This window comes from Staurois parvus, unplaced genomic scaffold (genome assembly GCF_062004578.1).
Source record: "Staurois parvus isolate SC_StPar_1 unplaced genomic scaffold, SC_StPar_1.0 ptg002513l, whole genome shotgun sequence".
NCBI classification, from domain to species: domain Eukaryota; kingdom Metazoa; phylum Chordata; class Amphibia; order Anura; family Ranidae; genus Staurois; species Staurois parvus.
This window is the reverse complement of record NW_028320309.1, coordinates 12768-153160: the sequence shown is the minus strand read 5'-3', so window position 1 is coordinate 153160 and position 140393 is coordinate 12768. Positions and strand designations below refer to the sequence as shown.

General features: G+C 50.4%; 1 protein-coding gene across 1 annotated transcript; it reads right to left on the bottom strand.

Moving 5' to 3' along the window:
- Nucleotides 1–18921: 18921 nt before the first annotated feature.
- Nucleotides 18922–129895, bottom strand: LOC149430703 (small conductance calcium-activated potassium channel protein 3). The gene is made up of 8 exons (XM_089666076.1): nt 129775–129895; nt 90380–90475; nt 55193–55611; nt 48560–48701; nt 29046–29156; nt 21766–21893; nt 21098–21167; nt 18922–20044 (listed from the first exon to the last, which is right to left on the bottom strand). Exons 1-8 carry the CDS (start codon nt 129814–129816, stop codon nt 19748–19750), a joined length of 1305 nt encoding a protein of 434 aa, XP_089522202.1. The 5' UTR covers nt 129817–129895; the 3' UTR covers nt 18922–19747.
- Nucleotides 129896–140393: the final 10498 nt, after the last annotated feature.

The window sequence follows — 140393 nt, the reverse complement described above, 5'->3', positions numbered from 1 at the left end:
GTGTCCCCTCATCACCCCCCGTGTGTCACATTTATTAGTATCCCATCATCTCCTCCCCCGTGTGTCACATTTATTAGTGTCCCCTCATCTCCCCCCGTGTGTCACATTTATTAGTGTCCCCTTATCTCCCCCTGTGTGTCACATTTCATTAGTGTCCCTCTCATCTCTCCCCCCCGTGTGTCACATTCATTACTGACCTCTCATCACATCCAGTGTGTTACATTCATTTGTGTCCCCTCATTGCCCTCTGTGTCACATCCATTAGTATCCCTGTGTGTCACATTTATTAATGTCCCCTCTGTTTCCTATCTTCCCTGTGCACTTCAGTGAGCCCAGAGCATCCTGTGACATCCGTGACTTCAGTGCACCCTGAACACTTCCATGACACCAGTGACTTCAGTGCGCCCCGAATCCCTCCATGGACACCCGGGTCTCCCAGGCAGCCTCAGGTACCTTTATCTCATACACCGTCTCTCTCAGGGGATATGGACTCTGGTCCGTCTGTCTTTTCGGCATTCAGCTCTTGCGGTTGTCTGGGATATCCGTGTCCCCCGTCACATGCCGTGCTTCCATCCTCTGACTCCGACACCACTGTTGTCTTCTGCAGGAAGGAAGGTGTCAGAGGACGGAACCACGGCACATGGAGGGGGACGCAGATACCCGAGACACCTGCCAGTCTGTAGTGGCTTCATCAGTGGAAGCAAGGTAGGAGAGACCAGATATCTGTCCAAAGAGCACCCCGCAGGGTCAGTGTGAGGATGCGTCCTGTGTAATCTCTGCTCTCTGTTCTCCTCTGAATGTCATATTGCTTACTTGGATGTAGATGTCCCCTTCCACACAGCATCCTTGGTTGCTAGGACGCAGGCGGACACCTGCACCATAACAACCAATGACGCTGTGGCCACTTTCTTCCTGGCAACCAAGCATGGTAGGTGCCAGAGGACACCTGCATCCCAGCAATGCCAGATCGCAGGAACCCCCTGCATGCTGGTAACCTAGGATACTGGATGGCAGGAGCTGCTGCGTTCCAGTAACTATGGATGCCAGATGGCAGGAGCTGCTGCGTTCCAGTAACTATGGATGCCAGATGGCAGGAGCTGCTGCGTTCTAGTATCTATGAACACTGGATGGCAGGAGCAGTGTGGGTGCCCTCTGGTTGACAAACCGTACACACCTTTATTACCCATAACTGACCATGCTTTTTTTGAGAGACAGACCTTTCCCCGAGAGAAGCACCATCGCTAGGCATGCAGGGGAAGGGGGTGTGTCAGTTACTGTTTCACTCCCTCGGTCTTCTTATTGGTCACTGGGATGCAGGTGGCCCCCCGTTACAAAGCATCCTTCGTTGCAATAGTCACAACCAATGACATTGTGCAGTTCAGCCGCCTGCACCCTTGCAACCAAGCATGATAGGTGGCAGGGGCCACCTGTGTCCTAGCAACCAGCAACGGCAAATGGCAGGAGCCACCTGCATCCTAATAACCAATGACACTAGATGGCAGAAGCTGTTGTGTCCTAGCAACCAATGTCTCTAGGCGGCAGGGAGCACCTGCATCCTAGCAACCAGCAACGTTAGATGGCAGGAACCACCTGCATCCTAATAACCAAGGACGCTAGATGGCAGAAGCTGTTGTGTCCTAGCAACCAATGTCTCTAGGCGGCAGGGGCCACCTGCGTCCTAGCAACGTCAGATGGCAAGAGCCATCTGCATCCTAATAACCAAGGACACTAGATGGCGGAAGTCGTTGTGTCCTAGCAACCAATGTCTCTAGGCAGCAAGAACCACCTGCGTCCTAGCAACCAGCAACGTCGGATGGCAGGAGCCACCTGCATCCTAATAACCAAGGACACTAGATGGCAGAAGCTGTTGTGTCCCTAGCAACCAATGTCTCTAGGCGGCAGGGGCCACCTGCGTTGTAGCAACAAGTAAAAAGACAGAGGTGGTGGAATGGGAACTGGTTGGGCGCCTTCTAGCTGGCATACTTTAATGAACCATGATTGACAACACTTTTCTTGGGAGGCAGGCGCTTCCTAAAGGCAACCCTCATCAGGAGGAAGACAGGGGAAGGGGGTCTGTCAGTTCCCCTGTTCCAGTCCCTCTGTCTTTTTATTGGTTGCTAGGATGCAGGTATTCCCCTGCTGCACAGCATCCTTAGTTGCTAGGAAGCAGCACTCTAACAGTCAATGACACTGTGCAGCCTGGCCTCCTGCTTCCTTGCAACCAAGCATGCTAAGTGACAGAGGCCACCTCCATCCTAGCAACCAGTGATGCAGATAGGAGTCCCCTGCATTCTAGTAACCAAGGACACTGGATGACAGGAGCCGTGCGTCCTAATAACTAGATGGCAGGAGCCATCTTGCCTTCTAGCAAGAAATAAAACAACAGAGCAGGTGGAACATGGGAACGAGGTGGGAGCCTTCCAGCCGACACACCTTCATTAACTATGATTGGCAACGCTTGTTTTGGGAGCCAGGCGCATCCCCAAGCACAGCATCCCCAAGCACCATCACTAGGCATGCAGGGGAAGGGGGCTTCTTAGTTTCCCCTCTTCCAATCCCTCTTTTTATTCGCCCTGCCGAACAGCATCCTTGTTTGCCTCTAAGCAGGCAGCCACCTGCACCATAACGACCAATGATGTTGTGTGGCAGGGGCCACCTGAGTCCTTGTAACTGAGTCCACTGGCACCCTTGCAACAAATAAAAAAAACAGAGACAGTGGAACAGGGGGAACTGGGTGGGAGCCCTCTAACACAGCCCCTCCCCCAAACATGCTCATTGAACAGGGGCCAGTGGAAGCTGAGCTCAACCGAAGTAGCACCATCACTTGGGCTTCTGTCAGGAGAGGAGCACCCACAAATTGGGCTTCTACAATTGCGTTGTAGCAACCAGCAACGTCAGATGGCAGGAGCCACCTGCATCCTAATAACCAAGGACACTAGACGGCAGAAGCTGTTGTGTCCTAGCAACCAATGTCTCTAGGCGGCAGGGACCACCTGCGTCCTAGCAACAAGCAACGTCAGATGGCAGGAGCCACCTGCATCCTAATGACCAAGGACACTAGATGGCAGAAGCTGTTGTGTCCTTGCAACCAATGTCTCTAGGCGGCAGGGACCACCTGCGTCCTAGCAACCAGCAACGTCAGATGGCAGAAGCCACCTGCATCCTAATGACCAAGGACACTAGATGGCAGAAGCTGTTGTGTCCTAGCAACCAATGTCTCTAGGCGGCAGGGACCACCTGCGTCCTAGCAACAAGCAACGTCAGATTGGCAGGAGCCACCTGCATCCTAATGACCAAGGACACTAGATGGCAGAAGCTGTTGTGTCCTTGCAACCAATGTCTCTAGGCGGCAGGGACCACCTGCGTCCTAGCAACCAGCAACGTCAGATGGCAGAAGCCACCTGCATCCTAATGACCAAGGACACTAGATGGCAGAAGCTGTTGTGTCCTAGCAACCAATGTCTCTAGGCGGCAGGGACCACCTGCGTCCTAGCAACAAGCAACGTCAGATGGCAGGAGCCACCTACATCCTAATGACCAAGGACACTAGATGGCAGAAGCTGTTGTGTCCTTGCAACCAATGTCTCTAGGCGGCAGGGACCACCTGCGTCCTAGCAACCAGCAACGTCAGATGGCAGAAGCCACCTGCATCCTAATGACCAAGGACACTAGATGGCAGAAGCTGTTGTGTCCTAGCACTCAATGTCTCTAGGCGGCAGGGACCACCTGCGTTGTAGCAACCAGCAACGTCAGATGGCAGGAGCCGCCTGCATCCTAATGACCAAGGACCTTAGATGGCAGAAGCTGTTGTGTCCTAGCAACCAATGTCTCTAGGCGGCAGGGGCCACCTGCGTTGTAGCAACAAGTAAAAAGACAGGCAGCCACCTGCACCATAACAACCAATGATGCTGTGTGGCAGGGGCCACCTGAGTCCTTGTTTTGGGAGCCAGGCACATCCCCAAGCGCCATCACTAGGCATGTAGGGGAAGGGGGCTTCTTAGTTTCCCGTCTTCCAATCCTCTTTTTATTCGCCCTGCCGAACAGCATCCTTGTTTGCCTCTACGCAGGCAGCCACCTGCACCATAACAACCAATGATGCTGTGTGGCAGGGGTCACCTGAGTCCTTGTAACTGAGAGTCTGCTGGCACCCTAGCAACAAATAAAAAGACAGAGGGGGTGGAACAGGGGAACTGGGTGGGAGCCCTCTAACACCCCCCCCCCCCCCCACAAACATGCTCATTAAACAGGGGCCAGTGGCAGTTGAGCTCAACTTAAGCAACACCATCACTCTAGCTTCTGTCAGGGGAGGAGCACCCACAAATTGTGCTTCTGTCAGGGGAAGAGCACTGAATTTTTTTTTAGACCTGAATTTAATTGAACGTTAAAATTAAATATTGCCTACTTGGGCCTCATTCACACAGACGTACCACAACGTACACCCACACGAGGGCCCGTCCCGTTTACCCACAAGGGATGCACAGGTATTCCCATTGCTCTTGAACATCACCTCACTCTATCGATCGTTCACTCGAATAAAAAGAACTCTGAGACGGGTTTTATTTCATAGCAAATGTAGTATAGTTTATTTACCACGGATAAGGGTGACCGCGCCAGCCAGAGCCAGGCCGTATCACCAGCATTCTGCCTATATAGAAAGAGTAAAAAATAGCTCGCTTAGTTAAGGATAATCTTTCTTTTCTTTTTTTTTTCTTTTTTTTTCCTGTTTTCTATAAAATATAAAAAAATACGTAGGAGGAAGATTAATATTTAGTAAAATAAAAGGTGACGAAAAAGCCTTCGACACGATTTTGTGGGGAGGACGATGGAGACAGAATATTCTACATTCTCACGCAAGACAAATATAGCGTTTTTTTTTTGTTTTTTTTGGACACGGTAAGCTCTCTACGCTACAGTCGGAAAATGCGTCCCCAACCGCGTGGGTTGGAGAAACAGCTCTGGACCTGTGAGGAGGAAGCAGAGGTTTATAGAGGACGCAAGGGAATGGCAGATGCCCGGCTGTTGTTGAACATCACCTCAGCATTTTTACTCGACCTCATGTCAATACGCTTTATCAGCCATCTTGGGTATGCTCTGTAGACTCATCATACTAGGGCCAGTTTTATACAGGAGCCCAATAAGCTACCAGCATGTCTTTGGTGTGTGGAAGGAAACCAGGCTATCAAGAGGAAACTCACTCAAGCACAAGGAGAACATGCAAGCCCCATGCATATATTGTCCTGACCAAGACTCAAACCAAGGACCACAGTGGAGCAAGGCTAACCAGTAAGCCATTATGCTACCCAAATTCTTCAAGGTGTCTACAGATCCCCTGTAGTGATAAGCTAAGTGGACTTCTACCAATTGATGCAGTGGATATATCAAGGTAGGGATGAGCAGGACTGGACTTGGACAGACCAGGACTCAAACTGAGGATCCCAGTGTTGCAAGACTAACCACTAAGCCATTATGCTACCCAGAGACTTCAAGGTGTCTACAAATCCCTTGTGGTGATAAGCTAGGTGGACTCTTACCAATTGATGCAGTGGATACATCAAGGAAGGGATGAGCAGAATTCTGAATTTTCATTCTCCCAAAATTTTGCAACTCAAACTCAAATCGAGGATTCCAGTGATGCAAGGCTAACCACTAAACCATTATGCTACCCAGAGACTTCAAGGTGTGTGCAAATCCCTTGTGGTGATAAGCTAGGTGGACTCTTACCAATTGATGCAGTGAATACATCAAGGAAGAAATGAGCAGAATTCTGAATTTTCATTCTCCCCAAAGTTTGGCAAAATTTTGCAACTCAAACTCAAATCGAGGATTCCAGTGATGCAAGGCTAACCACTAAACCATTATGCTATCCAGAGACTTCAAGATGTCTACAAATCCCTTGTGGTGATAAACTAAGTGGACTCTTATCAATTGATGCAGTGGATACATCAAGGAAGGGATGAGCAGAATTCTGAATTTTCATTCTCCCAAAATTTTGCAACTCAAACTCAAATCGAGGATTCCAGTGATGCAAGGCTAACCACTAAACCATTATGTTACCCAGAGACTTGAAGATGTCTACAAATCCCTTGTGGTGATAAGCTAAGTGGACTCTTATCAATTGATGCAGTGGATACATCAAGGTAGGACTGAGCAGGACTTAAACCATGGACCCCAGTGGTGCAAGGCTAACCACTAAGCCATTATGCTACCCAGAGTCTTCAAGGTGTGTGCAAATCCCTTGTGGTGATAAGCTAGGTGGACTCTTACCAATGGATGCATTGAATACATCGAGGAAGGGATGATCAGAATTCTGAATTTTCATTCTCCCCAAAATTTTGGCAAAATTTTGCAACTCAAACCAAGGATCCCAGTGATGCAAGACTAACTACTAAACCATTATGCTACCCAGAGACTACAAGGTGTCTACAAATAGCTTGTGGTGATAAGCTAGGTGGACTCTTACCAATTAATGCAGTGAATACATCAAGGAAGGGATGAGCAGAATTCTGAATTTTCATTCTCTCAAAATTTTGCAACTCAAACTGAGGATCCCAGTGTTGCAAGACTAACCACTAAGCCATTATGCTACCCAGAGACTTCAAGGTGTCTACAAATTCCTTGTTGTGATAAGCTAGGTGGACTCTTACCAATTGATGCAGTTGATACATCAAGGTAGGGATGAGCAGGACTGGACTTGGATGGACCAGGACGCAAACCGAGGACCCCAGTGATGCAAGACTAACCACTAAACCATTATTCTACCCAGAGACTTCAAGGTGTCTACAAATCCCTTGTGGTGATAAGCTAGGTGGACTCTCACCAATTGATGCAGTGGATACATCAAGGTAGGGATGAACAGGACTGGATTTGGATGGACCAGGACTCAAATCGAGGACCACAGTGGAGCAAGGCTAACCACTAAACCATTATGCTACCCAAATTCTTCAAGGTGTCTACAGATCCCTTGTGGTGATAAACTACCTGGACTTTTACCAGTTGATGCAGTTGATACATCAAGGTAGGGATGAGCAGGACTGGACTTGGGCGGACCAGGACTCAAACCGAGGACCCCAGTGATGCAAGACTAACCACTAAACCATTATTCTACCCAGAGACTGCAAGGTGCCTACAGATCCCTTGTGGCGATAAGCTTTACCAGTTGATACATCAAGGTAGGGATGAGCAGAATTCTGAATTTTCATTCTCCCAAAATTTTGGCAAAATTTTGCAACTCAAACTGAGGAACCCAGTGTTGCAAGATTAACCACTAAACCATTATGCTACCCAAATTCTTCAAGGTGTCTACAGATCCCTTGTGGCGATAAGCTACCTGGACTTTTACCAGTTGATGCAGTTGATACATCAAGGTAGGGATGAGCAGGACTGGACTTGGATGGACCAGGACGCAAACCGAGGACCCCAGTGATGCAAGACTAAGCACTAAACCATTATGCTACCCAGAGACTACAAGGTGTCTACAAATCCCTTGTGGTGATAAGCTAGGTGGGACTCTTACCAATTGATGCAGTGAATACATCAAGGAAGAAATGAGCAGAATTCTGAATTTTCATTCTCCCCCAAATTTTGGCAAAATTTTGCAACTCAAACTCAAATCGAGGATTCCAGTGATGCAAGGCTAACCACTAAACCATTATGCTATCCAGAGACTTCAAGATGTCTACAAATCCCTTGTGGTGATAAGCTAAGTGGACTCTTACCAATTGATGCAGTGGATACATCAAGGTAGGACTGAGCAGGACTCAAACCAAGGACCCCAGTGCTGCAAGGCTAACCACTAAGCCATTATGCTACCCAGAGTCTTCAAGGTGTGTGCAAATCCCTTTTGGTGATAAGCTAGGTGGACTCTTACCAATGGATGCAGTGAATACATCGAGGAAGGGATGATCAGAATTCTGAATTTTCATTCTCCCAAAATTTTGGCAAAATTTTGCAACTCAAACCAAGGATCCCAGTGATGCAAGACTAACTACTAAACCATTATGCTACCCAGAGACTACAAGGTGTCTACAAATCCCTTGTGGTGATAAGCTAGGTGGACTCTTACCAATTAATGCAGTGAATACATCAAGGAAGGGATGAGCAGAATTCTGAATTTTCATTCTCTCAAAATTTTGCAACTCAAACTGAGGATCCCAGTGTTGCAAGACTAACCACTAAGCCATTATGCTACCCAGAGACTTCAAGGTGTCTACAAATTCCTTGTTGTGATAAGCTAGGTGGACTCTTACCAATTGATGCAGTGGATGCATCAAGGTAAGGATAAGCAGGACTGGACTTGGATGGACCAGGACGCAAACCGAGGACCCCAGTGATGCAAGACTAACTACTAAACCATTATGCTACCCAGAGACTTCAAGGTGTCTACAAATCGCTTGTGGTGATAAGCTAGGTGGACTCTCACCAATTGATGCAGTGGATACATCAAGGTAGGGATGAACAGGACTGGACTTGGATGGACCAGGACTCAAATCGAGGACCACAGTGGAGCAAGGCTAACCACTAAACCATTATGCTACCTAAATTCTTCAAGGTGTCTACAGATCCCTTGTGGCGATAAGCTACTTGGACTTTTACCAGTTGATGCAGTTGATACATCAAGGTAGGGATGAGCAGGACTGGACTTGGACGGACCAGGACGCAAACCGAGGACCCCAGTGATGCAAGACTAACTACTAAACCATTATTCTACCCAGAGACTACAAGGTGTCTACAAATCCCTTGTGGTGATAAGCTAGGTGGACTCTTACCAATTGATGCAGTGAATACATCAAGGAAGAAATGAGCAGAATTCTGAATTTTCATTCTCCCACAATTTTGGCAAAATTTTGCAACTCAAATCGAGGATTCCAGTGATGCAAGGCTAACCACTAAACCATTATGCTACCCAGAGACTTCAAGATGTCTACAAATCCCTTGTGGTGATAAGCTAAGTGGACTCTTACCAATTGATGCAGTGGATACATCAAGGTTGGGATGAGCAGGACTGAGCAGGACTCAAACCATGGACCCCAGTGCTGCAAGGCTAACCACTAAGCCATTATGCTACCCAGAGTCTTCAAGGTGTGTGCAAATCCCTTTTGGTGATAAGCTAGGTGGACTCTTACCAATGGATGCAGTGAATACATCGAGGAAGGGATGATCAGAATTCTGAATTTTCATTCTCCCAAAATTTTGCAACTCAAACCAAGGATCCCAGTGATGCAAGACTAACTACTAAACCATTATGCTACCCAGAGACTACAAGGTGTCTACAAATCCCTTGTGGTGATAAGCTAGGTGGACTCTTACCAATTAATGCAGTGAATACATCAAGGAAGGGATGAGCAGAATTCTGAATTTTCATTCTCCCAAAAGTTTGTCAAAATTTTGCAACTCAAACTGAGGATCCCAGTGTTGCAAGACTAACCACTAAGCCATTATGCTACCAAAACTCTTCAAGGTGTCTACAGATCCCTTGTGGTGATAAGCTGCCTGGACTTTTACCAGTTGATGCAATGGATACATCAAGGACGGGATGAGCTGAATTGTGATTTCTCATTCTCCCAAAATTTTCGCAAAGTTTTGCAACTCAAACCAAGGACACTAGTGGTGCAAGGCTAACCACTAAGCCATTATGCTCCCCAAAGTTCTCAAGGCGTCTACAAATCCATTGCGGCGATAAGCTAGGTGGACGTTTACCAATTGATGCAGTGGATCCATTGAGGAAGAGCAGAATTGTGAGTTTTTATTCTCCCAAAATTTTTGGTAACATTTTGCAACTTTGGAGAGATACAATAGGGTGGTCTGTTAAGGGTGAAATAGGCTTTTAATAGTTCCTGAGGGTTGGAAAAACTTCATCCAACGATCCTGGACCTGTTTTTGTGCGATAAATGGCTCCTGTACACTAAACCACACGAAATGTACCCTTCCCCCAAGTGCTGGCCCCTGGTAATTATGATGAATGATGACCATGATGTCACTTGTGGTCAAGCTGAATAGGACTCAACCGTTTGAGGAATAAGAGAATGGCTGCTCCATGAAAAGTTCTGTTTAAAGAATTAGATGTTTCCCATATTTTTTGGGACATTTATGCCAAATCTTAAATTCAAGTACCAGCATGCCTTGCAGTAGGTCACAAGCGGTAAGGAGCCTGAGGTAAGAGCGACAGGCGATATTCTGACCAGGCCTCCTACATGGTACGTGCCTTCCAAAGCACTACACATAGGAAAACCTTTATTTAAAATGCCTGATCGACCCGAGAGATATCCTGTTTTGGCCGAGCCCCCGAATAAAAAAGGGAGAGGAAGGAGCGTCTCATTTGTCATATGCCGCACCCCCAAACGCACCAGTTTGGAGGTTCAACAACAGCCGGGCAGTGCTTTCCATGTTCCAATTGAAACCTTTTGCCTTCCCCTTGGAGACAAGCTAGAGTATGCTTTCTTAGATGGGAAAATAAGGCTCGCCCAGTATCCTCCAGACTGGCGATTTATTCAAACCATCATGTTTTTGGCGGAAAAAAAAAAAATTATTATAAAAAAATATCTACTACTTAATTTTTATCCACCAACATGGCTATGGAGACCGTCATATTCAAGGCACAGTCTCTCTTCCATCCAGAAAATGGTTGTCCCATTTAAAGGCTGTCCAAGAATTTTTTTAAAAACTCAATATTCCCTGTATATCTAAAAAAGGAAGCCATGGTTGTGTCTTTGCCCCGTTCAACACCCCACCCCCCACCGTTACCAAAAAGTAAAATTTGTACTCTCGTCTTGGATCACAGTCTACGAGCCAACGGGAGTGAAATTTGGATCACAGTCTACGAGCCAACGGGAGCGAAATCATAGTTTTGGCCACACGTATGGATAAGGTCGATGCAAAAATTTTAGAAACATCTCCCTGACTTAAAACAGATCCTAAAACAGACTGACAATAAATCACGCGGGATGGTTTTTGTAACTAAAACCTATGTCTCTGGACCCCTCCCCCAAGGAGGCGGCTAACGAAGAACGACATGAGGGAGCTACAGCGGCGGGCGAGTCGTTGAAGCCCGTTCGGCACATTAGGCTAGAAGTCTACTTTACGTGGAGGATGGAGGAGCACAGGATGTTTGGCAACTCATCACCGATACATTGTTTTTTTTTTTTATTTATATTTCATAGTAACGTATTCTCATTCTTCATGGAAAGAGGAGCGGTGAAGAGGATCGTAAGCAGGACGCCTAAATCAAAGTCGGCGACATTTGCTGCCCTGTTGTCTTTGGGTAGGTCAAGAACAGTACTCGATGGAGATGAAGACATGTACTCCTCTAGGCAGGGGTGGACTGACAACTCATGGTGCCCCCGGGCAACAGGGGATCATGGGGCCCCTGTGTCCTCGGACACACTCAAACCACACCCAAAAAAGCCTATGAAAGGTACCAGGGGCATCTCATGCGGGCCCCCTACTGACCCTGGGCCCTCAAGCAGTGCCTGAGCATCCAAATGGTCAGTCCGCCCCTGCCTCTAGGTCTTCCACAGGATTGTGGGGCATCTCATGGGGCCCCCTACTGACCCTGGGCCCTCAAGCAGTGCCCGAGCACCCAAATGGTCAGTCCGCCCCTGCCTCTAGGTCTTCCACAGGATTGTGGGGCATCTCATGGGGCCCCCTACTGACCCTGGGCCCTCAAGCAGTGCCCGAGCACCCAAATGGTCAGTCCGCCCCTGCCTCTAGGTCTTCCACAGGATTGTGGGGCATTTCATGGGGCCCCCTACTGACCCTGGGCCCTCAAGCAGTGCCCGAGCATCCAAATGGTCAGTCCGCCCCTGCCTCTAGGTCTTCCACAGGATTGTGGGGCATCTCATGGGGCCCCCTACTGACCCTGGGCCCTCAAGCAGTGCCCGAGCACCCAAATGGTCAGTCCGCCCCTGCCTCTAGGTCTTCCACAGGATTGTGGGGCATCTCATGGGGCCCCCTACTGACCCTGGGCCCTCAAGCAGTGCCCGAGCACCCAAATGGTCAGTCCGCCCCTGCCTCTAGGTCTTCCACAGGATTGTGGGGCATTTCATGGGGCCCCCTACTGACCCTGGGCCCTCAAGCAGTGCCCGAGCACCCAAATGGTCAGTCCGCCCCTGCTTCTAGGCCTTCCACAGGATTGTGGGGCATTTCATGGGGCCCCCTACTGACCCTGGGCCCTCAAGCAGTGCCCGAGCACCCAAATGGTCAGTCCGCCCCTGCTTCTAGGTCTTCCACAGGATTGTGGGGCATTTCATGGGGCCCCCTACTGACCCTGGGCCCTCAAGCAGTGCCCGAGCACCCAAATGGTCAGTCCGCCCCTGCCTCTAGGTCTTCCACAGGATTGTAATAAAGGTGCCTTTATTCCCAAACTCCTGTGTTCTAAAGAAATCGGTATAAAATACACCTGTCTTCATTCGTGGAGGAAGCCATCTTGGTTCAGTATCCATGAGAACGCAGCGTGTCCATACACCTTACACTGGTGACATCACTATGAACGCAGTCTATCCATCTACTATAGAGAAGTGACATCATTGAGAATGCAGCCAATCCAACAACTAGAGACCAAGACATCACTGAGAAGTCCATTCACTAGAGAGCGGTGACATCACCGAGAATGCAGCCTATCCATTCACTAGAGAGCGGTAACATCACCGAGAATGCAGCCTATCCATTCACTAGAGAGTGGTGACATCACTGAGAATGCAGCCTATCCATTCACTAGAGAGCGGTGACATCACCGAGAATGCAGCCTATCCATTCACTAGAGAGTGGTGACATCACTGAGAATGCAGCCTATCCATTCACTATAGACCAGTGACATCACTAAGTATGCAGCCTATCCATTCACTAGAGAGTGGTGACATCACCAAGAATGCAGCCTATCCATTCACTAGAGAGCGGTGACATCACTGAGAACGCAGCCCAGCCATTCAGTGGATAGCGGTGACATCACTGAGAATGCAACCTATCCATTCACTAGAGAGCGGTGACATCATCAAGAATGCAGCCTATCCATTCACTAGAGAGCAGTGACATCACCGAGAATGCAGCCTATCCATTCACTAGAGAGTGGTGACATCACCGAGAATGCAGCCTATCGATTCACTAGAGAGCAATGACATCACTGCGGATGCAGCCTATCCATTCACTATTAAGCGGTGACATCACCGAGAATGCATCCTATCCATTTACTAGAGAGTGGTGACATCACCGAGAATGCAGCCTATCCATTCACAAGAGAGAGGTGACATCACTGAGCATGCAGCCTATCCATTCACTAGAGAGCAGTGACATCACTGAGCATGCAGTCTATCCATTCACTAGAGAGCAGTGACATCACTGAGCATGCAGTCTATCCATTCACTAGAGAGCAGTGACATCACTGAGAATGCAGCCTATCCATTCATTAGAGAGCGGTGACATCACTGAGAATGCGGCCTATCCATTCACTAGAGAGCGGTGACATCACTGAGAATGCAGCCTATCCATTCACTAGAGAGCGGTGACATCACTGAGAATGCAGCCTATCCATTCACTAGAGAGCGGTGACATCACTGAGAATGCAGCCTATCCATTCACTAGAGAGCGGTGACATCACTGAGAATGCAGCCTATCCATTCACTAGAGAGCGGTGACATCACTGAGAATGCAGTCTATCCATTCACTATAAAGTGGTGACATCACCGAGAATGCGGCCTATCCATTCACAAGAGAGCGGTGACATCACTGAGAATGCAGTCTATCCATTCACTATAAAGTGGTGACATCAACGAGAATGCAGCCTATCCATTCACTAGAGACCAGACATCTGCGCTCTCCTGAATACTGGCCAGCATACAGCATGGCTACCACCAACACACGTACTTGGAAGGTGCACTTGGAGGAGGTACAGCATACGTGGCTAAATATTAAACTGCACAACTAGAAGCCCTACAGCATCTGCTTTATTCAGGTTTTTTTTTTAAGGAGTAATAAAATGGCCTTGTTTGATGAATTTAGCAAGAAAGTAAAACACTGTGAAGCATGGTGGTGAACAATACCGGCATCGGGTTCTCGTGACTGAAAAAGTAGCAGATGCTCTGCACAATTAGATCAATACATATCTGACAGGAGGTAGATGGGACAGAGCAACGTTCTGCAGATCCAGGGAGGTCGGCGACGGAATAATCTGCAGAATAATCGATCGGTATCTGCCGGCGGGTTAGACGGGACAGAGCGGCGATCGGCAGATCTCCAGAGGAGGCCAATAATGGAAGATTCAGCAGTAAGGATCGAGTATGAGGACGATGGTACATTCATCGATGAATAAAAAAAAAAAAAGTTGGAACTTGCTCCAGAAATAGGTCACCAGTAGAGGGGGTTGCTAAGTGCGGAGGCACGAATAACCTCTCCTTATTGGACGGAAGGCATGCTCTGTGTTGGGCAGTGTTTTTTTTTTTTTTTAGAGGATCATCAAGGCAGCCTCTAAATGGTTGTCTTCACCGCACAGTCATGGTCTTTTTTTTTTTAGGTAAAAAGTAAAGAAAGATATCTCCCTGAACTGGTGGTTTAGCAGGAGAAACGTCCACGTGTGTAGCTGGACCTATCTCCGTAAACTTGGAGGCTGGGCCACCTAAGAACTTCTTTGATGAGCCCATGAGAAGCTAGGTTTTGGTGAGCCAAACTCACTTTCAAAAAGTAAAGAAACATATCTCCATGAACTGGTGGTTTAGCAGGAACAATGTCCACGTGTGTAGCTGGACCTATCTCCGTAAACATGGAGGCTGGGCCACCTAAGAACTTCTTTGATGAGCCCATGAGAAGCTAGGTTTTGGTGAGCCAAACTCACTTTCAAAAAGTAAAGAAACATATCTCCATGAACTGGTGGATTAGCAGGAACAATGTCCACGTGTGTAGCTGGACCTATCTCCATACACTTGGAGGCTGGGCCACCTAAGAACTTCTTTGATTAGCCCATAAGAAGCTAGGTTTTGGTGAGCCAAACTCACTTTCAGGAAAATACGGGCTATCGGGTCACCAAGGACGCCAACAGTCAGTGCTGTTTTGCCACGGATGAGACCCATCCAAGCATCATTAAGACCGGCCTTTCTCAACCCGGGTTAATATGATGGAACCCCTAAAAAAAGTTCCAGGTCTCAGGGAGACCTGGAATGGATATATCAATGGCTGCAGATACATTCGGGAAGTGGGAAGAATGCCCCTAAATTGGCGGATGGTGGGAACAATGCCCTTTACATTGGTGATCAGTGGAAGGAATGCCCCTTACATTTCTAGTCAATGGGAAAAATACTCTTTTCTTTGGTGGTTAGTGGGAAGAATGTCCCTTACATTGGGGATCAGTGGGAAGAATGTCCCTTACATTGGGGATCAGTGGGAAGAATGTCCCTTACATTGGTGATCAGTGGGAAGAATGTCCCTTACATTGGTGGTCAGTGGGAAGATTGTCCCTTACATTGGTGGTCAGTGGGAGGAATGTCCCTTACATTGGTGGTCAGTGGGAAGATTGTCCCTTACATTGGTGGTCAGTGGGAGGAATGTCCCTTACATTGGGGGTCAGTGGGAAGAATGTCCCTTACATTGGTGGTTATTGGGAAGAATGTCCCTTACATTGGGGGGTCAGTGGGAAGGATGTCCACTACATTGGTGGTCAGTGGGAGGAATGTCCCTTACATTGGTGGTCAGTGGGAAGAATGTCCCTTACATTGGTGATCAGTGGGAAGAATGTCCCTTACATTGGAGGTCAGTGGGAAGAATGTCCCTTACATTGGTGATCAGTGGGAAGAATGTCCCTTACATTGGGGGTCAGTGGGAAGAATGTTCCTTACATTGGTGATCAGTGGGAAGAATGTCCCTTACATTAGTGGTCAGTGGGAAGAATGTCCCTTACATTAGTGGTCAGTGGGAAGAATGTCCCTTACATTGGTGGTCAGTGGTAAGAATGTCCCTTACATTGGGGATCAGTGGAAAGAATGTTCCCTACATTGGGGGTCAGTGGGAAGAATGTCCCTTACATTGGGGATCAGTGGAAAGAATGTTCCCTACATTGGGGGTCAGTGGGAAGAATGTCCCTTACATTGGTGGTCATTGGAAAGAATGTCCCTTACATTGGTGGTCAGTGGGAAGAATGCCCCTTACATTGGTGGTCAGTGGGAAGAATGTCCCTTACATTAGTGGTCAGTGGGAAGAATGTCCCTTACATTAGTGGTCAGTGGGAAGAATGCCCCTTACATTGGGGATCAGTGGGAAGAATGCTCCTTACATTGGTGGTCAGTGGGAAGAATGCCCCTTACATTGTGGATCAGTGGGAAGAATGCTCCTTACATTGGTGGTCAGTGGGAAGAATGCCCCTTACATTGGGGGTCTGTGGGAAGAATGTCCCTTACATTGGGGGGTCAGTGGGAAGAATGTCACTTACTTTGGTGGTCAGTGGAAAGAATGCCCCTTACATTGATGGTCAATGGAAAGAATGCCCCTTACATTGATGGTCAGAGGGAGGAATCTACATTCATAGATCATTGGTATCAGTGGTTACATATCTGAGAACCAGAAATCGCTCAAGGAACCCCTAACAACCTTAGACGAACCCTTTAGTTCCATTGAACACGGGTTGAGAAAGGCTGGTCTAAGCTAGTCCTGTAGGTTTTAAAGCGCACCTGCAATTTAGCAATGAAGGAGGAGATTTGGAGAGACAGGCTCTGTACGTGGTTCATACAATCATCAAGGCTTTACCGTATTTTGGAATTTGTAACGTTGAAGGCCTACTCTGTGTGCCTCCATTTTTGTCCATTACCGTGGTAACACGATCTCTGGAACTGATCATGACTTCATAAAGGACATGATCCTGTAGGGTGCCGTGGGCGGTAATGCCAAAATATTTGGAAAAATAAGATGGCGCACCAAACTTTTTTTTATCTCGCCTAAGGCTACATTTGGGGTCCAATTATTTTAGTTGAATTTCCAGACGTGTCCCACGGCAGTTACGGATAAAAGCCCAAAAGAGCGTTTTTAATTTTCGGAGTTCAGCTGTAAAGTGAGTGCTTCCAAATCGTGTGGATTTTGGGTGGCCAATCAAATACGAGGGGTTCCAGCAACAAGATGCATTGGATACTTTTAGCCAACCACAAATATTATCCATTGGGTTAGGTTGGTGTCAAGGACATCTATTGCTTCTTCTCCACCACAGACCTAAAAATGGATCGCCAGATAATTGCAATGTGCAAATTTAAGGAAGGATTGGTTTCGGAAAATAGTAAATCAGTGGTCAGGTTCCCTCTACATTTGTGACCACCAGTCTATGGCCTTAGGAAGATAAGGTGTGGCATCCTCAGTGATTAAGAACATCACTGTGACACCAACTCTTCTACAACCTCCTTGAGGTGCAGAGATTTCACCATGTAGGTTTCAACAATCTTTCAAAATTTAGAGTTGCCCTTCTACCGCGGACGAGAGATGATCGAATATGAAAACGAAACTTTCCGGAGGGCATGTGCCTATCCATGACCATTTTGGAGGTCGCTCAACAACCTTTCAAAATTTAGAGTTGAAAGCTTGTTGTTCCTCTACCACGGACGAGAGATAATCGAATGTGAAACTAAACTTTCCGGTGGGCACGTGCCTATCGACGACCATTTTGGAAGCTACTCAACAATCTTTCAAAATTTAGAGTTGCCCTTCTACCGCGGACGAGAGATCATCCTTTCACTGCTTGGACATCATGGTGCAACGTCGATCAACTTGGGTGAAAAAAAGTCATGGCGGCCATTTACAAAAGACGAAGGCAGTTCTCCCGTTTGCTTTCGCTAGAGAGGAGACAACCGCCGGTGGTGGACACCCGAAGACGTGGCACATGTTGCGTCTAGCGAGCTTTGGTTCGACCCTCAACGTGGGTGCCCTCATGCCAAGGGAAGACCACAACAAAACCGTCTCCCCTTTGCCCTTCCACCGTGGACGAGAGATAATCGAACGTGAAACAAAACTTTCCAGCGGGCACGTGCCTATCCATGACCATTTTGGAGGTCGCTCAACAACCTTTCAAAATGTAGAGTTGCCCTTCTACAGCGGACGAGAGATAATCGAATGTGAAACTAAACTTTACAGCGGGCACGTGCCTATCTACGACCATTTTGGAGGCCACTCAACAATCTTTCAAAATTTAGAGTTGCCCTTCCACCGTGGACAAGAGATGATCGAATGTGAAACTAAACTTTCTGGTGGGCACGTGCCTATCCATGACCATTTTGGAGGTCGTTCAACAACCTTTCAAAATGTAGAGTTGCCCTTCTACCGCGGACGAGAGATCATCCTTTCACTGCTTGGACACCATGGTGCAACGTCGATCAACTTAGGTGAAAAAAAGTCATGGAGGCCTTTTTCAAAAGACGAAGGCAGTTCTCCCGTTTGCTTTCGCTTAGAGATAACCGCCGGTGGTGGACACCCGAAGACGTGGCACATGTTGCGTCTAGCGAGCTTTGGTTCTACCCTCATGCGAAGGGGAGACCACCACAAAACCGCCTCCCCTCTGAAATGGACGAACACGCGTTCGGGCATTCGAAAAAAAAAAAAAAAAGGAGCAGGTGCTCAGATTTGATTGTTTGTAGCATGTAAATTTTTTTTTTTTGGCAGTAGGGGCTTAGAAAACGGCAGCTCAGAAGCTACAAAGAGAGCTACGGCATTTTTGTTCGGCAGCAACAAGCCTTGGCTGCAAATACACAGTGATTCCTAAAACGACCCCCCCAACCCCCCTCCCCCACCTTTATAATCGTTTGCCAGACCTTTGCGCTGGTAGATACTCTCTATATATCTATATTATAATATATATATATTTGACTCTACTATTTGGTTGTTGTTGGTGCAAAAATACATAAAGAAGTGGCGTGTGCTCAAGTCTAACGCAGGTCGATCGTTAATTTGCCGCCACCCCACCCCCCCCTCCCAAAAAAGCCTTCGGGACACGTTTGGGTGCCCCTTTTTGCGTCGAAATTTGTCTGATACAGCAGTTTGTTGAGTATAAACGTAGCATTCATAGGCCAAGCACAGAATTTCAGGGTGTGAAAGCACGAGGAGTTCCTGTTCTGTTTTTTTTTTTTTTCGCAAGCCCCGATTTGTGGTCGACCACAATTGGATCCTTCCGTCTTCTTTTGCGGAACTCCTGCGGGGACGCACTTGGTCGTGACATGAACCACCTTCGATGTGCAGGCACTTGATTTATGGACGTCTGGAGGAAGAAGAACGGGTCGTGAATTTGGACCTTGCCATCGGTTGGATTAGCCCCTGTGGAAGTGTAGAAGAATGGAAAACGGGCAACGTCAGGAAGGTTCCAGAACGTGTCGAAGTTGGGTTGATCACCCGTGGTAAGCATCGCAGGTGGACCTTGCCATCGGTTGGATTAGCCCCCGTGGAAGAGCCCGGAGGGCAGTAGAAGAATGGAAAACGGGCAATGTCAGGAAGATCCCAGAACGTGTTGAAGTTGGGTTGATCACCCGTGGTAAGCATCGCAGGTCACTTGGCAGTCGATGAGTGGACACACCGTACCGTCCTCCCGACTTCTCGAAAAGGCGTTCTTCTCCTGGACCTCTAGCCCATCACAAGGGCAAGCTGCTTTCCTATGTTAAAGGCTATCCCGTGTTAGCTGAGGAATACGTGATGTTTTTTTTTCAGAAGCCAGCAGTCCCCGATCTTCTCCTAAATAATTCCTACTGAGGGCTCACGTACGTTTTGGGGTCTACCACCCCCAGGCCAGGTCTTTTCCTCTGCCCACTCAGCAGCTGCTGGAGCTAGTGTGTGGCGTCGGAAAAGACGCCGAACTGATCCCCATGGGGCTGTCAGAAAGAGGGGTCTGTGGCGTTCCCACTGCTACCCCCAGTCCCCGGGACTCCAGGACCACAGAGAGCAGATGCTGCTGCTGTTGTCTGAGGGCATCCACAATGAGGACGGGAAGAGTGTTGAAGGTGGAAGTGATCTGGTCCAGCTTGGTCTCCAGGCTGCCAATCTGCTTCTCCAAGTCCTCACTGCGGTCGTTCAGCTCCGTGATGAGGTCGTACATCACACTTTGCATCTGCAGAAAGTTTGGAACAAGAGACACCGGTCAGTGATTGTTTATAGAGCCTACAAGGAACATAGCATTAGTAGAACCTAGGATAGAAAAAAGACTAGAATGGAATACAACAGAAATAAAATTAAAAAAAAAATAGAATAGAAAAAAAAATAGGAAATAAAAGAATAGAATTAAATAAAAAGCAATAGAACAGATTAGAATAGAAAAGCAAAATAAAGGTATATAATAGAAAAAACAGAATAGAATAGAAAAAAAAACAGACTAGAAAAAAAACAGAAAAGAAAGGAATATAACAGAATACAAAAAAAAATAATAGAATAGAATAAAACAGACTATAGTAAAATAGAAAATAAAAGAATAGAAATGAATAGAAAAACAGAATAGAATAAAAAATAGAATAAAACATAATAAAATAGAATAGAAAATAAAAGAATTAGAATAGAAAAGAGTAAAATAGAAAAAATAGATTAGAATAGAACAGAACAAATATCCGAAATTCGAATTTTGAAATCATTGAACGAATAGGACAAAATTAAAAATGATTCATTTAACGAACAAATCTGAAACAAGACAAATTTTTTCTGCTGTGCGCTTCTCTAAGGCATTGTGTTCGTCAGGCAAATTAAAGGACGAATCTATTCATAAATGTTAGGAGGTCCTCCAGTACTGTGGGATGACGAGGTCTACACGACTGTGCTGTCAGGAAGTGGGCAGAATGACGCAAGTGTCCTTCTGCCCAAAGTCGTCTGCCAACGCTGGACTGAGGAGGAAGTCCGGGACGGCACCGGAACACGACGAGGGTAGGTAGAAACTGGAATTTTGTTCAACGCAGAAGAGGTGGGGGGTGAAAAATAGAAAAAAAAATGATCTATTATAAAATCTACAATTTAAAATGTACCATTTAAAAACAGTACAAGAAACATTGGATGGAGACAGTAGAACTGACGCCCGTAGAGAAGGTTTTGTTCTGCATTCAGAAATGCTGAAGTAACGGGTGACCTTCAGAGTGGACACCCGGCCCGAATGGACCAAAACAGGTTCCTTCACACTTACCTTTGACAGATCGACCAGAGTGTTGGCTTGGTCACTCAACTTTCTTTGTTCCATCTTCACACTCCGTAACCTGCAGAAGAAGAAAGTTTAGTTTCACTTGCTCTTGGCATACTTGTGGTCATTGGGAAGAATGTTCCTCACACTTATGGTCATTGGGAAGAATGCTCCTCACACTTATGGTCATTGGGAAGAATGCTCCTCACACTTGTGATCTATGGGAAGATTGCTCCTCACACTTGTGGTCAATGGGAAGATTGCTCCTCACACTTGTGGTCAATGGGAAGAATGCTCCTCACACTTGTGGTCAATGGGAAGAATGCTCCTCGCACTTGTGGTCAATGGGAAGAATGCTCCTCACACTTGTGGTCTATGGGAAGAATGCTCCTCACACTTGTGGTCAATAGGAAGAATGCTCCTCACACTTGTGGTCTATGGGAAGAATTACTCCCTTACAGATATATAAAAAGGTCAGTATGGTGTCACTGGAAACTCATCTGAGGGGCAGAAATTGCTCAAGGAACCCCTAGCAACCTTTGGAGAATCCCTGCCCATAGTGCTTTGGAAATCCTTTGTCATTTGTCTAGTTTATCTGTAAAACAAACATTGCATTGGGAGGAGTCACATGGAAGCCAAGGAAGAGGTCGTCAGTGGTGGAGGATTCTACTCACTGATGGATGGCTTGCAGAAACTTCCTCTGGTGCTTGCGGACTTTGGCATGGTCGATCTTCTTTAGCAGTTTGGTGTGCTTGTAAATGAGCCATGTTTCTCGCAGGACATTGGCTGCCGCGTTCTTTATCTGCAAGTCGTGTTGAAAATGTTAGAATTTAGGCTTCTCCAGGTACCGGGCCTCACCTGCCCTCATCACATGACATTCTCAACATCATGTGTGCGCCTCCCACATTGTCTTTCCTCTCACTCCTCCCACATTGTCTTTCCTCTCACTCCTCCCACATTGTCTTTCCCCTCACTCCTCCCACATAGTCTTTCCTCTCACTCCTCCCACATTATCATTCATCCTACTCCTCCCACATCATCCTTCCTCTCACTCCTCCCACATCATCCTTCCTCTCACTCCTCCCACATCATCCTTCCTCTCACTCCTCCCACATCGTCTTTCCTCTCACTCTTCCCACATCATCCTTCTTTCACTCCCCCCACATTGTCTTTCCTCTCACTCCTACCATTCCTCTTACCCCTCCCACATCATCCTTCCTCTCACTCCTCCCACTTCATCCTTCCTCTCACTCCTCCCACATAGTCTTTCCTCTCATTCCTCCCACATCATCCTTTTTTCACTCCTCCCACTTCATCCTTCCTCTCACTCCTCCCACATTGTCTTTCCTCTCACTCCTCCCACATTGTCTTTCCTCTCACTCCTCCTACATTGTCTTTCCTCTCACTCCTACCATGCCACCATTCCTCTTACCCCTCCCACATCATCATTGATATCATGTTGTCATTCATCTAAAGCCCAGCTCCATCTCTCTGGCAGTGTAGCCAGGCAGAACATGAATTCGTTTGGTAATTCGTTTTTAGCCAAGGAAGCCATTTTTTCTACTCATACTGGGCAAAGTCACAGGTTTGCATTTCTCACTGGACCCATTAGAGCTCGTACTTCCCCACCCTGTACTTCCCCGTCACACCAGTCCAGCCCCAACAAGAAACACCCAGTATTTGGTGAACACATAGCACACTCCCTGCCTCCACAGTCAGAGTGATCAATGGCCAGTCCTGAATGCTGTCAAGGGTGGTGGGCATAACCCTTCCACCAGCTCAGCAAGCCAAATCCTACATGGGAATCTTGATAGGAGCATGGTGGAGCCAACTAAATTCTCAGTAAGGCTACCTTACCCAGTGCGGACAATGTACACGGTCCCTTGAACTCTGTAGTCCTGTTATGTACCTGCAGATTCCGAATTCACCTCTAAGACCCAAGTCATGATAACGGCCATGAGAGAAGTGTAGGTATAGCACCCATCTTCCCAAGCAATGAAGCCTAGAGCTCAGCCAAACCTCTCAGCGGAGGCCAAGAAGAGTCCCTTTTGTTACTCTATGACCTCAGCATCAAAGGCCAAAATGAAGTATAGCACTAAGGCCATCCCCCCAAAACCTGAACCTTCAAATCCCCCAAACCCTCAAATAAATATTGTTCAGCACTAAGGGGCACCACCACTTCTCAAAGTGGGGGAGGAGGACATTTGTTCAGGACTAAGGGGCACCACCACTTCTCAAAGTGGGGGAGGAGGACATTTGTTCAGCACTAAGGGGCACCACCACTTTCCAAAGTGGGAGGGGAGGGTTCATCAGTTCAGCAATAAGGGGCACCACCACTTTCCAGAGTGGGAGGAGAGGGTTCATCAGTTCAGCACTAAGAGACACCACCACTTTCCAAAGTGGGAGGGAATGGTTCATCAGTTCAGCACTAAGGGGCATCACCACTTTCCAAAGTATGGGTGCATCTGTTCAGCACTAAGGGGCACCACCACTTTCCAAAGTGGGAGGAGAGGGTTCATCAGTTCAGCACTAAGAGACACCACCACTTTCCAAAGTGGGAGGGAATGGTTCATCAGTTCAGCACTAAGGGGCACCACCACTTTCCAAAGTGGGGGGCATTTGTTCAGCACTAAGGGGCACTACCACTTTCCAAAGTGGGAGGGGAAGGTTCATCAGTTCAGCACTAAAGGGCACCACCACTTTCCAAAGTGGGGGGCATCTGTTCAGCACTAATGGGCACCACCACTTTCCAAAGTGGGATGAAAGGGTTCTTCAGTTCAGCACTAAGGGGCACCACCACTTTCGAAAGTGGGAGGGCAAGGTTCGCCAGTTCAGCAGCACTAAGGGGCACCACCACTTTCCAAAGTGTGGGGGCATCTGTTCAGCACTAAGGGGCACCACCACTTTCCAAAGTGAGGGAGGACATCTGTTAGCTTTTGTTCTCACTTGGGCAACCAGCATCTCAGATGCTTGGGTGCGAAAGGTGGTTTCCGTTATGTCCCTGCAGATTCATACTACATTGATTAGGTCCAAATCTGGATTACTGCCATGCGGGTATTGTAGGTGTGTCTGTGTAGTGTCATCTAAGGCAGAATCTCCATCATGTTCCCTTTCGGCAGTTAGAAAACACTCTATTTCGGATCATCCATCAGCCTTCCCGATTACGATCGCCTGACATTTCGGCAAAGCCTTCTCAAGAGTTCACTGACTGAGCTCGGGAGACTGTAATCAGACGATTGGAAACGGGTGCATTTCCACGCACCTTCCAACGTTGAGAAAAAAATGCCGTTTTTAATGGGGATGGGTCACACCAACATTCTGCGTGCATCAGGAAAAAAAAAATCCTGAGCGCTGCATTATGGAGTATTGACTATTTGGCCATTAAAGTCAGCTAAATTGGAATCCTTCAAAAATGCAATTTACTGAAAAGAATGCAACCCACGTCAACAGTTCTGCTCTGGTTCTCTGGTGCGAAGGGACCCTAAATAGTCAATGAGTTAATCTATTGGAAGTTACCAAAGATAAATGAGAGTTCAGCTTTGGGCTTAAACATTTCCATACCACAACATACTCCTTGTCACACCATGTGGCCAAAGGTTTGTGATCCCCTAACCATCACATCTGCATAGGTTTGTTGGGTGCCCCATTCCAAAATAAGAGTTGTCCTCCACCCCCCCTTCTTTGTGGCTATGGTGTTGAGATCAGGACTCTGTATAGGACACTCAGGTTCCTCCCACAGCAAACTGGTCAAGCTATGTCTTTATGGAGCTGGCTCTACTCTTCTGGGAAAGCTCTCTGCAAGATTTTGGAAGGTGTCTAATGGAATTTGTGTCCATTTGTGAGGTCAGGTACTGATGTTGGATGAGAAGACCTGGCTCACTATTGGAATTCCAATTCATCCCAAAGATGTTCAATAGGGTTGAGATCAGCACTCTGTACAGGACAGTCAGGTTCCTCCACAGCAAACTGGTCAAGCTATGTCTTTATGGAGCTGGCTCTACCGTCCTGGGAAAGCTCTCCACAAGATTTTGGAAGGTGTTGGGATTTGTGCCCATTTGTGAGGTCAGGTACTGATGTTGGATGAGAAGACCTGGGTCACCATTGGAATTCCAATTCATCCCAAAGGTGTTCAGTAGAGTTGAGATTAGGACTCTGTGCAGGATACTCAGATTCCTCCACAGCAAACAGGTCAAGCTATGTCTTTATGGAGCTGGCTCTACTCTTCTAGGAAAGCTCTCCACACGATTTTTGAAGGTGTCCAATGGAATTTGTGCCCATTTGTGAGGTCAGGTACTGATGTTGGATGAGAAGACCTGGCTCACCACTGGAATTCCAATACATCCCAAAGGTGTTCAATAGGGTTGAGATCAGGACTCTGTACACGGCACCCAGGTTCCTCCACAGAAAACTGGTCAAGCCATGTTTTTATGGAGCTGGCTCTACTCTTCTGGGAAAGCTCTCCACAAGATTTTGGAAGGTGTCTGTTGGAATTTGTGCCCATTTGTGAGGTCAGGTACTGATGTTGGATGAGAAGACCTGGCTCACAATCAGTGTTCCAATTCATCCCAAAGCTGTTCAGTAGGGATGAGGTCAGAGCTCTGTGTAGGACACTCGAGTTCCTCCAACCAAACTGGTCATCCATGTCTTTATGGAGCTGGATTTACACACAGGGGCACAGTCATACTGGAACAGAGAAGGGTTTTCACCAAACTGTTACCACAAAGTTGGAGGAGCACAATGTCTTTGTATGATGTAGTGTTAACAGAGCCCTTCATTTCATACACCTGAACTCAATCTGGAGACGCGTCCACATTCTTTGGGCCATAGAATGTATCAGATTGTAGTTGAATGACTCCATCAATGGTACAGTTCTTCAATCGTGAGCCTCTGAGGACAGGACTGATGTTGGGTGAGAAGACCTGGCTCACAATCAGAAGTCCAATTCATCCCAAAGGTGTTCAGTAGGGTTGAGGTCAAGACACAGAGTTCCTCCACACCAAACAGGACAAACCATGTCTTTATGAAGCTGGCTTTGTACACAGGGGCACAGTCATGGTGGAACAGAAAAGGGTCTTCACAAAACTGTTACCACAATGTTAGAAGAGCAAAGTTGTATGATGGAGTATTAACATAACCCTTCACTGGAGACACCTGATCTGCACATATTTTTTTTGACCATACAGTGCACCTAGGTCTGTGCTCTCCCTTTTACAAAACCTTTTTTTGTGATACCAGCTCTCACCAGCAGAGGGCATCAGCTTACCAGCCATTTGTCGGTGAAGGCTATGAGATCAATGTTTGACTTTGTAACTTTAATTTACCGACAATCGTTTGTCCTCCTGCAGACAGCAATGTTGGGGTTCCCTATTTTGCTAATGTCTCATTGTGCGCTCGTCTTGGTATTCATCAATAATATATATAGTCTATAACCGAGACAGCGGGATGGAGTATCTAAGAGATGATACCATCTGCAATTAGAGCCACGCAGTGTGAAAGGTCTACCTCATAGAGGACCTGTGACTTTGCCCATTGGCGCACTCCCCAGCCAGGCCAAGGGGTAGGCAGAAGAGGTGGCCAACTTGGGCACCAGAGCAGAAGGTGGGGTGAAAATGGGGCACAAAAAAAGACAAGACCTGCAACCTATGCTGCCGAAGTAGTTCACGGGTCATTTTGGGGGGGAAGAGGCACATTTGACCCTTTTGCCATAGGTGCGAAAGTATCAGCAGGACCTAGCTGCTCCTTTCCTCCATCTGAGCCATTGCAAATACACAGTAAGCTCCTCATGGCTTGTAATGCCGAATCTCAGGCCCCAAACACTATCATGTCAGGAAGGTGGTGATGTCATCATACTTGTGTAAGCTCCTCCTCCATCCTACATGGAGCTTACACAGAGGTTGACTCCTTGGGGGTATGGGGGTGCACAGGCGCTCCTCCCAGCATGCAATGCCCAATTTCCAGCCCCGAACACCGTCATGTGAGGAAGGTGGTGAGGCCATAAACTTTGTGTAGGCTCTTCCACCATCCTACGTGAGCTCCTCCCAACATTCAATGCCCAATCGCCAGCCTTGAACATTGTCATGTGAGGAAGGTGGTGAGGCCATAAACTTTGTGTATCCTACGTGAGCTCCTCCCAACATTCAATGCCCCTTCGCCAGCCTTGAACATTGTCATGTGAGGAAGGTGGTGAGGCCATAAACTTTGTGTAGGCTCTTCCGCCATCCTACATGGAGCTTACACAGCGGTTGACTCCCTGGGGGTATGGGGATGCACGTGAGCTCCTCCCAACATTCAATGCCCAATCGCCAGCCTTGAACATTGTCATGTGAGGAAGGTGGGGAGGCCATCAACCTTCTGTCAGCTCTTCCACCATCCTACATGGAGCTTACACATAGATTGGCTCCTTGAGCGTTTGGGGTGCATGTGAGCTCCTCCCAGCATGCACTGAACGATCGCAAGCCTCAAACACCGTCATGTGTGGAAGGTGGTGATGTCATCAACCTTGTGTAAGCTTTTCCACCATTCTACATAGAGCTTACACAGAGATTGGCTCCTTGGGTGTTTGGGGTGTATGTGAGCTCCTCCAAGCATGCATTGTCTAATTGCCAGTCCTGAACATTGTCGTGAGAGGAAGTTGGAGAGGTAATCAACTATGAGTAAGTTCCTCCACCATCCTACATGGAGCTTACACAGAGGTTGAATCCTTGGGGGTATGGGATCGCACATGAGCTCCTCCCAGCTTGCAATACCCAATCACCAGCCTAAATCATTGTCATGAGAGGAAGTTGGTGAGGTCATCAACCTTGTGTAAGCTCTTCCACCATCCCACATGAAGCTTACACAGCGGTTGACTCCTTGAGTGTTTGGGGCTGCATGTGAGCTCCTCCCAGCATGCATTGAACATTCTCAAGTGAGGATGGTGGTGAGGTCAACAGCCTAGTGCAAGTTCCCCCACCATCCTACATGGAGCTTACACAGAGGTTGACTCCTTGGGGGTATGGGAATGCACGTGAGCTCCTCCCAGGTTGCAATATTCAATCACCAGCCTCAAGCACTGTCATGAGAGGAAGTTGGTGAGTTAATCAACCTTGTGTAAGCTCCTCCACCATCTTACATGGAGCTTGCACAGAGGTTGACTCCTTGGGTGTTTGGGGCTGCATGTGAGCTCCTCCCAGTATGCAATGCCCAATTGCCAGCCCTGAACATTGTCAAGTGAGGATGGTGGTGAGGTCATCAACCTAGTGCAAGCTCCCCCACCATCCTACATGGAGCTTACACAGAGGTTGACTCATTGGGGGTATGGGAGAACACGTGAGCTCCTCCCAGCTTGCAATATCCAATCACCAGCCTCAAGAACTGTCATGTGAGGAGGGTGGTGAGGTCGTCAACTTTGTGTAAGCTCTTCCAGCATCCTACATGGAGCTTACACAGAGGTTGACTCCTTGGGGGTATGGGAGAAATCGTGAGCTCCTCTCAGCTTACAATATCCAATCACCAGCCTCAAGCACTGTCATGTGAGGAGGTTGGTGAGGTCATCAATTTGCTCTTTCAGCATCCTACATAGAGCTTACAGAGAGGTTGACTCCTTGAGGAATGGAGCTTTGGGGTAGGTGGGTATAAGTGGGTCGGGGATCGAGGGGAGGGGGGACCTCTCACTTTTGTCCCAAATAGAAGATGGGATAGAGTCTACTTTTTGGGTATATATAAACTCCAACTAAAATATTTCAAATCCCATGCCTGCGTCTTGGAGAGTCCAGTGGTGACATCTCCGACCATGAGTTCTCAACTGCGCTCACCTGCCTTGGGGATTCAACAGAGAATGCAGCTAGAGTAGTGAGACTCCTGATGTGGACAACCATACCTCATGTGGCTTGTAATGTGCTTTTTTTTTTTCTCAAATAAATCCATTAATTCGGGGAATCGCGCCCATCGTCCAACCTTGTCCCCCTTTACTCACCCGTTTCGTTAGTTGCGTGTCCATCATGAAGTTGTGGACGTGTTTTTCTGCTTTGGTGAGTTCCAGCTTTCGAGCGACGACGGCGACCACTAAGGCAGTACAACCGGCACCCTGGAGGGGGCGACAAACAGAATTACTGATCGACGTAGAAACATCGTCTCCCGTGAATTGTACAAGAAAAGGGCAAAGAATGCAAAAAACATAGAAATACAAATATGAGCAAATGTAGGCGATACACTGAGCTGAACTCCAACAAACAGACAGCACAAAGCTAAAGAGGACCTGTCAGCAACTTTACAAGGCTTCATCCTGACAGGTCACCATATACAGCAACAGGATCAGTTTACAGGATTAAAAAGCAGTCCTGGAGCTCCAATTGGTGCCTTTGCCTAGGCTGAGATGAAGTCATCAGTCTGCTGCAGGCAGGAGGAAGCATTTCCTCAGTCTCCCCTCCCCCAGTGATCAGACTGTACATTGTAACTTTGTAGAAGGAGGAGGCATTTCCTCAGTCTCCCCCCCCCCAGTGATCAGACTGTACATTGTAACTTTGTAGAAGGAGGAGGCATTTCCTCAGTCTCCCCTCCCCCAGTGATCAGACTGTACATTGTAACTTTGTAGAAGGAGCAGGCATTTCCTCAGGCTCCCCTCCCCCAGTGATCAGACTGTACATTGTAACGTTGTAGAAGGAGCAGGCATTTTCTCAGTCTCCCCTCCCTCAGTGATCAGACTGTACATTGTAACTTTGTACAAGGAGGAGGCATTTCCTCAGTCTCCCCTCCCCCCCAGTGATCAGACTGTACATTGTAAATTTGTAGCAAGTCACAAGGTGTGAGGATGCAGCAGGGGATGATCTGTGTCAGACATTTGTGAACAAGAGCTGCACAGGCACCAGGATGTACATGATTGTGTCATCTCTGAGCCAGCATCTCAGTGCAGGAAGTAGATGCTGATCATCTCTATCAAAGTACCATCTCTATCGTAGCATCATCTCTATCGTAGCATCATCTCTATCGTAGCATCATCTCTATCGTAGCATCATCTCTATCGTAGCATCATCTCTATCGTAGGATCAGCTCTATCGGAGCATCAGCTCTATCGTAGCATCAGCTCTATCGTAGCATCATCTCTATCTTAGCACCATCTCTATCGTAGCACCATCTCTATCGTAGCACCATCTCTATCGTAGCATCATCTCTATCGTAGCATCATCTCTATCGTAGCATCATCTCTATCGTAGCATCATCTCTATCGTAGCATCATCTCTATCGTAGCATCATCTCTATCGTAGCATCATCTCTATCGTAGCATCATCTCTATCGTAGCATCATCTCTATCGTAGCATCATCTCTATCGGAGCATCATCTCTATCGTAGCATCATCTCTATCTTAGTACCATCTCTATCGTAGGATCATCTCTATCGTAGCATCATCTCTATCGTAGCATCATCTCTATCCTAGTACCATCTCTATCGTAGGATCAGCTCTATCGTAGTATCATCTCTATCCTAGTATCATCTCTATCGTAGCATCATCTCTATCGTAGCATCATCTCTATCGTAGAATCATCTCTATCGGAGCATCATCTCTATCGTAGCATCATCTCTATCTTAGTACCATCTCTATCGTAGGATCATCTCTATCGTAGCATCATCTCTATCTTAGTACCATCTCTATCGGAGTATCATCTCTATCATAGGATCATCTCTTAGTATCATCTCTATCGTAGGATCATCTCTATCGTAGCATCATCTCTATCGTAGTATTATAGTATCTTTGGTATCACAATTTCTTTAGTATCTCAGTATCATTGGTATCATTACCATATCTATCATAGTATCATTTGTATCATAGTACTTTTTCTAGCATAGTATCATTTCTATCTTGGTATCATGGGTATCGTAGTATCATATCTATCTTTGTTATCATAGTATCATTAGTATCGTAGTATTTTTGATATTACAGTATCATATCTATCACAGTATCTTTGGTATCACAGTATGATATCTATCCCAGTATCTTTGGTATCACAGTATCTTTGGTATCGCAGTATGATATCTATCAGTGTCTTTGGTATCGTAGTATCTTTGGTATCGCAGTACTATTCCTCTCCCGGTATGATCTGTATGCGCTCCCCGTGTTTCCTTTCCTCCGGGTAAGCCCCAGTCCACACACACTGTCAGGTTAATTGGCGTTTGGATGAACCGTGGGCGGTGTGCTTCTCCTGCATGGAGGCCAGGCCTGACAATTCTACATCTGCATCTCTATCCAACAGACGGTCTCAGGACAACAGCAAAGCAAATCCACATTGACGGCACCGGGCAATCATCATCTGCACCGAGCAGGTCACACATGGACGGCACCGGGCAATCAACATCTGCACCGAGCAGGTCACACATGGACGGCAGTAGGCCATCAACATCTGCACAGAGCAGGTCACACATGGACGGCACCGGACAATCAACATCTGCACAGAGCAGGTCACACATGGAAGGCACCAGACAATCAACATCTGCACAGAGCAGGTCACACATGGACGGCACCAGACAATCAAAATCTGCACAGAGCAGGTCACACATGGACGGCAGTGTACAGTCAACATCTGCACAGAGCAGGTCACACATGGACGGCACCAATCAAAATCTGCACAGAGCAGGTCACACATGGACGGCACCGGACAATCAACATCTGCACAGAGCAGGTCACACATGGACAGCACCGGACAATCAACCTCTGCACAGAGCAGGTCACACATGGACGGCACCAGACAATCAACATCTGCACAGAGCAGGTCACACATGGACGGCAGTGTACAATCAACATCTGCACAGAGCAGGTCACACATGGACGGCAGTGTACAATCAACATCTGCACAGAGCAGGTCACACATGGACGGCACCGGACAATCAACATCTGCACAGAGCAGGTCACACATGGATGGCACTGGACAATCAACATCTGCCCAGAGCAGGTCACACATGGACGGCAGTGTACAATCAACATCTGCACAGAGCAGGTCACACATGGACGGCAGTGTACAATCAACATCTGCACAGAGCAGGTCACACATGGACGGCACCGGACAATCAACATCTGCACAGAGCAGGTCACACATGGACGGAACCGGACAATCAACATCTGCACAGAGCAGGTCACACATGGAAGGCACCAGACAATCAACATCTGCACAGAGCAGGTCACACATGGACGGCACCAGACAATCAACATCTGCACAGAGCAGGTCACACATGGACGGCACCAATCAACATCTGCACAGAGCAGGTCACACATGGACGGCACCGGACAATCAACATCTGCACAGAGCAGGTCACACATGGACAGCACCGGACAATCAACCTCTGCACAGAGCAGGTCACACATGGACGGCACCAGACAATCAACATCTGCACAGAGCAGGTCACACATGGACGGCACCAGACAATCAACATCTGCACAGAGCAGATCACACATGGACGGCACCAGACAATCAACATCTGCACAGAGCAGGTCACACATGGATGGCACTGGACAATCAACATCTGCCCAGAGCAGGTCACACATGGACGGCAGTGTACAATCAACATCTGCACAGAGCAGGTCACACATGGACGGCAGTGTACAATCAACATCTGCACAGAGCAGGTCACACATGGACGGCAGTGTACAATCAACATCTGCACAGAGCAGGTCACACATGGACGGCACCAGACAATCAACATCTGCACAGAGCAGGTCACACATGGACAGCACCAGACAATCAACATCTGCACAGAGCAGGTCACACATGGACGGCACCTGACAATCAACATCTGCACAGAGCAGGTCACACATGGACGGCACCGGATAATCAACATCTGCACAGAGCAGGTCACACATGGACGGCACCGGACAATCAACATCTGCAGAGAGCAGGTCACACATAGACGGCACCGGACCATCAACATCTGCACAGAGCAGGTCACACATGGACGGCACCGGGCAATCAACAACTGCACAGAGCTGGTCACACATGGACGGAAGTGGACAATCAACATCTGCACAGAGCAGGTCACACATGGACGGCAGTAAGCCATCAACATCTGCACAGAGCAGGTTACACATGGACGGCACCGGACAATCAACATCTGCACAGAGCAGGTCACACATGGACGGAAGTAGACAATCAACATCTGCACAGAGCAGGTCACACATGGACGGCACCGGTCAATCAACATCTGCACAGAGCAGGTCACACATGGACGGCAGTAGGCCATCAACATCTGCACAGAGCAGGTCACACATGGACGGCAGTAGGCCATCAACATCTGCACAGAGCAGGTCACACATGGACGGCAGTAGGCCATCAACATCTGCACAGAGCAGGTCACACATGGACGGCACCGAACCATCAACATCTGCACAGAGCAGGTCACCCATGGACGGCACTGGGCAATCAACATCTGCACAGAGCAGGTCACACATGGATGGCACCAGACAATCAACATCTCCACAGAGCAGGTCACACATGGACAACACTGGACAATCAACATATGCACAGAGCAGGTCACACATGGCCGGCACCGGACAATCAACATCTGCACAGAGCAGGTCACACATGGCCGGCACCGGACAATCAACATCTGCACAGAGCAGGTCACACATGGACGGCACCGGACAATCAACATCTGCACAGAGCAGGTCACACATGGACGGCAGTGTACAGTCAACATCTGCACAGAGCAGGTCACACATGGACGGCACCAATCAACATCTGCACAGAGCAGGTCACACATGGACGGCACCAATCAACATCTGCACAGAGCAGGTCACACATGGACGGCAGTGGACAATCAACATCTGCACAGAGCAGGTCCCACATGGACAGCACCGGACAGTCAACATCTGCACAGAGAAGGTCACACATGGACGGCACTGGGCAATCAACATCTGCACAGAGCAGATGTCCATTCTCTGTCCCCCTCGCTCTCATGTGCCCAGGGCAGCTGCCCCTCCTGCCCACCCCTTATCCCAGACCTAGTTCTGCCTGATACTGGATGGTGGCTCCAGTAAGCAATGCAGCAGGAACCCCTCCCCCCTTCCCGCGGTTATGAATATTTATCTGACCCGACCAATCTGTGTTGCTCAGAGATATGGTTTGGGAGATGATACATATTTGGGAGCACCTTTGCAGGACTCTCTCACGTTCTACATGTGTGGAGGACTGCTCTTTGGGCCTGCCATCAGCACAAGCCATGTGCTGGGGGCCCTGGACCCGACCAATCTGAGGTGCTCAGAGATATGGTTTGGGAGATGATACATATCTGGGAGCACCTTTCCAGGACTCTCTCTCTCGTTCTCCATGTGCGGAGGACTGCTCTTTGGGCCTGGTATCAGCTAGAGCTGGAGTGGGGACCTGAAGGGGCCCCAGGGCTGAAGAGAAGATCTTCTTGAAGAGGAGTTTGGTGGAAGCTTCCATCTGGACGTTCTAAGGGTTCTTTGCCCATCGGCTCTGGTATTTTGTCTGCCTACAGAGGACAGAAGTCAGATTAGTGAGCGAGGAAACAATGTGACTGTTCCCGAAGGGCCACAGATTTACCCGGCTCTTCTCTGTCCATCAGCATCTATTCTCAGGTTGTCCCCATAGGACTTTTTGCTGGAACAGTATTTATGTCCTTCTTTTTGGGGGGCTTCTTGAGTATCCTGCACCCCCAGGTCCCCTCTCCTATTGTGAGTTCAACAATAAAACGGTAAAAAACCTAAAAGAGACTGGAGTCCAACTTATTATTCACCCCACTATTCACCAAGGACCCTGGGATCTGAAATGCTGCCCTCTAAGCCTCCTGGGGGGTGTTACAGAGGTAAGGGAGGGAAGACTGAGGAAATGCTTCCTCCTCCTTCTACAAAGTTACAATGTACAGTCTGATCACTGGGGGAGGGGAGACTGAGGAAATACTTCCTTCTTCTTCTACAAAGTTACAATGTACATTCTGATCACTGGGGGAGGGGAGACTGAGGAAATGCCTCCTCCTCCTTCTACAAAGTTACAATGTACAGTCTGATCACTGGGGGAGGGGAGACTGAGGAAATGCCTCCTCCTTCTTCTGCAAAGTTACAATGTACAGTCTGATCACTAGGGGAGGAGAGACTGAGGAAATGCTTCCTCCTCCCTGCAGCAGACTTCTGATATCATCTCAGCCTAGGCACAGTCACTGACTGGAGATCCAGGACAGCTTTTTTAATGATAAAAGGTGGAGCTTTTCTGCAAAATAATACTGTTTCTGTTTATTGTGTCATGTCAGGAATTTATTAATGCACACTTTTTCTGGATTGCTCCACTTTGAGGCCTTCAAAAGAGTGGAAGCCTCAAGTCTCAAGGAAAGACTGCAAGCCATTGATATGGCACATTTTGGAATCTTAAAGCCTAATTCCAGGTAGTAAGAAAAGGGCCTCCTTACATTGAGGGTCAGTGGAGAAGAGCATTCCTACATCGGTGGTAAGTAGTAGTAGGCCCCTCTTACAGTTGTGGTCAGTGGAGAAGAGCCTTCCTACATTGGTGGGCAGTAGTAGTTTCCCCTCTTACATTGATGGTCAGTGGAGAAGAGCCTTCCTACATTGGTGGTCAGTAGTAGTAGGCCCCTCTTACATTGGTGGTCAGTGGAGAAGAACCTTCCTACATTGGTGGTCAGTAGTAGTAGGCCCCTCTTACATTGGTGGTCAGTGGAGAAGAACCTTCCTACATTGGTGGTCAGTAGTAGTAAGCCCCTCTTACATTGATGGTCAGTGGAGAAGAGCCTTCCTACATCGGTGGTCAGTAGTAGTAGGCCCCTCTTACATTGATGGTCAGTGGAGAAGAACCTTCCTACATCGGTGGTCAGTAGTAGTAGGCCCCTCTTACATTGATGGTCAGTGGAGAAGAGCCTTCCTACATTGGTGGTCAGTAGTAGGCCCCTCTTACATTGATGGTCAGTGGAGAAGAGCCTTCCCACATTGGTGGTCAGTAGTATTAGGCCCCTCTTACAGTTGTGGTTAGTGAAGAAGAGCCTTCCTACATTGGTGGTCAATAGTAGTAGGCCCCTCTTACATTGATGGTCAGTGGAGAAGAGCCTTCCTACATCGGTGGTCAATAGTAGTAGGCCCCTCTTACATTGATGGTCAGTGGAGAAGAGCCTTCCCACATTGGTGGTCAGTAGTAGTAGGCCCCTCTTACAGTTGTGGTCAGTGGAGAAGAGCCTTCCTACATTGGTGGTCAGTAGTAGTAGGCCCCTCTTACATTGATGGTCAGTGGAGACGAGCCTTCCTACATTGGTGGTCAGTAGTAGTAGGCCCCTCTTACATTGATGGTCAGTGGAGAAGAGCCTTCCTACATTGGTGGTCAGTAGTAGTAGGCCCCTCTTACATTGATGGTCAGTGGAGACGAGCCTTCCTACATTGGTGGTCAGTAGTAGTAGGCCCCTCTTACAGTTGTGGTCAGTGGAGAAGAGCCTTCCTACATTGGTGGTCAGTAGTGGTAGGCCCCTCTTACATTTGTGGTCGGTGGAGACGAGCCTTCCTACATTGGTGGTCAGTAGTAGTAGGCCCCTCTTACATTTGTGGTCGGTGGAGAAATGCTCCCTACCTTAGTGGTTAGTGGAAGAAGGGCCACCTTATGTTGGTGGTTTGAGATAGGAATGCCCTCCTACAGACAGCTACAATGACCGCTGGTGCTCCATTGATACCACTGTGTCCCAGTTGGAGATCACTTCCTGTCCTGACAGGAAATACCAGGGGGATCCCACCAACAGGAACAGGGATGGCAAAAAAAATAAATAACAGAGCCTCTCACCATTTCTCCTTCTATCCAAAACAAAATGGAAAGCTTTGGTTGGTAATTGGTCTTTAAACCTTGAGAAAAATTTCCATATATGACCTACCACCACTTTAGGCGATTGAGGATCACCTGGCCACTGCCAACCAATCAATAGCTCCCACCTGATGACAGGGGACATGTGATGCTCCAGTGGTACCTCCATTCTGGTCATTGCAGTTGGGCAATGCCTAGAAAGTTGGAATGAACGATGTTCTTGGCTTACTATAAGCGACGGCCTTTGGGAGGGTATATAAGAAGCAGTTGAGGGATCATGTTGAGGTTCACATGCTCATTATGAGGGGAGAATTTCTATTTGCTGGAGAATGTAAAACAAAAAAGTGGACAACGAGGCCTGAAAACGGACATCACAGAGGAGCCTTGCCTTCTTCAGTTGGCAACGGCACAAAGCCAAGAGCTAATCTATTCACAAAGCTTGTTGGGTTGCATGCTCGGCATTAACCGTATTATCTGAGTCTGAAAACAGCTGGCCAGGTCTATGAAACCCCACCGTGGGAAGAGAACGGCGAACAATCTTCCTTTGTCCAAATCGGATGACCTAACTGAGCCTACGAACGTGAAATCATGTCCCTCTCTCTCTCTCTTCTGTGTAGAGTTTAGATATTGTTTTGGCACAGGGAACCTCTGATGGCAGTTTTGATGGTCTCAGAACTCGATGTTCCCCGTTTCGGAGATTCACCCAATCTATTTATCCTGTTTACTGTTATCACCGAGAGTGAAAGAAATTCCCAAATTTTGGGTTGTCAAACAAGAATAAAAGGGGAAATCTTCCAAAGAGGGTCCTGGTGACAACCTCACTTTGGAGGAACTTCCTCTCATTTCCTGTTGCGGCTATTGAACGTTACAAATCTTGAAATACCTCCTGACGTGACACAATATGGGGTAATTGTATCATTTTCCAGAAAACATCCAGTGACTTAGTCTAGTCCAACCTCTCTCATACTTTTTACCTCAGAGGAACCCTTGAAATAATTTTCAGATCTCAAACCAATTAGTTGGGGGGCAATGGGAACATTGGTTTTTACATTGGTGGTCATTGAGAAGCATGCTCCTTACATTGGTAATCAGTGGGAAGAATGCTCCTTACATTGGGGGGTCAGTGGGAAGAATGCTCCTTACATTGGTGGTCGGTGGGAAGAATGTCCCTTACATTGGTGGTCAGTGGGAAGAATGTCCCTTACATTGGTGATCGGTGGGAAGAATGTCCCTTACATTGGTGGTCGGTGGGAAGAATGTCCCTTACATTGGTGATCAGTGGGAAGAATGTCCCTTACATTGGTGGTCGGTGGGAAGAATGTCCCTTACATTGGTGGTCGGTGGGAAGAATGTCCCTTACATTGGTGATCAGTGGGAAGAATGTCCCTTACATTGGTGATCAGTGGGAAGAATGTCCCTTACATTGGTGATCAGTGGGAAGAATGTTCCTTACATTGGTGGTCAGTGGTAAGAATGCTCCTTACATTGGTGATCAGTGGGAAGAATGTCCCTTACATTGGTGGTCAGTGGGAAGAATGTCCCTTACATTGGTGGTCAGTGGGAAGAATGTCCCTTACATTGGTGATCAGTGGGAAGAATGTTCCTTACATTGGTGGTCAGTGGTAAGAATGCTCCTTACATTGGTGATCAGTGGGAAGAATGTCCCTTACATTGGTGGTCAGTGGGAAGAATGTCCCTTACATTGGTGGTCAGTGGGAAGAATGTCCATTACATTGGTGATCAGTGGGAAGAATGTTCCTTACATTGGTGGTCAGTGGTAAGAATGCTCCTTACATTGGTGGTCAGTGGGAAGAATGTCCCTTACATTGGTGGTCGGTAGGAAGAATGTCCCTTACATTGGTGGTCGGTAGGAAGAATGTCCCTTACATTGGGGATCAGTGGGAAGAATGTCCCTTACATTGGGGATCAGTGGGAAGAATGTCCCTTACATTGGGGATCAGTGGGAAGAATGTCCCTTACATTGTGGGTCAGTGGGAAGAATGTCCCTTACATTGGTGATCAGTGGGAAGAATGTCCCTTACATTGGTGGTCAGTGGGAAGAATGTCCCTTACATTGGTGGTCAGTGGGAAGAATGTCCCTTACATTAGTGATCAGTGGGAAGAATGTCCCTTACATTGGTGATCAGTGAGAAGAATGTCCCTTACATTGGGGATCAGTGGGAAGAATGTCCCTTACATTGGGGGTCAGTGGGAAGAATGTCCCTTACATTGGTGATCAGTGGGAAGAATGTCCCTTACATTGGGGGGTCAGTGGGAAGAATGCCCCTTACATTGGGGGTCAGTGGGGAGAATGTCCCTTACATTGGGGGTCAGTGGGAAGAATGTCCCTTACATTGGGGGTCAGTGGGGAGAATGTCCCTTACATTGGGGGATCAGTGGGAAGAATGTCCCTTACATTGGGGGTCAGTGGGAAGAATGTCCCTTACATTGGTGATCAGTGGGAAGAATGTCCCTTACATTGGGGGTCAGTGGGGAGAATGTCCCTTACATTGGGGATCAGTGGGGAGAATGTCCCTTACATTGGGGGTCAGTGGGAAGAATGTCCCTTACATTGGGGATCAGTGGGAAGAATGTCCCTTACATTGTGGGTCAGTGGGAAGAATGTCCCTTACATTGGGGGTCAGTGGGAAGAATGTCCCTTACATTGGGGATCAGTGGGAAGAATGTCCCTTACATTGGTGATCAGTGGGAAGAATGTCCCTTACATTGGTGGTCAGTGGGAAGAATGTCCCTTACATTGGTGGTCAGTGGGAAGAATGTCCCTTACATTGGGGGGTCAGTGGGAAGAATGCCCCTTACATTGGGGGTCAGTGGGGAGAATGTCCCTTACATTGGTGATCAGTGGGAAGAATGTCCCTTACATTGGTGATCAGTGGGAAGAATGTCCCTTACATTGGGGATCAGTGGGAAGAATGACAGGTTTGCTTTAAGAATAAAGAGGGAAGGCAGTATCTACCTCGTCTCGATCTGCTCTACAAAACCGCAACGTTGCTGCGCGTCTGACAGCTTGACTTAAATTCTGTCTTTCCTCTCGCTCGACAAGCCGAATATCCGTATATCTGAGGGTACATTATCATACGCCCTTGTGTCCGCCCTTGGAGCGACTTGTAATCCCGATGTACGGGTGTATTCTAAATATCCGGCAAGGATTTATGTAACCAGCTGTGTATTAAAATGGGAAAGGAGCTTACACAATGACCTCTCCATCCCCTCCGAAAAAAATACACTACTAGTGTCCATCTCTGCTTACATTCCAAATGGGAGCTGTACTTAACGGGTCAGTCCACCTGAATTAAAGGGTCAGTCCACCTGAATTAGGGGGCCAGTCCTCCTTAATTGAAGGGTTAATCTGCCTTAATTAAAAGGTAAATCCACCTGAATTAAAGGGTTAGTCCATTTTAGGTAAAGGGTCATCCACCGCAACTAAAGGGTCATCCACCGCAACTAAAGGATCAATCCACCTTAACTAAAGGGTCATCCACCTCAACTAAAGGGTCATCCACCTCAACTAAAGGGTCAGTCCACCTTAACTAAAGGGTCATCCACCTCAACTAAAGGGTCATCCACCTCAACTAAAGGGTCATCCACCGCAACTAAAGGGTCAGTCCACCGCAACTAAAGGGTCAGTCCACCGCAACTAAAGGGTCGTCCACCGCAACTAAAGGGTCAGTCCACCGCAACTAAAGGGTCAGTCCACCGCAACTAAAGGGTCGTCCACCGCAACTAAAGGGTCAGTCCACCGCAACTAAAGGGTCAGTCCACCTCAACTAAAGGGTCATCCACCGCAACTAAAGGGTCAGTCCACCGCAACTAAAGGGTCAGTCCACCGCAACTAAAGGGTCAGTCCACCGCAACTAAAGGGTCATCCACCTCAACTAAAGGGTCAGTCCACCGCAACTAAAGGGTCAGTCCACCGCAACTAAAGGGTCATTCCACCTCAATTAAAGGGTCAGCTAAAGAGTTAGTCCACCGCAACTAAAGAGTCAGTCCACCTGAATTAAAGGGTCAGTCCACCTGAATTAAAAGGTAAGTCCATCGAATTAAAGGGTCAATCCACCTCAACTACAGGGTCAGCCCAACTAAATTAAAGGGTCTGCCAATTACTGTATAGTAATTTAGCTATAGTGGAGCCGAGTCACCTACTGGCCTCCTAAGTACAGCACGGGTGACTGAGGTAATTCTTGATTTATGGATTAAAAATGGATGCAATTTGTGAGAAGACCTTCCCGCCATCTCTGCACTCCTCCTGGCCTCAGAGTCCCTCAGTGTATCTCTGTTCAAACCTAAAGCTGAGGTTTAATCTGCTCAGTTGTGTCTTCCCCAGGTCCCCCCCCCCCCATTAACATGCTAATTACATTTTTTAAACACCTTACTTTAGATCCACTAGGTCTCTAAGCTTCTCTATGCAATCCAGGCAGATCATAGCCGGTGGGAGGGGCCAGTAGATGGCTTCCTGGAAACATCAAGTTCCTAAACCCTGATTCCAGCAGTGGGAAGACTTATGCAAGTATCAAAATGTCTTGATGGGTGGGTGTCAGTCTGCAGGAGTGGGCGTTCCTAGGCAGGCTGTATTTGCATAGGCACCGCCCACATATGATGCCGAGACTTTAAGATTGAAAGGGGCGGGGCCAGGGACTGTCAGGCTGGGTTGGAAAAAGCTAGATGATGCTGGATGTCCTCCAGCCAGGAAATGAGGCAAAGCTCTGACTGACTGCAGCTTCTAATGCACATTGTGAGAAGCTCACAGTGTGCAGTGAAATCAGAGTAAGCCGTTTCAGTTCAGGGGAGGAGCCGCTACACCTGTGCAAGACTGAAGGGGAGGAGCCAGGACACCTTTGTAAGACTGAAGGGGAGGAGCCGGTACACCTGTGCAAGACTGAAGGGGAGGAGTCGGGACACCTGTGCGAAACTGAAGGGGAGGAGCCGGGACACCTGCGCAAGACTGAAGGGGAGGAGCCGGGACACCTGCGCAAGGCTGAAGGGGAGGAGCCGGGACACCTATGCAAGACTGAAGGGGAGGAGCCGGGACACCTGTGTAAGACTGAAGGGGAGGTGCTGGGACAACTGTGCAAGACTAAAGGGGAGGAGTCGGGACACCTGTGCAAGACTAAAGGGGAGGAGCCGGGACACCAGTACAATACTGAAGGGGAGGAGCATGTACACCTGTGCAAGACTGAAGGGGAGGAGCCGGGACACCTGTACAATACTGAAGGGGAGGAGCCTGTACACCTGTGCAAGACTGAAGGGGAGGAGCTGGGACACCTGTGCAAGACTGAAGGGGAGGAGCCGGGACACCTGTGTAAGACTGAAGGGGAGGAGCCGGGATACCTGTACAATACTGAAGGGGAGGAACATGTACACCTGTGCAAGGCTGAAGGGGAGGAGCAGGGACACCTGTACAATACTGAAGGGGAGGAGCCTGTACACCTGTGCAAGACTGAAGGGGAGGAGCTGGGACACCTGTGCAAGACTGAAGGGGAGGAGCCGGGATACCTGTACAATACTGAAGGGGAGGAGCATGTACACCTGTGCAAGGCTGAAGGGGAGGAGCAGGGACAACTGTTGAAGACTGAAGGGGAGGAGCCGGTACACCTGTGCAAGGCTGAGGGGGAGGAGCCGGTACACCTGTGCAAGGCTGAGGGGGAGGAGCCGGTACACCTGTGCAAGATTGAAGGGGAGGAGCCGGTACACCTGTGCAAGACTGAAGGGGAGGAGCCAGTACACCAGAAGGATGGAGATCCGTTTGAAGCTTATATGCCATATACCCGTTCCCTCCGGTGACACGCCCTGTTTAGTGGGCGTCGCAGGTTTTTCAGGCCCGGTGGCGGAGCGTCTCGCAGTGCGTCCGGCCCTCTGAAATCTCTGCTGAATTGTAGGCGCTGCCTGTGTGTGCGGCAACGAGGCGATAAGTAGGTCAGCGATTGGAAGGGTGACAATTCATACAAAATTTATACCACTTCCAATTAGAGAGATGTGAGGCGGGAGACGACTACATCTGAGAGCGATCGGCGCTCGCCGTCAGCAGGCACAATGGCCGCATTCACAGGGCCCTTTATAGTGTGATGTGTAATCTTGGCAGCCGGGCCGCACAAAGGGGCTCGCGAATGGAGAAAAAAGAACGGACCGACTGACTGCGCACCCCGACAAAGCGCAATTATAGATACCGAGAGCCATCAGGCAGGAAGGGAGAGAGACGGCCAAACCACGAACAAAGGAAATCAAAGGGACCTGTATATTAAAAGTTGGTCTTTCTCAGAGATGGGTGGAGTCTGCGGACCTGATCCATCCAATAAAAAGAGACGGATCCCTGCGCCATACTTCACCGCTTTATTTCTGTCCTTTCCTCCACTGACATTCCCTGGGGGATGGTGGGAACCCCTCATAATGGGCACGGCGGGTGTACAGACCCGGGAACTCAGCACAGGAATGGTGGGAACCCCTCATAATGGGTACAGCGGTTGTACAGACCCGGGAACTCAGCACAGGGATGGTGGGAACCCCTCATAATGGGTACAGCGGTTGTACAGACCCGGGAACTCAGCACAGGGATGGTGGGAACCCCTCATAATGGGCACAGGGGGTGTACAGACCCGGGAACTCAGCACAGGGATGGTGGGAACCCCTCATAATGGGCACAGGGGGTGTACAGACCCGGGAACTCAGCACAGGGATGGTGGGAACCCCTCATAATGGGCACAGCGGTTGTACAGACCCGGGAACTCAGCATAGGGATGGTGGGAACCCCTCATAATGGGCACAGCGGGCGTACAGACCCGGGAACTCAGCACAAGGATGGTGGGAACCCCTCATATTGGGCACAGCGGGTGTACAGACCTGGGAACTCAGCACAGGGATGGTGGGAACCCCTCATAATGGGCACAGGGGGCGTACAGACCCAGGAACTCAGCACAGGGATGGTGGGAAGCCTTCATATTGGGCACAGCGTGTGTACGGACCCGGGAACTCGGCACAGGGATGGTGGGAACCCCTCATAATGGGCACAGAGGGTGTACAGACCCGGGAACTCGGCACAGGGATGGTGGGAACCCCTCATAATGGGCACAGTGGGCGTACAGAACTGGGAACTCGGCACAGGGGTGGTGGGAACCCCTCATAATGGGCACAGCGGGTGTACAGACCCGGGAACTCAGCAGCACAGGCATGGTGGGAAGCAGGGGCGGACTGACTATACAGAAACTCAGGCACTGACTGAGGGCCCGGGGTCAGTAAAGGACCAATGAGATGCCCCTGATACGTTTCATAGGCTTTTTTGGGTGTGGTTTGAGTGTGGGCGAGGACACAGGGGCCCCATGATCCCCTATTGCCCGGGGGGCCCCATGAGTTGTCAGTCCACCCCTGGTGGCAACCCTTCATATTGGGCACAGCGGGCGTACAGACCTGGAAACTCAGCACAAGGATGGTGGAAACCCCTCATAACTGGTACAGCAGGCATACAGACCTGGGAACTTGGCACAGGGATGATGGGAACCTATCATAATGGGCACAGCAGGTGTACAGACCCAGGAATTCAGCACAGGGATGGTGGGAACCCCTCATAATGGGCACAGCGGGCGTACAGACCCGGGAACTCAGTACAGGGATGACGGGAACCCCTCATAATGGGCACAGCGGGTGTACAGAGCCGGGAACTCAGCACAGGGATGGTGGGAACCCCTCATAATGGGCACAGCAGGCGTACAGACCCAGGAATTCAGCACAGGGATGGCGGGAACCCCTCATAATGGGCACAGCGGGTGTACAGAGCCGGGAACTCAGCACAGGGATGGTGGGAACCCCTCATAATGGGCACAGCGGGTGTACAGAGCCGGGAACTCAGCACAGGGATGGTGGGAACCCCTCAATTGAATGTGACCACCAGTCATGCACAGTGCAGTCTGCAATGCCATCATCAGAGAAGCCAAAGAAAATGAAGCCCCGCCCCCAGGACCATAATGAGATCATTCAAAGTCAAATAAAGAATTAAAAGGCTAAAAGACTGACTTTAGGCTACAAAGCATTCCTCCCAATAAAATGTAAGAGCCCGCGGGAAGCCCACGAGATTATTTTTTGAATGTCCGACCCTCGAGGGTGGATTTACCCTTTAAGAGGCGCCCGGCGGGAGAGGTGGCGAGCGGAGCCGCTAATTGTACAGCTTGCGCAGATTGAAAAGAAAAACAGCCATTAAGTCCATTTTTACAATGTGACAAAAGAACTCGAATCCCCCCCCCCCCCCAAAACATAACGTTCCAGTTCGTACGGGTCGCCGTTCCGCAGGCCGCGCCGCGGCCTACTCAGTTGCCACGGCAACGCAGCTGCGAGGCCTACCGCTAAGGGCTCATTACCCAGCAAAACAATAACCGTGTATGCGGGAAGCGGGGAGCCACCGGGAGAAGGAAGCTTGAAAAAGGGAAAAGGAAAACCCCTAAGATGAAATGACTCAGCGAGAAAATGACATTAATTATACAATAAAACAAGGAACGCGGGGCATTTCCAAGACCCGGAACCGGCGCCGAACGCAGACAGAGAGAGAGAGAGAGAGCGAAACGAGCGGGAGCGACAGGAGGGAATATGAATTCCGAAAAGACGGAGGAAAGAAGAAAAAAAAAAAAAAAAATCTGCAGAAATAATTACACTTGGATTCCGCTGAGGAGATAATTGGAGTCCCCGAATTAGAACGAGATATTTTTAATCAACGGGAGGCTGATTATACACCGCCGGTGCTGCTGAGCCGGCTAAATCCAAAGAAGAGAGCCTCGAAAAAAAGGCGCAGGACGCCATTCGCAGCAGACGTGGGAACATATTGAGAGACGGAACCGTCAGCTGCGTTGGGCAGCTTCTACATTTATGATTTTTTTTTTTTTTTGCATCTTCTTTTGTTGTTTTTGTTTCCATCTTGCCAAGAAAACAATAGCCGCTAATTAAGAAAGAGATTTCAGTTTCATAAAAAACGGACCCAAATGTTCTGGCAACTGGAAGAGGAGCAAAATGGACGCTCTTTGAAGTTGGCGAAGCCCAACTTGACATCTTTGATGGGGCAGGCACGAGCAGAAAAGAAGATGGGGAACTACAGGAACAGGTGTGGGGTTGGGGTTAGGGTAGGGCTGTAGGGTCGGGGTATTCATGGAAGGCTAGGATTGGTGCTTTAGGGACAACATGGTAAGGAGTGGGCTGTAGGGTTGAAAGTTGGGCTATGGGGTTATGGTGATACCTGCGGGGCTAGGGTGCAGACTACAGGGTTAGGACTATAGGCTTAGGAGAGGGTTGTAGGGTTAGATTTAGGCTATGGGGTTAAGGTCAGGGCTGTAAGGTAAGCGTATACCTCTAGAGCTAGGCTGTGGGCTACAGGGTGAGGACAACAAGGTAAGGTGAGGGCTGTGGGGTTGGAGTTAGGGCTATGGGGTGAGGGTTAGGGTTGTCAGGTAAGGGTATACCTCTAGAACTAGGCTGTGGGCTACAGGGTGAGGACAACAGGGTAAGGTGAGGGCTGTAGGGATGGAGTTAGGGCTATGGGGTGAGGGTTAGGGTTGTCAGGTAAGGGTATACCTGTGGCACTAGGGTGAAGACTATAGGCTTAGGAGAGGGTTGTAGGGTTAGATTTAGGCTATGGGGTTAAGGTCAGGGCTGTAAGGTAAGGGTATACCTCTAGAACTAGGCTGTGGGCTACAGGGTGAGGACAACAAGGTAAGGTGAGGGCTGTGGGGTTGGAGTTAGGGCTATGGGGTGAGGGTTAGGGTTGTCAGGTAAGGGTATACCTCTAGAACTAGGCTGTGGGCTACAAGGTTAGGACAGCAGGGTAAGGTGAGGGTTGTAGGGTTAGATCTAGGCTATGGGGTTAAGGTCAGGGCTGTAAGGGAAGAGTATACCTCTAGAACTAGGCTGTGGGCTACAGGGTGAGGACAATAGGGTAAGGTGAGGGTTTTAGGGTTAGATCTAGGCTATGGGGTTAAGGTCAGGGCTGTAAGGGAAGAGTATACCTCTAGAACTAGGCTGTGGGCTACAGGGTGAGGACAACAGGGTAAGCTGAGGGCTGTAGGGTTAGATTTAGGCTATGGGGTAAAGATTAGGGTTGTAGGGTAAAGGATATACCTATAGGGCTAGGCTGCAGGATATAAGGGTAGGACAACAGGGTAAGGTGAGGGCTGTAGGGTTGGAGTTAGGGCTATGGGGTGAGGGTTAGGGTTGTCAGGTAAGGGTTTACCAGTGGCACTGGGGTGCAGACTATAGGGTTAGGACTATAGGCTTAGGAGAGGGTTGTAGGGTTAGATTTAGGCTATGGGGTTAAGGTCAGGGCTGTAAGGCAAGGGTATACCTCTAGAACTTGGCTGTGGGCTACAGGGTGAGGACAACAGGGTAAGCTGAGGGCTGTAGGGTTATATTTAGGCTATGGGGTAAAGATTAGGGTTGTAGGGTAAAGGATATACCTATAGGGTTAGGCTGCAGGATATAGGGGTAGGACAACAGGGTAAGGTGTGGGCTGGAGTTAGGGCTATGGGGTGAGGGTTAGGGTTGTCAGGTAAGGGTATACCTGTGGCACTAGGGTGCAGACTATAGGGTTGGGAGAGAGCTGTAGGGTTAGATTTAGGCTATGGGATAAAAGATATACCTAAAGGGCTAGGCTGCAGGATTTAAGGCTATGACTATAGGGTTAGGCGAGTGCAGTAGGGTTACATTTGGGCTATAGGGCTAAGAGAACAGAACAAGGATAGGGCTGTGGGGTTGTAGATTGGGCCATGGGGTTAAGGTTTAGGGTTTTGGAGGACACTGAATGGAGGCCAGTGGAGGGATTGACAGAGAGGGGTGGAGGACACTGAATGGAGGTCAGTGGAGGGATTGGCAGAGAGAGGTGAATGACACTGAATGGAGGTCAGTGGAGGGATTGGCAGAAAATGATGGAGGACACCAAGTGGAGGTCAATGGAGGGATTGACAGAGAGGGGTGGAGGACACTGAATGGAGGTCAATGGAGGGATTGGCAGAGAGAGGTGGAGGACACTGAATGGAGGTCAGTGGAGGGATTGGCAGAAAGGGATGGAGGACACCAAGTGGAGGTCAGAGGAGGGATTGACAGAGAGGGGTGGAGGACACTGAATGGAGGCCAGTGAAGGGATTGACAGAGAGGGGTGGAGGACACTGAATGGAGGTCAGTGGAGGGATTAGCAGAGAGGAGTGGAGGACACTGAATGCAGGCCAGTGGAGGGATTGGCAGAGAGGGGCGGAGGACACTGAATGGAGACCAGTGGAGGGATTGGCAGAGAGGGGTGGAGGACACTGAATGGAGGCCAGTGGAGGGATTGGCAGAGAGGGGTGGAGGACACTGAATGGAGGCCAGTGGAGGGATTGGCAGAGAGGGATGGCAGACATGGAACGGTTAGTAAGGTGGTCCTTCAGCTGTAAGATTTGTTAGCACCGGCAGCATCTGCACCGGAATGTACCACGCAAAAACTATCACGATTACAAACACTGCTTATGTTTTAGACTTCGTTAGTGTCAACTTTTCAGGCATAATAAAGATTTTTTTTCTGTATAATAAATACATCTTTCCCATGTGGTACGTTTCAATACTCAAGTCCATGACTTCCAAAACTACCGTGCCGATTTTATTTTGCCGAATACATCCCATCAACATCAAAAGGATATCTCCTGGTCTAGACGCCCCGCGCTCATCAAGAGTCACTCACCATAATGCCGGTCAAGAGACAGACGCCTTTCCCGCAGTAGGTGTTTGGCACCATGTCACCATAACCAATGGAGAGGAACGTGATGGAGATCAACCACATGGCACCCAGAAAGTTGCTGGTGACATCTTGCTGGTCGTGGTACCTGCGGGAGAAGGAAGGACAATGAAAGGTTGGTGTAGACCCAGCGGTACTGCTGTGGCTGATCTTTAACAACCTTGGCCCGTTTTCCTTTGCCAATAACACGATGGCCTAATGTCCTAAAAGGAGTGTCTATCGGCCCTAAAACTTTCACTTTTCAATTACCATCAAGGTCCAATGTTGTTAAATTCGACATTAAAATGTTGTAGTCCCTTTTTCATTACCCATCTGTTTCCGGGAGCCTGTCTGGGGAATATCCTGGGACCCGTGTCCTTCCGAACATTTTCTTCCGCCCTGGCTGACCTGTTCCTTCCTTTCCGTTCATTTCTGACCTCTGCTCCTCCACACTTTGTCTAATTGCTCCCTAAGGGCTTTGAAAATGGTCTCCTCCAGTCATCCTTCAGGTGACTGTAGCCTTATTGATACACTTGCAAACAACACAGCCAAGTACCGTCCATGATAGTTACATTTTCAGGACAAGCTTTCTGGGTGTCCCGTTCTTCTTGGTATGAGCAGTACCGGTACGCAAAAAAACCCAAAACATCAGTAGAAGCATGACTGGTGCCTTCAAAAACCCAAAGAGAAATCTCATACGTTACAGATGTAGAGCAGACCCCAAGCTGGTCTTGCCGTTTTCCAAGGTTCTAGGTTGTCTCCATGAAGAATTTTCTTGTTTTGGGTCTACTGTTTGAATAACTGGGATGGGGAATAGGTGAGCCTTGGAATGCTCCAGAACTGGTGCAACGTAACTGAGGACACTCTCTAGTAGAAACCAGTCTGTTCTAAGCAGGCCATTGGTGAAGAAGGGATGTGGACTAACAGCTCAGGGGGATCCCAGACTAGAAACAGCTCCGAGCCAGCAAATCTGGAAAAGTCTCTCACAAAAAAAGGACAAAACAGAAACAGTCTCTTCAGGATCTCTCTCTTAGACCTTAACTCACCTGTAGACACCTCCTACCAGTATGAGCCAGACCTTGTCTCCAAGCAACAGTCTCTTCAGGATCTCTCTCTTAGGCCTTAACTCACCTGTAGACATGGCTACCTTCTACCAGTATGAGCCAGACATTGTCTCCAAGCAACAGTCTCTTCAGGATCTCTCTCTTAGGCCTGAACTCACCTGTAGACATGGCTACCTCCTACCAGTATGAGCCAGACCTTGTCTCCATGCAACAGTCTCTTCAGGATCTCTCTCTTAGGCCTTAACTCACCTGTAGACATGGCTACCTCCTACCAGTATGAGCCAGACCTTGTTTCCAAGCAACAGTCTCTTCAGGATCTCTCTCTTAGGCCTTAACTCACCTGTAGACATGGCTACCTTCTACCAGTATGAGCCAGACATTGTCTCCATGCAACAGTCTCTTCAGGATCTCTCTCTTAGGCCTTAACTCACCTGTAGACATGGCTACCTCCTACCAGTATGAGCCAGACCTTGTTTCCAAGCAACAGTCTCTTCAGGATCTCTCTCTTAGGCCTTAACTCACCTGTAGACATGGCTACCTCCTACCAGTATGAGCCAGACCTTGTCTCCAGGTCAGATGCTCAGCAGACTTTCTCCAGATTGCTCTTTCAGCTTCAGCAGTTTCCCCCCTCCTGCTCCTTCTGAGCTGGCACCATAATGAACCACCTGCAGACTTCAACTAGATGGAACCGGGGGGCAGACAGCCCCTCCAGGCTGGGTCTCTCTCCACCCGTGCAAAGGACCCTGCTTTTCTAGACCCCAGTTTATTTATGCACACCTCAGCCCCCTGCTGGTCACCCTTTTGAACAGGGAAGGACTGAGGCTACAGGTATATTCAGCTCAAAGGCCGCTTCTCCCAACCCATTCTATTCCAGACGTTACTGGAATACAGGGGGAAGTAGTTGAACCTAAAGCCAGCAGAACCTAAAACAGCCAAGAGCAGGGGCGGACTGACAACTCATGGGGCCCCCGGGCAATAGGGGATCATGGGGCCCCTGTGTCCTTGCCCAATCTCAAAAAAGCCTATGAAAAAGGTACCAGGGGCATCTCATGGGGCCCCCTACTGACCCTGGGCCCTCTGCCCGAGTTTCCAAATGGTCAGTCCGCCCCTGGCCAAGAGCCATCAAACCTGCTCCTCTGACCACAGAGGATCCAAAACCGAAATTTACCTCAAATCTATTAGCAACCGAACTACAAAGAGAAAAAAATAAAGAGTCGTGCGCCACCTTTTTTTCGCGCTCTCATCCTTTAACTTTTACTCCAGGGGCCCTCAAAGACACTCCGATGGACAGAAAGGTTCCTCTAAAGACTGGTTCACACTTTGGGGGAGCAGTAAAACACAGCGTTTGAGCCACAGTTGAGTTACCACTCCCTGTTATAGTGGCTGCGGGTGCCGCAGCCAGAATGCTTTGCAGGAATTATACTCCCAGTCGTGATCCGGGAGTCGCTCTGCAGGCGCCTCTCAATTGCAAGCAACGCACTAGTGCGGGGCTCAAGGGGCTAAAGCAGGCGGTGAGGAGGTGATACAACAACTTCTCACCGCTTGTCAAACTGCCTCTGTGGCTAGAGGGGGTAGCGGTTGCGAGCATGGTAAAAAGCACAGCTCAGTCTCTGGGTTTTACTGCCCCCCCCCGTAGTGTGAATGAGCCCTAAAAGTTGGATTCTCCTTCTGATTTTCGCCTACCCTGGATCCAACCCTCGGAGTATTTTTAGCAGGGCGTCTGTCCTCCTCCTGTAGTAGTCGTGGGTTGTATTTCCGCCAGGGATGGACTGACAACGCATGGGGCCACCGGGCAATAGGGGATCATGGGGTCCCTGTGTCCTCGCCCACATTCAAACCACACCCAAAAAAGCCTCTGAAAGGTACCAGGGGCATCTCATGGAGCCCCCTACTGACCCTGGATCCAACCGACGTATTATTTTTAGCAGGGCGTCTGTCCCCCTCCTGTAGTAGTCGTGGGTTGTATTTCTGCCAGGGATGGACTGACAACGCATGGGGCCACCGGGCAATAGGGGATCATGGGGTCCCTGTGTCCTCTCCCACATTCAAACCACACCCAAAAAAGCCTCTGAAAGGTACCAGGGGCATCTCATGGAGCCCCCTACTGACCCTGGATCCAACCGCCGTATTATTTTTAGCAGGGCGTCTGTCCAGCTCCTGTAGTAGTCATGGGTTGTATCCAGGGGCGGACTGACAACTCAAGGGGCCCCCGGGCAATAGGGGATCATGGGGCCCCTGCATCCTCACCCAACTCAAACCACACCCAAAAAAGTCTATGAAAGGTACCAGGGGCATCTCATGGGGCCCCCTACTGACCCTGGATCCAACCGCCGTATTATTTTTAGCAGGGCGTCTGTCCACCTCCTGTAGTAGTCGTGGGTTGTATCTCCACCAGGGACGGACTGACAATGCATGGGGCCCCCGGGCAATAGGGGATCATGGGGTCCCTGTGTCCTCTCCCACATTCAAACCACACCCAAAAAAGCCTCTGAAAAGGTATCAGGGGCATCTCATGGGGCCCCCTACTGACCCTGGATCCAACCGTCGTATTATTTTTAGCAGGGCGTCTGTCCACCTCCTGTAGTAGTCATGGGTTGTATCCAGGGGCGGACTGACAACTCAAGGGGCCCCCGGGCAATAGGGGATCATGGGGCCCCTGCATCCTCACCCAAACTCAAACCACACCAAAAAAAGTCTATGAAAGGTACCAGGGGCATCTCATGGGGTCCCCTACTGACCCTGGGCCCTCGGCCGGTGCCCGAGTGCTTGAATGGTCAGTTCGCCCCTGTTTGTATCGCCGCGTCCATTTTACCACCAGTTAATGCGCAGCGGAGCGCTCCTTTAATGAAGGCACCTTGTGTGTAATTAGTCTAATGACTGAAGTGGATCTCTGTTAATTAAAGTGGGATTTACATGATTACCGACCATAATCCCCCTTTTTACATCGAACGTCAACACAGATGGGCTCGCTTACGAAAGCGGCAAATAACGGCTCCTGCGGCCAATCGGGGCTTCCCATCTGTTCCGTACGGAGAAATGACGAGGCGCGCCCGCCTGATCGCTCCGGATACACAGACAATTAAATCGGCCTATTTATAATCAGTCGACCTCCTCGTAGACTTGTGTGTAATGAATACCGGACTGATAGGAAAGCAGAGGACGCCATCAGTGAAATCCACATGAAAATAGATGAGGAGGCATAGCGGCTCAAGTTATGAGCAAATCGCAACCCTTCTTGTAAAAGAGTTTGGCTGGCCCCTCCCACATCTGACTCTAACTACTTCAAGGGAATCTCCGCATTGTGGGAGGGGCAGAGACAAACTACTGAGGGAAATCTCCCCATTGTGGGAGGGGCAGAGACACCAACTACTTCAAGGAAATCTCACCATTGTGGGAGGGGCAGAGACACAAACTACTGGGGGGAAATCTCTCCATTGTGGGAGGGGCAGAGACACAAACTACTGGGGGGAAATCTCACCATTGTGGGAGGGGCAGAGACACAAACTACTTCAAGGAAATCTCACCATTGTGGGAGGGGCAGAGACACAAACTACTGGGGGGAAATCTCACCATTGTGGGAGGGGCAGAGACACAAACTACTGGGGGGAAATCTCACCATTGTGGGAGGGGCAGAGACACAAACTACTTCAAGGAAATCTCACCATTGTGGGAGGGGCAGAGACACAAACTACTGGGGGGAAATCTCTCCACTGTGGGAGGGGCAGAGACACAAACTACTGGGGGGAAATCTCACCATTGTGGGAGGGGCAGAGACACAAACTACTGGGGGGAAATCTCACCATTGTGGGAGGGGCAGAGACACAAACTACTGGGGGAAACCTCCTTATTGTGGGAGGGGCAGAGACACAAACTATTTCAAGGAAATCTCACCATTGTGGGAGGGGCAGAGACAAACTACTGAGGGAAACCTCCCCATTGTGGGAGGGGCAGAGACATAAGTTACTGAGGGAAACCTCCCTATTGTAGGAGGGGCAGAGACACAAACTACTGAGGGAAACCTCCCTATTGTGGGAGGGGCAGAGACATAAGCTACTGGGGGAAATCTGTCCACTATGGGAGGGGCAGAGACACAAACTACTGGGGGAAACCTCCTTATTGTGGGAGGGGCAGAGACAAAAACTACTTCAAGGAAATCTCTCCATTGTGGGAGGGGAGAGAAACAAACTACTTCAAGGAAATCTCACCATTGTGGGAAGGGCAGAGACACAAACTACTTCAAGGAAATCTCACCATTGTGGGAGGGGCAGAGACACAAACTACTTCAAGGAAATCTCTCCATTGTGGGAGGGGCAGAGACACAAACTACTTCAAGGAAATCTCACCATTGTGGGAGGGGCAGAGACACAAACTACTTCAAGGAAATCTCTCCATTGTGGGAGGGGCAGAGACACAAACTACTTCAAGGAAATCTCACCATTGTGGGAGGGGCAGAGACACAAACTACTGAGGGAAACCTCCCCATTGAGGGAGGGGAAGAGACACAAACTACTTCAAGGAAATCTCACCATTGTGGGAGGGGCAGAGACACAAACTACTGGGGGAAACCTCCTTATTGTGGGAGGGGCAGAGACACAAACTATTTCAAGGAAATCTCACCATTGTGGGAGGGGCAGAGACAAACTACTGAGGGAAACCTCCCCATTGTGGGAGGGGCAGAGACATAAGCTACTGAGGGAAACCTCCCTATTGTAGGAGGGGCAGAGACACAAACTACTTCAAGGAAATCTCTCCATTGTGGGAGGGGCAGAGACAAACTACTTCAAGGAAATCTCACCATTGTGGGAGGGGCAGAGACACAAACTACTTCAAGGAAATCTCTCCATTGTGGGAGGGGCAGAGACACAAACTACTTCAAGGAAATCTCACCATTGTGGGAGGGGCAGAGACACAAACTACTGAAGGAAACCTCCCCATTGTGGGAGGGGCAGAGACACAAACTACTTCAAGGAAATCTCCCCATTGTGGGAGAGGCAGAGACACAAACCACTGGGGGAAATCTCCCCATTGTGGGAGGGGCAGAGACACCAACTACTGCAGGGAAATCTCAAAATTGTGGGAGGGGAGAGACATAAGCTACTGGGGGAAATCTGTCCATTGTGGGAGGGGCAGACAAACTACTGGGGGAATCTCCCCATTATGGGAGGGGCAGAGACACAAACTACTGGGGAAAATCTCCCCAGTGTGGTAGAGGCATTGACACAAACTACTTGGGGGGAAATCTCATTGAGGGAGGGGCAGATACAAACTACTGGAGGAAATCTCCCCATTGTGGGAGGGGCAGAGACACAAACTACTGAGGGAAACCTCCCCATTGTGTGAGGGGCAAAGACACAAACTACTGCAGGGAAATTTTCCCATTGTGGGAGGGGCAGAGACACAAACTACTTCAAGGAAATCTCCCCATTGTGGGAGGGGCAGAGACACAACCTACTGCAGGGAAGTCTCAGAGATATACTAGCAGGCAGTTGGGGCTTATTATCTACAAAAGGCCCCGGGATCTATCATCCCTCCTCACCTCTCACAGACACGTACGGTCCAGGCAGCGATAATCCACAGCGATATGCTGAAGACCAGCAGCACGGTTCCAGGGCAGATGGTCATTAAGGTCTTCATGACGAAGCGGGTGTTGAAGTTGATCTTGTTGAGGGCCCCGATGCTTCGGGAAGAGGCGTCCGTAAAGAGTTTACTGTGCAAGAGCATGACGCGGGCGATCAGGTAGAGCCTCAGAAACATGGGGATGGAGAGGATAATGTCCACGTCCGCCTCGGCCTGCGATGGGGTGTAGGAAAAGGCCAGGCGGGCGTTCCAGAAAAACTTGTACTCCCCGGGAATGGGGTGGATGGCACAGATGAGCAGCTCCAGGCTGATGTAGAATATCCGCTCGTAAGTCATCGCGATCCGCCAGTCGTCTGCGCCGTTGTCAATGACGAATAGCTGGAGAAGGAAAGAGACAAATGTAAGAAAATTAACATTTAAAGGACCACCACACCCAAAACTTCTGCGGCGTTTGGTAGAGAGTAAAACCCCCTTAACAATCCCTTAAAGCAGGCCTCCCCTTCAGTCTTGCACAGGTGTACCGGCTTCTCTCCTGAACTGGACGGCTTACTCTGATTTCACTGCACACTTCGCTGCTTCTCCTTTCACTGTCCAGTCACAGGTTGGGGGATAGTCCGGGATCACCTGGGCTCAGAGGAAGTGGGATGAATAATGCTGGCCATCAAACTGAGGACATGTAGTGTCAGAGAAATACTATAGTGGAAATCTAAAAAAAAAAGATGTTGACTTTAGATATACATTAGGTTTGATCCCATCCTCCCGGCACCTCTCCTGGACTGGACGGCTTACTCTGATTTCACTGCACACTGCACTGCTTCTCCTTTCACTGTCCAGTCACAGGTTGGGGGATAGTTCGGGATGTACATTAAGTTTGATCCCATCCTATCGGGTGTCCCGGCTCCTCCCCCTGGACTGAAACAGCTTCCTCTGATGTCACTGCACACTGCGCTGCTTCTCCTTTCACTGTCCAGTCACAGGTTGGGGGATAGTCCGAGATATACATTAAGTTTGATCCCATTCTCCGGGTGTCCCGGCACCTCTCCTGGACTGGACGGCTTACTCTGATTTCAATACACACTGCGCTGCTTCTCCTTTCACTGTCCAGTCATAGGTTGGGGGATAGTCCGGGATCACCTGGGCTCAGAGGAAGTGGGTTGAATAATGCTGGCCATCAGACTGAGGACATCTAGTGTCAGAGAAATACTATAGTGGAAATCTAAAGAAAAAAAGATGTTGACTTTAGATATACATTAGGATTGATCCCATCCTCCCGGGTGTCCCGGCTCCTCTCCTGGACTGAAACAGCTTCCTCTGATGTCACCGCACACTGTGAGCTTCTCACAATGTGCATTAGAAGTGGCAGCCAGTCAGATAGAGCTCCGCCTAGCTTGGCTGTCCCTGGCCCCGCCCCTTGCATCCATTGGATTTTAGTACTTGGAGGCTCAGCATCGCATGTGGGCGTTACCTATGCAAATGACCACTCCTCCACACCGAAACCCACCCATCAAGGCATTTTGATATTTGCATAACTCCTCCCACTGCCTGCATCAAAGCTGAGGGTTCTGTAGAGGAATATTGACAAAGGGCGCTCTGACCAGGGGCGGACTGACCATTCGAGCACTCGGGCACTGCCCGAGGGCCCGGGGTCAGTAGGGGGCCCCATGAAATGCCCCTGGTACCTTTTATAGGCTTTTTTGGGTGTGCTTTGAGTGTGGGCGAGGACACAGGGGCCCCATGATCCCCTATTGCTCGGGGGCCCCATGAGTTGTCAATCCGCCCCTGGCTCTGACATTCTCAGGATGCTATGTACTGCACCCTGCTGGCCCCTTCCACCAGCCACAGTTTGTGTGCATTGCATAGAGAATCACACAGACCCAGAGGAACTAGGGAAGGTAAAATATAAACTTTAATATAAGACAGATTATGTGAAAGGGAAACAGTAAGAACAGAACATTATCCTTGACAACGGACCCCAAACATGTGACCGGCTTGCAGCCTTCTAGGTAACAGCATTTCACGCGAGAGGCCTGGCGGGCGATGGGGCTGCAGACGGAAGGGTAAGCACGACTTCCAGGGATTTATTTTTAGGCCTTCTCAGCTTCTGTCGAGTGAGATCCACAACCTAATAATTAGCATGCGAACAAACGCCGATTTTCTTTTTTTTTTTACTATTTCCTCCCATCTGTGAGAACGCGTCTGCATTCCTTCAGTGATTCCCGTATTAAATCGATTTTTTTTTTCTAATCTCAGAATTTGCACTTCTTTCCCTTTTAATTGTGCCTTTTTACAGCTGCTTCATTAAACCCACCTGTTCTCTATGTAAATAGCGTCCCCCCCCCCATTTATTTAATGCAGATGAAGCGACAGATTCATCAGACGTGGCTGTTTATGGAGCTGATGATAATTATGCGCATTAATGTGCGAGCTTCGTCACCAGAACCTGCGATGAGGATGATGGAGTGACAGCGGGAGGTTGAGAAACTCTTGTCAAGGTTTTGTTTTTTGTTTTTTTACGAGAACCTGTAATTTCGATGTCGGGACGGGCCAAGGGGGGGTACGGGGGGTTTAGGCAGGAAGAATAGCAGGCGCAAAAGGACAGAAGTTCACCAAAATTGAAGCCAACCACAGAGCTGAAGAAGTAGAGTCTGGTGAGTCAATGTCAAAGTCATAGGCCAGTCAATGGATTTGGAAGAATGGAAGATGCTCAGTGGTACTGTAATGAAGTTGGCTAGCCAGACGAACTGGAAGGATGGAGGCCATTCGGGGGTGCTTATGCTTTTGAAGAAGTTCACAACTCGTGGAGGAAGAGGAGCCAGGTCACAATTTGGCCTTCATGCTTTGGGTGCTAAAGGACCTTGTTCTGGCACAGAAGCTATATTGTACCCCCAGTCAATGCTGTCACTGTGGTTGGAACTTCAGTTAGATATTGTGTTTTAAGTCACAAGAGGTCTATGGTATCCTTTGGAAAAGGTCTCGATTGCTGGAGGAAAGTCGGTTATATATTACAGGAAGGGAAGAGGATGGTCAGCAGTAATGGAAAGATGGAGGCCAGTAGGGGTAGCTGAAAGGACAGAGGTGAGTCAAAGGAGCCTGAAATACCAAGGCCATTCAGAGTTGCTGGATAGATGAAGGATGAACAAGAGTGCTAAAAGGATTAAGGCCAGTTAGCGAAGCTGTGAGGATGGGGGTTTGTGAGTTGTAGTGGAAGGTTGGAGGCCACTCAGGAGAGTTGGAAGGATAGGGGGCATTCATAGGAAGCAGAAGAATGGAGGATAATCCCAGGTACTGGAAGGATGGAGACAAGCCAGGGGTTTTGGAAGAATGGATGTTGGTGAGTGGATATAGAAAAATGGAAGCTGGGAGGATGGGGGTTGATGAGTTGTAGTGGAAGGTTGGAGGCCACTCAGAAAAGTTGAAAGGAAAGGGGGCATTCATAGGAAGCTGAAGGATGGAGGATAGTCTCAGGTTGCTGGAAGGATGGAGACCAGCCAGGGAAGTTGGAAGAATGGATGTTGGTTAATGGATGTAGAAAAATGGAAACCAACCAGAAAGTTGATAGAGTCTGCTGAACAGAGATGAAAGTGTGAAGACCAGTCAGAGGAGTTAGAAGGACAGAAGATGTTCAGTTGGGCTGGAAGGATGGAGGCTAGCCAGAAAAGCTGAAAGAATGAAGGTTAGTAAGGGGAGCTGGAAGGTTAGAGGCCAGTCAGAGTTATTGGAAGGCTGGAGGTTGGTTAGTAGATTTAGAGTGGATGTAGAAAAATTTAAGCCAACCACAGAGTTGAAGAAATAGAGTCTGGTGAGGAAAGTCAATGTCAAAGTCATAGGCCAGTCAATGGATTTGGAAGGATGGAAGATGCTCAGTGGCACTGGAATGAAGGTGGCTAGCCAGAGGAACTGGAAGGATGGAGAGCATTCGGAGGTGCTTGAAATATGGAGGCCATTCAGGGATGCTGGATAGATAGAGGATGAACAAGAGTACTAAAAGGATTAAGGCCAGTTAGCGAAGCTGTGAGGATGGGGGTTTGTGAGTTGTAGTGGAAGGTTGGAGGCCACTCAGGAGAGTTGGAAGGATAGGGGGCATTCATAGGAAGCAGAAGAATGGAGGATAATCCCAGGTACTGGAAGGATGGAGACAAGCCAGGGGTTTTGGAAGAATGGATGTTGGTGAGTGGATATAGAAAAATGGAAGCTGGGAGGATGGGGGTTGATGAGTTGTAGTGGAAGGTTGGAGGCCACTCAGAAAAGTTGAAAGGAAAGGGGGCATTCATAGGAAGCTGAAGGATGGAGGATAGTCTCAGGTTGCTGGAAGGATGGAGACCAGCCAGGGAAGTTGGAAGAATGGATGTTGGTTAATGGATGTAGAAAAATGGAAACCAACCAGAAAGTTGATAGAGTCTGCTGAACAGAGATGAAAGTGTGAAGACCAGTCAGAGGAGTTAGAAGGACAGAAGATGTTCAGTTGGGCTGGAAGGATGGAGGCTAGCCAGAAAAGCTGAAAGAATGAAGGTTAGTAAGGGGAGCTGGAAGGTTAGAGGCCAGTCAGAGTTATTGGAAGGCTGGAGGTTGGTTAGTAGATTTAGAGTGGATGTAGAAAAATTTAAGCCAACCACAGAGTTGAAGAAATAGAGTCTGGTGAGGAAAGTCAATGTCAAAGTCATAGGCCAGTCAATGGATTTGGAAGGATGGAAGATGCTCAGTGGCACTGGAATGAAGGTGGCTAGCCAGAGGAACTGGAAGGATGGAGAGCATTCGGAGGTGCTTGAAATATGGAGGCCATTCAGGGATGCTGGATAGATAGAGGATGAACAAGAGTACTAAAAGGATTAAGGCCAGTTAGCGAAGCTGTGAGGATGGGGGTTTGTGAGTTGTAGTGGAAGGTTGGAGGCCACTCAGGAGAGTTGGAAGGATAGGGGGCATTCATAGGAAGCAGAAGAATGGAGGATAATCCCAGGTACTGGAAGGATGGAGACAAGCCAGGGGTTTTGGTAGAATGGATGTTGGTGAGTGGATATAGAAAAATGGAAGCTGGGAGGATGGGGGTTGATGAGTTGTAGTGGAAGGTTGGAGGCCACTCAGAAAAGTTGAAAGGAAAGGGGGCATTCATAGGAAGCTGAAGGATGGAGGATAGTCTCAGGTTGCTGGAAGGATGGAGACCAGCCAGGGAAGTTGGAAGAATGGATGTTGGTTAATGGATGTAGAAAAATGGAAACCAACCAGAAAGTTGATAGAGTCTGCTGAATAGAGATGAAAGTGTGAAGGCCAGTCAGAGGAGTTAGAAGGACAGAAGATGTTCAGTTGGGCTGGAAGGATGGAGGCTAGCCAGAAAAGCTGAAAGAATGAAGGTTAGTAAGGGGAGTTGGAAGGATAGAGGCCAGTCAGAGGAATTGGAAGGATGGAGGTTGGTTAGTAGGCATAGAAAAATAGAAGCCAGCCATGGAGCTGAAGAGATAGAGTCTGGTGAGTAGAGTCAATGTCAGAGTCAGAGACCAGTCAGTGAAGCTGGAATGGTGATGGCTAGCCAGAGGAACTGGAGGGATGGAGGCTAGTCAGAGGAGTTGGAAGGATAGAGGGCATTTATATGAGCAACATGGAGAATAGTCTCGGGTACTGGAAGGATGGAGACCAGTCAGGGAAGTTGAAGGGAAGGATATTGCCGAACGGATGTAGAAAAATGAAAGCCAACCAGGGAACTGAAGAAATAGTCTGGTGAGCAGAGAGTCAGTGTCAGAGGTCAATCAATGGAGTTGGAAGGATGGAAGATGCTCATTGGTACAGGATGATGATGATGGAGCCTAGCCAGAGGAACTGAAAGAATGGAGGTTAGTAAGGGGAGTTGGAATGATGGATGTTGGTTCTAAAAAAAATGGAGACTCATCGGGAAGCTGAAAATACAGAGGCTGGAGAATGGAGCTGAGGAACAAAGGACAGTCAGTAGAGTTGCAAGAATGGAAGATGATAAATGGTGCTAGAAGGATGGAGGCCACCCAAAGGTACTGAAAGAATGGAGAGTATTAAGAGGAGGTGAAAGGATGGGGGCTCTTGGTTGGTTCTAGAAAGATAGAGGCCAATTAGGAAGCTGAAGGGATAGACTCTGGTCAGTGGAGCCAAAACAGAAGAGATGGTTGTTGGTTGGTTCTAGAAAAATACAGGCCAATCAGGAAGCTGAAGGGATAGAGTCTGGGGAGTGAAGCTGAAACAGTAGAGACCAGTCAGCAGAGTTAGAAAGATGGAGGTTGTTGAGTGGTGAATTGGTGTAAATTTAACTCTAACAGGACCAGACCTCTGCTGATCCCACACCATGAATCCTACTAAGACCCTGGCTGATGGCCGTTACTTGGCACTTCTTTATGAAGCCTTGTATAAAGCGTCAGCTCTGCAGCCAGCCAGGGGTGTAATAGCTCAAATGTGACAACCCTTTATCTGATTGGAACGGAGCTCACACGGCCTAATGCAGCACTTATACTGCAGTCCTGGCACCAACTCGACACTTGGCTAATTCTCTGCTCTTCACATATCTCATATTGGATCATCCTGAGCTTTCTGCTGAAACTCTCAGACAACGTCTTCCTCCCCGTATCTGACCCCATCAGTCATAGAAAACTAAACGCAAACGTTCTTCTTGACACCAGGATGAGGATTGTACGAAATGTACGGGTAAAAATTACATTTAGCGCGGAAGTATTACAGTTTGGATGCCGGATCTGAAGACAGAGACGCTACTGTGACATGTCCCCCATTGGATAAAACGAAGGTACGGTCTTCTTCAACGACAAAAACATTCAGATTTCTGTTCCTTGCAGCCATGGCAACTGTACTCTGTAGACAGAAAATTCTTGAATACTCATGTCGTTGGGATTTATGACCACCCACTAATACTTACCTACGTCATGCTCCAGTGTCGTGCCATTCATCTCTCGGAGCCATTGGAAATGCCTGACACTTTTAGGTACAGGAAAGCATGTGACCTTCTCCTCTTCTCCCCAGAATGCAGCACTTTTAGTGTCCAGATGCCAGGCCTTAACACTGGGGGAGAAAGTCATTAAAAGCGTTTAGGCCCTGGCATGCAGCTTATATAGAAATTATACTCAGTGCCTCTGCATATGAACAAGGCAGTGGGGTAACGAGAGGCAGGTGAGTATCTTTAGATGGGTTGATGTCAAGAAAACCTGTCACTTTGCCCATTTACGGCCAACTTCCCGAGCCAGCAGAGTGTGGACTTGGAAAAATGGTCCTTAATTATGGAAGTGTTTCAGGAACTCTTTCACAGGTAGGAGATGCCAGATGTGGATCACCTGGCCTTCAGGTGGACGTTTGTCTCCAGATTCAGGCATCCTCTAGCAGAAGCAGTGGATGCTCTGATGGCTCCATCAGGTTAGTACCCTCTGACCTATGTTCATCCTCCTTTGAAACATCCAAGGCATCTATCCTGGACTAGAGGCAGCCATTTGCCCAAATCCTGGAAGTGGTGTCAGTAACGGGACAGTGCTCCTGCATATGTGCAAGGCAGTGGGTGAATGAAAGGCAGGTAAGTATCTTTGGACGGAGGTAAGGTTGATGTTAAGAGAACTTGTCACTTTTCCCATTCACGGCCAACTTCCTCAGCATGACTGGACCTGGAGGAATGGTCCCTAAACATAGAGGTGTTTCTGGACCTCCTTCACAGTTAGAAGATGCCAGATGTGGACCTCTTGGCCTCCAGATTCAACAGCAATCTGAACAAATTTGTCTTTAGATAGTCATGAAGAAGTAGTGGATGCTCTGGTGGCTCCATCAAGCCAGTACTTCCTGATTTATGCCCATCCTTCCCTGAAACAGCCATTGCTTCTATCCAGCAAGCACTAGAGGTGGCCATTGCCCAAATTCTGGAAGTGGAATCAGTAACTGGACAGTGTTTCTGCATATGAACAGAGGCAGATACACATCTTTGGATGGAAACAAGGCTGATAAGAGCCCTTTGCCCATTCAGGGCCAACTTCCTCACCCAGCAGCGTCTGGCCTTGGAGAAATAGTCCCAAAACATTTAGGTAACTCTTCCATGGGTAGGAGATGCCGAATTTGAACCTCCTGGCCTTCAGGTTTAACTAAAAACTGGACAAGTTTGTCTCCACATTCCATCCTCTAGCAGAAACAGTGGATGCACCGGTGGCTCCATCAGGCCAGTACCTTCTAATATATGCCCATCCTCCCCTAAAACAGCTACGGCTCCTGTCCAGCAGTAGAGGAAACCATTGCCCAAATTCTGTAAGCGTCAGTAACTGGACAGTACATATGCATATGAAAAAGGCAATGGGTGAATGAAATGCAGGAACTGTAACTATCTTTGGATGGAGGTAAGGTTGATGGTTGATGTTCCTAAGCTGACAGCCTCTGGACCTGGAGGAATGGTCCCTAAACACGGGACTTCCTTCACAAGTAGGAGTTGCCAGATGTGGACCTCCTGGCCTCCTAGTTCAACAGCAAACTGGACAGGTTTGTCTCCAGATACAGGGACAGTCAAGCAGAAGCAGTGGATGCTCTGGTGGCTCCATCAGGCCAGTACCCTCTGGTTTATGCCCTTCCTCCCATGAAACAGCTGAGGCTCCTATCCAAGACAAGAGATGGCCATTGCCCAAGTCCTGGAAGTGGCGTCAGTAACAGGGCAGACCCCCTACTATGCGCGACGATACAGTGCCGTGACATACCCCCATTCCCAGGAGTCAGTCAGTGACAGGCGTCGATGCTGTCTGGGAGGTCCGGCCATGCTATGCAACTGTCTGGGAAGTGGCATCAGTAACGGGGCAGATCCCCTACCATGCGCCCTAAACACGGGACTTCCTCCACAAGTAGGAGATGCCAGATGTGGATCTCCTGCCTCCTAGTTCAACAGCAAACTGGACAGGTTTGTCTCTAGATACAGGGACAGTCAAGCAGAAGCAGTGGATGCTCTGGTGGCTCCATCAGGCCAGTACCCTCCAATGTATGCCCTTCTTCCCATGAAACAGCTCAGGCTCCTATCCAAGACAAGAGATGGCCATTGCCCAAGTCCTGGAAGTGGTGCCAGTAACGGGGCAGACCACCTACCATGCGCCCTAAACACGGGACTTCCTCCACAAGTAGAAGATGCCAGATGTGGACCTCCTGCCTCCTAGTTCAACAGCAAACTGGACAGGTTTGTCTCTAGATACAGGGACAGTCAAGCAGAAGCAGTGGATGCTCTGGTGGCTCCATCAGGCCAGTACCCTCCAATTTATGCCCTTCTTCCCATGAAACAGCTCAGGCTCCTATCCAAGACAAGAGATGGCCATTGCCCAAGTCCTGGAAGTGGTGCCAGTAACGGGGCAGACCACCTACCATGCGCCCTAAACACGGGACTTCCTCCACAAGTAGAAGATGCCAGATGTGGACCTCCTGCCTCCTAGTTCAACAGCAAACTGGACAGGTTTGTCTCTAGATACAGGGACAGTCAAGCAGAAGCAGTGGATGCTCTGGTGGCTCCATCAGGCCAGTACCCTCCGATTTATGCCTTTCCTCCCATGAAACAGCTGAGGCTCCTATCCAAGACAAGAGATGGCCATTGCCCAAGTCCTGGAAGTGGTGCCAGTAACAGGGCAGACCACCTACCATGCGCCCTAAACACGGGACTTCCTCCACAAGTAGAAGATCCCAGATGTGGACCTCCTGCCTCCTAGTTCAACAGCAAACTGGACAGGTTTGTCTCTAGATACAGGGACAGTCAAGCAGAAGCAGTGGATGCTCTGGTGGCTCCATCAGGCCAGTACCCTCCGATTTATGCCTTTCCTCCCATGAAACAGCTGAGGCTCCTATCCAAGACTAGAGATGGCCATTGCCCAAGTCCTGGAAGTGGCGTCAGTAACGGGACAGACCCCCTACCATGCGCGACGATACAGTGCCCCCATTCCCAGGAGTCGGTCAGCGGCAGGCGTCGATGCTGTCTGGGAGATTCGGCCGTGGTATGCAACAGCTATCCTGACAGGTCCCCATTCCGAAAGGAAATATTCGTTTGAGAGGCATTCCCAATAGAGAGAGAGAGAAAGTTCATGTAACGCGGTCTGACCAGATGGAGTTACCATGGGAACTGCCTCAAAGACCAGCACTCATCTAATTAAGATCCCCCAGAGGAATAAGGACACAGCCTCCGTTCATGAACCTTTCTGCCAGGCGGCACAGACCACAGGGCTACTGATGGCGAAGGACGCTCAAGCATCGAACCCTTTCATTTTCCTTCAAAGAAGATTTTGCATGAAAAGAATAAAAAAAACCCCAAAAAAACAGTATACTCTGCGTCTGGTTATAAAGTAACATTTTTCTTGTGATAAGTCCTGATATGATGATTCTGACCCCATTCCACGAGGTCCAAACTCAACTCGGCATCAACAGTGCCGAACGGATAGGACAAGGCCACACTTCCTGGTCTGCTGGTCACATGATGTCATCATTTCTTCTCATCTGAAGTCTCACTTGAGTGGAAAAAGGTGAAAACGGGACGTGAAGTCTCTATGCTGCCTGGACCCAATTAAAGAAGACAATTCCAGAATGTACTTTTTACAGGGGATGCAGACACATGTGGACCAGACAGGGGCACCGGCAATGTGATATGTGAAGTGGACCCGTCATCAGATAGATTTTTCCATTTTGCACCTGCAGCGGACTGATGACATCATCTCAGCCTAGGCAAGGGGTAGGCAACCTGAAAGCTGCAGGACTACAAGTTCCATCATGTCTCTGCAAGTCATAGCTGTAACTGTCAGTTTTGTCATCTTTGCAATGCCTCATGGGAAATGTAGTTCCACAACAGCCAGAGAGCCACAGGTTGCCTACCCCTGGCCTAGGCAGACTCACTGGCTGGAGATCAAGGATGGTTTTTTTAATGATAAAGCTATTGGCTTTTTCTGCGATCGATCATGTTTACTCTTTGTCATGTGTGGGGCGTGGCATCAGTCACTATACTGCTGTTCCTCAGCATCATATGAAAGGATGCATCTCTGGCATCCCTTTCGAGCTGCATGCTCCTTCCTGCTGGCCACTGCGTGCTTCAAACTTTAGCTGATCACTCTTTTGGGGTGTAATCAAGCAACTGATCAGCAGATTGCATGACTAAAATCAGCAGCTGCCAGCAGGAGGAAGCATGCATGTCTAAAGGGATGCCAGGCATGTGTTCTTTTACATAATGCTCAAGGCAGGTTGCTGTGACTTTTACAAGAGCCTCCACCAGGGGTGGACTGACAACTCATGGGGTCCCCGGGCAATAGGGGATCATGGGGCCCCTGTGTCCTCACCCACACTCAAACCACACCAAAAAAAGCCTATGAAAGGTACTAGGGGCATCTCATGGGGCCCCCTACTGACCCTGGGCCCTCGGGCAGTGCCTGAGTGCACGAATGGTCAGTCCGCCCCTGGCCTCCACTCAACCCCCCCTCCAAAAATTGGGCTGTTACTATGGAGCGAAGACAGGATTCTGTTGCTATAAATGTTAAAAATCACATAGCAAGCTCTATGCAAAACTCTGACTTTCTAGAGTCTGCTACTGCTGCATAAACCTGTATAGCCGGGGAGATCAGATTGTACAGACTGCCACAGAGGAAGGACATACACCCCTGCCACTCTTCAAGGATAGTCAGTGCTGTCCTGCTGAGTCAGTTATACACAGGCTGCCAAAAAGCATGCAGGTATTGGTGAGCTTACTTGATGATACCTTGAGGGTACGGCTCTTACATCCCCCCTCATTGGCCCACCTCTACTCAGGCTATTCCCCCTTCGGGCTATCAGACTCCGCCTCCAGCGGCTCGGTGTCCGCCACCCCTCTCTGCCAATATCTCCATCTCTGGCTTCCGACTACTAAATGAATAAAATCCTAACAGCAACATACAAATTCATCTACAACTCCACCCTGAGCGACTTCACCAACCTCATCTCTACACATCACTCAATCCAACCTCTCTGCTCCTCCAAGACCTCCTACTCTTTAGTTCCCTCATTACCTCCCATGCTTGCCTCCAAGACTTCTCCAGAACCTCTCTCATCCCCTGGAATTCCTTGCCCCAATCTGTCCGGCTATCTCCGATCCTTGAAACCTCATCTCCACATGTCACTCTCTGCTCCTCCAAGACCTCCTTCTCTCTAGTTCCCTCATTACCTTCTCCCATGCTTGCCTCCCAGAGAATAAGAGAGGCTCTGGAGAAGTCTTGGAGGCAAACATGGGAGGTGGTGATGAGGGAACTAGAGAGTAGGAGGTCTTGGAGGAGCAGAGAGTGATGTGTGGAGATGAGGTTTCAGGGATCGGAGATAGCCGGACAGATTGGGGCAAGGAATTCCAGAGGATGAGAGAGGCTCTGGAGAAGTCTTGAACTCCTTGCCCCAATCTGTCCCCCTATCTCCGATCCCTGAAACCTCATCTCCACATATCACTCTCTGCTCCTCCAAGACCTACTCTCTAGTTCCCTCATCACCTCCTCCCATGCTTGCCTCCAAGACTTCTCCAGAGTGTCTCTCATCCTCTGGAACTCCTTGCCCCAATCTGTCCAGCTATCTCCGATCCCTGAAACCTCATCTCCACATATCACTCTCTGCTCCTCCAAAACCTTCTATTCTCTAGTTCCCTCATTACCTGCTCCCATGCTTGCTTCCAAGACTTCTTCAGAGCCTCTCTCATCCTCTGGAACTCCTCACCTCAATCTGTCTGGCTATCTCCGATCCCTGAAACCTCATGTCAACATATCACTCTTCTCCTCCAAGACCTCCTAATCTCTAGTTCCCTCATTACCTCCTCCCATGCTTGCCTCCAAGACTTCTCCAGAGCCTCTCTGATCCTCTGGAACTCCTTGCCCCAATCTGTCCAGCTATCTCCGATCCCTGAAACCTTGTCTCTCCAGGGAAGTCTATCCCTCCTCATTGGCCCACCTCTACTCAGGCTATTCCCCCTTTCGGGCTATCAGACTCCTCCACTAGCGGCTCGGTTTCCGCCACCCCTCTCTGCCAATTTCTCCATCTCTGGTTTCTGATTACTAAATACTAACCGCCACATACAAATTCATCTACAACTCCACCCTGAGCGACTTCACCAACCTCATCTCCACACATCACTCCATCCAACCTCTCTGCTCCTCCAAGACCTTCTACTCTCTAGTTCCCTCATTACCTCCTCCCATGCTTGCCTCCAAGACTTCTCCAGAGCCTCTCTCATTCTCTGGAATTCCTTGCCCCAATCTGTCCAGCTATCTCTGATCCCTGAAACCTCATCTCCACACATCACTCTCTGGTCCTCCAAGACCTTCTACTCTCTAGTTCCCTCATTACCTCCTCCCATGCTTGCTTCCAAGACTTTTCCAGAGCCTCTCTCATCCTCTGGAACTCCTCACCTCAATCTGTCCGGCAATCTCCGGTCCCTGAAACCTCATCTCCACATATCACTCTCTGCTCCTCCAAGACTTCCTACTCTCTAGTTCCCTCATTACCTCCTCCCATGCTTGCCTCCAAGACTTCTCTAGAGCCTTTCCCCACCTTCTGGAACCCCTCTCCCCAATCTGTCCTGCTATCTCCGACCCCTGAAACCTCATCTCCACATATCACTCTCTGCTCCTCCAAGACCTCCTACTCTTTATCACTCTCTGGTCCTCCAAGACCTCCTACTCTCTAGTTCCCTCATTACCTCCTCCCATGCTTGCTTCCAAGACTTCTCCAGAGCCTCTCTCATCCTCTGGAACTCCTCACCTCAATCTGTCCGGCTATCTCCGATCCCTGAAACCTCATCTCTGCAGAGAAGTCTCTTGTAAAACAGTAATAAATAAGGTCGGTATTGTAAGAATCTCTCCATTCTATAGGCTGCCGAGGAAGTCAGAGAAGAACCGGTGATATGGGATTGTGCCAAGTTTGGTTCGTTAACATTCCGGCTGCTGCGTTGTGCGCTGAGTGTAGGCGGCATGAAATCCTCTCTGGGAGGACCAAGTAGAGTGCACCATGGTAGGCCGGCGGTGAGACCAAAGGAGCCCTAATTGGGGTGGCCAGTTATTCTGATACAGCTTTTAAAGGGTCGGTCCTCCCAGAAGTAATATTTCATGACTTGGTAGATGCTGAAGAGTTAAACCCCCTAAAAGTGTCTTCTACTGAGAAGGGACTCTCTTGGTGAGGCGTCTGAATGAGATTTGCATCATTTCTGCATTTAGTTCCCAGGTCTGCATACCTGCTGTGTCCATTATGAGGGGTTACCACCATCCCTGTGCTGAGTTCCTGGGTCTGTACCTCTGCTGTGCTCATTATGAAGAGTTCCCACCATCCCTGTGCTGAGTTCCTGGGTCTATACACCCGCTGTGCTCAATATGAGGGGTTCCCCCCATCCCTGTGCTGAGTTCCTGGGTCTATACACCCGCTGTGCTCAATATGAGGGGTTCCCCCCATCCCTGTGCTGAGTTCCCGGGTCTGTACCTCTGCTGTGCTCATTATGAAGAGTTCCCACCATCCCTGTGCTGAGTTCCTGGGTCTGTACACCCGCTGTGCTCAATATGAGGGGTTCCCCCCATCCCTGTGCTGAGTTCCTGGGTCTATACACCCGCTGTGCTCAATATGAGGGGTTCCCCCCATCCCTGTGCTGAGTTCCCGGGTCTGTACCTCTGCTGTGCTCATTATGAAGAGTTCCCACCATCCCTGTGCTGAGTTCCCGGGTCTGTACACCCGCTGTGCCCATTATGAGGGGTTCCCACCATCCCTGTGCTGAGTTCCCAGGTCTGTACACCCACTGTGTCCATAATGAGGGGTTCCCACCATCCCTGTGCTGAGTTCCCGGGTCTGTACCCCCGCTGTGCCCATTATGAGGGGTTCCCATCATCCCTGTGCTGAGTTCCCGGGTCTGTACCCCCGCTGTGTCCATTATGAGGGGTTCCCCCTATCCCTGTGCTGAGTTCCCGGGTCTGTATATGGGCTGTGCCCATTATGCGGGGTTCCCCCCATCCCTGTGCTGAGTTCCTGGGTCTATACACCCGCTGTGCTCAATATGAGGGGTTCCCCCCATCCCTGTGCTGAGTTCCCGGGTCTGTACACCCGCTGTGCCCATTATGAGGGGTTCCCACCATCCCTGTGCTGAGTTCCCGGGTCTGTACACCCGCTGTGCCCATTATGAGGGGTTCCCACCATCCCTGTGCTGAGTTCCCGGGTCTGTACACCCGCTGTGCCCATTATGAGGGGTTCCCACCGTCCCTGTGCTGAGTTCCCGGGTCTGTACGCCCGCTGTGCCCATTATGAGGGGTTCCCACCATCCCTGTGCTACGTTCTTAGGTCTACACGCCCGCTGTGCCCATTATCAGAGGTTCCCACCCCATAGCATAGTCCTGAGACCTGTTTTTCATTAACACTTGCAGGTCTTGTCCCTCCCCCAGTCTGTGATTGGACAGCAGAAGAAGCAGCATCATAGCGATGAGCTCACCTGGCACTCTGCTCTCTCCTCCTCTCAGCATCATTTGTCAACACATGAACCAACCGACTCCTTGTGCTGCTTCACCCTCCCCTAGTCTGAGCTCTACTTCACAGGGGATTCCCCGATATCAGGTAAGATTCACAGAGCCTGCATTTATAAAATGATTGGAGTTCGGCTTTAAGGGTAAATGGGGTTCTCGCATCTCCCGGCAGATTGCTTGCCTCAAAAAAAAAAAAAAAAAAACAACAAAATGAGATTTGGTGTCTGCGTTCAGCTGGAAGGCACTGCAGGCGAAGTTGCTTTCCTGAGCAGCGAACAATCCATTTAAGAAATGACTCGCTTCCAGACTCACATCCCCCCGAAATGATTTACGGCTCCTTTCCGCTCGCTAAGTCAGCATTTACAGCGGCAAAAACACATCAAATAAAACGTATCAGAATGATCTAAAAGCAAATAAAATGATCCATCTCTTTTATTATCACTGATAGATCGAATAAACGGGAGCAGAGCGAACGCGGCGGAAAAAAAAAAAAAAAAAAAGAAGCCCCTGGAAGGGAGGCCATGCCGTCCTCGCTGCCGCCCAGCCCTCAAAATTCGACAATTTTCTGGAAGGAGGGGGAAGGTGAGCGGGGTGGGCGAGCCGGATGGATGTTGGCTGGAGGACGACTTTTGCTTCTGAGTGATATTTGCTTTAGAAGATACAAATTACACGTCGCGAAGGTTGCAAAGTAAAATCGGAAAATATCTTCTCGCAAATTCCGCCAGTTGTGCTCCAGAGGAGGCCAATCAAAACCTGGCGGGATATCGCTGCGACCAAAAATCTAGGCATCGCGATACTCCTGTACGTCAATGAGCGCCAGCTTACTTGCTGTGGCCCTCGACATCCCCAGGGGGCCACATACAATTTTTTGATTATGTAATGGTACAGAAAAAAAGAGACTGTGAACATATCACAAGAGAAGGTTCGAGACTGGGGACATGCTACAGGTGTGTCTGGAGACTGGGGACATGCTACAGGTGTGTCTAGAGACTGGGGACATGCTACAGGTGTGTCTGGAGACTGGGGACATGCTACAGGTGTGTCTGGAGACTGGGGACATGCTACAGGTGTGTCTGGAGACTGGGGACATGCTACAGGTGTGTCTAGAGACTGGGGACATGCTACAGGTGTGTCTGGAGACTAGGGACATGCTACAGGTGTGTCTAGAGACTGGGGACATGCTACAGGTGTGTCTGGAGACTGGGGATATGCTACAGGTGTGTCTGGAGACTGGGGACATGCTACAGGTGTGTCTGGAGACTGGGGACATGCTACAGGTGTGTCTGGAGACTGGGGATATGCTACAGGTGTGTGTGGAGACTGGGGACATGTTACAGGTGTGTCTGGAGACTGGGGACATGCTACAGGTGTGTCTAGAGACTGGGGATATGCTACAGGTGTGTGTGGAGACTGGGGACATGCTACAGGTGTGTCTGGAGACTGGGGACATGCTACAGGTGTGTCTGGAGACTGGGGACATGCTACAGGTGTGTCTGGAGACTGGGGACATGCTACAGGTGTGTCTAGACACTGGGGACATGCTACAGGTGTGTCTGGAGACTGGGAACATGCTACAGGTGTGCCTGGAGACTGGGGACATTCCACAGGTGTGTCTGGAGACTGGGGACATGCCAGCTGCTTTAGATGTGCCTAGAATCTGGGAACATGCTACAGGTGTTACTGGGGACATGCTACAGGTGTGCCTAGAGACTGGGAACATGCCACAGGTGTGTCTGAAGACTGGGGACATGCCACAGGTGTTACTGGGGACATGCTACAGGTGTGTCTGGAGACTGGGAACATGCTGCAGGTGTGCCTGGAGACTGGGGACATGCCACAGGTGTGTCTAGAGACTGCGGACATGCCACAGGTGTGTCTGGAGACATGCTACAGGTGTAACTGGAGACTGGGGACATGCTGGAGGTGTAACTGGAGATTACGGACATTCTAGAGATGTAACTGGAGACTGAGGACATGCTAGAGATGTAACTGGAGACTGGGGACATGCTACAGGTGTAACTGGAGACTGGGGACATTCTCGAGGTGTAACTGGAGACTGGGGACATGCTACAGGTGTAACTGGAAACATACAACAGCTGTAACTGGGGACATGCTAGAGGTGTAACTGGAGACTTAGGATATGCTATGGGTGTAACTAGAGACTGGGGACATGCTAGAGGTGTAACTAGAGACTGGGGACATGCTAGAGGCGTAACTGGAGACTGGGGACATGCTAGAGGCGTAACTGGAGACTGGGGACATGCTACAGGTATGTCTGGAGCTCATGAATGACTTTTTAATAATACATTTGGAGCTTTTAAATATCCTGGTGCTGTACATCGTGATGTGTCGCATTCTTCATGCAATCTTGTCCATGACAGGTCCACTTTAAGAACCCTATACAGATAGTACAATCTCAATATTCGTCTGCACACAGCTGATGTTCCTTCGCTTTTAGTACATTTCTTCGGATTAAAGGTTTGGCACATTTTTATGGTCATCCTATTGCCATCACATTTGCCAGGCGCTCCCTGAATTTAGCCCGGGCCCTTGGAATCCCCAGAAAGGAGAACCTACAAGGCCCTACCAAGACGTGCAGCCAAAAGCCTGCTGAGCCTACCTGAAATCCTGGATATAAGTCTTAGAATGACGGTGGATTGAGCGGGTTATCTCACGGTTAAAGCGTTTCCTCAATAGCATTTTAAGTTCCGTGGCGGCCTGACGTTATCCTTTAAACTTGCCAGAATATGTAAAGAGATTTCCTTGGAAGGAAGAAATGTCCAAAGCTGGTCTCTCCAGCTGGAAATGATAATCGCCGTGTATTGGGCTGGAGAACAACTGCTGCCTTGTCAGCATTATATCGTGGAGTATAGAAGTCTTCACTTCTTACCACACGGACATTGCTGCTCCCCCCTTCCCATGCAAAGTACCAAACTGTACCCCTAACTCAGTGGTTCTCAACCTGTGGGTCGCGACCCCTTTGGGGGTCGAACGACCCTTTCACAGGGGTCACCTAAGACCATCGAACAACATATTTCCAATGTGTAAAGAGTAAATAATTTTATGGTTGGGGGTCACCACAACATGAGGAACTGTATTAAGGGGTCGCGGCATTAGGAAGGTTGAGAACCACTGCCCTAACTGGACCTGAACCTTGAGCCAGGACGAGGGGTAGGCAGAAGGGGTGGCTGCTTTGGATGCTTCTACAGAAAGTCCACCGTTCATGGTGGACCTTTTGGCCATGGGTGCTAAAGGACCTTGTCTCAGTTCTACCTGAACCCATCTGTCTTCCTTTCTTTACAGCTGTCCTTCTTTCATGTCGCGTTCTGAAGACATAAATATTAGTTCTTCATTGTACTTTATCATTCCTCTCCTCTACCGAAAACCGCAAAGATCCCATAGTACCCATTTTACTGGCTGCCAGAGTTAACATGACTAGATCCTGGCAACATGAAAACGGTTTCAATTTATAAATTGAATCAGATCTTATAAATAAAAGGTTTTATAGTTTTCTCCAATGGACAGCACGCGGACCCCATTAAGGACCCAAAAAAAGAATCCCTTTGGTATATAGTTACTTAGAATGCTAATCTATTCGAAGCGTCCTCAATTATTGCAATATACAAATCTCATATTAAAAGTATTGGTATGCGATCCACATCTCAGGGCCGATTACTATCTGTGGGCCACTGGCGGAAGGTGAAGCGGTAATGGGGTCTCATGAACCCCTTGCTAGCTCAAGTTCTGTGTTGCAAAAGGATCCATCCTTTTCATGGCCACCCACACTGACCTGAACTCGAAGCATCCTCAATTATCGCAATATATGAATCTCAATAAAAGTATTGGTATGCGATCCACATCTCAGGGCCGATTACTATCTGTGGGCCACTGGCGGAAGGTGAAGCTGTAATGGGGTCTCCTGAACCCCTTGCTAGTTCAAGTTCTGTGTTGCAAAAGGATCCATCCTTTTCATGGGCACCCACACTGACCTCAACTCGAAGCGTCCTCAATTATCACAATCCACCTCTCATGGCCGATTATTATCTGTGGGCCACTGGCTGAAGGTGAAGCAGTAATGGGGTCTCCTGAACCCCTTGCTAGTTCATGTTCTGTGTTGCAAAAGGATCCATCCTTTTCATGGCCACCCACACTGACCTGAACTCGAAGCGTCCTCAATTATCGCAATATATGAATCTCATAATAAAAGTATTGGTATGCGATCCACCTCTCAGGGCCGATTATTATCTGTGGGCCACTGACTGAAGGAGAACCAGTAATGGGGTCTCCTGTACCCCTTACTAGTTCAAGATCTGTGTTGCAAAAGGATCCATCCTTTTCATGGCCACCCACACTGACCTCAACTCGAAGCATCCTCAATTATCGCAATATATGAATCTCATATTAAAGGTATTGGTATGCGATCCACCTCTCATGGCCGATTATTATCTGTGGGCCACTGGCTGAAGGTGAAGCGGTAATGGGGTCTCCTGAACCCCTTACTAGTTCAAGTTCTGTGTCGCAAAAGGATCCATCCTGTTCATGGCCACCCACACTGACCTCAACTCGAAGCATCCTCAATTATCACAATCCACCTCTCATGGCCGATTATTATCTGTGGGCCACTGGCGGAAGGAGAACCGGTAATGGGGTCTCCTGTACCCCTTACTAGTTCAAGTTCTGTGTTGCAAAAGGATCCATCATTTTCATGGCCACCCACACTGACCTGAACTCGAAGCGTCCTCAATTATCGCAATATATGAATCTCATAATAAAAGTATTGGTATGCGATCCACCTCTCAGGGCCGATTATTATCTGTGGGCCACTGACTGAAGGAGAACCAGTAATGGGGTCTCCTGTACCCCTTACTAGTTCAAGATCTGTGTTGCAAAAGGATCCATCCTTTTCATGGGCACCCACACTGACCTCAACTCGAAGCGTCCTCAATTATCGCAATATATGAATCTCATAATAAAAGTATTGGCATGCGATCCACCTCTCATGGCCGATTATTATCTGTGGGCCACTGGCTGAAGGTATTAGCAGTAATGGGGTCTCCTGAACCCCTTACTAGTTCAAGTTCTGTGTTGCAAAAGGATCCATCCTTTTCATGGCCACCCACACTGACCTCAACTCGAAGCGTCCTCAATTATCGCAATCCACCTCTCATGGCCGATTATCTGTGGGCCACTGGCTGAAGGTGAAGCAGTAATGGGGTCTCCTGAACACCTTACTAGTTCAAGTTCTGTGTTGCAAAAGGATCCATCATTTTCATGGCCACCCACACTGACCTCAACTCGAAGCGTCCTCAATTATCGCAATATATGAATCTCATATTAAAGGTATTGGTATGCGATCCACCTCTCATGGCCGATTATTATCTGTGGGCCACTGGCTGAAGGTATTAGCAGTAATGGGGTCTCCTGAACCCCTTACTAGTTCAAGTTCTGTGTTGCAAAAGGATCCATCATTTTCATGGCCATCCACACTGACCTCAACTCGAAGCGTCCTCAATTATCGCAATATATGAATCTCATATTAAAGGTATTGGTATGCGATCCACCTCTCATGGCCGATTATGGTCTGTGGGCCACTGGCTGAAGGTGAAGCAGTAATGGGGTCTCCTGAACCCCTTACTAGTTCAAGTTCTGTGTTGCAAAAGGATCCATCCTTTTCATGGCCACCCACACTGACCTCAACTCGAAGCGTCCTCAATTATCGCAATCCACCTCTCATGGCCGATTATCTGTGGGCCACTGGCTGAAGGTGAAGCAGTAATGGGGTCTCCTGAACCCCTTACTAGTTCAAGTTCTGTGTTGCAAAAGGATCCATCCTTTTCATGGCCACCCACACTGACCTCAACTCGAAGCGTCCTCAATTATCGCAATCCACCTCTCATGGCCGATTATCTGTGGGCCACTGGCTGAAGGTGAAGCAGTAATGGGGTCTCCTGAACACCTTACTAGTTCAAGTTCTGTGTTGCAAAAGGATCCATCATTTTCATGGCCATCCACACTGACCTCAACTCGAAGCGTCCTCAATTATCGCAATATATGAATCTCATATTAAAGGTATTGGTATGCGATCCACCTCTCATGGCCGATTATGGTCTGTGGGCCACTGGCTGAAGGTGAAGCAGTAATGGGGTCTCCTAAACCCCTTGCTAGTTCAAGTTCTGTGTATCAATAGGACCTAGTGGTTCATTCACATAATGACCAATAGTCCTATGTGTTGGATGGTCCTATGAGAGGGAAAGTGGGGTTTCGTTCACACTCTCGATGAATGAATTGTTAAGGGTTCCAAAGGACCTTTTTGCCAATCCACCGTACCAACAAAATCCCATCCTATGTTTGAAAGCAAATACAAAACTTTTTTCCGGAGTGTAAAAATCAGCAACAGGTATTTATAGGACATACAAATCAGAGCATCAAAAAATACCTTTTTTTTTGGAAGAAACTAGTCCTTTAATCTATGCAGATCTAACATGAGTCAAGGGGCTTGGTTGGAGACCCTCCAGAACAGCCCTTCTCAACCAGGGTTCCTCTAGAGATGGCTAGGGGTTCCTTGAGCTGTGGCTGACTGACCTTCCATCGGATGGTGTCTTCATAGATCCAGGTCTATAGCCACTTGGTAAAGCCTGTAGCATGACACCAATTATTTTTTACAGCTTCTGTAATGGTAGCATTCTAACCAGCACTGTAAGTGGGGCATTATTCCCACTGGCCACCAACGGAAGGGCAATTTTCCTAATGGCTCCCAATGGGCTAATCTTATCAGGGATTCCTTGAGTCATGGAAATTATTTCCGGCGTTCATCTGGGACTGCTGTAGGATAACATTAAACAGTCTTCTTTATTAACTGTCAAGACTGAGCTCTTTAAGCCGACTTTCAACTTCAGAGTTGTCCTCAAATTAACAAAGGTTAAAAAAAGGGAGGAGATATTATTTGCTTTAGTAAATCTACTTGGTTATGGTTTAGAAATGAATATTCATCTTTAAAGGTGATATCTGTGAAGCAATCCTCTATATGGGCTAATGATGGCAATGAGATATACACTATATTGCCAAAAATATTGGGCTACCTGCTTTTCCACGCACATGAACTTTAATGGCCCCCCCAGTCTTAGTTCGTAGGGTTCAATATTGAGTTGGTCCCACCCTTTCCACACACATGACCTTTAATGGCCTCCCAGTCTTAGTCCGTAGGGTTCAATATTGAGTTGGCCGGCCTTTCCACACACATGACCTTTAATGGCTTCCCAGTCTTAGTCCGTAGGGTTCAATATTGAGTTGGCCGGCCTTTCCACGCACATGACCTTTAATGGCTTCCCAGTCTTAGTCCGTAGGGTTCAGTATTGAGTTGGCCGGCGTTTCCACACACATGACCTTCAATGGCCTCCCAGTCTTAGACCGTAGGGTTCAATATTGAGTTGACCGGCCTTTCCACGCACATGACCTTCAATGGCCTCCCAGTCTTAGACCGTAGGGTTCAATATTGAGTTGACCGGCCTTTCCACGCAAATTACCTTTAATGGCCTCCCAGTCTTAGTCCGTAGGGTTCAATATTGAGTTGACCGGCCTTTCCACGCAAATTACCTTTAATGGCCTCCCAGTCTTAGTCCGTAGGGTTCAGTATTGTGTATAAATAGGAAAAGTGAGCGCACTCCAGTGAGCGACAAATGCACAAAAAGGAACTACAAGCCCTTCCAACCAAAATAGAGACAATATAAGTGCAGCGCTATAGGTAATGTCCAAGTGGCAATTAAAATATATGCGATCTTCAAATATGAAAGTATTCAAGATGGTAGACAGTTCAGTGATGGGGGACTCGCAGGGAGCATAAGAGTGATCCAATCCCAGAAATAGATAAATTGCCCGCTTACCAGAAGCGCAATTACAATGCGCATGTACAGGTTACATATAGCCGTGGTCCCATGTAGGCGCTGCTTTATAGTACCCAGATGGTCCGTCGGTGGTAAGGCGATACTGGTCCGGTCGGATCACACTGCTCCTTGGGTCCGCACAAAGAACCTAAAAATGCTGGGGCTGAGGTATGGGAACTCAGTGCCAGGTGTAAGGAGTGAAAATACTCATAGTGCATGGCATCACCCCTACAGTAGACGTGTATTGACACGAAACGCGTCTAGGAGGAGCCTTCGCACACCTTGACGTCATGCCGCCGGGTCAGGAGGTCCGGCGGCCCACCCATGTTACCCACTGGTCAGTGTATAGTACCTTTTTTTCAAGCTGCTTTTACTGGCTACAGGCATGTGCTTTTTGTAACTCCTAATGATTTTTATGTATTGGATTTAATAAATATTTTAAAAAAACATACTGCACTATGAGTATTTTCACTCCTTACACCTGGCACTGAGTTCCCATACCTCAGCCCCAGCATTTTTAGGTTCTTTGTGCGGACCCAAGGAGCAGTGTGATCCGACCGGACCAGTATCACCTTACCACCGACGGACCATCTGGGTACTATAAAGCAGCGCCTACATGGGACCATGGCTATATGTAACCTGTACATGCGCATTGTAATTGCGCTTCTGGTAAGCGGGCAATTTCACTATTTCTGGGATTGGATCACTCTTATACTCCCTGAGGGTTCAGTATTGAGTTGGCTGGCCTTTCCACACACATGACCTTCAATGGCCTCCCAGTCTTAGACCATAGGGTTCAATATTGAGTTGACCGGCCTTTCCACGCACATGACCTTTAATGGCCTCCCAGTCTTAGTCCGTAGGGTTCAATATTGAGTTGGTCCCACCCTTTCCACACACATGACCTTTAATGGCCTCCCAGTCTTAGTCCGTAGGGTTCAATATTGTGTTGGTCAGCCTTTCCACATACATGACCTTTAATGGCCCCCCTAGCCTTAGTCCGTAGGGTTCAATATTGAGTTGGTCCCACCCTTTCCACACACATGACCTTTAATGGCCTCCCAGTCTTAGTCCGTAGGGTTCAATATTGAGTTGGCCGGCCTTTCCACACACATGACCTTTAATGGCCCCCCAGTCTTAGTCCGTAGGGTTCAATATTGAGTTGGCCCCGCCCTTTGCAGCTATAACAGCTTCAACTCTTCTGGGAAGGCCGTCCACAAGGTTTAGGAGGGTGTCTATGGGAAGGTTGGACCATTCTTCCAGAAGCACATTTGTCAGGTCAGGCACTGATGTCGGGGGAGGAGGCCTGGCTCGCAGTCTCCGCTCTAATTCATCCCAAAGGTGTTCTATGGGGTTGAGGTCAGGACTCTGTGCAGGACAGTCAAGTTCCTCCACCCCAAACTGGCTCTTCCATGTCTTGATGGACCTTGCTTTGTGCACTGGTGTGCAGTCATGTTGGAACAGGAAGGGGTCATCCCAAAACTCTTTCCACAAAATTGGGAGCATGAAATTGTCCAAAATGTCACCTTAGGAGTTCCCTTCACTGGAACTAGAGGGCCAAGCCCAACCCCTGAAAAACAACCCCACACCATCATCCCCCTCCACCAAACTTTACACTTGGCACAATGCAGTCAGGCAAGTGACGTTCTCCTAGCCACCGCCAAACCCAGACACGTCCATTGGATTGCCAGACAGAGAAGCGTGATTGGTCACTCCAGAGAACACGTCTCCACTGCTCTAGAGTCCAGTGGCGTCGTGCTTTACACCACGGCATCCAACGCTTTGCATTGCACTTGGTGATGGAAGGCTTGGATGCAGCTGCTCGGCCATGGAAACCCATTCCATGAAGCTCTCTACGCACTGTTGTTGGGCTCATCTGAAGGCCACACCAAGTTTGGAGGTCTTTAGCTATTGACTCTGCAGACAGTTGGCGACTTCTGCGCACTGTGCGCTTCAGCATGCGCTGACCCCGCCCTGTCATGTGACGTGGCTTACCACTTGGTGGCTGAGTGGCTGTTGTTCCCAGTTGCTTCCAATCCCACTAACAGTTGAGCGTGGAATATTTAGTAGCCAGGAAATGTCACGGATGGACTTATTGCCCAGGTGGCCACCTATCACGGGACCACGCTTGGAGTCACTGAGCTCCTGAGAGCGACCCATTCTTTCACCAATGTTTGTAGAAGCAGTCTGCATGCCTAGGGGCTTGATTGTATACACCTGTGTCCATGGAGGGGATTGGAGCACCCGAATCACATGATTGGGAGGGCGGGGCCAATACTTTTGGCAATATAGTGTAGATATATAGGTGATGTAGGTATCTTCCACCATTAGGGTAGAGGAAGGACCTTCTGATTTAAGACCTTTGATTGAACTGGCTGAATTTTATTTAAGCAGTAAAAAGTCATTTCCCTGAAACATTTCTGGACATTAAATTAATAAATTAAACGATAACCCGGGTACAATGCAATCCGAAGCTCTCCTGTGAATGAGCCCCAACCCCCTTCCCGGCTGTGCGCATCGTCGCAGGGCTTCAGAATTCACAGAGGTCCTCCACTGAAGCGGCTCGAAGTCTTATTGAAAAGCAGAATGCCGGGAACAATTGATAAAGTAGGTAATTTTCCTTTCCGTGATTACACCTACGCCGCATTATACAGGACGCAGCGGCGGATCGGGAAATCCTGCCCCCCCCCCCACCTCCGTTCCTAGCCGTACAGTACGAGGAATCCGATCTCTGCAGGGCATCTTTATCCTGGCAGAGCGTTCAGAACAATCTCATACTAGAATTAGACAGAAGGCGTTTGATAGAAAAGCCTTTAATACAGAACAGCGGTGTTGTGCGGGAGGGTGGGCGTGCGCGGCGTGCCGCTGAACATGCCTGCTCTGTTTTGTAAAAAATGAAAAAAATAAAAACGGATCTGAAAACACCCGGAATACAGAGGCAGCGCCATAAAATTGTATGGACCCGGAATGTAAGGGGAAGAAAGAAATGTCTGCTTGTGCTGGCTGATCGGATTTCTCAGTCTTCTTACCCCTTCCCCCCACAATGGGTAAATATAACCACAGTAGTTTGTGTCTCTGCCCCTCCCACAATGGGGAGATTTCCTCCAGTGGTTTGTGTCTCTGCCCCTCCCACAATGGGGAGATTTACTCCAGTGGTTTGTGTCTCTGCCCCTCCCCCAATGGGGAGATTTCCCTGTAGTAGTTTGTCTCTCTGTCCCTCCCACAATGGGGAGATTTCCCTCAGTATTTTGTGTCTCTGCCCCTCCCCCAATGGGGAGATTTACTCCAGTGGTTTGTGTCTCTGCCCCTCCCCCAATGGGGAGATTTCCCTGTAGTAGTTTGTCTCTCTGTCCCTCCCACAATGGGGAGATTTCCCTCAGTATTTTGTGTCTCTTCCCCTCCCACAATGGGGAGATTTTTCCCCCAGTAGTTTGTGTCTCTGCCCCTCCCACAATGGGGAGATTTCCCCAATAGTTTGTGTCTCTGCCACTCCCACAATGGGGAGTTTTTTCCCCCAGTAGTTGTGTCTCTGCCCCTCCCACAATGGGGAGATTTCCTCCAGTAGTTTGCGTCTCTGCCCCTCCCACAATGGGGAGATTTCCCCCACAGTAGTTTGTGTCTATGCCCCTCCCACAATGGGGAGATTTCCTCCAGTAGTTTGTGTCTCTACCCCTACCACAATGGGGAGATTTCCTCCAGTAGTTTGTGTCTCTGCCCCTCCCACAATGGGGAGGTTTTCCTCAGTAGTTTGTGTCTCTGCCCCTCCCACAATAGGGAGTTTTTTCCCCCAGTAGTTGTGTCTCTGCCCCTCCCACAATGGGGAGTTTTTTCCCCCAGTAGTTGTGTCTCTGCCCCTCCCACAATGGGGAGATTTCCCCCAGTGGTTTGTGTCTCTTCCCCCCCCATAATGGGGAGATTTCCCACAGTAGTTTGTCTCTCTGCCCCTCCCACAATGGGGAGATTTCCCGCAGTAGTTTGTCTCTCTGTCCCTCCCACAATGGGGAGATTTCCTGCAGTAGTTTGTCTCTCTGTCCCTCCCACAATGGGGAGATTTCCTGCAGTAGTTTGTCTCTCTGTCCCTCCCACAATGGGGAGATCTCCCTGCAATTAGCAATGATCGCAACTCAGACTCTTTAATAAATGACAGTCCAGGGGTGTTCCCCTTTAAGCCTCCACCATTGTATATTGCTCCGTGGATGGAAGTATTTTTGGATCCTCCAGGAGCCATGCAGCCACCATATCCAATCATCTTCCAGCAACAAGTGACACGGCGCGGACCCCGGGCTTTACGGTCTGTTTATAGAACGAGGAGATTTGTCTGTCCCAATGGTCACACTAATACCTGCCCGGCTTAGGATACGCCGGAGACCCTCACGGCTTACCCACAATCCTCCCCTCCCCCATGGCGTACCCTGGGAGCTCATTATGGACGTATTCATTTCTGGGCGGTTGGCGTGTGCCGGGTCTCGATGTGCCGCCGGATGGTGCCAACCTTCACAAACGTCCTGTACCCATCACTCGGACATCCGCTACCCGAAGTTCTTGGCACAAGCCGGCACTTCAATCCAAGCTTCTATTTATAAGACTCGTTACGACCGCGCTTCACTTCCGCCTCACCTTGAAGAACGCGGTTAGGAGACGCGACACGGAGCAAAATTTATCATCCGGCGTTTTTTTGGGTTTTTTTACTGACCTGCGGAGTCTTCCAACACGCTCTCCGCGTTCCTTTGATTTTGACTCAAGGAGCGCTTTTCCTTTCGTCCGCTGTTCATGTTCAGGATTCTTTCACATGGGGAATGTTGCTGACTCACGGTCCGCGGCGGAACGCTTTGTCAGCAGCGGTTGGCCCATGGTTAGCAGGCAATCGGGAGGAGATAGGCCACCCAACGCACACCTCTTCGGAAGAGGAATTTTGCACTTCGCCGTTCTGCAACACGGCATGTAGAAGGGACTTCGGGGCTGGATGGAATTGGCGCCAAGAGAACAAGTCCCTACCCCCGCTCTTGTCCTGCTAGAACACTGTCCCTCTTGCTGTAGCTCACGGGTGTCAAACTGGTGGCCCTCCAGCTGTTGCAAACCTTCAAGTCCAAACTTAGTTTTGCAGGACCAAGTGCAGGAGCAGGAAGGCTCCTCTGCAATCTTGGATACCAGAAATAGGACAACTGCCACTGGAACCTCTACACCAAGGGTGTCAAACTGGTGGCCCTCAAGCTGTTGCAACCCTTCAAGTCCAAACTTAGTTTTGCAGGACCAAGTGCAGGAGCAGGAAGGCTCCTCTGCAATCTTGGATACCAGAAATAGGACAACTGCCACTGGAACCTCTACACCAAGGGTGTCAAACTGGTGGCCCTCAAGCTGTTGCAACCCTTCAAGTCCAAACTTAGTTTTGCAGGACCAAGTGCAGGACCAGGAAGGCTCCTCTGCAATCTTGGATACCAGAAATAGGACAACTGCCACTGGAACCTCTACACCAAGGGTGTCAAACTGGTGGCCCTCAAGCTGTTGCAACCCTTCAAGTCCAAACTTAGTTTTGCAGGACCAAGTGCAGGACCAGGAAGGCTCCTCTGCAATCTTGGATAACAGAAATAGGACAACTGCCACTGGAACCTCTACACCAAGGGTGTCAAACTGGTGGCCCTCAAGCTGTTGCAAACCTTCAAGTCCAAACTTAGTTTTGCAGGACCAGGGAAGGCTCCACTGCCATCTTGGATACCAGAAATAGGACAACTGCCACTGGAACCTCTACACCAAGGGTGTCAAACTGGTGGCCCTCAAGCTGTTGCAACCCTTCAAGTCCAAACTTAGTTTTGCAGGACCAGGGAAGGCTCCACTGCCATCTTGGATACCAGAAATAGGACAACTGCCACTGGAACCTCTACACCAAGGGTGTCAAACTGGTGGCCCTCAAGCTGTTGCAACCCTTCAAGTCCAAACTTAGTTTTGCAGGACCAGGGAAGGCTCCACTGCCATCTTGGATACCAGAAATAGGACAACTGCCACTGGAACCTCTACACCAAGGGTGTCAAACTGGTGGCCCTCAAGCTGTTGCAACCCTTCAAGTCCAAACTTAGTTTTGCAGGACCAAGTGCAGGACCAGGAAGGCTCCTCTGCAATCTTGGATACCAGAAATAGGACAACTGCCACTGGAACCTCTACACCAAGGGTGTCAAACTGGTGGCCCTCAAGCTGTTGCAAACCTTCAAGTCCAAACTTAGTTTTGCAGGACCAGGGAAGGCTCCACTGCCATCTTGGATACCAGAAATAGGACAACTGCCACTGGAACCTCTACACCAAGGGTGTCAAACTGGCGACCCTCCAGCTGTTGCCAAACTACAAGTCCCACAAGGCATTGCAAGATTGACAATTACAGCATGACTCCCAAAGGCAGAGGCATGATGGGACTTTTAGTTCCCCAACAGCTGGAGGGCCACCAGTTTGACAACCCCTGCTCTACACCAAGGGTATCAAATTGGTGGCCCTCCAGCTGTTGCAGAACCACCAATCCTATGAGGCATTGCAAGATTGACAGTTACAAGTATGACTCCCAAAGGAAGAGGCATGATGGGACTTGTAGTTTTGCAACAGCTGGAGGGACGCCAGTTTGACACCCCTGTTGAGTGTAGCTGAACCCTCTGCCATATTGTGCCCCAATTCCATGCCAGAGTCCTCAACACGACATTCCCGGCCGTTGACCCATATCCCATGGAAGGAATGTCCACACGTAGAAGTACATTTGTTGGACCCTACTGATGGAAAGGCGCCGCATTGTGCCCCAATTCCATGCCGGAGTCCTCCAGACGATATTCCAAGCCGTTGACCTTTATATCCCATGGAAGGAATGCCCATGTAGGGTACATTTGCTGTGCCCTACTGATGGAATTTAGGGAATGGCACCATATTGTGCCCCAATTCCATGCCAGAGTCCTCCACACAACATTTCCGGCCGTTGACCTTTATACCCCGTGGAAGGAATATCCACACATAGAAGTACATTTGCTGAGGTCTACTGATGGATTTAGGGAATGGCGCCATATTGTGCCCCAATTCCATGCCGGAGTCCTCCAGACAATATTCCAAGCCGTTGACCTTTATATCCCATGGAAGGAATGCCCATGTAGGGTACATTTGCTGTGCCCTACTGATGGAATTTAGGGAATGGCACCATATTGTGCCCCAATTCCATGCCAGAGTCCTCCACACAACATTTCCGGCCGTTGACCTTTATACCCCGTGGAAGGAATATCCACACATAGAAGTACATTTGCTGAGGTCTACTGATGGATTTAGGGAATGGCGCCATATTGTGCCCCAATTCCATGCCAGAGTCCTTCACGCGACATTTCCAACCGTTGACCTTTATACCTCATGGAAGGAATGTCCACACATAGAAGAAGTACATTTGCTGTACTCTACTAATGGAATGTAGGGAATGGTTCCATATTGTGCCCCAATTCCATGCCAGAGTCCTCCAGACGATGTTCCAAGCCGTTGATCTTTATATTCCATGGAAGGAATGTCCACACATAGAAGTACCTTTGCTCTGCTCTACTGATGGAATTTAGGGAATGGCACCATATTGTGCCCTAATTCTATGCCAGAGTCCTCCATACAACATTCCCGGCCGTTGACCTTTATATCCCATGGAAGGAATGTCCACACATAGAAGTACCTTTGCTGTGCTCTATTGATGGAATTTAGGGAATGGCGCATCATTGTGCCCCAATTCCATGCCAGAGTCCTCCAGACGACATTCTCGGCCGTTGACCTTTATATCCCATGGAAGGAGTGTCCACACATAAAAGTACATTTGCTTTGCCCTACTGATGGAATTTAGGGAATGGTGCCACAGTCACATAGTCACCGCGGTCATCAAATCGACATACATTCCTGAGTGACAATTACATACAGTTGCAAGAAAAAGTATGTGAACCCCTTGGGATTATGTGGAGTTTTGCATGAATTGGGCATAAAATGTGCTCTGAACGTCATCTAAGTCACAACAATAGAAGAACACAGTCTGCTGAACATAATACTACACAAACATTAGATGTTGCCATGGTTTAATTGCACATAACATGTAAACATTCACAGTGCAGGGAGGAAAAAGTATGTGAACCTTTGGACTTAATAACTGGTTGACTCTCCTTTGGCAGCAATAACCTCAACCAAACGTTTCCTGTAGTTGCAGATCAGACCTGCACAACGATCTGGAGTCATTTTGGACCACTCCTCTTCACAAAACTGTCTCAGTGTAGCAATATTCTTGGGATGTCTGGTGTGAATCGCTCTCTTAAGGTCATGCCACAGCATTTCAATTGGGTTGAGGTCAGGACTCTGACTGGGCCACTCCAGAAGGCGTATTCTGTGCTGTTGCAGCCATTGTTTTGTTGAATTACTTGTATGCTTTGGGTCATTGTCCTGTTGCATCACCCATCCTCTGCGGAGCTTCAGTTGGCGGACAGATGGTCGTACGTTTTCCTGCAAAATGTCTTGATAAACTCTGGAATTCATTTTCCCATCAATGACAACAATCAGTTCAGGCCCTGAGGCAGCAAAGCAGTCCCAAACCATGATGCTCCCTCCGCCATGTTTCACAGTGGGGATGAGGTTTTGATGTTGGTGTGCTGTGCCTTTTTTTCTCCACACATAGTGTTGTGTGTTCTTCCCAAACAACTCAATCTTGGTTTCATCTGTCCACAGTATATTTTGCCAGTAGTGCTGTGGAACATCCAGGTGCTCTTTTGCAAACTTCAAACGTGCTGCAATATTCTTTTTGGACAGCAATGGCTTCCTCCGTGGTGTCCTCCCATGTACTCCATTCTTGTTTCATGTTTTCCTTATTGTAGATGTGTCAACAAAAATGTTAGAATGTGCCAGAGATTTCTGTAGGTCTTTAGCTGACACTCTGGGATTCTTCTTTACCTCATGCAGCATTCTGCACTGTGCTCTTGTAGTCATTTTTACAGGATGACCACGCCTAGGGAGAGTAGCAACAGTGCTAAACTTTCTCCATTTGTAGACAGTCTGTCTTACCGTGGACACAGGAACATCAAGGCTTTTGGAGATACTTTTGTAACCCTTTCCAGCTTCATGCAAGTCAACAATTCTTGATCGTAGGTCTTCTGAGAGCTCTTTTCTGCGAGGCATGGTTCACATCAGACAGTGCTTCTTGAAATCAGTAAATCCAAAACAGGTGTGTGTTTTTTAAGGGCAGGACAGCTGTGAGCAACACATCCAATATCATCACACTGATTGGAGTCAAGGTTGGCTCACTCCTGGCTCCAATTAGCTCTGGGAGAAGTCATTAAGCTAGGGCCTCACATACTTTTTCCTCCCTGCACTGTGAATGTTTACATGTTATGTGCAATTAAACCATGGCAACATCTAATGTTTGTGTAGTATTATGTTCAGCAGACTGTGTTCTTCTATTGTTGTGACTTAGATGATGTTCAGAGCACATTTTATGCCCAATTCATGCAAAACTCCACGTAATCCCAAGGGGTTCACATACTTTTTCTTGCAACTGTATAGTGGATGGTCCGCAGCAGTCACATGTGAAAGCATATGCAGCACTTTTGGCAGCCACCCCCCTCTAAAAAGTCTCTCTTTCCACTCGGGGTCATTAGTACTCACAGGACTGGGCTCTCTGTAGTCACTTCCTCCATAGGTATACCTCTCCCGGGACCCTTCCGGGGAAGCAGCCTTGCTCAGGGAACTCCTGACCCCTGAGCTGGCCAAGAAGACCTTTCACAATCTGCCCTAGCCCCCATCTCCGTAAGGGACAAAAGCGGAGTTACCCTTTAAGATGGAACCGTTGCCTATCTGGTGACCGGCCCACTTTGAAGTGGAGCCATCCCAGTTCTGCAGGCGTCGGGTTTATGGGCCTCGCCATTATGGCGGAGGATGGGGATATTCCTTAGTTTTGGCAGCTTTTTATCTAAAATAAAGCAATGCGGTGACTCCTTTTGACTCCTCGCCGTGTCCCCCCCCCCTTTCCAATTCCGAGCGTCGGGTGGTGCGCCGCCATGACGGGAGCGGAGGGCGAGTTTGGGAAGACACGTGGTGGGTGGGAGTGAATTGGCAGCTTGGCAGACAGTCAGACATTGACAAACAATGCACGGCTATATATAACACGGTACACAGCTGTGCGCGATTATTCACACGCAGCAGCCGTACGTTCATCAGTCACGTGACCAGCACCTGCCCCAACGCAGAGAATAGACCGCGACGACACAAAGGTTCTGACCGGGGGGAGGAGACAGGGCAAAGAATTCTGACCAAAAATACTTCAAAGGGGGGGTCAGAGGGATGGGACCCCCCGGGGGCCACGCTACACAATGGCGTCACAGGTTGATTGAATGATGGCGTCAGTGAGGGTTACTGACAGCTGGAACACATTCTGATGGTTGGGGAAAGACGAGATGATGTATCAGAGGGACCGAACAGGGAGCAAGGAGCAAAAGATTATGGGGGATGTGTGTGGATTAAAGAGCTGGGGATTATGGGATGGATATATATAGAGGGAAGCAGAGGATTATGGGATGGGAATAGCGGGGAGCAGAGGATTATAGGATGGGTATAGCGGGGAGCAGAGGATTATGGGACGGGTATAGCGGGAAACAGAGGATTATAGGATGGGAATAGCGGGGAGCAGAGGATTATGGGATGTGTATGACGGGGAGCAGAGGATTATGGGATGGGTATGACGGGGAGAGAGGATTATGGGACGGGTATGACGGGGAGCAGAGGATTATGGGACGGGTATGGCGGGGAGCAGAGGATTATGGGACAGGTATGGCTGGGAGCAGAGGATTAAGGGACGGGTATGGCGGGGAGCAGAGGATTATGGGACGGGTGTGGCGGGGAGCAGAGGATTATGGGACGGGTGTGGCGGGGAGAAGAGGATTATGGGACGGGTATGGCGGGGAGAGAGGATTATGTGACGGGTATGGCGGGGAGCAGAGGATTATGGGACGGGTATGGCGGGGAGCAGAGGATTATGGGACGGGTATACCGGGGAGCAGAGGATTATGGGACGGGTATGGCGGGGAGCAGAGGATTATGGGACGGGTATACCGGGGAGCAGAGGATTATGGGACGGGTGTGGCGGGGAGCAGAGGATTATGGGACGGGTATGGCGGGGAGCAGAGGATTATGGGATGGGTGTAGCCGGGAGCAGAGGATTATGGGACGGGTATACCGGGGAGCAGAGGATTATGGGACGGGTGTGGCGGGGAGCAGAGGATTATGGGACGGGTATGGCGGGGAGCAGAGGATTATGGGACGGGTGTGGCGGGGAGCAGAGGATTATGGGACGGGTATGGCGGGGAGCAGAGGATTATGGGACGGGTATGGCGGGGAGAGAGGATTATGGGACGGGTATGGCGGGGAGCAGAGGATTATGGGACGGGTATGGCGGGGAGCAGAGGATTATGGGACGGGTATGGCGGGGAGCAGAGGATTATGGGACGGGTATGGCGGGGAGAGAGGATTATGGGATGGGTGTAGCCGGGAGCAGAGGATTATGGGATGGGTGTAGCCGGGAGCAGAGGATTATGGGACGGGTATGGCGGGCAGCAGAGGATTATGGAATGGGTGTAGCCGGGAGCAGAGGATTATGGGACGGGTGTAGCCGGGAGCAGAGGATTATGGGACGGGTGTAGCCGGGAGCAGAGGATTATGGGATGGGTGTAGCCGGGAGCAGAGGATTATGGGATGGGTGTAGCCGGGAGCAGAGGATTATGGGTCAGCTTTGTTCACAATCCCGTCAGTTCTTCTGCTCAGACACAGTAATGGGGGATGGTCCTCGGGGTCACCTACCTGCACCTCCCTGGCGTGATACGCGATGATTAGTCCCAGCAGAATTATGGAGGATAAACTTATAAGGCATTTCAGGGCCAACGAGAACATGGAGTCCTGCAAGAGAAAAGTTCAGCGTCAGTCCGGATGGGGAATCTGCACTTTTCATCAGCATTCGTTTTATGGCGTCTTTTCATTTTTCAGAAAGGAGTCCTCAGCTCGGCCCTCACACCTTCCACCAGCCTCCCATTTCACGGTGTGTAGGCTGCACCATGATGGATTGGTGACCACAAGAACCTCCCACCTGGTTCCTCTAGACTGGACACCTTTTATATACCACGTGAACCTTTCACAGATGACACGGACCTGACTGAACGGGAAGATGGTCAAAGTCTGGACTCCATGGAATGGACCCCAGTCTCTCTCGACCTTTCAACATGGAACCCTTAGAGTAACTCCTGGCCCTCAAGCAACCCAATGACTGGACACCTTTTATATACCACGTGAACCTTTCAAGGATGACACGGACCTGACTGAACGGGAAGATGGTCAAAGTCTGGACTCATGGAATGGACCCCAGTCTCTCTCGACCTTTCAACATGGAACCCTTAAAGTAACTCCTGGCCCTCAGGCAACCCAATGACTGGATATATCTCACGGTACATTGGTGTGATGGTCACTGAGAACGATGCTTCTTACATTTGTGGTCTTTGAGAAAATTCCCCCCAGCCCCCATGACTCCCAGTCTCTAGGGGTCTCTAGGATGTCCTGTGCCACGAAGTAGGACACGGTATTGGGGTTCTGAAAACTGGGAGAAGAGGCCAAGCACAAAAGCTCCTTCACTACCAGGAGCTCCATTGCCTTGGCCAGGTCACCACCGCTTCCTGACTGGCTGAGTGCTAATGCGCTCGACACTAGTAACTATAAACATTCCCGCCCGGCTCCCATGACTCCCAGGCTGGGTCTCTAGGATGCCCTGTGCCACGAAGTAGGACACGGTATTGGGGTTCCGAAAACTGGGAGAAGAGGCCAAGCACAAAAGCTCCTTCACTACCAGGAGCTCCATCGCCTTGGCCAGGTCACCACCGCTTCCTGACTGGCTGACTGCTAATGCGCTCGACACTAGTAACTATAAACATTCCCGCCCGGCTCCCATGACTCCCAGGCTGGGTCTCTAGGATGCCCTGTGCCACGAAGTAGGACACGGTATTGGGGTTCCGAAAACTGGGAAAAGAGGCCAAGCACAAAAGCTCCTTCACTACCAGGAACTCCATTGCCTTGGCCAGGTCACCACCGCTTCCTGACTGGCTGAGTGCTAAGTAACTATAAACATTGTTTACTGAAGTTGTTCTAGAAGTAACAATGTAACAATTCACACAGTATCTTCACTAAACACTCCTGTACTTGTTCTGTTAAAGAAGAACTCCGGGCAAAATTGTAATTTTCCCATGCAGTGGGGTTGTGCCCCTACTACATGGGTTACCTGCTTGTTTTTGTCTAGGGGTGAGGGAAGCGGAGATATACTTACCTAAGCTGCCAATCCTTTGAGCGCAAGACCAGTCCCCCCTGCTCCTGCCTCCCTCGCATACTAGAGGTCTTGTGAATAGACCGTTCCTGACGTCATCACGCTCATAGACCGGCTCTGGACTTGAGGATGGCAGGAACAGTTCCTGACGTCATTGTGCCTATAGACCAGCTCTGGACTTGAGGACGGCACGAACAGTTCCTGGCATCATCGCTCATAGACCGGCTGTGGACTTGAGGACAGCAGGAACAGTTCCTGACGTCATCACGCCCATAGACTGGCTCTAGACTTGAGGATGGAAAGTACAGTTCTTGACATCATCGCGCCCATAGACTGACTCTGGACTTGAGGACAGCAGGACCAGTTCCTGACGTCATCACGCCCATATGCCAGCTGTGGACTTGAGGACAGCAGGAACAGTTCCTGACGTCATCACGCCCATAGACTAGCTCTAGACTTGAGGATGGCAAGTACAGTTCCTGACATCAATCGCACCCATAGACTGACTCTGGACTTGAGGACAGCAGGACCAGTTCCTGACGTCATCACGCCCATAGACCGGCTAAGGACTTTAGGACAGCAAGAACAGCTCCTGACGTCATCACGCCCATGGGCTCCGATAGTTGGTGGTCAAATGCAAGACGTAGTTCATATAATTAGCAGCACTCTGTTCCTTAGGTGGGGAGACCTGGGACCGTAATTACTGCGGGGCCCCCGACAGGTGGTTCCCCGACGGGGGCCCGGGGCCAGATGGTCCAGTTTGATTTTATGTGACCGGAACCTTTCTTTATCATTTTAAAAACTTCTGATGAAAAATGTACATGAAACAAAACAATGTGAACCATTCACACGGGTTCGTGTTCCAGAAGGTGTTCACAATCGCATGCCCCCACGCACGCACATGAGGGACCGCCGTGGGTGGAAGCCCATTACACCGGAACTCGTTACAATGTTTCAGCGATCTATTTATTACATCCTTGAAAATTATTGAAGAAAAGAATGAATTAATAATAATTTCATACGTTCTGTGTACACCGACCGCGTCTGAGGCGGACAGAGATGTTCGGATCGGTCTCATCATTTCCCAAAAAAAAGACGATCCGAAACTGCCTCCAGTGACCCCTGTGTCTCCAGTGACTCCTGTGCCTCCAGTGACCCCTGTGCCTCCAGTGACCCCTGTGTCTCCAGTGACTCCTGTGCCTCCAGTGACCCCTGTGTCTCCAGTGACCCCTGTGCCTTCAGTGACTCCTGTGCCTCCAGTGACCCCTGTGTCTCCAGTGACCCCTGTGCCTCCAGTGACCCCTGTGCCTCCAGTGACTCCTGTGCCTCCAGTGACCCCTGTGCCTTCAGTGACCCCTGTGTCTCCAGTGACCCCTGTGCCTCCAGTGACCCCTGTGTCTCCAGTGACTCCTGTGCCTCCAGTGACCCCTGTGTCTCCAGTGACCCCTGTGCCTTCAGTGACCCCTGTGTCTCCAGTGACCCCTGTGCCTCCAGTGACCCCTGTGCCTCCAGTGACCCCTGTGCACTCCTATAAACCCTGTACCTCTAGTGCCTAATGTGTCTCCAGTGAAATGTCTCTAGTGACCCCTGTGCCTCCAGTGTCTCCAGTGACCCTTCTGCCTCTAGTGACTCCTGTGTCTCCAGTGACCCCTGTTCACTCGTGCGTCTCCAGTGACTTCTGTGTCTCCAGTGACCCCTGTTGACTCCTGCGTCTCCAGTGACTCCTGTGTCTCCAGTGACCCCTGTGTCTCCAGTGACTCCTGTGTCTCCAGTGACCCCTGTGTCTCCAGTGACCCCTGTTGACTCCTGCGTCTCCAGTGACTCCTGCGTCTCCAGTGACCCCTGCGTCTCCAGTGACCCCTGTGTCTCCAGTGACCCGTGTCTCCAGGGACCCCTGTTCACTCCTGCGTCTCCAGTGACCCCTGTGTCTCCAGTGACCCGTGTCTCCAGGGACCCCTGTTCACTCCTGCGTCTCCAGTGACCCCTGTATCTCCAGTGACCCCTGTATCTCCAGTGACCCCTGTATCTCCAGTGACCCCTGTTCACTCCTGCGTCTCCAGTGACTCCTGCGTCTCCAGTGACTCCTGCGTCTCCAGTGACCCTGGTGACCCCTGTGCCCTCCTGTGTTGGTCCACTGCCCCCCTGCATCTCCAGTACCTGCATGTTCCTGTGCTTCCAGTGACCCCGACGTGTGCTCATGTGTCCCCAGTGAACTGAACCCGTTGACTTCAGCGCACTTCTGTGACTCCAGAGCATTCCATGTCCCCCCCCCGCCCCAGTGACCCGAATGCATCCTGTATCACCAGTGCGATCCAGTGACTCCACTGCACCTTGGTGACCCTTCACAGAGCCTCAGGTTGTCTCCTTTCATCTCCTGGGCTGTCCTCTCTGTAGATAGGGACCCCCGCCCATGGCAGGCTGTGCGTACCCCAAATGTGGAGCAGTTTTCTTGAACCCCAGTATCTAGATTTACAATTTCTCGCCGTAACACAACACACAGCAATGCGAGAACCGAGGCGCAGCGCAACGCACACATCCCTGCGCACCACCAATAGGGCGGAGCCTGTCCTAGCCTGAAAGAACCCCCTTCCCATAACGCATGGAAAACATGTGAGTGGGGGGGGGGGCAATCATAAAAAATTGGGCGTAGAACCAGGGGCGGACTGACAACTCATGTGGCCCCCGGGCAATAGGGGGATCATGGGGCCCCTGTGTCCTTGCCCACACTCAAAAAAGCCTATGGAAAAGGTACCAGGGGCATCTCATGGGGCCCCCTACTGACCTCGGGCCCTTGGGCAATGCCCGAGTGCTCGAATGGTCAGTCCGCCCCTGCGTAGACCACTCAGCTCCTGTTTGGGGAGGTTAGGATCTCGATGGGAGCGCTGACTCAAGATGCAGGTGGCTTCAGCGGAACTCGAGAACTGCCGATTCCGCGGTGCGAGTGACAGTCAGTATTACTAGATGGGTTTAGCATCTTTGGAGAGCTGGAGGAAAAAAACGTGCAGGACCCTTTTTTTAGTCCGCACTAGAATCGGATCGCATGGTAGTCACACCCATGCGATCCCATTCTGCACACCGCACCGTGTTTTGCGGACCGCTTTCGGCACGTTAACATACACACCCGCAGCGGTTCGCATGAACGGGGTGCAAAACGCTGCGAATTCCACAGCGCATGAGCGTGAACCCGGAACTGAAGCGACTTTACACTCTCTGGCGCTCAAAGTCGCATCACAGTAGCGCAGGACCCTTTTATTGGTCCGCGCTAGAATCGGATCGCACGGGTATTTACACCCATGCGATCCGATTCTGCGCATCGCACCGCGTTTTGCGGACCGCTTTCGGCACGTTAACATACACACCCGCAGCGGTTCGCATGAACGGGGTGCAAAACGCTGCGAATTCCACAGCGCATGAGCGTGAACCCGGAACTGAAGCGACTTTACACTCTCTGGCGCTCAAAGTCGCATCACAGTAGCGCAGGACCCTTTTATTGGTCCGCGCTAGAATCGGATCGCACGGGTATTTACACCCATGCGATCCGATTCTGCGCATCGCACCGCGTTTTGTGGACTGCTTTCGGCGCGTTGACACACCCGCAGCAGTTCACATGAACGGGGTGCGATTCTGATGCGGAATTTGCACACAAAAAACGCTTCGAATTCCGCACCGCATCAGTGTGAACCCGGGACTGAAGCGAATCTACACTCTCTGGCGCTCAAAGTCGCATCAGAGTAGCGTAGGACCCTTTTTTTGGTCTGCACTAGAATCGGATCGCATGTCGTTAACATACACCATGCATCAGTCGCCTTACCACGGGCATTTAACGTCGTACTCAATACAAAAAAGACGCAACTTAAACAAAAACGCATCAATAGGACGCGTTCAAAAACGCAAAACACGCTGGAAAATGCAACAGTCGCCTTACCATGGGCATTTAATGTCGCACTCAGTACAAAAAAAAAAAAAGATGACGCAACTTTTACAAAAATGCATCAAAAAGGTGCGTTCAAAAACGCAAAACACGCTGGAAAAATGCATCAGTCGCTGTACCGTGGGCATTTAACGTCACACTCAATAAAAGAAAAAAAAAAGACGCAACTTTTACAAAAATGCATCAAAAAGGCGCGTTCAAAAACGCAAAACACGCTGGAAAAATGCATCAGTCGCTGTACCGTGGGCATTTAACGTCGCACTCAATAAAAGAAAAAAAAAAAGACGCAACTTTTACAAAAATGCATCAAAAAGGCGCGTTCAAAAATGCAAAACACGCTGGAAGAATGCATCAGTAGCCACGCCGAGGGCTATTAACGTCGCACTCAATACAAAAACAACAAAAAAATGCAACCTTTACAAAAATGCATCAATAGGGCGCGTTCAAAAATGCAAAACACGCTGGAAAAATGCATCAGTCGCCGTACCGTGGGGTCCGTCCAGGTCGATGTTGTCCCAGCCTGACAGGCGTGCATCCCTGTGCCGGCATCCTATCCATTTCTATTGCAACAAAGGACAGTTGGGTGGGGGGGGTCCCAAAACGCATACAAACGCATTCACTCGCACGTCATGCAGCCGCGTGTCCCAGTAAAAGGGACGCCAGCACAGGGAAGCACGCCTGTGTGACCCCCGGGGGGCCAGGGAACCGTGGGCCTGCATGGGGCCGGCAGGAAAGCACCCCATGTGAATGAGCCCCAACGCATGACAACGCACAGAGGAAACGCTGCAGAAACCCTCCCCCCCACCTCTGCAGCCATGCATAGACCCCGGTAATGGGATCAGGTGATCCTCGGCTCTCTGATTGGACACCTGCTGCACTCCTCATTACTCCCACAGCTGGGGATGATCAGAGCTGCAGGAAGAGGACGGCCAGAGGCTGAACCTCTACATCTAGGAGCTGCCTGGACTGGGATCTGGTGAGTGAGCTTTGCTGGTCCTTGTAGTTCACCACGTTGCATGTACCTGTGCGATTCATGAGGTTGTACCGGTCCTCTCCTCATTGGGTGCAAGGTGGGATCTCTGCTTCAGAGGGGGGGTTCGGGGCCCATTCAGATCTGGTGCGCGCGTTGGCATGCATGTGCAAAGGATTTGGAATAAACAACCGAAGCTTGCAAACGCATCAAAACGCACGTGCTGCGTGTTCCATGCTGCGTGTTTCGGTGTAGGCTTCTACAGGCCACCCGACGCAGTAAAACAAAATCGGACATTTGATGGGTTTTTCCAAACGCACTGCGAAGGGACCGGACGCTGTTTGTATTCTGGGGACGGCGGACGCATTTACGCGTGTAAACTTGTGACGTCGCCTTGCTTGGCTTTTGCTGCACTGGCTCAGAATGATCGCATGACTTTACGGCATTGGCTTGGGGGATCACGTGACCTCAACAGGCTGGCTTGGCATGACCCCACTGCACCGGCACGGGGCGATCGCATGACCCCACTGCACCGGCACGGGCTGATTGCATGACCCCACTGCACCGGCACGGGCTGATTGCATGACCTCACTGCAATGACTCGGGCTGATTGCATGACCCCACTGCACCGGCACGGGCTGATCGCATGACCCCACTGCAATGACTCGGGCTGATCGCATGACCCCACTGCACCGGCACGGGCTGATTGCATGACCTCACTGAGTTTTGTTCTGAGCGATTGCAGGACCTCACCACGTTGTCTTGGAATGATCACATGACCTCGCCGCATTGGCTCAGGGGTGGTCGCATGACCTTGCCACGTTGGCTTGGTGGTGGTTGGTTGATCTCGCTGCGTTGGCTCGGTGTGATCACATGACCTCGCCGTGTTGGCTCACAGTTGGTCGGATGACCTTGCCGCGTTGGCTCGGTGTGATCACATGACCTCGCCGTGTTGGCTCACAGTTGGTCGGATGACCTTTCCGCGTTGGCTCGGTGTGATCACATGACCTCACCACGTTGGCTCATGGTTGGTCGGATGACCTCGCCGTGTTGGCTGGGGGTGGTCGCATGACCTCGGTGGTGGTCGGATGACCTCGCCGCGTTGGCTCGGTGGTGGTCGGATGACCTCGCCGCGTTGGCTCGGTGGTGGTCGGATGACCTCGCCGCGTTGGCTCGGTGGTGGTCGGATGACCTCGCCGCGTTGGCTCGGTGGTGGTCGGATGATCTCGCCGCGTTGGCTCGGTGGTGGTCGGATGACCTCGCCGCGTTGCCTCGGTGGTGGTCGGATGACCTCGCCGCGTTGCCTCGGTGGTGGTCGGATGACCTCGCCGCGTTGCCTCGGTGGTGGTCGGATGACCTCGCCGCGTTGCCTCGGTGGTGGTCGGATGACCTCGCCGCGTTGCCTCGGTGGTGGTCGGATGACCTCGCCGCGTTGCCTCGGTGGTGGTCGGATGACCTCGCCGCGTTGCCTCGGTGGTGGTCGGATGACCTCGCCGCGTTGCCTCGGTGGTGGTCGGATGATCTCGCCGCGTTGCCTCGGTGGTGGTCGGATGACCTCGCCGCGTTGCCTCGGTGGTGGTCGGATGACCTCGCCGCGTGCCTCGGTGGTGATCACATGACCTCGCTATGTTGGCTCGGTGGTGGTCAGATGACCTCACCGCGTTGGCTCGGTGGTGGTCACATGACCTCGCTATGTTGGCTCGGTGGTGGTCGGATGACCCTCGCCGCGTTGGCTTGGTGGTCGGATGACCTCACCGCGTTGGCTCAGTGGTGGTCGGATGACCTCGCTATGTTGGCTCGGTGGTGGTCGGATGACCTCGCTATGTTGGCTCGGTGGTGGTCGGATGACCTCGCTATGTTGGCTCGGTGGTGGTCACATGACCTCGCTATGTTGGCTCGGTGGTGGTCGGATGACCTCGCCGCGTTCATGCCACATTCTTGCTGATATTCGGCGGGTTAGGGAAAGCGATCGATTGGCTCTTCATGTTGCAGACCACATGGGGAGGGAGGTCTGTAGACCGCATCCTGGGCACCGGCATCCTCTGGAAGGAGATAAATGCTGATCTGTCTGCGGAGCCGGCGCTGAGGTCACAATGCGGAGATGTAATTATCAGATGGAAATGGATTCTCACAATAAACCGCCACCGTCCTGAGAGATGGACGATCGTCCCTGTCCTCGGAGTGCCAACCTACGCCAAGATGGCCGCCCTCACCCTACGTACCTGGCGGTGTGCTGAATAAATCCCCCCCCCCCCCCTCATCCTCCAGGTGTCCCGATTCCTCTCTGCTGTCACTGCACACTGGGAGCGCCTCACAATCAGCCAGTCAAATAGAGCTCCGCCTCCTTTCCTGGCTGGAGGACGCCCAGCATCCTCAAGCCCTTTCCTCCCCAACCTGACTGTCCCTGGCCACGCCCCCTTTCATTCATTGCATTAAACTCCTTTCAATCATGGAGGGTCTGCATCACATGTGGGCGTTCCTAGGGTGGTCTGTCTAGGAACACCTGCGCCTTCAGACAGACACCCGCCCGTGTAGGAATTTTGATAGTTGCATAACTCCTCCCACTGCTTGCATCAGGGCTGAGGGCTCTTGAGAGGAGTACTGAGGCAGGGGGGCTGGGATGTTTTCAAACTATGTACAGCCCCTGCCGGCCCCTCCCACCAGCCACAATCTGCCTGCGCTGCATAGAGAAGTACAGAGGGCCAGTAATGACATCACTGAGACTATAAATGAGGTATGTAATGGGAATGGAAAGGTAGGGGGAGGGAGCAGTAGGGGGGAGGAGACACTGAGGGGGAGGGACACTGAGGGGGAGGCAACAGTAGGAATTACAGAATGGAGGGGAGGCAGTAGGGATTACAGAATGGAGGGGGAGGGGAGGCAGTAGGGATCACAGAATGGAGGGGGGGGCAGTAGGGATTACAGAATGGAGGGGGAGGGGAGGCAGTAGGGATCACAGAATGGAGGGGGGGGCAGTAAGGATTACAGAATAGAGGAGGAGGGTGTTAGGTGGGATTTAATATTGGGGGGGGGGAGAAAACGGGTGGGACGTCAGATTGGGAGGTTGGAGGAAACGGGTGGGATGTCAGATTGGGGGGTTGGAGGAAATGGGTGGGACGTCAGATTGAGGGGGGGGGGGTGGAGGAAATGGGTGGGACGTCAGATTGAGGGGGGGTGGAGGAAATGGGTGGGACGTCCAGATTGAGGGGGGGGGGAGGAGGAAATGGGTGGGACGTGAGATTGAGGGGGGGTGGAGGAAATGGGGTGGGACGTCAGATTGAGGGGGGGTGGAGGAAATGGGTGGGACGTCAGATTGAGGGGGGGGGGAGGAAATGGGTGGGACGTCAGATTGGGGGGGGAAGTGGAGGAAATGGGTGGGACGTCATATTGGGGGGGAAGTGGAGGAAATGGGTGGGACGTCAGATTGGGGGGGAAGTGGAGGAAATGGGTGGGACGTCAGATTGGGGGGGAAGTGGAGGAAATGGGTGAGACGTCAGATTGGGGAGGAAGTGGAGGAAATGGGTGGGACGTCAGATTGGGGGGGGGTGGAGGAAATGGGTGGGACGTCAGATTGGGGGGGAAATGGGTGGGGCATCAGATTGCGGGGGGGGGGGGAAGGGTGGGATGTCAGATTGGGGGGGTGGAGGAAAAGGGTGGGATGTTAGATTGGGGGGGGGGGTGGAGGAAATGGGTGGGACATCAGATTAGGGGGAGGAAATGGGTGGGGCGTCAGATTGGGGGGGGGGGAATGGGTGGGGTGTCAGATTGCGGGGGGGTGGAGGAAATGGGTGGGATGTCAGATTGGGGGGGAGAAAACGGGTGGGACGTCAGATTGGGAGGTTGGAGGAAACGGGTGGGACGTCAGATTGAGGGGGGGGGTGGAGGAAATGGGTGGGACGTCAGATTGAGGGGGGGTGAGGAAATGGGTGGGACGTCAGATTGAGGGGGGGTGGAGGAAATGGGTGGGACGTCAGATTGGGGGGGAAGTGGATGAAATGGGTGGGACGTCAGATTGAGGGGGGGGGAAGTGGAGGAAATGGGTGGGAAGTCAGATTGGGGGGGGGGGGGTGGAGGAAATGGGTGGGACGTCAGATTGGGGGGGGGTGGAGGAAATGGGTGGGACGTCAGATTGGGGGGGAAGTGGAGGAAATGGGTGGGACGTCAGATTGGGGGGGAAGTGGAGGAAATGGGTGGGACGTCAGATTGGGGGGGGTGGAGGAAAAGGGTGGGATGTCAGATTGGGGGGGGGTGGAGGAAATGGGTGGGACGTCAGATTAGGGGGAGGAAATGGGTGGGGCGTCAGATTGGGGGGGGGAATGGGTGGGGCATCAGATTGCGGGGGGGGGGAAGGGTGGGATGTCAGATTGGGGGGGTGGAGGAAAAGGGTGGGATGTCAGATTGGGGGGGGGGGTGGAGGAAATGGGTGGGACATCAGATTAGGGGGAGGAAATGGGTGGGGCGTCAGATTGGGGGGGGGGGGAATGGGTGCGGCGTCAGATTGCGGGGGGGTGGAGGAAAAGGGTGGGATGTCAGATTGGGGGGGGGGGGGTGGAGGAAATGGGTGGGATGTCAGATTGGGGGGGTGGAGCTCATAGTGGGCAGCACCAATGTATGATATTTTGTGGTAGTTCGATGTGCAGGCGGGGGGGGGGGGGGGGCGGGCGGTGACACCGACTTTCCCTCTTGGTGTCACCCTCCTGGGCCCCAGCAGATTAGATTGCTCTATAAAGCCCTCGGCAGGTAACGATCGATCTCCACCTCTCGATGGGCCGCGTGGCCGGCGTTGTCTCGTAATTGTGATTTATCGCCCGGATAATCCAGAGCGATGCTTCTCTTCCCGTCACCCCGATGAGGGCCGCCCCTCCCCGCCATCGCCCGTGTAACCGCATCAATAAAGAGATCGCTCCCATTAAAGTCGTCCTGCTGGAAGCTCTTAATGGATACTTCTAATTTTCTAATGCGAACGAACGCCAGAAATGCGCATCTCCTAAACTGAGGGCTGGGAAGCGGCCAAAGCCGCGGGATCGGCCCCAGTGATAGTATACGTGTCGATCAGCAGAGACAGTTATATGTCCGTCATGTGCGGGATCGATCGATCGGCGAGGCTCCAACGCCACTACACTATGTACCGGGTGTTCTCTGCAAACCAAACCATCGTCTTCTCAATGAATCAAAGTGGACCTGTCAGTGATTTATATGTCTGGAGAAATCAATTCCTGACACTTGGTGCCCAACCATTCCACTTCCATTTCCTCAGTCTCCCCTCCCCCAGTGATCAGGATGTACATTGTAACTTTGTAGAAGGAGGAGGAGGCGTTTCCTCAGTCTCCCCTCCCCCAGTGATCAGACTGTACATTGTAACTTTGTAGAAGGAGGAGGAGGCGTTTCCTCAGTCTCCCCTCCCCCAGTGATCAGACTGTACATTGTAACTTTGTAGAAGGAGGAGGAGTCATTTCCTCAGCCCCCCCTCCCCCAGTGATCAGACTGTACATTGTAACTTTGTAGAAGGAGGAGGAGGCATTTCCTCAGTCTCCTCCCCCAGTGATCAGACTGTACATTGTAACTTTGTAGAAGGAGGAGGAGGCATTTCCTCAGTCTCCCCTCCCCCAGTGATCAGACTGTACATTGTAACTTTGAGGAAATGCCGCCTCCTCCTCCTTCTACAAAGTTACAATGTACAGTCTGATCACTGGGGGAGGGGAGACTGAGGAAATGCCTCCTCCTCCTTCTACAAAGTTACAATGTACAGTCTGATCACTGGGGGAGGAGACTGAGGAAATGCCGCCTCCTCCTCCTTCTACAAAGTTACAATGTACAGTCTGATCACTGGGGGAGGAGACTGAGGAAATGCCGCCTCCTCCTCCTTCTACAGTCTCCTCCCCCAGTGATCAGACTGTACATTGTAACTTTGTAGAAGGAGGAGGGGCCATTTCCTCAGTCTCCTCCCCCAGTGATCAGACTGTACATTGTAACTTTGTAGAAGGAGGAGGAGGCATTTCCTCAGTCTCCCCTCCCCCAGTGATCAGACTGTACATTGTAACTTTGTAGAAGGAGGAGGGGCCATTTCCTCAGTCTCCCCTCCCCCAGGGATCAGACTGTACATTGTAACTTTGTAGAAGGAGGAGGGGCCATTCCCTCAGTCTCCCCTCCCCCAGTGATCAGACTGTACATTGTAACTTTGTAGAAGGAGGAGGGGCCATTCCCTCAGTCTCCCCTCCCCCAGCGATCAGACTGTACATTAAGGAAATGACTCCTCCTACAAAGTTACAATGTACAGTCTGATCGCTGGGGGAGGGGAGACTGAGGAAATGACTCCTCCTACAAAGTTACAGTCTCCCCTCCCCCAGCGATCAGACTGTACATTGTAACTTTGTAGAAGTATAGTGTAGCTTATTCTTATCAGAGGAGGTTTTCCCGGAAATTATATACGCCGCCATAACCTCACATACTGCCCCCGGCGACATGGCAGATCGGCGACTTCATTCACAGAGGCCCCAGCTGAGCGCCACCAACAATTCGCCCTCTTTGAAGCTCAGTAAGCTCTGACGTGACTCCGTATTACGATGAGGAAAGTGAGGCTTCCCAGCTGTTAGGTGTCTCATCACACAGCGGAAGCAGAAGAACGTTCCATCACTTCCACTTTCATCGCCAAACACGGCGTCACTTTCACAACTGCCAATCATGGAGGGTTTCCATATTTTTGTCCAAACACAAAACCCCGAACCCACATCTGCGTGTCATCTTCATGTATGTCGGACTCGGGACTTCATATAACATTGTTATTATGAAATATAATTATATATTCTGTATGTGTGAATGCATGTATGTAAATTATTCATCGATAGCAGGGGCGGACTGAGCATTTGGAAACCCAGGCACTGCCTGAGGGCCCGGGGTCAGGAGGGGGCCCCATGAGATGCTCCTGGTACCTTTTTCATAGGCTTTTTTCAGTTTGGGCAAGGACACAGGGGCCCCATGATCCCCTATTGCCCGAGGACCCCATGATCCCCTATTGCCCGGGGGGCCCCATGATCCCCTATTGCCCGGGGACCCCATGATCCCCTATTGCCCGAGGACCCCATGATCCCCTATTGCCCGGGGGGCCCCATGATCCCCTATTGCCCGGGGACCCCATGATCCCCTATTGCCCGAGGACCCCATGATCCCCTATTGCCCGGGGGGCCCCATGAACCCCTATTGCCCGGGGGCCACATGATCCCCTATTGCCCAGGGGGCCCCATGATCCCCTATTGCCCGGGGGGCCCCATGATCCCCTATTGCCCGGGGGGCCCCATGATCCCCTATTGCCCGAGGACCCCATGATCCCCTATTGCCCGAGGACCCCATGATCCCCTATTGCCGGGGGGGCCCCATGATCCCCTATTGCCCGGGGGGCCCCATGATCCCCTATTTTCCAGGGGGCCCCATGATCCCCTATTGCCCGGGGGCCCCATGATCCCCTATTGCCCGGGGACCCCATGATCCCCTATTGCCCGGGGACCCCATGATCCCCTATTGCCTGGGGGGCCCCATGATCCCCTATTGCCTGGGGGGCCCCATGATCCCCTATTTTCCGGGGGCCCCATGATCCCCTATTGCCCGGGGGCCCCATGATCCCCTATTTTCCGGGGGCCCCATGATCCCCTTTTGCCCGGGGGCCCCATGAGTTGTCAGTCCGCCCCTGATCGATATATATATAATTTAAATCATATAAAATAATATATATCAAGATGATTTCTAGTAATAATAATTAACTTTATATATATATATAATTATTAATAATATCAATAATATAATCTATATATAAAAGAAAGTGGGGAAAAAAAAAATATATATATATACATACAGTGCAGGAAATGTGTATTTGCTCCCCGGCTGATGCTGAATGTTCGCCCCTCACACACAAACGATCGGTCTAACAATGGAATGTTCGCCCCTCACACACAAACGATCGGTCTAACAATGGAATGTTCGCCCCTCACACACAAACGATCGGTCTAACAATGGAATGTTCGCCCCTCACACAGAAACGATCGGTCTAACAATGGAATGTTCGCCCCTCACACAGAAACGATCGGTCTAACAATGGAATGTTCGCCCCTCACACAGAAACGATCGGTCTAACAATGGAATGTTCGCCCCTCACACAGAAACGATCGGTCTAACAATGGAATGTTCGCCCCTCACACAGAAACGATCGGTCTAACAATGGAATGTTCGCCCCTCACACAGAAGCGATCGGTCTAACAATGGAATGTTCGCCCCTCACACAGAAACGATCGGTCTAACAATGGAATGTTCGGTGTAACACTGAGAGACAGAATACAACAACAAATTCAGCAGAAATGCGTCTAACAAATGATGACGGATCTGCATGTTCATGAGGGAAAGAAGGATTTGATCCCCTTTACAAAACATGACTTAGTACTTGGTGGCCAATCCCTTGTTGGCAATCGCAGAGGTCAGATGTTTCATGGAGTTGGCCCCCAGGTTCGCACACATCTCAGGAGGAATTTTGGCCCACTCCTCTTGGCAGATCCTCTCCAAGTCATTACGGTTTGGTGGCTGACGTTTGGCAACTCGAACTTTCAGCTCCTCCACAGATGTTCAATCGGACGAAGGTCTGGAGACTGGCTAGGCCACTCCAGGACCTTAATGTGCTTCTTCTTGAGCCGCTCCTTTGTTGCCTTGGCCGTGTGTTTTGGGTCATTGTCATGCTGGAACACCCATCCACCACCCATTTTCAATGCCCTGGCTGAGGGAAGAAGGTTCTCACCCAAGATTTGAGGGTACATTGCCCCGTCCATCGTCCCTTTGATGCGGTGCAGTTGTCCTGTCCCCTTAGCAGAAAAACACCCCCAAAGCAGAATGTTTCCACCACCATGTTTCACAGTTGGGATGGTGTTCTTGGGGTCATAGGCAGCATTCCTCCTCCTCCAAACACGGCGAGTTGAGTTGATGCCAAAGAGCTGGATTTTGGTCTCCTCTGACCACAACACTTCCACCAGTCCTCCTCTGCATCATTCAGATGTTCAGTGGCAGACTTCAGACGGGCCTGGACATGGGCTTTCTTGAGCAGAGGGACCGTGCGGGCACTGCAGGATTTCAGTCCTTGTCGGCGTAGTGTGTTACCAATTGTTTTCTTGGTGACTGTGGTCCCAGCTGCCTGGAGATCATTGACAAGATCCTCACGTGTATTTCTGGGATGATTCCTCCCTGTTCTCATGATCATTGACACTCCACGAGGTGAGATCTTGCATGGTGCACCAGACCTAGGGAGACTGACACTTGTTTTGTGTTTCTTCCATTTGTGAATGATTGCACCAACTGTTGTCACCTTCTCACCAAGCTGCTTGGCCATAGTTTGGTAGCCCAGTCCAGCCTTGTGTAGGTCTACAATCTTGTCCCTGACATCCTTGGACAGCTCTTTGGTCTTTGCCATGGTGGAGAGTTTGGAATCTGATGGTTTGATGGCTCCTGTGGACAGGTGTCTTTTATACAGGTAACACAATGAGATTAGCAGCACTCCCTTTAAGAGACTGCTTCTAATCTCAGCTTGTTACCTGTATGAGAGACACCTGGGAGCCAGAAATCCTGCTGAATGATAGGGGATCAAATCCTTCTGTCCCTCATGAACATGCAGATCCGTCATCATTTGCTAGACGCATTTCTGCTGAATTTGTTGAGGTATTCTGTCTCTCAGCGTTACACCGAACATTCCATTGTTAGACCGATCATTTCTGTGTGAGAGGCGAACATTCCATTGTTAGACCGATCGTTTCTGTGTGAGGGGCGAACATTCCATTGTTAGACCGATCGTTTCTGTGTGAGGAGCGAACATTCCATTGTTAGACCGATCATTTCTGTGTGAGGGGCGAACATTCCATTGTTAGACCGATCATTTCTGTGTGAGGGGCGAACATTCCATTGTTAGACCGATCATTTCTGTGTGAGGGGCGAACATTCCATTGTTAGACCGATCGTTTCTGTGTGAGGAGCGAACATTCCATTGTTAGACCGATCATTTCTGTGTGAGGGGCGAACATTCCATTGTTAGACCGATCATTTCTGTGTGAGGGGCGAACATTCCATTGTTAGACCGATCATTTCTGTGTGAGGGGCGAACATTCCATTGTTAGACCGATCATTTCTGTGTGAGGGGCGAACATTCCATTGTTAGACCGATCATTTCTGTGTGAGGGGGAACATTCCATTGTTAGACCGATCATTTCTGTGTGAGGGGCGAACATTCCATTGTTGGACCGATCATTTCTGTGTGAGGGGCGAACATTCCATTGTTAGACCGATCGTTTCTGTGTGAGGGGCGAACATTCCATTGTTAGACCGATCGTTTCTGTGTGAGGGGCGAACATTCAATATCAGCCGGGGAGCAAATACGCATTTCCTTCACTGTATAATATATATATAAGGTGATTGATCATATTTGATATTTATTATTATATGAAAGAAAGTGATGTAATATTAAAAAATAATATATTTGAGGCACCAGACAAAGTCCTAAGTGAGGTTTGGTTCCTTGTAGTTGTTGGATGGGGGCGCTGTGTACGGTATGTGGGCGCTGTGTACGGGATGTGGGCTCTGTGTACAGGATGTGGGCTCTGTGTACGGTATGTGAGCGCTGTGTACGGGATGGGGGCCCTGTGTACGGGATGTGGGCCCTGTGTACGGGATGTGGGTCCTGTGTACGGGATGTGGGCGCTGTGTACGGGATGTGGGCGCTGTGTACGGGATGTGGGCCCTGTGTACGGGATGGGGGCCCTGTGTACGGGGTGTGGGCGCTGTGTACGGTATGGGGGCTCTGTGTACGGGATGTGGGCGCTGTGTACGGGGTGTGGGCCCTGTGTACGGTATGGGGGCCCTGTGTACGGTATGGGGGCCCTGTGTACGGGATGTGGGCGCTGTGTACGGGATGTGGGCTCTGTGTACGGGGTGTGGGCGCTGTGTACGGGGGTGTGGGCGCTGTGTACGGGATGTGGGCGCTGTGTACGGGATGTGGGCGCTGTGTACGGGATGTGGGCGCTGTGTACGGCATGTGGGCCCTGTGTACGGGATGTGGGCGCTGTGTACGGTATGTGGGCGCTGTGTACGGGATGGGGGCGCTGTGTACGGGATGGGGGCGCTGTGTACGGTATGTGGGCCCTGTGTACGGGATGGGGGCGCTGTGTACGGGATGTGGGCGCTGTGTACGGGATGGGGGCGCTGTGTACGGGATGGGGGCCCTGTGTACGGGATGGGGGCCCTGTGTACGGGATGGGGGCGCTGTGTACGGGATGTGGGCCCTGTGTACGGGATGTGGGCCCTGTGTACGGGATGTGGGCCCTGTGTACGGGATGTGGGCCCTGTGTACGGGATGTGGGCCCTGTGTACGGGATGTGGGCCCTGTGTACGGGATGTGGGCCCTGTGTACGGGATGTGGGCCCTGTGTACGGGATGGGGGCGCTGTGTACGGGATGTGGGCGCTGTGTACGGGATGTGGGCCCTGTGTACGGGATGGGGGCCCTGTGTACGGTATGTGGGCCCTGTGTACGGGATGTGGGCGCTGTGTACGGGATGTGGGCGCTGTGTACGGCACAGATCTCTGGTATTATTGGAGGACATCCCCCCCCCCGGCCCCCGGAGTATTGCACTCATAGTAGGACTATTTCCTGATTTCCGGAGTGTCCCCGGAGTCCTCCTCCCCTCCCAGGGGCCACAATTACCGGCCACTATTTCCAATCCGTAGCTCAGGAGACGTTTCCTGTATGAAGGACGGCTCATTTTTCAGGCTTTCGGGGTCCTGTAGTTCCTTTCTTCTTGGGGACCTTCTCCTGAAAGTGGATATAAAGCATCCACGGACAGTTCTCGGGACGGCGACATGTACGAAATCTGCATGGGTCCACAATCAGTCCGTTCTCTCTGGTGTCACAGAGAACTGTAGTGTAGGGGTTCTCCTTCCCGGAGTCCTCAGGACTGATCAGCCGGAGTATTTCCACCACTGACACCAATAACATTGACCGTCTCATTACAATGACATGTGAAAGGATTAGACGAGTGAACATGTTGTCCCTGAAGTTGATGTGATGAAGAAGCACAAGTGTGAGGATTGAAGGGACTCTGACAAGGACCAAATTGTATGTCTAGACGGGTCAGAGCAACTCCAACGCTGCAGCTCTTGAGGAGTGTTCCCAGTCTGCGGTGGTCAGGACTGACCCATAGTGGTCCAAGGAAGGAGAACCGGCCAACCAGTGGCAGGGTCCTGGGTGTCCACGGCTTAATGATGGAGGTGGGGTGGGGGGGAAGGATATAAATCCAACCTCCATCCCCCAGGTGTCCCGGCTCCTCCCCTTCAGTCTTGCACTGGTGTAGCAGCTCCTCCCCTTCAGTCTTGCATAGGTGTATCGGCTCCTCCCCTTCTTTCTTGCACAGGTGAACCAGCTCCTCCCCTTCAGCCTTGCACAAGCTTACCGGCTCCTCCCCTTCTTTCTTGCACAGGCGTAACGGCTCCTCCCCTTCTTTCTTGCACAGGTGTTACAGCTCCTCCCCTTCAGTCTTGCACAGGTGAACCAGCTCCTCCCCTTCAGCCTTGCACAAGCTTACCGGCTCCTCCCCTTCTTTCTTGCACAAGCTTACCGGCTCCTCCCCTTCTTTCTTGCACAGGCGTACCGGCTCCTCCCCTTCTTTCTTGCACATGTGTTACAGCTCCTCCCCTTCAGTCTTGCACAGGTGTACCAGCTCCTCCCCTTCAGTCTTGCACAGGTGTACCGGCTCCTCCCCTTCAGTCTTGCACAGGTGTACCGACTCCTCCCCTCCAGTCTTTCACAGGTGTACCGACTCCTCCCCTTCAGTCTTGCACAGGTGTCCCGACTCCTCCCCTCCAGTCTTGCACAGGTGTCCCGGCTCCTCCCCTCCAGTCTTGCACAGGTGTCCCAGCTCCTCCCCTCCAGTCTTGCACAGGTGTACCGACTCCTCCCCTCCAGTCTTTCACAGGTGTACCGACTCCTCCCCTTCAGTCTTGCACAGGTGTACCGACTCCTCCCCTCCAGTCTTGCACAGGTGTCCCGACTCCTCCCCTCCAGTCTTGCACAGGTGTCCCGGCTCTTCCCCTCCAGTCTTGCACAGGTGTCCCGGCTCCTCCCCTCCAGTCTTGCACAGGTGTCCCGGCTCCTCCCCTCCAGTCTTGCACAGGTGTCCCGGCTCCTCCCCTCCAGTCTTGCACAGGTGTCCCGGCTCCTCCCCTCCAGTCTTGCACAGGTGTCCCGGCTCCTCCCCTTCAGTCTTGCACAGGTGTCCCGGCTCCTCCCCTTCAGTCTTGCACAGGTGTCCCGGCTCCTCCCCTCCAGTCTTGCACAGGTGTCCCGGCTCCTCCCCTCCAGTCTTGCACAGGTGTCCCGGCTCCTCCCCTCCAGTCTTGCACAGGTGTCCCGGCTCCTCCCCTTCAGTCTTGCACAGGTGTCCCGGCTTCTCCCCAGGAATGAATCGGCTTCCTCTGATGTCACCGCACACTGGGAGCGTCTCACAATGTCCATTAGAAGCTGCAGCCAGTCAGATAGAGCTCCGCCCCATTTCCTGTCTGGAGGACATCCAGCATCATCTAGCACATTCCTCCCCAGCCTGACTGCCCCTGGCCCCACCCCCTCATTCATTGGATTTCAGTTCTTCCAATCATGGAGGCTCAGCATCACATGTGGGTGTTACCTATGGAAATATAGACTGCCTAGGAACGCCCACTCCTCCAGACTGACACCCACCCATCAAGGCTTTCTGATATTTGCATAACTCCTCCCACTGCTTGTGTCAGGACTGGGGGCTCTTGAGAGGAGGACTGAGGCGGGGTGCTGTGATGTTTTCAGGAAGCTATGTACAGCCCTTGATGGCTCCTCCCACTGACTGCATTGCATAGAGACGCAGAGAGACCCAGTGTTAGCATCGCTGGGACTATAACAAGGTATATAATAAAAATTGCACCTTGCTGGCCCCTCCCACTAGCCAGGATCTGCCTGTATTGCATAGAGAAGCATATGGACTTAGTGATGACATCACTGGGGACTATAATAAGATATGTAACAAAAACCGCACCCTGCTGGCCAATCCCACCAGAATTGCATAGAGAAGCACTGGGACCCAGTGATGAAATCACTGGGACTATAAGATATGTAGCTTGCTGGCTCCTCCCACCAGCATTGCATAGAGAAGCACTGGGACCCAGTGATGAAATCACTGGGACTATAATAAGATATGTAGCTTGCTGGCTCCTCCCACCAGCATTGCATAGAGAAGCACTGGGACCCAGTGATGAAATCACTGGGACTATAATGAGATATGTAACGAAAACCACACCCTGCTGGCCCCTCCTACAAGCATTGCATAGAGAAGCACAGGGACCCAGTGATGAAATCACTGGGACTATAAGATATGTAGCTTGCTGGCTCCTCCCACCAGCATTGCATAGAGAAGCACTGGGACCCAGTGATGACATCACTGGGACTATAATAAGATATGTGACGAAAACTGCACCTGCTGGCCCCTCCCACCAGCACTGCATAGAGAAGCACAGGGACCCAGTGATGACATTTCATCCGAAGTCCCGATTTCCCCCAGACGTGCCGATTTACTTCTGGTGTGTGAGAGATAACATCGGGACAAGTGAGACGTTACTGCTGGCAAACCCTGAGCAATGGGCACAGGGTGGGGGAGGGGGCGGGGTCTCAGTTCAGTGACGACATGAAAACCTGTAAAGCATTGTCCTCATATCTATCGAACATCTGGAGGTCTCTTTAGGTCGGAGGACCCTTTTCTGTGTTTTTATTGGACGGTTTGTATCGTTCTATATCCGATGATGGCCCCCCATCCCCCCCCCCTCGCAATCTGTCCTCCATCTTGGATAGATTCGGCGCGGCAGCGGAGCTGATAATTATTGTTCGGCATCGATCTCTCCTCAGACTCGTTATCTGCGTCCCGCGCCGGAGCAGGCGCCTCTCTCCTCTATTGAATAAGCCCTCGGGGTTCGCTCAATTAATTCCATCCAAACAACGCGGCTGTTCTGATAGACGTGCGATAGCGGCCGCTGCCGCCTCAACCTCCGCCACAAAGTCATCCTTGTTTTTCTTTAAAGGGGAACCCCGGGTCAAGGGAAAAAAAAAAAAGGCGCCTTTGGGAGCATCTGTACCGGATGCTGCGATCCTCTGCAAACTGATGATTCGCTGAGCGAGACTCCGTTTTCTGAGCCTGCAGTGACAGGAATCCTCCCCTTGACACGCCATTTGCAGCAACTCCCTAGCCCAGGTCATGTAACAAGAGGCTGCAGTCCTACCCAGAAGCACTCAGAAAAGCCTGCTGGATCTGGTTGCGCTGCTGCGATGGATTTGGGTAAGTGGACTTTCTGATTTGAGCGCAGCTGCGGCGTTTGCGGGATGGCGCCGGGCGGTCGCGGGGTTAAATGTAGGCGTTGCCCGGCGTTATGGAGGACATGTGACTTTACTTCGGACGACTCTGGATTCTGAAATCGATCTGTTCCAGGAAACGCTCCAGTCGCCACTTTGCCATGGTAACCTCACTAATGTCATTATCTGGGGGGGTACAGAACCCTCCACACTGGGCAATGGCAGAATACCTACCTAGAGGAGACTGCTAGAGACTGGCACCTACCTAGAGGGGACTGCTAGAGACTGGCACCTACCTAGAGGAGACTGCTAGAGACTGGCACCTACCTAGAGGAGACTGCTAGAGACTGGCACCTACCTAGAGGAGACTGCTAGAGACTGGCACCTACCTAGAGGGGACTGCTAGAGACTGGCACCTACCTAGAGGAGACTGCTAGAGACTGGCACCTACCTAGAGGAGACTGCTAGAGACTGGCACCTACCTAGAGGAGACTGCTAGAGACTGGCACCTACCTAGAGGAGACTGCTAGAGACTGGCACCTACCTAGAGGAGACTGCTAGAGACTGGCACCTACCTAGAGGGGACTGCTAGAGACTGGCACCTACCTAGAGGAGACTGCTAGAGACTGGCACCTACCTAGAGGGGACTGCTAGAGACTGGCACCTACCTAGAGGGGACTGCTAGAGACTGGCACCTACCTAGAGGGGACTGCTAGAGACTGGCACCTACCTAGAGGGGACTGCTAGAGACTGGCACCTACCTAGAGGGGACTGCTAGAGACTGGCACCTACCTAGAGGAGACTGCTAGAGACTGGCACCTACCTAGAGGAGACTGCTAGAGACTGGCACCTACCTAGAGGAGACTGCTAGAGACTGGCACCTACCTAGAGGAGACTGCTAGAGACTGGCACCTACCTAGAGGAGACTGCTAGAGACTGGCACCTACCTAGAGGAGACTGCTAGGGACTGGCACCTACCTAGAGGGGACTGCTAGAGACTGGCACCTACGCAGAGGAGACTGCTAGGGACTGGCACCTACCTAGAGGGGACTGCTAGAGACTGGCACCTACGCAGAGGGGACTGCTAGAGACTGGCACCTACGCAGAGGGGACTGCTAGAGACTGGCACCTACGCAGAGGGGACTGCTAGAGACTGGCACCTACGCAGAGGGGACTGCTAGAGACTGGCACCTACGCAGAGGGGACTGCTAGAGACTGGCACCTACGCAGAGGGGACTGCTAGAGACTGGCACCTACCTAGAGGAGACTGCTAGAGACTGGCACCTACGTAGAGGGGACTGCTAGAGACTGGCACCTACGCAGAGGGGACTGCTAGAGACTGGCACCTACCTAGAGGAGACTTGTAGAGACTGGCACCTACGCAGAGGAGACTTGTAGAGACTGGCACCTACCTAGAGGAGCCCCCCCCATGTGCCTACCCCTCACCCCTGGGTACCTACCTCTACTGGGTACCTACCCCTCCTCTGGTACTTACCGCTCACCCCTGGGTACCTACCACTCCTTCGGTACCTCCCCTTCCCCGGTACCTACCCCCCCCCCCAGTACTCCCCAACACGGTGTATAGTGAGCAGTGGGGTCTGCAGGCAGCCCGCCCGTCCTGTGTGGGGGGATCAGCTCCATCCCCTCCCCCCCACCCGCCCCCCAGACACACATACATTATCCCGCCTGACAAACCCATTATAGATGGTTACTTAGCAGCCCCGCCGCAGTCGCATTAATCTCCGCCGCCGTGAAATCCCAAATCCGGTTTTGGCCGCAAGCTGAGGCTCCAACGTTTCATAAATAAATCCGCCGCCTTAAAGGGGAACTCCACTGTATCCTCCCAGCGATAAATACTGAGCACGCACGTACATGGAGACTAGGCAATCTCCGGGCAGGAAGTATTCCACGCATGTCGTCGCCAAGATGGCCGCCCACGTGGGGATAATACATTGTATGATAGAAATCGATACAAAGTATCTAAAAGACAAATCCTTGGTGAGAAGTATAATTCCCGGGATCTGATCACAGACACATAGATCAACCTGAGATAGATGGAGGGATCCCTCGAAATGGGCGGAGCTGCTCAATCCAGAGCAGGTGACAAGGCATCCAATCAGATTCCGGTAATAAAAATGGGAATATCAATAATGGAAACAATGTATCACGTCACAGGCAGTATAGCGCCATCTCTGGCCAGGATTTCCAGACAGGAAGTATTCCCCGCGTGTTACTGGCAAGATGGCCGATCAACCTGAAATAGATGAAGGGATCCCTCGAAATGGGCGGAGCTGCTCAATCCAGAGGTGGCCAATCAGATTCCAGTAATAGATGTGGGAATGTTAGTAATGGAAACAATGTATCGCGTCACAGGCAGTATAGCGCCATCTCTGGCCAGGATTTCCAGACAGGAAGTATTCCCCGCGTGTTACTGGCAAGATGGCCGATCAACCTGAAATAGATGAAGGGATCCCCCGAAATGGGCGGAGCTGCTCAATCCAGAGGTGGCCAATCAGATTCCAGTAATAGATGTGGGAATGTTAGTAATGGAAACAATGTATCGCGTCACAGGCAGTATAGCGCCATCTCTGGCCAGGATTTGTAGACAAGGAAGTATTCCCCGCGTGTTACTGGCAAGATGGCCGATCAACCTGAAATAGATGAAGGGATCCCTCGAAATGGGCGGAGCTGCTCAATCCAGAATCAGTGACATGGCGTCCAATCAGATTCTGGTAATAAAAATGGGAATATCAATAATGGAAACAATGTATCACGTCACAGGCAGTATAGCGCCATCTCTGGGCAGGAAGTAATCCCCGCCAATATGGCCGCCCACTTGTGGACAATAAATCGTATGATATAAATCGATACAAAGTGTCTAGAAGACAAATCCTCGGTGAGACATATAAGTCCCGGGATCTGATCACAGACACATAGATGGCTGATCAATCTGAAAAGATGAAGGGATCCCTCAAAATGGGCGGAGCTGCTCAATTCAGAGGTGGCCAATCAGATTCCAGTAATAGATGTGGGAATGTTAGTAATGGAAACAATGTATCATGTTAGAGGCAGTATCGCTCCATCTCTGGGCAGGATTTCCAGACAGGAAGTATTCCCCGCGTGTTACTGGCAAGATGGCCGATCAACCTGAAATAGATGAAGGGATCCCCCGAAATGGGCGGAGCTGCTCAATCCAGAGGTGGCCAATCAGATTCCAGTAATAGATGTGGGAATGTTAGTAATGGAAACAATGTATCGCGTCACAGGCAGTATAGCGCCATCTCTGAGCAGGAGAAAAGAAAGTATTCCCCGCCAATATGGCCGCCCACAATAAGTCGTACGTGCACGGAAAGTATTCCCCGCCAATATGGCCGCCCGCAATAAGTCGTACGTGCACGGAAAGTATTCCCCGCCAATATGGCCGCCCACAATAAGTCGTACGTGTGCAGAAAGTATTCCCCGCCAATATGGCCGCCCACAATAAGTCGTACGTGTGCAGAAAGTATTCCCCGCCAATATGGCCGCCCGCAATAAGTCGTACGTGCACGGAAAGTATTCCCCGCCAATATGGCCGCCCGCAATAAGTCGTACGTGCACGGAAAGTATTTCCCGCCAATATGGCCGCCCACAATAAGTCGTACGTGTGCAGAAAGTATTCCCCGCCAATATGGCCGCCCACAATAAGTCGTACGTGCACAGAAAGTATTCCCCGCCAATATGGCCGCCCACAATAAGTCATACGTGCGCGGAAAGTATTCCCCGCCAATATGGCCGCCCACAATAAGTCGTACGTGCACGGAAAGTATTCCCCGCCAATATGGCCGCCCGCAATAAGTCGTACAATATAAATCGATACAAAGTATCTAGAAGACAAATCCTCGGTGAGACGTACAATTCCCGGGATCTGATCACAGACACAAACGATGGCCGATCGACCTGAGATAGATGGAGGGATCCCTCGAAATGGGGGGAGGGGAGTCTCTGGCGGTCATGTTAATAAGATTCGCGCGTCCTGACAGACCTCCCCCCCCCCATACCGCCGCCTTCTGTATTCCGCCGCTGACAATGGAGACTATTAATGGATCAGGAAGCAATTTTCAGCCATTCCCCCCTGGCCACTTCACCGCCTCGCCCGTCCTTGACCCCGAAACCAACAAAAGAGCGCAAACCAGGCGCCATGCTGACCGTCGCGCGCCTCCCCCTCCCGCGACAAACACGGACAACATTGTTATGTTCCGCAGGTCAACGCGCAGCAGGTGCTAAACTCCGGAGACGGATATTTATCCGCAGCTCGGCGTGCGATCGAGATTGGAATGGAGATGAGAAAAGGGGGTGGGGCCGCAGATTATCCACTTCGCCTGGGCAACAAAAACCCGGCAGAGTCCCTGACCCTTCCCCCGAAAACCTAGGCTAGGGGGTCCCACTTTACGGGTTTGCAATCCTCTGCCTGGACGTTTCCTTGATGGCATGCCGAAGTGGTCTCCCAGCTGATTTGAGGGCCACTTTAGCATGCCGTAGCTTTTTGAATCAGACGAAAGCTGTTTGCGATCCGCGGATCCCCCCCCCCCCACATTACACTGTATAGCCGGACCGGGACCACGTCATTCAGTTCACAGTTGTCACCAGAACAGGAATAGAGAGGAAATCCTGCACAGTTGTCACCAGAACAGGAATAGAGAGGAAATCCTGCACAGTTGTCACCAGAACAGGAATAGAGAGGAAATCCTGCACAGTTGTCACCAGAACAGGAATAGAGAGGAAATCCTGCACAGTTGTCACCAGAACAGGAATAGAGAGGAAATCCTGCACAGTTGTCACCAGAACAGGAATAGAGGAGAAATCCTGCACAGTTGTCACCAATGCAGGAATAGAGGAGAAATCCTGCACAGTTGTCACCAATGCAGGAATAGAGGAGGAAATCCTGCACAGTTGTCACCAATACAGGAATAGAGAGGAAATCCTGCACAGTTGTCACCAATACAGGAATAGAGGGGAAATCCTGCACAGTTGTCACCAGAACAGGAATAGAGAGGAAATCCTGCACAGTTGTCACCAGAACAGGAATAGAGAGGAAATCCTGCACAGTTGTCACCAGAACAGGAATAGAGAGGAAATCCTGCACAGTTGTCACCAGAACAGGAATAGAGAGGAAATCCTGCACAGTTGTCACCAGAACAGGAATAGAGAGGAAATCCTGCACAGTTGTCACCAGAACAGGAATAGAGAGGAAATCCTGCACAGTTGTCACCAGAACAGGAATAGAGGAGAAATCCTGCACAGTTGTCACTAATACAGGAATAGAGGAGAAATCCTGCACAGTTGTCACCAGAACAGGAATACAGAGGAAATCCTGCACAGTTGTCACCAGAACAGGAATAGAGGAGAAATCCTGCACAGTTGTCACCAATACAGGAATAGAGAGGAAATCCTGCACAGTTGTCACCAATACAGGAATAGAGGGGAAATCCTGCACAGTTGTCACCAATATAGGAATAGAGAGGAAATCCTGCACAGTTGTCACCAGAACAGGAATAGAGAGAAAATCCTGCACAGTTGTCACCAATACAGGAATAGAGGGGAAATCCTGCACAGTTGTCAGCAGAACAGGAATAGAGAGGAAATCCTGCACAGTTGTCAGCAGAACAGGAATAGAGGGGAAATCCTGCACAGTTGTCAGCAGAACAGGAATAGAGAGGAAATCCTGCACAGTTGTCACCAGAACAGGAATAGAGGGGAAATCCTGCACAGTTGTCACCAGAACAGGAATAGAGGGGAAATCCTGCACAGTTGTCACCAGAACAGGAACAGAGAGGAAATCCTGCACAGTTGTCACCAATACAAGAACAGAGGAGAAATCCTGCACAGTTGTCAGCAGAACAGGAATAGAGGAGAAATCCTGCACAGTTGTCAGCAGAACAGGAATAGAGGAGAAATCCTGCACAGTTGTCACCAGAACAGGAATAGAGGGGAAATCCTGCACAGTTGTCACAAATACAGGAATAGAGGGGAAATCCTGCACAGTTGTCACCAGAACAGGAATAGAGAGGAAATCCTGCACAGTTGTCACTAATACAGGAATAGAGGAGAAATCCTGCACAGTTGTCACCAGAACAGGAACAGAGAGGAAATCCTGCACAGTTGTCACCAATACAGGAATAGAGGGGAAATCCTGCCATGGGGACACCCGTCCTGGTGACAACTCACTTCCTGTGTCACCTGCCATTCTGTTGGATTACAAACAATCGTCATCGGCCTGCTGAGGTCCTTGCTGTCATCGCCTCCTCCCCGCCCCCCCTCCCCCCATGACCCTCCCAGCCCCCGGTATCTGAAATATGTTATGATGCCAGTGTGCCGTAGATCCTGGAGGGACTCCCACTGGCAGCCTGATTTCTGACAGGGCGGGGATTCGGGGAAGGGTTAGATTGTCTGCCAGAATTGTATTGCTGTCTGTGTCCCCACTGGGGAGATTCACCCTCTCTATGGCCTTGGTGTCACCGAACTTTACAGCTGGCAATGGAGGGGAGATCTTCCATCTGGTGGCCCCTGTCCCCGTGACAACTCTAGTCTCACTTCCTGTGTCAACCGCCATTCCCTCGGATTACATTCCACCATCTGCTGAGGTCCGTGCTGCAACCTCCTCCTTCCTGTACGCCTGCCTAAGGATCGACACCCCCCCCCCCCCCCCCCCGGTACCTGAAACATGTTAGGATGGTGAGTGCAGGACCTCCCACCTCACAGCCTGATTTCCGGGGACTATGGGTGGATATAGAGTGGAACTGACCCCGCCGGGTCCCATTGGGAGAGATTTCCATTCACTTCCTGTGCCAAAGCCAAACCAGGAAGTGAGAGGAAATCCCTGCAAAGCGAAGGGAATCCCTGAACCGGTGTCCCCATAGGAAGATTTCCCCTCTATTCCTGTTCTGGTGACAACACTTTTTTTTTTTCACTTTTGGTAATTAGCAGTAAACTAGACAGAGAGGATGAAGAAGGAAGGGTGGGGGGTAAAAATCTGCCGGGGAGGGGTAAAAATCTGCCGGGGGGGAGGGCTAACCCCTCTCCACTCCATCCAAAAGTAACAAAAAAGTTTTCCTTTGTAGACTTCAAGTGTATCTGAAGCCAAACGTCTTTGGTGGATCAGATCCCCTGGCGGGTTTTTATTGCTGCAGGTGTCCCCAGTGAGGGGGGATTCCCCCGGTGTCACCCAGACAGGAAGTGATGGGAAATCTAAAATGTCACCAGAAGAGTGATTTGAGGAGCCGGCTTCCAGTGGGTTAGGGATCGGGTTGGGGGTGGCAGTGACAACTAAAAGAAGAATTACTCTCCCTTTTTTTTCCAACTTCCTGTTGTGTCTCTACAGTAGGAAGTAGAGTGAAATCTCCCCCTGGGGGGCAGTAAAAAAAAAAAAATTGCGGGTTCTATTACCTAACTACATCCATGTAAAAAATGTGGGTTTTGGATGAAGTGTGGAAGGGCTAGCGCCTCTGACAGGCTTTAATTGCTGTTGGCGTCCCCACTGGGGGGATTCCCCCTAATTGTCCCGGTGTCACCCAGACAGGAAGTGTTAGGAAATCCAAAATGTGACCATGGCCGCCAGAACAGGAAGTGAGGGGAAATCTAAAATGTTAACATGGCCAGCAGTACAGGAAGTGAGGGGGAATCTACTGGGGACACCTGTTGCAGTGACAACTAAAATAAGAGTTACGCTCGCCTTTTTTTCAGCTTCCTGTTGTGTCTCTGGGACAGGAAGTGGAGTGAAACCTCCTCCTGGGGGCAGCAAAAAAAAATCTGACCGGGATTCTAACTCCATCCATGTTACCAAATTGGGTTTTGGGTGGAGTGTAGAAGGGCTAGGTCCTCTAACAGGTTTTATTAGCTGTCAGTGTCCCCAACTTAGGGGTGTCACCGAGACAGGAAGTGATGAGAAATCCAAAATTTTATCATGGCCACCAGAACAGGAAGTGAGGGGAAATCCAAAATGTTATCATGGCCACCAGAACGGAAAGTGAGGGGAAATCCAAAATGTGACCATGGCCGCCAGAACAGGAAGTGAGGGGAAATCTAAAATGTGACCATGGCAGCCAGAACAGGAAGTGAGGGAAATCCAAAATGTGACCATGGCCGCCAGAACAGGAAGTGAGGGGAAATCTAAAATGTGACCATGGCAGCCAGAACAGGAAGTGAGGGAAATCCAAAATGTGACCATGGCCGCCAGAACAGGAAGTGAGGGGAAATCTAAAATGTGACCATGGCTACCAGTACAGGAAGTGAGGGGAAATCTAATGGGGACACGTGTAGCAGTGACAACTAAAAAGTTACTCTTGCATTTTCTCCAACTTCCTGTGGTGTCTCTGGGACAGGAAGTGGAGTGAAATCTCCCCCTGGGGGCAGCAAAAAAAAAAATCTGACCGAGGTTCTAGCAAATTGGGTTTTAGGTGGAGTGTAGAAGGGCTAGAATCTCTGTCAGGTTTTAATAGCTGTCAGTGTCCCCAACTGAGGGGGTGTCACTGAGACAGGAAGTGATGAGAAATCCAAAATGTTATCGTGGCCGCCAGAACAGGAAGTGAGGGGAAATCTAATGGGGACACCTGTAGCAGTGACAACAACAGAGTTACTCTCGCTTTTTCTCCAACTTCCTGTTGTGTTTCTGGGACAGGAAGTGGTGTGAAATCTCCCCCTGGGGGCAGAAAAAAACAAATCTGATCGGGGGGGGGGGGGGCTAACCTTTAACGGGACGCTTTTCTGAAATGTGCGGCCAAACGCGTGTTCTCCGTGTTTTTTGTAAACGCCGAGTGTGAACGGAACCTCCGCACGATATGATCCTGCGTCACGGCGCGTCGGAAGCCGCAGGGCGGTGAGGGGTTAATGGCGGCGGTGCTGCGGGGGCGGGGCGGTGATAACACGAATCGCATTTATCCTGACAGAAGCTGCAGAGAACGAGCCGAATGGAAAATATTGATTTTTTTTTTTTTTTCTGGAGCGGATACAGATTTTACCGCCCCCCCGGGGACAGGTTCTGTTGTATACGTGGCTCCGCCTCCCAGCAGAGGGGGGTAATAATGCCGCTAATTCTAGCAGTGCGCCTGAACGTAGGTGTACCCCCTGGACTGGAGGAGGCGGAACTTGATCTATATACACCCCCTGCTGGCCCCTCCCATCAGCCACAATCTGCCTGCATTGCGTAGAGGAGCGCAGAGACCCAGTGATGACATCACTGAGACTAAAAAAAAAACAGGTGTGTAATGAAAACAGGATTTATTTAAATATTTGATGAGGCGGGGGGGCAGGCAAAAGGTAATCCCCGGAGCAACCAATCAGAAGGTTCCCCCGGCCGTGTCAGATTGTTCAGATATTTATAAAGGGATTTTATGGAAACGTCTGATTAATCCTCGCAGGGGGGAGGGGGCAGCCTCTGCTCAGGAAAGCGGCTCATAACGGCCCCTGGGGGCCCTGAAATCTGTATTGCTCTCCGTGTATTCAACAGCTGAAACAGCAGATTCCCCTCCCCCAGTGATCAGACTGTACATTGTAACTTTGTAGGAGGAGGAGGAGTCATTTCCTCAGTCTCCCCTCCCCCAGGGATCAGACTGTACATTGTAACTTTGTAGGAGGAGGAGGAGGAGGCATTTCCTCAGTCTCCCCTCCCCCAGTGATCAGACTGTACATTGTAACTTTGTAGCAAAGTGAGAGGCTGCAGCAGGGGGCTGATCTGTGTCAGACATTTGTGAACACAGGCACCAGGATTTCCATGGCTGTATATCTCTGACCCGGCAGTAGATGGTGACCCCGGATGAGGCCGGAACAAATATGGCGCCGTCCTTCTAGAGAAAAAAAAAAGCTATTTTTTTTGGGGGGGGTCCTGTGCTGGAATAAATACCTGGAAGGGGGACACTGACGCATCACTCGGCATGCCGCACTGTACAGGAAGAGCGTATATCTAGTGACACGCCCACATCAGGGGTGACTCTGGCTGTGTCCCCACTGGGGAGATTCACCCCCTCTACTTGTCCTGGTGTCACCGACACGGGAAGTGATCCAGCCAGCAGTATAATAGCAACCAATTTCCCTGGTTCAGCCCAGGCAATCGCCTCCTAGCAACCAGTGACGCTGTACTCTCCACAGCCACGCGAGTCCTAGCAACCAGTGACGCTGTACGCCCCAGCCACGCGAGTCCTAGCAACCAATGACACTGTACGCCCCAGCCACGCGAGCCCTAGCAACCAATGACGCTGTACGCCCCAGCCACGTCAGTCCTAGCAACCAATGACGCTGTGTATTGCAGCCACCAGCATCCTAGCAACCAAGGATGCTGTGGCCTAGCTGCCTGGCTCCTAGTGACAAATGAGTCATAGCATCATTGGTTGCTAGGATGCTGGCAGCCAGCAACCAAAAGAGTGTGTGTGGGGGGGGGGGGGCACAAAAATGGCCACATGGGGTGGCACCCCAGGTGTCCATGGAACACAGCAGGATCATCAGAAGCCGATGCGCATCCACGACACTGTAGCGACCCAGCGATCCAGAGGATGCAACAATGTTTCAAACCAGCCGGAACGGTGGAAATTATGTTTCCAATCGATGGCGGCAATTGCCTGCGCCCCCCCCCAGTGCCCCCCCCCCCAGTGCCCCCCCCAGGGAAAGGTTCTGCAGGATGGATTGTTTATTATCCAGATCTGCTTACCAGAAAATCTAATCACCACGTCCAGGAAACGGCAATCTGCCTCCCGCCGTGCGCCAGACACGAGAGCCACGAGGGCGGCCAATCAGAATTCATTTCTCGGCCAGGATCCTCGCAATTCCCTCCGCACTGGGAGGAGCTCCGGCATTCTCTGCATAGTTCTTCTCCCTTACATTTCAGTACAGGCCTTGTCCCTCCCCCGGCCTGTGATTGGACAGTGAGAGGAAAGAAGACAGATGGTGATGAGCTCAACTGTCTCTCTGCTCTCTCCTCCTATTGGCATTATTCAACCTACTTCCTCTGAGCCCAGGTTATCCTGGACCCGCCCCCAGCCTGTGATTGGACAGATGGTGATGATCTCACCTTTCACTCTGCTCTCCCCTCCTATCGGCATTATTCAACCTACTTCCTCTGAGCCCAGGTTATCCTGGACCCGCCCCCACCCTGTGATTGGACAGATGGTGATGATCTCACCTGTCACTCTGCTCTCCCCTCCTATCGGCATTATTCAACCTACTTCCTCTGAGCCCAGGTTATCCTGGACCCGCCCCCACCCTGTGATTGGACAGATGGTGATGATCTCACCTGTCACTCTGCTCTCCCCTCCTATCGGCATTATTCAACCTACTTCCTCTGAGCCCAGGTTATCCTGGACCCAACCCCAGCCTGTGATTGGACAGATGGTGATGAGCTCACCTGTCTCTCTGCTCTCTCCTCCTATTGGCATTATTCAACCTACTTCCTCTGAGCCCAGGTTATCCTGGACCCGCCCCCAGCCTGTGATTGGACAGATGGTGATGATCTCACCTGTCACTCTGCTCTCCCCTCCTATCGGCATTATTCAACCTACTTCCTCTGAGCCCAGGTTATCCTGGACCCACCCCCACCCTGTGATTGGAAAGATGGTGATATTCTCACCTGTCACTCTGCTCTCCCCTCCTATCGGCATTATTCAACCTACTTCCTCTGAGCCCAGGTTATCCTGGACCCAACCCCAGCCTGTGATTGGACAGATGCTGATGAACTCACCTGTCTCTGCTCTCTCCTCCTATCAGCATGATTCAACCTACTCCCTCTGAGCCCAGGTTATCCTGAACCCCCCCCCCCAGCCTGTGATTGGACAGATGGTGATGATCTCACCTGTCACTCTGCTCTCTCCTCCTATCAGCATGATTCAACCTGCTTCCTCTGAACCCAGCCTGTGATTGGACAGTGAAATGAAAACCTCGACTGAGGCGCTATTTCATCCCCAAATCAACCGCTAAAACTCTCTGCCCTGATCAGCAGACTGAACATATAATCAATATATTCGGTTGGAAACTCATCGATTTTTTATTTTTTTATTTTTTTATTTTTTTTTTTTTTAATGACACAATGCGCAGTTTGGTCAGTCAAGTGTTCCTGTTACTGCGTGCCTGGCTGCCGTTAGAGTGCAAGCTCTTGTGGAGGGTTCGAATGTCCAGTGCAACGGCGGTCAGCCAGTCCTATCGGCATACAGTCACGGGGGGGGGGGGGGGAGGGGCGTTACAATCTGATCAGAAAGCGGTAATCGCACAAATGGCGAGATCGAACCCAACGGAACGCAAAAAATACGAATAAGTGATGAACGCATTACAATTCCCCCGGACCAACACAGTACAGGAGATGACCAGAGACTGCGGACACAGTACAGGAGATGACCAGAGACTGCGGACATAGTACAGGAGATGACCAGAGACTGCGGACACAGTACAGGAGATGACCAGAGACTGCGGACACAGTACAGGAGATGATCAGAGACTGCAGACACAGTACAGGAGATGACCAGAGACTGCGGACACAGTACAGGAGATGACCAGAGACTGCGGACACAGTACAGGAGATGATCAGAGACTGCAGACACAGTACAGGAGATGACCAGAGACTGCGGACACAGTACAGGAGATGACCAGAGACTGCGGACACAGTACAGGAGATGACCAGAGACTGCGGACACAGTACAGGAGATGACCAGAGACTGCAGACACAGTACAGGAGATGATCAGAGACTGCAGACACAGTACAGGAGATGACCAGAGACTGCGGACACAGTACAGGAGATGACCAGAGACTGCGGACACAGTACAGGAGATGACCAGAGACTGCAGACACAGTACAGGAGATGACCAGAGACTGCAGACACAGTACAGGAGATGACCAGAGACTGCAGACATAGTACAGGAGATGACCGGAGACTGCAGACACGGTACAGGAGATGACCGGAGACTGCGGACACAGTACAGGAGATGACCAGAGACTGCGGACACAGTACAGGAGATGACCGGAGACTGCGGACACAGTACAGGAGATGACCGGAGACTGCAGACATGGTACAGGAGATGACCGGAGACTGCGGACACAGTACAGGGGATGACCAGAGACTGCGGACACAGTACAGGAGATGACCAGAGACTGCGGACACAGTACAGGAGATGACCAGAGACTGCGGACACAGTACAGGAGATGACCAGAGACTGCGGACACAGTACAGGAGATGGTCAGAGACTGCGGACACAGTACAGGAGATGACCGGAGACTGCGGACACAGTACAGGAGATGACCGGAGACTGCAGACATGGTACAGGAGATGACCGGAGACTGCGGACACAGTACAGGGGATGACCAGAGACTGCGGACACAGTACAGGAGATGACCAGAGACTGCGGACACAGTACAGGAGATGACCAGACACTGCGGACAGTACAGGGGATGACCAGAGACTGCGGACACAGTACAGGAGATGACCGGAGACTGCAGACATGGTACAGGAGATGACCGGAGACTGCGGACACAGTACAGGGGATGACCAGAGACTGCGGACACAGTACAGGAGATGACCAGAGACTGCGGACACAGTACAGGAGATGACCAGAGACTGCGGACACAGTACAGGAGATGACCAGAGACTGCGGACACAGTACAGGAGATGGTCAGAGACTGCGGACACAGTACAGGAGATGACCGGAGACTGCGGACACAGTACAGGAGATGACCGGAGACTGCAGACATGGTACAGGAGATGACCGGAGACTGCGGACACAGTACAGGGGATGACCAGAGACTGCGGACACAGTACAGGAGATGACCAGAGACTGCGGACACAGTACAGGAGATGACCAGAGACTGTGGACACAGTACAGGAGATGACCAGAGACTGCGGACACAGTACAGGAGATGACCAGAGACTGCGGACACAGTACAGGAGATGACCAGAGACTGCGGACACAGTACAGGAGATGGTCAGAGACTGCGGACACAGTACAGGAGATGACCGGAGACTGCGGACACAGTACAGGAGATGACCGGAGACTGCGGACACAGTACAGGAGATGACCGGAGACTGCGGACACAGTACAGGAGATGACCGGAGACTGCGGACACAGTACAGGGGATGGTCAGAGACTGCGGACACAGTACAGGAGATGACCAGAGACTGCGGACACAGTACAGGAGATGACCAGAGACTGCGGACACAGTACAGGAGATGACCAGAGACTGCAGACACAGTACAGGACACAGACGTGGGACATGACGTGATGTTACATGAGACTGTTGAAGATCACTACGGTTAGTGTTTGCAGTTCTGTGCTGCGTTTGCTCTTCTACCTGCTGGGGCCCAAGAGCCGCACCGAGGGGCCCCAGGCCAGGCCCAGCGGGTATAGATTGTTACATCTACTCTGTTTCTATTTTCGTTACTTTGTTACCATTTCACAACTTTCCGCGTCAAACTTTTACAAACTGAAGAATTAGAAACATTTCGGTGAGACGCGCGACGGGACAACGTCCGATTATGACCCCCCCCCCCCCGATCGATAGACGCTTCTCCCGACCGCAGGAAAGCGGTCGGCGCATCCGCCGCCGCCGGTCGATCGACCGATCGCTTTCCGACCAGCTGGGATCAGAGCGGCACTTAGCAGACGTGGGCCTGCGAGCTGCAACCTGCCCCACCGGCCGTAATCTGATTTCGCCTTTTCCTGCCGGCGCGCTAATGGACGCCGGCGTCCTCTCCTCCGAGATCCGCACAGATCTGAAGATTCACAGGCAGATGGTGCTTCAGGCTGCGGGGGGGGGGGGGGGGGGGGTCGGCGCCTTTCATAAAAAAAAAAAAAGATTCTGAGCGAGGAGCTGAATATGACTGCAGAGCGAGCGGCGAGCTCATTGTACATTCCGGCCGCTTCCCGCGAGCCGCGTTCCTGAGACGAGCAAAGAATAGCACCAGTTAATCGTTGGCGGGGCCCCCCCCTTGACACAGCTGCAAGATGCTAGCGCCGGGCGGCTCCGATCCCTTTTTCTGTTTTCCCACGGCGGCGCTCGCACCTTGCTCGAGCTCCTCGCTTTGCCTCCTCTGACACCTGTAGCCATCTTTTTCTCCCTCATCATTCCCAAAACGCGATCCCGGAGCCCCCGCCAGCAGCTCGAGGCTGGGATGTGGAACGGGAAGCCGCCAGCGCGCCGCTCCCGGCTCTGGGGGAGACTTCTGGGCAATTAGCAGGAGCTCTGAGTTCCTCGGGTCGGGAAGCGTTAAGCGTGCGCGGTACACCGAACGCTTCCCTCTTCTCCGGCAGCGAAGGAGTCGCTCGGGTTGCAATCCAGCAAGCTGAGCGAGATCCAAGGCTCGGGTTATCCAGTCTCGTCATCCGTCGTACACGAGGGGCTGGGAAGGGAGGATAGAGGGGGGATGGAGAGGAACAAGAAGCCATTTCCCCCAATGATACAATGTAACCAATAGAATCCCACCGACCCCCAGTGATCCCCAAACATTCCAAATCGTCCCCAACCTTCCCCAACCGTCCCCAACCTTCCCCAACCATCTCCAACCATCGCCAACCTTCCCCAACCGTCCCCAACCATCCCCCAACCATCGCCAACCACACCAACCTCCCCAACCGTCCCCAACTATCCCCAACCATCCCCAACTATCCCCAACCATCACCAACCATCCCCAACTATCCCCAACCATCCCCAACCTTCCCTAACAATCCCCAACCATCGCCAACCTTCCCCAACCATCCCCAACCTTCCCCAACCATCACCAACCTTCCCTAACAATCCCCAACCATCCCCAACCTTCCCCAACCTTCCCCAACCTTTCCCAACCATCCCCAACCTTCCCCAACCTTCCCCAACCATCCCCAACCTTCCCCAACCTTCCCCAACCATCCCCAACCTTCCCCAACCATCCCCAACCTTCCCCAGTCATCCCCAACCTTCCCGATCCATCACCAACCTTCCCCAACCATCACCAACCATCCCCAACCATCCCCAACCTTCCCCAACCTTCCCCAACCATCCCCAACCATCCCCAACCATCCCCAGCCATCCCCAACCATCACCAACCTTCCCCAACCATCACCAACCATCCCCAACCATCCCCAACCTTCCCCAACCTTCCCCAACCATCCCCAGCCATCCCCCAACCATCACCAACCTTCCCCAACCATCGCCAACCATCGCCAACCATCCCCAACCGTCCCCAACCATCCCCAACCTTCCCCAACCATCCCCAACTATCCCCAACCATCACCAACCATCCCCAACTATCCCCAACCATCCCCAACCTTCCCTAACAATCCCCAACCATCGCCAACCTTCCCCAACCATCCCCAACCTTCCCCAACCATCACCAACCTTCCCTAACAATCCCCAACCATCCCCAACCTTCCCCAACCTTCCCCAACCTTTCCCAACCATCCCCAACCTTCCCCAACCTTCCCCAACCATCCCCAACCTTCCCCAACCATCCCCAGCCATCCCCAACCATCCCCAACCTTCCCCAGCCATCACCAACCTTCCCCAACCATCCCCAACCATCCCCAGCCATCCCCAACCATCCCCAGCCATCCCCAACCATCACCAACCTTCCCCAGCCATCACCAACCTTCCCCAGCCATCCACAACCTTCCCCAACAATCCCAAATCATCCCCAACAATCTCCAATCGTCCCCAACCTTCCCCAACCGTCCTCAACCTTCCCCAATCGTCCCCAACCGTCCCAAACCTTCCTCAACCATCCCCAACCTTCCTCAACCTTCCTCAACCATCCACAACCATCACCAACCTTCCCCAACCTTCCCCAACCATCCCCAACCTTCCCCAACCTTCCCCAACCATCCCCAACCTTCCCCAACCTTCCCCAACCATCCCCAACCTTCCCCAACCATCCCCAACCTTCCCCAGTCATCCCCAACCTTCCCGATCCATCACCAACCTTCCCCAACCATCACCAACCATCCCCAACCATCCCCAACCTTCCCCAACCTTCCCCAACCATCCCCAACCATCCCCAACCATCCCCAGCCATCCCCAACCATCCCCAACCTTCCCCAGCCATCACCAACCTTCCCCAACCATCCCCAACCATCCCCAGCCATCCCCAACCATCACCAACCTTCCCCAGCCATCACCAACCTTCCCCAGCCATCCACAACCTTCCCCAACCATCCCAAATCATCCCCAACAATCTCCAATCGTCCCCAACCTTCCCCAACCGTCCTCAACCTTCCCCAATCGTCCCCAACCGTCCCAAACCTTCCTCAACCATCCCCAACCTTCCTCAACCTTCCTCAACCATCCACAACCATCACCAACCTTCCCCAACCTTCCCCAACCTTCCCCAACCTTCCTCAACCATCCCCAACCTTCCACAACCATCACCAACAATCCCCAACCGCCCCAACCATCACCAACCTTCCCCAACCTTCCCCAACCTTCCCCAACAATCCCCCAACCCGTCCCCAACCTTCCCCAACCATCCCAACCATCCCCAACCTTCCCCACCTTCCCCAACCATCCACAACCATCACCAACAATCCCCAACCGTCCCCAACCTTCCCCAACCATCCCCAACCATCACCAACCTTCCCCAACAATCCCAAATCATCCCAACCGTCCCCAACCTTCGACGTGATCATGAACCGTACCTTTTCATACAATCCCCAAGACAGTTCGGTCTCAATGACCATGACCACTATCCAAACATCCCGAAAATGAGCGCGTAGTCGCTGAGCCTCTTCCTCTTCTCGAAGAGCGCCCGCCGGTGCCCCAGCTTGTAGCCGATGTTCTGGTGCTTGCGCTTGTTGGCTTTGGGTAGGCGGCGGTGCTGTTATTGCCTGAGTGTTGGTGGTTGTGGGTGGCGTTGGGGTGGTGGTGCAAAGTCTGGTTGGAGTGGTGCTCGCTTTTGGAAGAGATGACAATCTCGGGCGGGTTGCTGGAGTTGAAGATCTGGAGCGGCTGGCTCTCGGCTCCGAGTCGATCAGGTTCCTCTGGAGGCACTTAGACGGCTGAGGGGCTTCATGACCCCTCCGGTGTATTTACAGGAGCTCATGGCTATTTCGGTGAACGGGTTGCTGTCCCTTCTGTGGACCAGAGGGCTGGCTTGTCTGTGCTTGCACCCTCCGCCAGCCCCACTTGTAGACGCCGAACTTGGAGAGTGTCCAACTAAGTGGTCACTTAGATTGAGCTGGCTCCCCTGCCTGGAGGAAGAAGGGTGGAGAGCCGTGGAATTGGCGCAAGGAGGGGCCCTGAAACGCCGTCGGGGAGGAATGCAACAGGCTGTGCTGAAACGTCTGGCTCTGCAGCTGGTTGGCGGCGGCGGCGGAGTCGCCAGACAACGGGCACTGGCACTTGGGCTCGTCCTCCATGTCTCCGACCCCGGAATCATGGAAATGACCCGACGAGTCCATGGTCTGGATGTGGTGGATTACCTTCGGCCCCCAATTCTGACTCCCGTTCCCGGTTCGATCTACGAGGGGGCATGGGTGGTCCAGATCCCGGGCCTGGAGGACCTTTTCTCTGGTGGTCCCTCAGGTGTTTGGCGCCAGTTCCTGTTCCATTTTCCGGGAAGGTGGGTTCATCTGCCGAGCGATCGTTTTTTTTTTTTGCTTCCCTTCGCCTCGGCTCTCTGTAAATCGTTCTCTTCTCCTCTCCGTTTCCCAAAGCCAAGCCCACCTCTGGCAGCTCCTTCTCATTGGCTCGCCTGGCCGCTGAGACGTGATGAGACGGCCCCACACACCGTCACTTTAACCTCTCCACGGCTACCGAGGTGCACAGGTGGCCTTCCAGCATCCTCGCCGGGCAACTGCCGAAATTGCCGGATCCTGGCCCCCCCCCCACCCCCTGAAAGGGATCCTCCATCTCTCATTGGTCCCCCTCCCCTCTCCTTCTCCATCATTACACGCTCGTCAGGCTTCTATAGGTCCCAGTGAGTGGATGGATTGGGGGGCGTAAAGTCTGGATCTCTCGGTACTAATAAACGAGGGTCGTCCATCTTCCTCCCGAACCGTAAAACGCGCGTCTGCAGTTCGATCCGCGATTGTGTGGTCGGCTTCAACACGGACGAACAATTCCTTACTGGAAGACCTCACGGCGAAGCCCTCCGATCGATCGTCAGTACCGAGGAGATCCTCGACTCAACCGATAAAACTCTTCGTCCTTCACAGCAGACTGCGCATGCAATCGATAATTCAGATAGGTAAAATCGATCGATTTCCAACCAAATTTATTAGTCGATCTCCAGCATCAATGGCGCTGTTTCATCCAAAAATCGACCGATTAAAACTCTTCGTCCTTCACAGCTGACTGCGCATGCAATCGATAATTCAGATAGACAAAATCGATCGATTTCCAACCGAATTTATTAGTCGATCTCCAGCATCAATGGCGCTGTTTCATCCAAAAATCGACCGATTAAAACTCTTCGTCCTTCAGAGCTGACTGCGCATGCAATCGATAATATAGACCAAAATCGATCGATTACCAACCGAATTTATTAGTCGATCTCCAGCATCAATGGCGCTGTTTTCATCCAAAAATCGACCGATTAAAACTCTTCGTCCTTCACAGCAGACTATGCCTGCAATCGATAATTCAGACAAAATCGATCGATTTCCAACCGAATTGATCGATTATATGCGTAATCTGCTGTGAAGGACGAAGAGTTTTAATCGGTCGATTTTTTGGATGAAATAGCGCCATTGATGCTGGAGATCGACTAATAAATTCGGTTGGTAATCGATCGATTTTGTCTATATTCATCGATTGCATGCGCAGTCAGCTCTGAAGACGAAGAGTTTTAATCGGTCGATTTTTGGATGAAACAGCGCCATTGATGCTGGAGATCGACTAATAAATTTGGTTGGAGATCGATCGAGTTTACCTATCTGAATTATCGATTATATGCAGTCTGCTGTGAAAGAAGAAGAGGTTGAGTCGAGGATCTCATTGGTACTGCAGATCGATCGGAGGGACTTTGCCGTGAGGTCTTCCGATAATTGAGACGATAAGGAATTGCTCGACCAATAATTCAGATAGGGAAAATCGAACGATTTCCAACCAAATTTATTAGTAAGCTCCTCCGATCGATCTCCAGTATTTCATCCAAAATCAACCACTAAAATTCTTCGTCCTTAACAGAACGCTCTGCATATAATCGATAAATTCGGTTTGGAAATCGATCGGAGGAGCTTACTGACAATTCAGATAAGGAAAATCGATCAATTTCCAACCAAATTTATCGATATGTACAATCTGCTGTTAAGGACGAAGAATTTTAGCGGTCGATTTTGAGATGAATTGGCGCCTCAGTCGAGGATCTCATTGGTACTGCAGATCGATCGGAGGGGCTTTGCCGTGAGGTCTTCTGATAACTGCGATAAGGAATTGCTCGACCAATAATTCAGATAAGGAAAATCGATCAATTTCCAACTGAATTTATCGATTCTACGCCCAGTCTGCTGTTAAGGAGGAAGAGTTTAGCGGCTGATCTTGGACGATCGGTACTGGAGATCGATCGGAGGATCCTCGACTGAGACGCTATTTCGTTCCAAAATTGACCGATAGAATTCTTCGTCCTTAACAGCAGACTGGGCATATAATCGATAAATTCGCTTGGAAATCGATCGATTTTCCTTATCTGAACTATTAGTAAGCCCCTCCGATCGATCTCCAGTACCAATGAGATCCTCGACTGAGGCGCTATATCGTCCCTAAATCAACCGTTAAAATTCTTCGTCCTTCACAGCCGACTGCATATAATCGATAATTCAGATAGGTAAAATCGATCAATTTCCAACCGAATTTATCGATTATATGCCCCGTCTGCTGTTAAGGACGAAGAGTTTATCGGTTGATTTTGGGACGAATTAGCGCCTCAGTTGAGGTTTTCATTTGGTACTGCAGATCGATCGGAGGAGCTTACTAATAATTCAGATAGGTAAAATCGATCGATTTCCAACCGACTTTATTGATTATATGCCCAGTCTGCTGTTAAGGACGAAGAATTTTATCGGTTGAGTCGAGGATCTCATTGGTACTGCAGATCGATCGGAGGTGCTTTGCTGTGAGGTCTTCCGATAACTGAGACGATAAGGAATTGCTCGACCAATAATTCAGATAAGGAAAATCGATCGATTTCCAAGCGAATTTATCGATTATATGCCCAGTCAGCTGTTAAAGACGAAGAATTCTATCGGTCAATTTTGGAACGAAATAGTGTCTCGGTCGAGGATCTTCCGATCGATCTCCAGTACCGATCGTCCCAAGATCAGCCGCTAAACTCTTCCTCCTTAACAGCAGACTGGGCATATAATCGATAAATTCGGTCTGAAATTGATCGATTTTCCTTATCTGAATTATTGGTCGAGCAATTCCTTATCGTCTCAGTTATCGGAAGACCTCACGGCAAAGCCCCTCCGATCGACCTGCAGTACCAATGAGATCCTCGACTGAGGCGCTAATTCGTCCCAAAATCGACTGATAAAATTCTTCGTCCTTAACAGCAGACTGGGCATATATTCGATAAATTCGGTTGGAAATTGAGCGATTTTCCTTATCTGAATTGTTGGCAAGCACCTTACGATCGATCTGCAGTACCAATGAGATCTTCGACTGAGGCGCTAATTCATCCCAAAATCGAACGCTAAAATTCTTCCTCCTTAACAGCAGATTGTACATATCAATAAATTGATCGATTTTCCTTATCTGAATTATCGGTAAGCTCCTCCGATCGATTTCCAACCGAATTTATCGATTATATGCAGAGCGTTCTGTTAATGACGAAGAATTTTAGTGGTTGATTTTGGATGAAATGGCGCCATTGATACTGGAGATCGATCGGAGGGGCTTACTAATAAATTTGGTTGGAAATCGATCGATTTTTACCTATCTGAATTATTAGCAAGCGCCTTACGATCGATCTTCGGTATCAGTGAGATCCTCGACTGAGGCGCTATTTCGGCCCAAAATCGACCGAGAAAATTCTTCGTCCTTCGCAGCCGACTGGGCATATAATTGATAAATTCGGTTGGAAATCGATCGGTTTTCTTTATCTGAATTGTTAGCAAGCTCCTCCGATCGATCTGCAGTACCAATGAGATCCTCGACTCAACCGATAAAACTCTTCGTCCTTCACAGCCGACTGCGCTTGTAATCGATAATTCAGATAGGTAAAATCGATCGATCTCCAACCGAATTTATTGATATGTACAATCTGCTGTTAAGGATGAAGAATTTAGTGGTTGGTTTTGGGATAGTTGATGCTGCAGATCGATCGGAGGGGCTCGCTAACAATTCAGATAAGGAAAATCGATCGATTTCCAACCGAATTTATCGATAATATGCAGAGTATTCTGTTAAGGACGAAGAATTTTCTCGGTCGATTTTGGGAGGAAATAGCGCCTCAGTCGAGGTTTTCATTGACACTGCAGATCGATCGGAGGGGCTTGCTAATAATTCCGATAGGTAAAATCGATCGATTTCCAACCGAATTTATTGATTATATCTACAGTCTGCTGTTAAGGAGGAAGAGTTTAGCGGCTGATCTTGGGACGATCGGTACTGGAGATCGATCGGAGGATCCTCGACTGAGACGCTAATTCGTCCCAAAATCGACCGATAGAATTCTTCGTCCTCAACAGCAGATTATACATATCATCAATAAAGTCGGTTGGAAATCGATCGATTTTCCTTATCTGAATTATTAGCAAGTGCCTTACGATCGATCTGCAGTACCAATGAAAACCTCAACTGAGGCGCTAATTTGTCCCAAAATCGGCCAATAAAATTCTTTGCATATAATCGATAAAGTCGGTTGGAAATCGATCGATTTGACCTATCTGAATTATTAGTAAGCTCCTCCGATCGATCTGCAGTACCAGTGAAAACCTCGACTGAGGCACTAATTCGTCCCAAAATTGACCAATAAAATTCTTCGTCCTTAACAGCAGACTGGGCATATAATCAATAAATTCGGTTGGAAATTGATCGATTTTTTTTTTTTTTTTTTTTTTCCTATCGTTTTTATCATTTTTTTTTTCCAAAAGCGCGCTGCAGCCCCGGGGCGGGAGGAGGGGTTGTTTTTCGGACGATGGTCGCGTTTTAGCGCGTCGTAACGCATGCGTTAAAAATGCGACCGTGCGTTGGCCCCTCCCCCTACCCAATTTTTTTGCAGATTTTCCAAACTTTTTGAAGAAAAAAGGGTGTGACTTGCGGATATTTTCCGGCACGCTGGAGACGCGCGAACCGATATAGAGATTGGCGCTTCAGTACGACTCTTCGCGTCCGAGGGACGATTTCTTCCGTTGGGGAGGGGCTTATCCGCTTATCCGGGGAAGACGCCGGCGGCCATATTTGCCGCCGTTCACTTCCGATCCCAGCGCAGGAGGCGGCCCTTATAAAGGAGGCCCCGAGTGCCTCATGCCTCTGCGGCAAGGATGCCGCCTTATCGACGGGCTGCGCCGCTTTGTGCGTGTGACTGCGACACATGGCCCATTGTTAGATTCCCAGGCACGGTTACCATGGACACAGCGAATCCTTGACATGCTGGGGGGGGGGGGGTATTAGTCAGCATTCCCCATCCCTTCCCTGTAATTAATCCAGCGGGGGGGCGGCGCAACCTCACATGGGCCAGCAGGGGGGGCTACTGCACCTGTCAGGGCACTGAGTCAGGCACAGCCGGGGGGCCCCTTTAAGGCGTAATTGGGGTTCAGTTCTAAAATGGTGAATTCACTTCTCTGGAGATGGAAACAAAGTTTCAAGTTTTTCTACATTTTTTTTTTTATTCCTTATTTTCATTTATTTATTTTTTTTTTTATTTCTTCTTTTTTCATGTATTTATTTATTTATTTATTTTGCATTTATTCCTTTTTTCTTTTTTTTTTTCTTTTTTTTCATTTATTTCTTTTTTTTTTTCATTTCTTTTTTTTTTCTTTTTTCTTCTTTTTTTCATGTATTTATTTATTTTGCATTTATTCCTTTTCTTTTTTTTCATTTATTTCTTTTTTTCATTTCTTTTTTTTATTTATTTTTTTCATGTATTTTTTTATTTTGCATTTATTCCTTTTTTTCATTTATTTCTTTTTTTTTTTCATTTATTCCTTTTTTTCTTTTTTTTCATTTATTTCTTTTTTTCATTTCTTTTTTTTTTATTTATTTTTTTCATGTATTTTTTTATTTTGCATTTATTCCTTTTTTTCATTTATTTCTTTTTTTTTTTTCATTTATTTCTTTCTTTTTTTCATTTATTTCTTTTTCTTTTCTTTTCATTTTATTTTTTTTATTTTTTTTTTTCATTTATTTCTTCTTTTTTTCATGTATTTATTTTGCATTTATTCCTTTTTTGTTCTTTTTTTTTTTTTTTTTTTCTTCCTTTTTTTTTTTTTTTTCTTTTTTTTCCTGTATTTATTTTACATTTATTCCGTTTTTTAATTTATCCTTTTTTTCTTTTTTATTAATTATTTCTTTTTATTTCTTTTTTTCTATGTATTTATTTTGCATTTATTCCTTTTTTTTCCATTTATTTCTTTTTTTTTTTTCATTTATTTCTTTCTTTTTTTCATTTATTTCTTTTTTCTTTTCTTTTCATTTATTTTTTTTATTTTTTTTTTTTCATTTATTTCTTCTTTTTTTCATGTATTTATTTTGCATTTATTCCTTTTTGTTCTTTTTTTTTTTTTTTTTTTTCTTCCTTTTTTTTTTTTTTTTTTCTTTTTTTTCCTGTATTTATTTTACATTTATTCCGTTTTTTAATTATCCTTTTTTTCTTTTTATTAATTTATTTCTTTTTATTTCTTTTTTTCTATGTATTTATTTTGCATTTATTCCTTTTTTTTCCATTTATTTCTTTTTTTCATTTCTTTTTTTTATTTCTTCTTTTTTTTTCATGTACTTATTTATTTTGCATTTATTCCTTTTTTCTGTTTTTTTCATTTCTTCTTTTTGAAATTCGAATTTCAGTTTTCTGCTACATTCTTTTTTTTTTTCCCTTTCTATTTTATTCTGTTCTATCAAAATACATTTCCGCATGTGCATTTTTAATGCGTTTTTTATGCATTTTTTTCACATTTTGCTGCGTTTTTGATGCTTTCTGGTTCATTTTTTTCTCCTCTCTTTTCTTCAATTCCGATAGGGACATGTGCGTTCCGGTGCGCTTTTTATGCGTATTACTGCGTTCCGGTACAGTTCTGTGCAGAAAAATGCCGCCTTTTCTACTTTTTTTTTCTTCTGCAACCGGAACTGCGAGCGCCGATGTGATCTGTGACACCGACCGCCAGATCACCGACCTTTCTGTGCGTTTTGGATGCAGAAAAAAAGCTACTGAAACGCATGGAGTGTGAATGAAGTCAAAGTGATGGAGAATAAATCCCCTCCTTATGGGTTTGCGCAGATTTCCCCCCCCCCCCCCCGTCCTCACCATCGCCCCCCCCATCCCCCGCTGCGATTCTGTGACAGCGAACCTACGTATTGCAGGCGCAGGGAAGGTGAGAGCTGCGAGGTGCGATCACACGGGGAGACGGCGTGAAGGTGTCAGCTTAGCGCGAGAAATAAAACATCAACGTATACTTCACACCCGGCGACCGCGGAGTCACTGAGGATTGCCGGATAAATGTATCGGGTGACACCCCCCCGGTGACACCTCACCCCCCCCCCCCCCCCCGGTGACACCTCCCCGAGATTCACCTACAATTCCTGTATGTGTGCCGAAGGGAATCCATCGCCTCTGATAGGTGTGAGCCCCGCCCACTGGAAGATGACGCATAATCTGACTATATCCCCCCAAATCCCCCCCCCCTCACATCCCAGATCACCCCCACATCTCCCTCCTCACATCCCCCCCTTACATCCCCCTCACACACCCCCACATCTCCCCCCTCACACACCCCCCCACATCCCTCCCCTTACATCCCACATCCCCCCACATCTACCCCCTCACATCCCCCCCTCACATCCCACATCCCCCCTCAAATCCCCCCCTTACATCCCCCCTCACATCCCCCCCACATCTCCCCCCTCACACCCCCCCATATCCCCTCCCTTACATCCCACATCCCCGCACATCCCCCCTCCTCACATCTTCCCCCTCACATCCCCCCCCCCCCCCTCACACATCCCCCCTCACATCCCCCCCCCCTCACATATCCCCCCTCACATCTTCCCCCTCACATCCCACATCCCCCCCTCACATCTCCCTCCTCACATCCCACATCCCCCCTTACATCCCCCCCACATCCCCCCCCTTACATCCCACATCCCCCCTCAAATCCCCTCCTTACATCCCCCCCACATCTCCCCCCTCACACCCCCCCATATCCCCTCCCTTACATCCCACATCCCCTCACATCCCCCCCCCTCACATCTTCCCCCTCACATCCCCCCCCCTCACATCTTCCCCCACATTCCCCCCCCTCGCCCCCCCTCACATCCCCCCCACCCCCCCTCACCCCCCCCCCCACATCAGCATGATAATGATATTCTTATATAAACCTTCTAATCTCATATTTATTTTATAGCTGATGATGTCATCACTGAGTCTCTGTGCTTCTCTATGCAATGCAGGCAGATCCTGGCTGCCTCAGTACTCCTCTCAAGAGCCCTGATGCAAGCAATGGGCTGAATCTTGTGTCTCTGCTCAATCCCACTTCTGTCCCGGATGCCGGGTGTCGTTCTCGGTATCTGATAATTAATAATGATTTCCTATGGGGACACATTCTGGCTCTGTGATTGGTCGCCTGGAATAACATTTGACATTGCTGTGATTGGTCGGCCATCAAAAAGCGGTGCAGGAAGGGGGGGGATGGGGGGGTTCTGGTCTCAAGAGCTTTCAATCCAATTATCTTCTCTCAGGAAGACGCTCAGCCTGAGGTCACAGAATCCAATTATCACCCGGGATGGGCCCCGGGGCCCCCGACTGAGCAGCCCCGCCCTTCCGTGGCTGAGGTTAACCCAATGTGGCTGCGGAGCCCTCGCATCAGTGTGCACCCCACCCCCATACCGCCCATCACTGTGCGCCCCTCACCCCCCATCACTGTGCGCCCCTCACCCCCCATCACTGTGCGCCCCTCACCCCCCATCACTGTGCACCCCACCCCCATACCCCCCATCACTGTGCGACCCTCACCCCCCATCACTGTGCGCCCCTCACCCCCCATCACTGTGCACCCCTCACCCCCCCATCACTGTGCACCCCACCCCCACACCCCCCATCACTGTGCACCCCTCACCCCCATCACTGTGCGCCCCTCACCCCCCATCACTGTGCGCCCCTCACCCCCCATCACTGTGCGCCCCTCACACTCCCATCACTGTGCGCCACTCACCCCCATACCCCCCATCACTGTGCACCCCACCCCCATACCCCCCATCACTGTGCGACCCTCACCCCCCATCACTGTGCGCCCCTCACCCCCCATCACTGTGCACCCCTCACCCCCCCATCACTGTGCACCCCACCCCCACACCCCCCATCACTGTGCACCCCTCACCCCCATCACTGTGCGCCCCTCACCCCCCATCACTGTGCGCCCCTCACCCCCCATCACTGTGCGCCCCTCACACTCCCATCACTGTGCACCCCACCCCCATACCCCCCATCACTGTGCACCCCACCCCCATACCCCCCATCACTGTGCGCCCCTCACCCCCCATCACTGTGCGCCCCACCCCCATACCCCCCATCACTGTGCGCCCCTCACCCCCCATCACTGTGCGCCCCACCCCCATACCCCCCATCACTGTGCACCCCACTCCCATACCCCCCATCACTGTGCACCCCACCCCCATACCCCCCATCACTGTGCACCCCTCACCCCCCATCACTGTGCGCCCCTCACCCCCCATCACTGTGCACCCCTCACCCCCATCACTGTGCGCCCCTCACCCCCCATCACTGTGCGCCCCTCACCCCCCCATCACTGTGCGCCCTTCACCCCCCCATCACTGTGCGCCCCTCACCCCCCATCACTGTGCGCCCCTCACACTCCCATCACTGTGCGCCCCTCACCCCCCCATCACTGTGCGCCCCTCACCCCCCCATCACTGTGCGCCCCTCACCCCCCATCACTGTGCGCCCCTCACCCCCCATCACTGTGCGCCCCTCACCCCCCATCACTGTGCGCCCCTCACACTCCCATCACTGTGCGCCCCTCACCCCCCCATCACTGTGCGCCACTCACCCCCCCATCACTGTGCGCCACTCACCCCCCAATCACTGTGCGCCCCTCACCCCCCCATCACTGTGCGCCCCTCACCCCCCATCACTGTGCGCCCC

Coding starts and splice junctions, on each gene's coding strand:
- LOC149430703 (XM_089666076.1), bottom strand. CDS start 129,816: ATGGTCATTGAGACCGAACTGTCTTGGGGATTGTATGAAAAG. Junction 90,476..129,774: donor CTTGGGGATTGTATGAAAAG/GTACGGTTCATG, acceptor TTTCTCTTGCAG/GACTCCATGTTCTCGTTGGC. Junction 20,045..21,097: donor CTCTGGTCGATCTGTCAAAG/GTAAGTGTGAAG, acceptor AACTTTCTGCAG/ATGCAAAGTGTGATGTACGA.